We start from the raw sequence: 105,459 nt of genomic DNA, 5'->3' as shown, positions 1-105,459 counted from the left end.
AATAACCGAAAGAAGTAACAGTAGAGATAATATCGATCACAAAATCAAAACAAATCGGAACAGAGAATAGACATGGAAAAAAGAATAGATCAAGCAAAAGAACAACGAAAGTAATAAATGAAAGAAGTTACAATAGAACCTGCGTGACATATAAGTGGTGAAATATAGGACTTGCACACCATCGTTCATTAATTCTGGAAGAAAAAAAAGAATAAGGAAAAAAAGAGTATTTTAGGATTTTGGGGGGAAAACTCAAACTTGAGTTTCCTTTGCTAAACCATCTCTAACCATGCCTATGTTCTCCCTCTGATAGTATTTTTAGATTATTTGAGGGGTACTGAGATAGAAAAAGAATCTTTCTGGTTTTCTCTTGTAATCTTCTCAACCTCAGAATCAAATAACAAGGTACCTGAGCTTCCACCTCGCATAACAACACTCAAGAATATTTATTTAGCACAACACACACTAAGATTAAAGAGCCAAAAGTAAATATTTTTATGTTTTTATAATAAATTACAAAAAAAAACAAATCATGTAAGTAGAGCGTAGCTACCTTGTTGAGATCATCAACGATTCCCTAACAATGGCGCCAAAAGCTTGATGGACTCTTTGGCAGATCAAGTAATAGTGTTTATAAAGATCCCTCTCCACAAATATTATTGTTTATACTTGACAATTAAACAATACTTATTAAAAAGTTAAATTGGGGGGAGTTTTCGTAAGATTTGGTTTCGCAAATTAAATTATAGAAAGATTTTCTTTGATAATACTAGTTCCTAGACAATAACAATTTGATTTCTATGTTCACAACAGTTTAAAGAAATAGACCACGACCAATTTCTTGCCTCGACGTCCCATTTATCTAAAATAGAACCCTAATTTCTTAGGTGAAACTAATTTTATCAAAAGATTCATTGACAGTTAAACTACCGACCATACTAATTAATACCTTATGTCTAGATAAATTGATTAAAGAACACTACCTAGTTCGTGTTACAAAAACAAGTGTTGATTGTGAACTATAAATTAAAATCAATTCAGAGTTTATCAGGCATTGAAAATCATTAAGCACAAGGTATACCTTATAAGCATATTTCAGATTGCATTAATAGAGGACATCATCGATTACATATAGTTCAAACAACATCATTGAAGTTGATCATTCAATACTAATCCAATGAGTTTTTCTAGTCATAGTGATAAAATCAACTCATAGCGTCTATAACAAAAAGACTTATGACATTTATAGAGTTGTCTAGGTAGGAAAATACAAGACTTAAAATGGTTTCTCTAAACATCATAGACTCTTCACTAAACTATCAGCACCTCCTTAGAATTTTCTAAAAATCCTTAAATAAAATTGCACAAAGACTCTTAAAAACAAGGATAAGAAATTACTTAGTAAATGAAGGAAGTGTTAGTTCTGGAAATCGATTGAGACAATTATTACCTTCCCATGAAATGTTAGGAATTTAAGTTTCCCCTATCTAGACATTGTCATGCTTTAATTTGCCTTTACGAGTCAAAGTTCGTTTGCCACTTCCCTTCTCATTCTCGTTTTCTGAATTAGTGGTCTTTTATCTTGAAAATGACAAGATTAAGAAAATTATCGGGTGTAAAACTAGAGAATAATCATTGGCAAAGCTCTCTGACTATTGGGTTTGAGGGTTGAAGGACGCACCAAAATGAATTGTGAGTTTTACCTATTCCACCCTATATCTTTCCTTGCACACCCTTTTTTTTTTTTTTTTTCAATTTTACCCTTGGTCCGAATTTCGTTTTCCGGAATGTATTTTTAAATCGGATTTGAAAATCCGGAATAATATTTTACCATAACTTTTGCAATTTTAAGCTTTACAATTCGTAAAATAAAATAAAAAACAGAAATAAAAGGACACAAACATAAAAATAACTCATTTTATTAATATATGAACTATACATTACAATAATTTTCAAGCTTTTTAAGCTTATTATATAAGATCCTAAATCTATTTCTAATATCCTAAGAGCCTAATTCTAATCTCCTAAGATCCTAATCACTACTATGCGATAGGACATAGCAGTAGGTTCCCTAATGGAGGAAAACCGGAGGAGGAGGAGGGAAGAGGAAGGCAGGAAGAAGAAAACAATGTCCCTGAGGGAGGTGGGGGTGCTGAAACTTACGCCCAGATAGGCCAAGCTAAGAACCACACTGACCCACATGACCCTCAGATGAACCGCACTTCGTTGCAGCACTGTTCCATCCACATTGACCGTTCATACAAACCTTGAAAGTTTTCAACGAGACCCTTATCTATGAAAGGCCAACGATGAAAAACGATGGTTTTAGAAGGAAGAAGAGGAGGAGAGGGTGAGAGAGGATGGTGTGAGAAATTGTGGGGTTTGGAAGGTTATTTATAGGGAGGGGCAAAAACGGTTGGGAGACCATAAATGCAGTCAAAAAACGTGATAAAACACGTTTTTTATTACCTGACCATCGACAAAAATGTGTGGTGCAGACCACTGGCCATGACATTGTTGCATTCCAGAAAATAAAATCTGAAATGCACCTTTGTTTTCCGGAATATATTTTCCGGATTAATGCGATAATGGTGAACAAGGGAAAAGTTGGCACTTTCTGTAGGGCTAAGGTTATTCCGGAATGTAAAATCTTGAAAGCTTCAGCATTGGATTCTTTTGAAAGAGAGCCATTAATGTGGGTTTGGACGGTTACAACCACTAACACGTTTTCATTTACTGTACTAATGACCTAGGACTTGTTTTAGGCTATAAACATGCTTCCATCTTCAACAAATACCTTCATTCTTCATTTCACCTCTTTTCTTCCATTTTCTTCAAATGTTTTTAGTTTTTTTGGGGTGTTAGTGGTGTCATGGTCATTATTGACTGTTCGTATGAACCCTGGAATAACATTGCAACTTGTGTGGGGTTCATATAACGGTCAACAGAAACCCTTGACATCAAAGAAAGACACAAAAAAACGCATAACATCTGGTCCGAATTTCGTTTTTCGGATATCACTAACAATTTGCTCCGGATTATGTAATCCGGACCAGGGGTATTTTAGTAAATTTTGCAGGGCGCGCGAGAAGGCAGCAGGGTAGAAAAAGTAATAGTCATGAATTATTTAGTGGATAGGAAGCCACATAAAAAGAACGACAAAGGGTGAAAAGTTGGGGAATAATCCAGGTCTATAAAAAGTTATTTATACGTAAAGATCGTCTTTCAAATAGGCGAAGATATCACCATACCAATTGAGAAAACTGCGGTAACCGTTGGAGTTATTGGATTGACAGGGTTATTAGTTCATATCCATTCATAAAAGATCGCATTGTTCACGCGCAATCAGTTCGATTATGTTGCATCATCCCAATCACTTGGAAGCCAATCGAAAATGCAACGCAAGGAAGCATATGTTTACACCTAAAAGTAATTATATATGTCATGTTAGCTGAAATCAATAGACAAGCGATGGAAATCTATGCAAGTGTTATTCTAGCCAAACAAGGGTAGGTCGATTGTCTTGAAGACATCATATTGAGTCAAAGCTCAAGCAGATCTGGACAATGAGGTACTAAACATTATGGACCTTGTCAACATGTCATGCCATTAATTGGGAAGCTGACAGTCGAGCGTGGGAAAGCTGATGCTTACTCGTGAAAATAGTCGAACAAGGTTAAACACTGTAGGTAATATCTTGTGGCCAGTAGAAATAGTTTTGCCTATAAGTACATACTCTATACAATGTATTTAACACATAATCAATCAATCACAAACTATTTTCCCTATTTTATCACTTTTATTTTTCTGCCGTTGTTATTTTACATGCATTTCCAACTAGTCTAGTAGCAAAAAAAACCTAAAAACAAAGTTCCATCCTCACCATTAATCGCTTGAAGAAAGGGAATCACAGTTAAAGATATCATGACGGGAGTTCTATTCATGGGTATTTAAAAAAAAAAAAAATGTTTGGCACACTCTTGAACACTCCTAGGGGAATTGCAAGTTATATTCTTTTAGAAAAAAAGTGTACAAAATTTGATGGGAACCTACTTTTCCATCCTTTACCTTGGGAATAATTTCGTAAGATTGTTTAAAGTTAAGAAAAGTTATTTCATTCCTAAGAACCTTAGATACCTAAGAATAATGATTTCTCAATCTTATAAAAAATATGGATATACTCATTCCGTACCTATGTATTCCCATAAATGTAAATATTATACTTGATAGAAACACCCCCTTAAATTTACTTTTTGTAAAAGAAAAACAATATTAAGCTTACATACTCAGTAGGGGTGTTCGCGGTCCGGTTTGGATCGGTTTTGAGGTTAAAAATCAACCGATCCAAAATAAAAATCACGTGCGGTTCGGTTCGGTTTGGATGATTATGTTAAAAAAATCCGAACCGATCCGATCCAAATATATGCGGTTTAATTTGGATCGGTTTTTGGATATCCAAAGTGTAACATGTAATTTTTTTTTTAAATATTAATATTACTCATACACAATAAAATAATAGGTTTGATACAAAATATGACACAAATTTATTTAAAAAGTTAACATTACACAATAAAAATGATTGATTATATTTGAAATAGATGAAGTAGTAATAATATAGATTAAATTAATGCAATATATAAGATTAAATATCAATAAGCAATATATTAGTGCAATATATAATACTAATAAAATAATAAATAAGTATAAAAATTTACTTTTGCGGTTCGGTTTGGTTTTGAAAACGCAATCCGAAATCCGATCCGATCATAGCGGTTTTTCCAAAACAACATCCAAACACATCCAAAAATATTTGGTTTTTTGCGGTTTTCGGTTTTTTTGGATCAGTTTGCGGTTTTATTTTGGATTGGTATGGATTTGAACACCCCTAATACTCAGCGTGTTTTACGTCCCAAGAACAATTTTAATTGGTTATCTCAAAAACTCAAAAATTTGAGTTCATTGGAACTTTTTTTCTTTCTTTCAAAATCTACTACATTTTAAATAACTCAATTTTTGACTTTTTTCAATTTTGTTATCTCAATAACACAAACGTGCTAAAATGGCTAACCTCTACCTCCTCAATAATTTATGGTTGTTGGCAATAATATAGAGACTTTATATACTGTTTGGTAGGAAGGGTAATTTTCATGAGTGTCATTTCTATGCACCGATAGTGTAATTTCTTTTTTTTTTTCTGAACAAGTAGTGTAATTTCTTTTTATATATCCATCCAATCAAATTAGAATAAAGTGTCGTTTTTATAAGTGAATTGTTTAAATATCTCCATAAATATTTTAATGGCGTAATTTGATTTGATACATGTGTAAACAAGTTTTATACTATCTATACATACAAATTAAATCCGATTTTCATTGCCCCAACAACTTTGCACTACAAATCGAATCCTCCTTTGTGCATCTGCATGTTGTGGGCTTTAGCATTGCGCATGTTTTGATAATTTATGAATCTTCTTATATTGCTTAAATCTATCAATTTATATTATCATAAATGTATTTCTGGCAGTATATTTCAAATATAAAACACTATTAAAAGCGTACTGCTGATAACATGAGAGGACAGATTAAGAAATTATCATATGGTTTAAGTTGGAAAAGTTTATTTTTACGTGGTTCCCCACTTCCACAATTTTTAAATTTTCCATTCCAATTTACTCTCACTTTTAACAATTTTGATTTATCAGGTTTATGGAATTTTACACCCACCCCCACACACATCTCAAATCTCCTACAACATGCCATGTGAGTTTTGTAAAACAAAAATACATTCAGATATTTTTTATTTTTTATTTTTATGGAAGGAAAACACCGTATGCCATGAACGCTTTTTTATGAGTTTGACAAAAATATTAGGTTGATCAGTTAAGTTTTTTAAGGTTTAAATATGTCCTTTAAGTTTTTTTGTTTTTTTTTTTTTAAAAAATTCAAATAGATCTTTTAAATTGTTAATTTAATACACCTATATGAAGTTTTTTAAGTTTTTAAGTTTCAAACAAATCTTTAAAAGGATAAGAGTGCGATAAATATACAACTTAAATGATCTATTTACAACTTAAAGAAAAATTTCCGGAGAACAAATGCAGTTCCCGGAGAGAACCACCCCCATATTTATCTCATCTTCACCGGACATATCACTATGAATGTTCGAGAATTAGGATTATCAACCGTGAAAATTGAACTAGATTGTAAGTTAGTGGCAGAAGACATCATGGATAATTCTAGCAATCAATCGAAGTTTGACGGTATTTTGTCCAATTGTAGATATAAGTAGAACAATTTCCAAACTTTAAGATAAATTTGGCAAGAACACAAACAAATTATGTCACTCATATATTATTAAGGGTGTTAAAATCGTATGCTTGTTATCATATCTTTTATTTAATTTTATCTTATATTACTTTCAATTTGATTTGATGAATGAAAAAATATAAGTTGCTTTTGGTCAAACAAAAAAGAGGGAGAGAGGGCAAGAACTTTGAGTGTGAAAAGGTTAGAGTTTTGGGATAGTAAAATTAGTGAAGAAAAAACGAATGCAATAAAGAATAAGATCACGTGAAGTGTGTGGTTTCATTTCAAGCGACTATACGGTAATATAATACACTTGCACTTGCATGCTGCTTCTATCAGCATTGGACGTCATGGGAAGCGAATATGGGGTACATATTTCTATTTACATCAACTTAAAAAATGAATAAACCGATCTGAACTGCCGCTGAAAAATATCGAGCAACAGTTAACTTCCAATGAATTAAGCGAATGAACAATTATGAAATAGATTTGAGCAATTTTTGAAATAGGCAGGTCGAACTAAATTTTGCAAGACTTAAGGATAATCTGTTAAAAAATTTAAGGCCTGTATCTAGCATGCGGTCTATCATAAATTTATTTTTTAGGTTTAAATATGACATTTTGAAAGTCTGATACGACCTACCTTTTAACAGCTAATTCATATGAGCGATGAAGGAAATAGTCACAATTGAAAATGGAGGGCATCGTAATGCGCAATCGCACAGTTAAATTATTAGTAGAACAGTTTCAAAACTTTAAGATGAGTTTAGCTTGAACACAAACAAATTATGTCACTCATATATTATTAAGTGTTATAATTATATGCTCGTTATTCTATCTTATATCACATCTATGTATATTCGGCATCATATCTTTTATTTAATTCCATCTTGTATTACTTTCAATTTGATTTGATGAATGAAAATATATAAGTTGTTTTTGTTAAAAAAAGAAAAGAAAAAAACGGGAGACAGGGCAAGAACTTTGAGTGTGAAAATGTTAGAGTTCGGTATAGTAAAATTAGAAAATAAAAAACTAACTATGCAATAAGGAACAAGATCACGTGAAGTGCACTTGCATGCTGCTGTCAGCGTTGGACGTCATGGGAAGCGTATATGGGGTACATATAATAATGAAAATTGCTATTAAAACAATTTAAAAAGTAAATGAACTGGTCTTAAAAATGCCCGTAGCAGTAATTGCCGTTGAAAAATATTGAACAGCTGAATTAATGGGATGAATAATTAGGACATGGATTAGAGCAATCTTCAAAATATAATAGGTTAGGCCGAACTAAATTTTGCAAAATCTAAGTCTAATCTACCAAAATTTTTAAGATCAATGTCTAGCATGTGGCGTGTCGTAGGTTTATTATTTAGGTTTGAATGTGACATTTTAAAAATCTGATATGACCTACTATTTAATTTAAGAAAAATACTAAAAAGTGTATTTAAGACATTGATTAAGGATTTATCAATATATTGTATTAGGAAACGGTCAAAACTAATGAATTTAATTTTTTAAAAGTTAAAATATTATTGAATCTAGTATAGTCCTACTTCTACTATTTTTAATTTTGTTAACAAGTAAATAGTGACAATTGAAAATGGAGAGCATCGTAATGTGCAATAATCGCACGGTTAAATTAACTCTTGTACAATTATTGATATTATTACATTGAACCATGGTTACCTTATGTGAGAAAAGTAGTATGTTTAAACAAAAGAAAGAAAGACGACCTCGTACCATCAAAATCAAAAACAAAAAAGACAACCTCGTACAGGGAATATTTTTATTTGTATACACGTAAGAATGTAATTAACAATAGCTCAATAGATCTATTTGTCAAAATATGATCAATCAACATATATTATTATTATATTTTTTTATGATAAAGTATTTTACCTTCAGTACTTTATTACTGTTTTTTAAACAAATTCATTGTTATTTTATCTGCCACGCTTAGCCTCATGCTAATAGTTTTTGCATGTCAATGATCAATTGATGATTTCAAACTTACCTACGTACTGAAAACTGGAGTTTAGAGTTTTATTTAAAAAAAAAAAAGCGGTTTATTTTCCCAAAATCAGAAGGTTTACACAAAATAAATATTATAGTTCAAAAGAAAAATACTCTCTCCCTCATAAATAACCGATTTAGTTAACTAATTCACATGGATGAAGAACAATGTATAAATGAAAGAGAGATAAAATTATTTTTAATAAAGTACTCTTCTCATATTAATGTATCAAAATTTAATCATATATATAAGTAGAAGACGTTAAAATGAGAGTAATTATACCCAAAAAAAAATGAGAGTAATGAAATACTTTTACACAAAAGATCTCAAATTGATTCATCCCAACGACTACTTTTCTACTTTTATGACGTAATGATGATATTGTTCGTAACCATTTCAATTACGTTGCGTCATCTCATCACTCGAAATTCAAGTGATAACGCAACACAAAATGACATTTGGTTGGGAGAATTTTCCGAGCCGATAGAAGGTTATGCAAGTGTTATTTTAGCCGAAAGAGGGTTGGTCGATTCTTTCTCGAGTCTATTGGCTAGTACATCAACCTTGAAGACTTTAGACCGAGTTAACAGTCAACACACAATCAAACACAAGCTATTTTTTTCGCTAATTTATCCATTTATCATTATCTCTTTATCTTAGTTTACATACACTTCTTGGCCAAAAACACAACTCTATTTAACATTTTACTAAATAATTTCAGGAACCCGTAGCTGAGGGAGAAAATTCTTTCCTCAACGTCAATCGTGCAAAGAAAGAGAATCATAATCGAGGACATCATCTGCTACCTGAACTAATCTCTAGTTTCAATCAACAATTGACATTGTATTATAACAAATTTGAATATAACTGGACATACTGAGAAATCATGTTTTTCTTCTTTTGTTTTTCTCTTCACACACTAATAGTCTAGTTTTGAACATCTTTGGGGCCAAGCACTGCAATTGGGTGCTCTTCTCATTGCATTATTGCCCCGGTAAATTCGCCTACCTACCTCTCAAATTATAGTCCTCAACGTCCTCTTGCTAATATTATTATTATTATTATTATTATTGCACTGAACCATGGTTATCTTCTGTGAGAAGAGTATGTTTAAACAAAGACGACTTCATTTTAGTCACATAAAAAAAGACAACTAATTCGTTTAAGGAATACTCCATTTTTTTTTAACACTGCACCTATGTTCATTCAAAAAAAAAAACTGCACCTATGTTAAAAGTAAAGAGAAGATTGCTTTTAATGAAGTACTTTTATCATGTATTAACTTTTACCATATATATAAAAAATTGAAGATATTGAGTTGAAATTGATGATATTAATTCCATTGTACAGTAGAAAAGAAGTCGTTAATGTTGCATGCAAATTGAAAAAGATAAATTATTTTGGTAAATGTTTTTTTTTTACAAGTAGATCAATTATTTTGGATGAGGATAAAATATGGAAAGAACATTGACTCATATGATTTGAATCAGTCTCTAAAAAAATAATATAGTTTTGAATCAGAACATTAATTTGGCCCTATAAATAATGAGATGGTTGCAACATGCAAACCACAAACTTTTCTTTCATTAATTTGCAAAAGAATACAAAATTAAAAGCAGTAAATTACTAAGATGTATTCAGGGGTGAAAAGTATCTTTAACAGAGGCCAAAAGGTGAAGGGGACAGTGATATTGATGCATAAGAATGTATTGGATATCAACGAAATCACTGCAGCTCAAAGTGCCACTGGTTTAATCAAAGGTGGATTCAATGTTGTTGGTGATATCACTAGCTCTATAATTGATACCTACACTTCCTCCTTTGGCCGTTCAGTGGCTCTCAGGTTGATTAGTGCTACCAATGTTGATGGTAATTACTTCTTAATCTTTCATACTACTACTCGACACTAATGATCATTTTACAACTCTCCTAAAAGAATTTGAACTTTGCACCTTGAAATATGTGTTTGGGGGAAGCTTTTTGGAGTATTTTAGCAACATGCACCTTACTGTGTGTATAATTAACAAATTTTTCATTATCACTTCTAACATATAGTCCTTCTAAAAAAAAAATGAGTGGATGTCCCTTAAAAAAATGAGTGAATATATTCTAACAAATGCCTGCAAAAGTTGCTAACTTAAACCCTTGTTTTATATATTATTTTAGTTTTAACTTGTTAAAGTAGTACTTCTAAAAATTAAATGAGTCTATCTTAACAAATGCCATATAAAAAGTGATTCATATAGTAAGTGTCTTATGATTTTAGGTGAAGATATAATGTGCTGATGATTTGATGATCCTTTAAACTTTATTCTTTTGTTAATATATGAGGTAGAATTTTCACTATAAAAATAAAACAAATAAAATTGGGACGAAAATTAGTGATGGAAAAATATTTTTTTTCCCTATACTTTGGTCACTAAATTTAGGGAGATTTTTTTCCTCTAAAGTTCTTCTTACTAATTCAAGTTTTTTTAGTAGCTTTTTTCTTCCTTGGAGAGATCTAAGGCTACAAGCTGGCATAACCACTACTAGAAAATATACATCTTACAACAGGGGTTTTCACATCGGCACAGAAAATACCTAATGGGAAAGATGCACACAGTGACAATTTTGAAATTTTAGTAAACTTTGGTTTGCCTTTCACATCGGTGGACATAGGCTCTGTTTAGTAAAAATAGCGGATAATTGATAAGTTAGCTGATAGCTTTTAGCTGATAAGCTAGCTGATAGCTTATAGCTGATAAGCTAACTGAAGTGTTTGGTAAAAATAGCGGTTCAACTAGCTGATAAATGTAAAATGACATAAAGGGTATTCTTAATTCATAATAAAAATTATATCATTAATTTAAGTATTTGTAATTTTGTAAACTAATTTTTCTTTAAAAAAATACTTTAAATTTATTAATTTAATATATCCTATGTATTATAAATTAAATTAAATTTTATTCACTAAAATTTTATCTTATATTTATTATCATTTAAGTGTTTCCACTTTATAAAAAAAATAACATTTACCTCAAAAACAAAAAAAAAAAGTAGCACTAATAGAGTAATAATAATAACAGAGAATAAAGAAAATAACACTTATCTCAAAAAAAAAAAAAAGTAACACTAATAGAATAATAATATTTTGTTTCGTAAAAAAAAAACGAAGGTATATATTTTTTCAAAAAAAAAAAAAAAGGCCAGCTGATATATATACAAAAATTGGAATAAAGGGATAGTAGTCTTTATTACGTAGCTTATTATAAAAATTATAATGGATAAAAATACAATTTAAATGAAATAATAAGGGTAAAATTGGAAGAAAAAGTGAGAAGCTATAAGCTATAAGCTCAAACGCTACTTGGAATAGCTTCTGAAAAATAGCTTATAAGCTCGTGAAATAAGCTATAAGCTCATGGTAAAAAAGTGTTACCAAACAGAGTTTTTTTTATCAAACGAGCTTATAAGCTATAAGCTAGAAGCTAAAAGCTCTTTTTTGGGGTTAACCAAACAGACCCATAAGTACCTGAGAGAATTCCTAATAACATATAACATTTCACATCAGTAGATAATTGAGATGAGGGGGAAAAAAACGTGGTAGCATTTTCACAATTTTAGTGAACTTTGCATTTTACCAAACTTTGAAATCGGTCGCTAAATTGTACGCTAAACAAGTAACAGACCAATTTTTTAAGGTTTTTTCTAAATTACCTTTAAAAACTCATGGACAATTTACCCAAACCAATCAAAATTTTCCATTTGTACTCCATTAGAATAATAATATTTATTATTTTATTTTGCACAAATTTAGCATGTATTTTATTATTTGCATATTCACCCCATCTTAAATTAATGATTTTTTACAATTTAAACCATCACAATAATTAAATTTCTCCTCTAATCCAATCACTCTCTTTTTTTTTTATCAAATTTGGAATTTAATGCCAAAGATCATGCATTCATTCAAATTTAGTTGAACAATTTGGCAAAAATCATTAAAAATTAAAATTATCACTCGTGGGAATCGAACTTAAATGCACCCACTTATTTGAAATGTTTTCCCAAACCACTTGACCAATACATTTTTTATGAATTAAATTGGAATGCAAAAATATGTTATTAGTGAGCAATTTTTTTTATTTTTTTTTTTGCAGTGACTTATAATTTAACTTTAGTAAAAATAATAATAATCATTTTATGTGTGTATATTTATGAAATAGTAAATCTTTCTTAAAAAATAATAATAAATTCATTCAATTGATTTTTTATATTGTAAATATCTTTCTTTTATATAAATTCATACTTTTATATAGATTCGATGAACTACAACAATGTTTCATTTGTGATCAACCAAATTATGATTTATTTTAGATAATATTTTTCATTTGGATCAGATAAATTGTTTAAAGGTATTAATTTTTTTTTTTTGCAATGTCTTATAAGTTATAACTTAGCTTTAGTAAAAAAAAAGGCTTATTTAATTCTTTGGTTTTATTTTGGTCTCACAATTAATAAAACTCACGTTTTAGTCCTTCACTTTTCCCACAGTTTGCAAATAAATTAACTTTAACCTCAAATATCTATGGTGAACCCCCTGGTCCACTATAGATCCTATTATTTTTTTTAATATAAACCGTTTGATCTTTTTTAATAAAGAAAGATTGTTAGATCATGCATGTCCACTGTATCTTACTGTGAACCAACAACATCTAGCATTATATCCCATACTTCATCTTCTTTCTTTCCCTCATTCATCACCTTCATAAAAAAAAATCCAGAGAAAATCCAGATAACCACCATCAAAACCTCTTTTTCAAAACCACCATCAACACCGTTGTCTATATATCCATCATCTCGATCCCTATCTCTCTCAATCGAACCCACGCACCCCAAATTCGAATTCGAATTCGACAATAAAAAATTGAAGCTGCGATTGATTTTTTATTGAGAAGTCAAAAATGAAAGAGAAAGAGGAGAATGCAATGAAGATGATAGAAGGGGAAATGGTATCCGATGGAGAAGAGAGAGCATGAGAGGTAAGGAATAGTTTAGGAAAAAAGGGTTTAAGGGGATAGAGAGTAGATCGGGATTGAGAGAGATAGATTGGGAAAAAAATCAATTTTTTTTAAGCATTGTCATTGAGAACTATTGTGATTACATCTATGATTCTGGAATTCTTCTACTTAACAGTCCTTCTTGGTTCAGCAAAAACGATGCAAATCTATAGGAAGATGAATTGAGTTAAAAATTAGAATAATAAGGAATGAATGAATATGAATCAGAAGAAGCAAAGAGATATTCTTGACGTGGGAGAAAAGATTAATGAGAATTAGAATCTTGTCCAAATATTATGTAACAACATAAGAATCTTAAAAAAATTCCTTTAAATTTATCTATTTATTTTTTAAAATGTTGGATCTTCTTGTTGTTGATTGATGATTATGGATTTTGTTTTAATGGTATAATTGGGATAATAAAAAAAGCAAATATTAAATATACTCATATAGTTTGTTACACTTTTTAAATGATAAAGGAAAAAAACCAAACACACATATCGTGTTTGTTACATTTGTTTTAATATTTAAATTTATTCTTATTTATTTGTTACATGTGTTGTTTGTATTAAAAATTAAGGGTATTTTTGGAAAGAAAAATCCTGTCCAAAAGTGCTGAAAGAGATAGTTTTCTTTATATATAGTATAAATACTATATATAACTAGCGAAAAAACGGGCACGTGACATGTGTAAATTATGAACGGTATTTTATATGAAATTTTGATTTTGATTAAAATTATAAGTACAAATATTTGTGAAATTAAAATTGTAACAAACCCAAAAAAATCATGTTTATCTTTTACCACAACAACACAGTAGTTTAACAAATATAATATAAATTCTTATCTTTTTTTAATACCACCAAGAATGGAACATTAATATAGGAAAATTTGTTTAAAGGGTATAATTGAAATTATAAAAAATTCAGCCCAAAGTCTCTATTCCCTTCATATATAGTATATATAGTATTTTGTAAAAAAAAAAAAAAAAGTATATATAGTATTGTTCCTGTTGTAGTGGTATATTTCCTATTTTAATGAGATTTCATTTTTCTAATTCAAATTTAATATAATATTATTAAAGGATAAAATAGTAAATAAAATAGGCTTAATTGCACTTTTGGACCCCTATCTTTTCAAAAGTTGCGATTATGGACCCCTAACTAATTTAAATACAAAACAGCCCCCTATGTTCTGATTTTTTGCCAATTTTGGACCCCAATTCATTGTTGACTCGGTCAACGCTGACGTGGCACCCTAAGTGAGGTGCCACTTGTCAAATTTTTTTTTTTTTGCCTTGGGGGTCCAAAACTGCTAAAGAATCAAAACATAGGGGACTGTTTTGTATTTAAATTAGTTAGGGATCCATAACCGCAACTTTTGAAAAGATAGGGGTCCAAAAGTGCAATTAAGCAAATAAAATATTTTAAATGAACAGGAAAATCAATAGTATATACATATAAAGTAATGTTTTTATGCCACATGTTGCGTTTGTAATGCCCTGAATTCTGGTAGAATCGTGCACTTGCGGTTTTATCCCATCAGTCATCGAATCTATATAAAAGTATGAATTTATATAAAAGGATGATATTTAAAATATAAAAAAAATCAATTGAATGAATTCATTTTTTTTTTTTTAAGAAATATTTACTATTTCATAAATATACACATATAAAATGATTTATTTTTTTTATACTAAAGCTGGGTTATAACTTATAAGACACTGCAAAAAAAATAATAATAATAATACCTTTGAACAATTTATCTGATCAAAATGAAAGATAGTACCTAAAATAAATCATAATTCGTTTGATCACAAATGAAACAATGTTGTAGTTCATCGAATCTATATAAAATTATAAATTTATATAAAAGAATGATATTTAAAATATAAAAAATCAATTGAATGAATTATTTTTTTTAAGAAAGATTTACTATTTCATAAATATACACATATAAAATGATTTTTTTTACTAAAGCTAGGTTATAACTTATAAGACCTTGCAAAAAAAAAAATTATTACCTTTAAACAATTTATCTGATCCAAATGAAAAATAGTACCTAAAATAAATCATAATTCGGTGGATCACAAATGAAACATTGTCGTAGGTCATCGAATCTATATAAAAGTATGAATTTATAAAAAAGAATGAAATTTAAAATATAAAAAATCAATTGAATGAATTCATTTTTCTTAAGAAAAATTTACTACTTCATAATTATACACACATAAAATGATTTTTTTTTCTCACTAAAGCTAGGTTATAAAGGCACTGCAAATAAAAATAAAATAATTTGCTCACTAATAACATAATTTTGAATTCCAAATTATTTCATAAAAAATGTATTGATCAAGTGGTTCCAGAGTACATTTTAAATAGGTGGGAGCATCCAGGTTTGATTCTCAGGGGTGATAATTTTAATTTTTAATGATTTTTGCCAAGCTAAAAAAGAGGTTTGGAGAGTGATTGAATTAGAGGTGAAATTTAATTATTGTGATGGTTTAAATTGTAAAAAATCATTAATTTAAGATGGGGTGAATATGCAAATAATAAAATACTTGCTAAATTTTTGCAAAATAAAATAATAAATGTTATTATTCTAATGGAGTACACATGAAAACTTTTGATTGGTTTAGGTAAATTGCCCATGAGTTTTCAAAGGCAACCTAGGCCTCACCATTTTTTAAATCTGCAGGTGATATAAGTTTCAAAGTTTATCGTTTTTAAATGAATGGCTTTACAAAGGATCCAAATGAAAATTGTCTTTATATTTTAATTTTTACAAGAATTTGATCCTGAGTCCATTAAGATTCAATTTATTTTCCCTTTTGTTTTATTATAAATTTTTATTTTTATTTTTGTGATTATCACTTTGACGTAACTTATTTTAAATAATAAATCAACTATTACTAAAATATATGTAGGAAATTAGGAATTATTTCACTTTGATATAATCTAAGCAACTTGGGTGAACATAAATTTAGCACTTAGCATAAGAAAAGATTAAGTTGTTTATATTGACATAAATTAAGCATTATGACATATTTGTAGGAAGTGGAAAAGGTAAAGTGGGAAAAAAAACATATTTAGAAGGTCTTGTTACCTCCATACCAATTTTGGGAGCAGGGCAATCTGCATTTGATGTTCATTTTGAATGGGACAGTGAGATGGGAATTCCAGGAGCATTTTATATTGAAAATTTCATGCTAGGAGAATTCTTCCTTGTAAGTTTGACGCTTGAAGATATTCCCATCCATGGAACCATCAACTTTGTTTGCAACTCATGGATTTACAATGCTAAAAAGTATAAAACGAAACGCATCTTCTTTACGAACAAGGTAATGAAAAAAAATCATATTTCTTTAACATGCTAATACAAATTATATTTCTCAAAATTTGACACCGATAAATAAATATAAATATAGACGTACCTTCCAAGCGAAACACCAGCTCCATTAGTCTACTACAGACAAGAAGAATTGAAGACTTTAAGAGGAGATGGAACGGGTGAGCGCAAAGAATCGGATAGGATCTATGACTACGATGTTTACAATGACTTGGGTGATCCTGACAAGAAAGAAAGCTTGGCTCGTCCCGTTGTTGGAGGATCCAATAACTTGCCTTACCCTCGAAGGGGGAGAACCGGCAGGAAACATGCTAAAAAAGGTGATAAACTTTATGCTCTATCTTAAGTTAAAGGTCCTATGATCAAAACATTTCCTCTATATGATTTTAAAGATATTGATCTTGTTGCTAATGTCTTCTATTTGTATGTTACAGATGATAAAAGTGAGAGTCGGAGCGACTTTGTTTACATTCCAAGAGATGAATCATTTGGCCACTTGAAGTCTTCAGACTTTCTTGTTTATATACTGAAATCAGCATCTCAAAATGTTATACCTCAATTACGATCTGCACTTACATTACAATTCAATCAGCCAGAGTTTAACACTTTTGAAGATGTCCGTTCATTATATCATGGTGGAATTGAATTACCTACTAATGCACTTAGCAAAATTAGCCCCATACCAGTGTTCCAGGAACTCCTCAGAACTGATGGTGAATCGGCCCTAAAGTTTCCACGACCTAAAGTGGTTGAAGGTATCTATTAGAAACACATGTTCAGTCCTAGCAATATATTTTCATAGAATAAATAAAAATATCACGGATCATTTGAAATGCTCTTATTTTGAGCAGTTAATCAGTCTGCATGGATGACTGATGGAGAATTTGCAAGGGAGATGATTGCTGGTGTGAATCCACACATAATCAAAAGACTTCAGGTAAACTTGATAGTTTAACGATTTCTTTGCGAACAGAAAATTTAATTTTTATTTTGACCATATTTCCCGAAAGATAGCATCACGAAATCTTCAAGAATTAGGAGCAGCCATATTTCCTTCGCTAGAAATAACATTTTCCTATTTTTAATTGTTAACTTCATTATTACTTTCTATATTTATTGTAGGAGTTCCCACCAAAGAGCAAGCTAGATACCCAACTCTACGGTGATAATACGAGCACAATAACCGAAGAACAGTTACAGCTAAACATGGATGGGGTCACTGTAGAAGAAGTAATGACATAGTTTAACATTAATACCATGAATATACATCTTTGCCAATGTTATTTTGTGGTTATTTATGATTCAAATAATTACAATGACTAAATTATATTTTTTTGAATAGGCTATCCAAAACAACAGGCTTTACATACTTGATCACCATGACCCAATATTTCCATATTTGAGGAAAATAAACTCAACTGATACAAAGGCATATGCTACGAGAACCTTCATTTTCTTACAAAATGATGGAACTTTGAAGCCATTGGCCATTGAGCTAAGTAAGCCACATCCTCAAGAAGATAGTTATGGTCCTGTTAGTAATGTTTACTTGCCTGCAAGTGAAGGTGTTGAAGCTTCTATTTGGCTACTTGCCAAAGCTTACGTTGTTGTAAATGACTCCTGTTTTCATCAACTTGTCAGCCACTGGTACGAATTATGTTGATGAGTTTTTCTAGAATCAAACGTATTTAATTTCATCAATCTATGAGTAATTCATTAATATCTACATGTGTAACAGGTTGAACACTCATGCTGTTGTTGAGCCATTCATCATAGCAACAAATAGGCATCTTAGTGTGGTTCACCCTATTCACAAACTTCTACTTCCACATTATCGTGACACAATGAACATTAATGCACTTGCAAGGAATGTCTTGGTTAATGCAGAGGGTATTATAGAATCGACATTCTTGATGGGACGTTATTCTTTAGAATTGTCTGCTCTATTATATAAGGATTGGGTTTTCATAGAGCACGGTCTTCCTAATGATTTACTGAAAAGGTAACCTTACAAAATATTAGATCCTGCACATAAATTAATTAGTAAAAAAAAAGGATTGGAAAAAATGTTAGTAACCACAATGTAAGACGAGAAATCAAGGTTTTTTTATGTCCAAACACCGTTGGTTGAGGCCACATCAACTGTATTTTACCGCGTTTCGCTAGAATAACTAAGATCATACTACAACCAATTTAAAATCTTGGTTAAATAGATACTGATCTCAAGCTTTTTAATTTTTTATATTAATGATATCTTCCTTGCTTGTTATCTAGAGGAGTGGCTGTTGAGGATCCAACTTCCCCACATGGAATTCGCCTTCTGATAGAGGACTACCCTTATGCTGCTGATGGACTAGAGATATGGGATGCTATCAAGTCATGGGTTGAAGAATATGTGAGTTTCTACTACACGTCAGATGCTGCTGTTGCGCAAGATTCTGAACTGCAAGCATTTTGGAGAGAAGTTGTAGAGGTGGGTCATGGTGATTTGAAGAATGCTACATGGTGGTTTAAGATGCAAACTTGTACAGAGTTGATTGAAGCTTGCACTATCCTCATATGGATTGCTTCAGCACATCATGCAGCTGTTAATTTTGGTCAATATCCATATGGAGGATATATACTTAACCGACCAACTAAAAGCCGGAGACACATGCCTGAGAAAGGGTCTGCTGAGTATGCCGAGCTTTCTAAGAACTTTCAAAAGGTGTATCTAAGGACAATCACACCAAAAAATGATACCCTCACTGACCTTACGATCTTAGAGGTCTTATCAAGGCATGCTTCTGATGAGCAATACCTTGGACAGAGAAATGAAGGCGAGGTTTGGACTTCAGATTCACAGCCATTAGAAGCTTTCAAGAGGTTTGGAAGGAAGTTGGCTGAAATTGAGGTAAAGCTCATTGAAAGGAACAATGATGAGTCATTGAGAAACCGATACGGGCCTGTGAATATGCCATACACTCTGCTTTATCCTTCTAGTGAGAAAGGATTGACTTGCAGAGGCATTCCTAATAGTATCTCCATCTAAAGAATTTGATGGTATGTTGCTTTGCTCTGAATAAAATGTGTGAAGTTGTCAAATTCCCTCATCGTCATGGTCTTGTTATTATGTATGTTTGTTTGTTTGCTTGCTTTTATGTTTTACTATACATCAATAAGAAGTTCTTAAGATGTGTTTACCTCTTGTATGTGTAATACATGTGATATGATAATGAAATGCATTAGTTTAAGTTTGGAAAAAATGAATTAATGACCCCAAGGTTTGTGCAAACCTAGTAGTGCGATATGGCATGATAAAAAGATGATAGTGCTGAAAAAGTAATGTACAATATTGATTTCCTAAGATTATATAACAGTTGCAATGCTGTTAATACCCAAAAAGTAATAACAGTTAAAGTGAATTATATTTTACCTTAATGCTTTAGTTTCGACCTTTTACATCAAACAATTTTAAACTATGACTAGAAATCATGGTGCCTTCAAGTTGTTACACTGACCATTAGGTAGAGCACATATATTTCCATGAAAATTCCGCCATCGATCGGTTCTTCTCTGCAGCTCCCATTTCTTTCCATCACCTATTTGTTTCCAAAGAAACTGTACAAGAAGCATATGTAGCCTATTGAAAATAAAAGAAAATAAGTTGCAAACATAACAAATCCATATACAACCCTGTAAATCCACACAAATAAATGAAGATGACATATGCATAAGTATGATAACAAGTTTCAAATCCAATGAACCCTTCTCTAAATTAGTAAATTTGAATAAGAAATATGCTCATCTTTATAAATTTAAAAAAAAAAAAAAACCATAGACATAAGGAGAAGGTTCTAAACAAAAGAGATATTAGAGGGATTCAAATTTACATTGCATGCAAGCAAAACCAGAACAAGATTTAATTTGTCTGCCACCTGAGTTTCCAGGAAGACCACATTTGGAGATGTAATTGTTCTTCAGGAAGGCATTTATAAGCTTTGCAATTGTTCTTCAGGAAGGCATTTATCACCCTCTAGAATCTCAAATACCTCACCAATTTGAATATATATAACAAAGAGATGTAAAATAGAGAAGCATGTTACGTTGAAAATTATAATGGTATTTTTTAAAGACCTGCCCTTATTTAAGATCTTTTATTTTTAATTGTTAGTTCTAACCAGTAGCCAAGTAGAAATCATTAAAGAATGTATTATGCAGAAATAAAATCTAAAAAGAGCAATAACATTAACTAATGAAACATGAAAAATAGAAATGCAATTATGTAGTAATTGCATTAAACAAGAAACTACAAGGAAACCTAAACGAATGCAGATATTATGCAGAAACTGACACAAACACAAAACCAGATAAATACGCAGCAGCAAAAGTGCGATTGACAGAAACACATAAAATAGATTGCATAAACTAAGAATCTCTAAAAATTTCATAAAGCAACAACATGCTCATAAAATAGATAAAGATAAAACAGTCATTTAGTGGTAATCCCCCTTAATCAAATTGAAGAAAAAATCAAGAATTGATGAAAGGGTGAAGCTTCAAGACTTTTTTCTGAATTCCAAGCTAAACCTCTTGCTCTGTTTACAATTTCTTCTACCCACTTTGAATTGAAGCTTCGAATTAATTTAAAGAGATCAACGGAGGTGAGAATTCATGCTTGCAAACCGTAACTATAAAACGAAAATATGATTATGTCTGTTTTTTTTTTCTTTTACAACAGTTTTAATAAAGTGTAAATATAAAACACAGGCATCAATTATGTGTTAAATAGGTCTATGAATGACTTCATGAATTCTCAAAGTAATAGAAAATAATCGGAGTAGAGAATTCAAACAAGATTAGTATGACACCAATGCCAAAAGACTCTGACGACACTTTGTGTTATATATGTATTAGCCGTGTGACCTTAAAATTAGAAATTTATGAAATCCATTGAATTTAATGAAGAGAATCAATCAAATTCTATTCTCGCCCTAAAAAATTGGTGTCACAGTTTTGGAAAAAAAGGCCAATAAGGCACAACACCAGAACACAGAAAAAGAAAAAAAACATAAAAGGAAACTGTTGGTGCAATGTAGATCACAAAAAGAACATGTATTGAACTGGTTTGAATTATATAATTTATAATTTAAACTCTCCCTCACCCTATAAGGTATGAATTTTAACACAATCTTAAATTAGTTCGGATTATATAATAACATTCCTGGGATGAGTTCAAATTACCTAATATGAACTAGTTCAGAGTTCGAATCAGCTCAGCAAGACTAACTCATTGAACAAGTTTTTCTTTGGTCATATCAGTTTCATTGACCGGTCGAACCAGGTTTACCACGTTTTTTGACCGTAATCAATGGTCTTATACACTCTATGCATCATCCTTCACAAGTTCCTCCTGTAAATACCCACCAATCCTTCACAAATTCTCATTCTTCACATTTTCTCCTTCTGTTTTCTTCCACAATTAATATGCTTCCATCGTTGACCTTTTATACAAAAAGGTTACTCTTTTATTTTAGCGATCGTATGAGCGATCAACGAAGATGGTGCCACTATGCAAATTTGTACCATATGTTTGGATGTAAATTTGATATGTTTAGGTGTAAGGTTGACCATCAAAGTATCCTTCATCCTAAAAAAAAAAAAAAAAAACCTTACTCCAACCTCCTTCCCCCTCCATCATATTCTTTTTACCCCTACATGATCTTCTTGCACCATATGTTTAATATTAGATGTTTAATAATTTTGCGTAATATGCTTTGATGTTAATGTAAATGTACTTTCAAGATATGATCTATTAATATAATGAGAATTTGAATTCGTTTTTATGTCTCTACATTTTTGTTTCAATTTTTGGTCATTTTCAATTATGTTTTCTTAATAGTATATGTCAATGATGTTTTGTAAATCAGCGATGTTAAGTAAATATTGGAAATACAAGTTTTCAGATTATATAAGCTGAAGTGCTGTTTGAATTATAGAATCTAAAGGGTATTAAAAAAAAAATATGGTGCGTGAGAAACTCATTGGACGCAAAAAGTAATCTCTTGTTTTTGGTACAAAAGATGGTCGAAGCCCAAAGAAAAACTACAAATCAAAACAAACACTTCTAAGTATGCAAGCCCCAAAGATATGATCAAAAATAAGTTTATAAAGTTAATTAGAAGGAGACTCGAGAGTTGTGCAAGATAAAAAGTCTCATTCTCTCCAAGAATGATGAAATTGAACACGCGATCCAAAGTCAAAAATCATCGAATTCACCACACGAAAGTAGGGCACCCCTAACTAAACTTGTACTTACGTGTAACCATGTCTAACAAAAAAAAAAATTAGTCACTCTCTAAAATAATTAATGAGTTGGAAAATGTGCTCCTTCCAAACCATATCCAAGTATATGCAATTGGTTGCTCTTCTCATAGCATTATCGCTCCAGAAGAATTATTCTACCTACCCCTCAAAATCATACTACTATATTCTTTTAAAATGTTTGGTTTTATCGTTTTCATTTATAGGGAAATGTTAACAAATACTCCCATTTTTTCAAATTTTTTAATTTATCAAAAACTCAAAATTTGAGTTCCTCGTAACATTGTTTTTTCTTTCTTTCAAAAACTAATATTTTCTTGTCTGCATGGTCTATTTCAATGACTAATATCAATATTTTTAGTTTGAACATCTTTGTCCGCTTCAAACTTATAATCTTACAGTCTTATGTGTGAATTTCACATGATATGTATCTCTTCGTATGGACTAGAAAAACTAGTACATTAAAAAAAAAATTCAAATTTTGACTTTTTCAATTTTTCGATCCCAAAAACTGAAATGATGAAAGGACTAAACTCCTATTCCTCAATAATTTAAAGTCGTTGGAAATAAATTAGACATGTTATATACTTTGTGGGGTAGGAAGAGTAGGGTAGTCCTCATTGCCCTAACAACTCTTGTGAAAAAATAAAAAATCACTCTTGCTCTACAAAGCCTTAGCCTCATTGCACATGTCGCGGGCTTTTGCTTTTGCTCTATAGTTTAAATAAAAATTCACTTTAATCTTTACCCCTGCATTCATACATCTCCTCCCTACAAACTATAAAAAATTCTATTGTTAATTTTATCTTTTTGTCATTTGACTTTAACTCGGACAAAATATTTCTGGTAAGTAAAAGTTTTTTACAATTGATTAAAAGTTTCTTGAAATGATACTAAACGGCAGATTCATTGAATTTTCCTCAGGATTTTTAGCAACTATGGATAAAATTTTGGAAATCTTTTTCCAAGTATTACGTTTTACAAATTCGGCAGTTTAACCACATTTGAAGCGTGACTAAAATTCCAAAAAAAAATTCCCCGTGTATTCCAATCAACAGTTTTTTCTTCTGGAAAATTTAGCTCAAGTTTTTTTGAAAGTTTATTCAATCTTGACAAAATATTTTGTATTAGAAATATTTTGTGGGGTGTGAAAATATTAGTGAATAGACCATAGAGTTGAACATTCTTTCTAACATCCACTATTTTATTTGACGAAATCTATGGAATCCACCATTTTATGTGAAACTCATTTTAAAATGTATAATACACATTTAATTTATTCAATAAAATAGTAAATATCAATGAATTCATTCAATAAAAGAGTAAATTAAATATCAATGTAGGTGTTAAAAAGAGAGTGTTTCTAACACTCCTCAAAATTCATTCATACAAAAGCATTCAGAAAAATTATATTTTTAAAGTTTGCAGTACTAGAAAAAAAGAAAAAAAAAAACTAATTTCTTTTTCATGGAACTTTCCAAAAAAAAAAAAAAAAAAAACTTAAATTTTAGTTCTAACGGAACTACATTCAACTAAAACAGCTAAAATATAGAAAAAGGAATGAGTCAAAACAACTAAATAAAGTTTAATGATAAATCTTGCGATAAAAAATAAAAACAAATTTATTTTATATTTTAACATTGCATATATTAATAGTTTCACACTTGATGATAAAACTATACCTGAAAATGAATTCTTAATTTTTTTTTTTTTAATCTAGTGGCTAGAATTCACCTTTTTCAAGGTGAATGAGTGGGGTGTCTGGGTTCAAACCCCAACCCCTGCATATAATTATGTATGTCCCTATCAACTGAGTATGCTCACGGGGACAACCTTCATTATGTATTATAGTCGTAATAAAATCTATTTGATCATCTATTTTCATACAACTCGAGTCACACTCCTGTCGTCCATTCTTAAACATATATGAGCAGTGTAAAAGTTCTATATTAAATGAAGATAAAATGAGTTTATTATAAGTGGGAAACCCCTCACCTTACAAATCATATTTGTAAGAGTTGAGTTATGTTCATCTTAAAATCATATAGGAGTTGCACTTGCATAGTTTAATTAACTCTTGTACATCCTCTTATTATTAATATTATTAAATTGAACCATGGTTACGGTATGTGAATGTGAGTTGTGAGAAGGGATATTATTAACAATGGAAAGAAAGACGACCTCGTATCAGGAAATAATTTTTGCACGATTAGCCTATTACTATTGGTGTACGCGTTAGAATCTAATTAACTATAGTTCAAAAATCCATTTGTCATAATATGATTGTGTAACACATATTGTTATCTTCTTTCTATAATAAAATACATCATTATTTTATATTCCACGATTAGCCTATTACTAATAGTTTTTGCACGATGTCAATGATCAATTAATCAATTAAAAAAAAATTATTTGTTCTTAATCAGAAGCTTAATTTTGGCCCTATAAATAATGAGATGGTTGCATCTTGCCAGCCACAAACTTTTCTCTCATTAATTTGCAAAAAAAAAAATTTAAGCAGCAAATTAAGATGTATTCAGGGTTCAAAAGTATGCTTAAGAGAGGCCAAAAGGTGAAGGGCACAGTTGTGTTGATGCAAACAAATGTTTTCGACATCAATGCCATCAATGGTGCAACTAAAAACACCACTAATTTGGTCAAAACTGGAATCAAGGCTGTTGGTGGTGTCGCCGGCACTCTAATTGACACCGCCGGGGCCTTTGTCGGCCGTTCTGTGGCTCTCAGGTTGATCAGTGCTACCACTGCCGATGGTAATAAACTTATTCATTTCTCATTCTAAGACTACATAATGCTCGTCATAAATTTACAACACTGAACACATATAGTATTTGGACAGTGTTGCGCTGCTCAATAACGCTTTAACGAGTAAACATTAATAAAGTTTACAAATGAATTGAAGTTTATACACACACATCAGAAGTTAGTCTTGATTTACCTCATTAACATATCATATGATTTTCGATCTGGTAACATTTTACATAGAAAATCATATGATATGTTAGTCTTCAGTTATTAGTTTGATACATTAAATTAATCTTTGTGAGGTTTAATTTTTTTATTAATACTTATCAATAATTTGATTTTTTTTTTCCTCTATTATTTGACCCTTAGTCCATAAGATTCAATTCAGTTTCCCTTTTGTTTTATCATTACAAAATGGGTTAAAAAAAATAATTCTACCGTATAAATTTCTTTTTTTTTTTAGGGATACTGTATAAATATCTAAAATTTTATATATAGTCTCTCTAAAACAATTTGGCAAGTTTTTCCTTCTAAGTTATTTTTAGCAAACCCAAATTTTGCTGAAAATATTTTGAACTATAAAAACTGAAATTTGAGATATTTAAAGGGACCAAAAACTTATTTATAGCATGAAAGATATAATCAACTATCAACTCCTATATAAAACACTTTATTCAGGTGGAAAGAATTAATATTTTTTTGGCACAAAAAGAGTAATTTGTTACTTTGACATAAATTAATCTTGAATGTTACTCCCCCGTTTCAAATTAGATGTTTTTTCCCCTCCGTCTTAAATTATATGTTTTTTTTCTTAATTTATTTGTCCCTTTTATAACACTAATAATACAATATTTATTATTATTTTCTTTTAACATATCTGTATCTATTGTATTTGAATCATTTAAAAATATTCCACTAATTATAATTAATAAAAGTATGTTAGTAAATGATACATATTTATCATTAAAATCAAAATTATTAATCATTTTTTTAATAATTGTGTAAAACTCAAATGTGACACCTGATGTGAGACGGAGGGAGTATTATCATTGCTGAAATTGTAAATCAAACTTGTAACATATTTGTAGGAAGCGGAAAAGGGAAAGTCGGAGAGAAAACATTTATTGAAGGTTTTGTTACTTCCATGCCAATTTTGGGAGCAGGACAGTCTGCATATGATATTCATTTTGAATGGAATAGTGACATGGGAGTTCCAGGAGCATTTTATATTGAGAGTAACATGACACGAGAATTCTTCCTTGTAAGTTTGACACTTGAAGATATTCCAAACCATGGAACCATCAACTTTGTATGCAACTCATGGATTTACAGTGCTGACAAGTATAAAACGAAACGCATCTTCTTCGCCAACAAGGTAATGAATATACCATATTTATCGTGCATGTTAAATATAGTGAAATGTTAACACATTGGAACATCAAAAAACAATTTTTTCTACATGAAAGCTATCAACTGGTTTCAATATTTTAATCTTAACATTAGGGCACTTGTTAGCAAGACCTTTAAATATGAACTATATTTCCTGAAATCTTACACCATCAAATAAATAAAAATATAGACATACCTTCCAAGTGAAACACCAGCTCCATTAGTCTACTATAGAGAAGAAGAATTGAAGACTTTAAGAGGAGATGGAACGGGTCAGCGCAAGGAACACGATAGAATCTATGACTACGATGTTTACAATGACTTGGGTGATCCTGACAAGTACGCACACTTGGCTCGTCCCGTTATTGGAGGATCCGACACCTTGCCTTACCCTCGAAGGGGCAGAACCGGCAGGAAACCAGCTAAAAAAGGTTATAATTTTAAAGTTCCATATTAAATTAATGGTGCTGTGATCAAAACATTTTCTCTATTATGACTTTAAAGTTATCGATCTTTTTGCTAGTACTTGCTAATGCGTGTCTTCAATTTTGTATGTGAACAGATCCTAAAAGTGAGAGACGGGACGACTTTGTTTACGTTCCAAGAGATGAAGCATTTGGTCACTTGAAGTCTTCAGATTTTCTTGTTTACATACTCAAATCAGCTTCTCAAAGTTTCATACCTCAATTACAATCTGCAATTACATTACAACTCAATAAGCCAGAATTTAATAGCTTTGATGATGTGCGATCATTTTATGATGGTGGGATTAAATTACCTACTAGTATACTTAGCAAACTTAGCCCCATACCATTTTTCAAGGAACTCTTCCGAACTGATGGTGAATCGGCCCTAAAGTTTCCACCGCCTAAAGTGATTCAAGGTATCTATTAGTTAGTCCTAGCAATATATTTTCATAGAATAAATAAAAATATTACAGATCATTTGCAATGCTCTTATTTTGAGCAGTTAATCAGTCTGCGTGGATGACTGATGAAGAATTTGCAAGGGAGATGATTGCTGGTGTGAATCCACACATTATAAAAAGAATTCAGGTAAACTTAATAGTTTAACGATTTCTTTACAAACACAAAATTAAACTCTATTTTGTCCACTTTACATACTATATTTTCAATCTTAATTTCAGTATTACTTGTTATATATAATGTAGGAGTTCCCACCAAAGAGCAAGCTAAATACCGATTATGGTGATAATACGAGCACAATAACCGAAGAACAGTTAGAGCTAAACATGGATGGGGTCACTGTAGAAGAAGTAATGACATAGTTTAACATTAATACTATGCATATAATTTAACTTTGACAATGTTATTTTGTGGTTATTTATTATTCAAATAATTGCAATGACTAAATTATATTTTGTTCAATAGGCTATCCAAAACAACAGGCTTTACATACTTGATCACCATGACTCAATATATCCATATCTGAGGAAAATAAATGCAGCTGATACAACAAAGGCATATGCTACTAGAACTATCATTTTCTTACAAAATGATGGAACTTTGAAGCCATTAGCCATTGAGCTAAGTAGCCCACATCCTCAGGCTGATAGCTTTGGTCCTGTTAGTGATGTTTACTTGCCTGCAAAGGAAGGTGTTGAATCTTCTATTTGGCTCCTTGCCAAGGCTTATGTTATTGTAAATGACTCTTCTGTTCACCAACTTGTCAGCCACTGGTACAATTATGTTGATGAATTTTTATAGAATCAAACATATTTAATTTTATATATCTAAGATTGATTCATGAATATCTACATGTGTAACAGGTTGAACACGCACGCTGTTGTTGAGCCATTCATCATAGCAACTAATAGGCATCTTAGTGTGGTTCACCCTATTCACAAACTTCTGCTTCCACATTATCGTGACACAATGAACATTAATGCACTTGCAAGGAGTGTCTTGGTAAATGCAGAGGGTATTATAGAATCAACATTCTTATTGGGAAGTCATTCTATAGAACTGTCTTCTGTATTATATAAGGATTGGGTTTTCCCAGATCAAGGACTACCTAATGATCTACTTAAAAGGTAACCTTCAAAAAAAAATTAGTTACTACTCATTCATTAGTTAAAAAAGGATTGAAATAATGCTAGTAACCATGATCTAAGATAAGGCATCAACTATATTTTACCGCAATTCTCTATAATGGCTAGGATTGTGACTACAATAGAAATTTAATAATCTTGGTAAAAAAGATATTGATGTCAAAAGTATTTTTTATGTTAATGATATCTTCCTTGCATGCTATATCTAGAGGAGTGGCTGTTGAGGATCCAACTTCCCCACATGGAATTCGCCTTCTGATAGAGGACTACCCTTATGCTGCTGATGGACTAGAGATATGGGATGCTATCAAGTCATGGGTTGAAGAATATGTGAATTTCTACTACAAGTCAGATGTTGCTGTTGCGCAAGATTCTGAACTGCAAGCATTTTGGAGAGAAGTTGTAGAGGTGGGTCATGGTGATTTGAAGAATGCTACATGGTGGTTTAAGATGCAAACTTGTACAGAGTTGATTGAAGCTTGCACTATCCTCATATGGATTGCTTCAGCACATCATGCAGCTGTTAATTTTGGTCAATACCCATATGGAGGATATATACTTAACCGACCAACTAAGAGCCGGAGACACATGCCTAAGAAAGGGTCTGCTGAGTATGACGAGCTTTCTAAGAACTTTCAGAAGGCGTATCTGAGGACAATCACACCAAAAAATGATACCCTAACTGACCTTACAATCATAGAGGTCTTGTCAAGGCATGCTTCTGATGAGCAATACCTTGGACAGAGAAATGAAGGTGAGGCTTGGACTTTTGATTCACAGCCATTAGAAGCTTTCAAGAGGTTTGGAAGGAAGTTGGCTGAAATTGAGGCAAAGCTCATCAAAAGGAACAATGATGAGTCATTGAGAAACCGATACGGGCCTGTGAAGATGCCATACACTCTGCTTTATCCTTCTAGTGAGGAAGGATTGACTGGCAGAGGCATTCCTAATAGTATCTCCATTTAATGAGTTTCATTGTTTGTTCTGTTGCTTTAAATAAAATGTGTGAAGTAGTCAAATTACCTCATCATGGTCATGTTGTTATGTTTGTTTGTTTGTTTGTTTGTTTGTTGGTATTTATGGTTTACTTTACATCAATAAGAAATACTCATGATGTGTGTACCTCTTGTATGTGTTAGACATGTGATATGAAATACAAGAGTTTATGTTTGGAAAAAGTTAATTAATAACACCAAGGTTTGTGCAAATCTAGTAGTGTAAATTTGCAATATGGCATGGCAAAAACAAGACAGTGCTGAAAAAGCAATGCAAGTTAACGATTTTATAACCATTTGGTTTTTCAAGATATTGTTGCAGAGTCCGGGAGAGCGCTAAGAGAAACAATTGGTAAATGATCAGGACCATCAAGAGATTGGACACAACTTCTCCACCCCAAAACCTTAAGACATTAGGCATGAGTCGCCACTCTTATAAGTTATATATCCTACATTTAATTAATTTATAGTCGATGTGAGACTAAACTATGAAGGTGAGAAAAACACAAGAAGGGGGGGTTGAATTGTGTTTTCTTTTTCTCTCTAAAAATCTTCTTCTGATAAACCTTCAGAAGCAGTTTGTGAGTGCTTCTGATGAAATGATCAGAATTAGATATGCAGCGGAAAAGAACAGAGCAGAGCAGAGAAAAGAAAGACAAAGACACAAGCAGTTATCCTGGTTCCTTCCACAACACGGAAGTAGTCCAGTCCCCCTTGCACTTCCAAGGAGATTTCACTATAATCACAAAGATTACAAATGCTCAATACTTTCTAAGTATGAGACTTCACAAAAATGCTCAAGCACACACGCAAGAGTCTTCCAATGCTCAAGCACTAAGCAAGAGACTTCTAATGCTCAAGCACGCAGGCAAGAGACTTCTGATCAAACAAAAATACAGAGAATTGAGTTTGACTTGAACACTTGATATACAATCAGTGGTGTTCTCAATACAATACAATAAAGACTCTAGACTTTGAATTTCTAAGATGTATCAAATCAGTGCAGAAATTCAGTGTGCTTTGTAGAATCAATTTGACAGAGTTTTGGCGCTTTTGAACTTGTATATCTCTATCTTTAATCTTCAAGTCTTCACTCCTTTATATAGAGGCGTGAAAGAGACGTTGAGATAATCAGAACGTCTAAAGAGTCGTTTGAAATCCTTTGATCATCCACCAGTAATCCTTTGCCTGATTTGAGTGTACTCCTTTGAAGAATAAGCTTCAAATTCATTCCCATCTTGAGGACACAAATTATGCAGGCATAGCTGTTGTCTTGTCTTGTAGCGTGGACAAAAACAGAGTAGTGGAGGTAGTGGTTGTACACTTGTACTTTGTCAACTCTGTTAACGAGGGACAAATGCTCAGTGCTATCCATATGACCGTTGGTACATCCCTTTCAATTCTTCGTTCTTCTTAGATAAGATTGAATTGAGAACCAGCTACTTTGAATCTTCAGATTGATTAAAGGATCAAATGTAGCTTCTGGTGAAGATATAGCTTCTGATGAAAACCTTGCTTCTGATGACGTCATCACTTCAGAAGCACTTCAACTTCAGGAGCAGTTTTCTTCAGATGCTTGGAATTCTTTTGCTTTTCATTGTTCTTCCAAGACCTGTTGAAATTACTTGACTAGCCTTTGGTCCTGTACACTTGAACAATAATTAGTAATAACCAATTGACAATTTTTAATACCATGTTATCATCAAAACTCATTAAGGTTCATTGTGAAACACATTTTGTTCCAACAAACTATTCACACTTATACCCCCAACATATCACTTCAAGAAATTTGACATCAACAGAAAGATAATATTTGTCCATAGAAGTCCTTCAATACTAGAAAAAGGCGTCAATTACGTACGCCCAATTTCAAGGGTTGTGTCTGAGAGGAAAAGTTCAAGTGACTGTCACCAAAAGTTTTAAGTTCTACCTACGGTTTATCCGGTGCGTAAACGTCATGAATAAAAGTAGCAAAAAAAACATGCCTTTTACCAACAGTTTTGTGTTTTTCACTAGAACCTAATACTATTTATTAAATTTAATTCGTTTATTTTTATTTACCACTACAAATTCGAATAAAAATTAATTTATGATATTTATACTGAAATTAATTTTCTACTAAATAAAGGATAAAATCTAATTCAATGATAAAAATATACATACTAAATATTTAAATAATTGAAAGAGTAAAAAAAAATTAAAACAAGATGTTAGTAAGATCGACAATACCAAAAAACAATAGTCTTTTTCTATCGACCGGCTCTTCTCTGCATCTCCCATTTCCTTCCATGACCTATTTGTTTCCAAAGAAACTACATATATATATATATATATATATATATATATATATATATATATATCAAAGTGAATCTCAAATTCACTCTGTTATAAAACCGTTTCATGGCTACAAAGTGAATCTCAATTTTCAAAGTAATTTTTTTTTTTGGTAGATAGACGAAATGGCAAAGCCATTATAAACTCACACACACAAGTGGAGGTACCGGGGTTCGAACCCCGGTCATGACATCCGGCCTAACAATTTCGGCATTTTGCCAGTTGAGCTAGGACTTCTGGATTTCAAAGTAAATTTAACTAATGAAATAATGGCTAAGAAGCAGTGGCGGAGCCAGAAAAAAAATGTCAGGGTGGGCCACTAAAAGTAACTATTGAAAAATTGTTTAAAGTCTCGCAAATTAGACCTTTAATTGAATTATTTAAATTTTTCGGGTGGGCCACTACACCAATTTGCGGGAATTTGGATCATCCGAAACCTAAAATCGACATAAAATTGTATAAATTCTCGCAAAATAAAACTATAATTGAATTATTTAAATTTTCGGGTGGGCCACTACACCACTTTGCAAGAATTTGGATCAACCAAAACATAAAATCGACACAAAATTGCATAAAATCTCACAAAATAGACCTATAATTGTTGATTTTTTAATTTTTTCGGGTGGGCCGTGGCCCACCCCAGCCCATGAAAGGCTCCGCCACTACTAAGAAGGGAGTTAGAACTTCAAAATGGTTAGATTTCGTGTCATTGCCACCTACATTTAGTGCCTTCATGGTTTGAAATTACAGGTTTCCTTTGCGGCCTTGATTTTAAATCTTCGACTTTCTCTAGGGAAACCACTTATTTTTAGGTTCATTTCAAATTATTTCCTATTTAGTTTGTAGTTGTGACCACAAATCTCACTGTTTAATTTGCAAAATATATGGTATACTATACATAGATTGTATTTGTCTTGTTCTTGTTCTTCCTAATATTTTAATTCAGCCTCAGTATTTAATATTTTTTCTACATTCATCTTTGGCATATCAGCGGTCGTTAGATCATGATCTTTTGATCTTGATCCAACTACTGTAGATATTTCGAATGTGTGAATGTGGTAAAATATTGATTGAAGTGAATCTTGATCGGCACAAAAAATGACATGATAAATTATAGTTAGGCAATATAATAAATCAAAATCATTATGCGTGCACTACAAGAAAATCTGCCATTAGCTGCAAGATTGAAATCTAAGCAAATTTGTAGCTAATCTCTAGCGCAAATACATTTAGCTAGAGAATAATTATGAATTAGCTGTCATAGCATGCATTGAACGGAAAATGATCTGGCAAAATATTTACTAGCTAAAATGAAAATAATATATGAAAAAATTGTAGCTAATTACCAATTAAATTATAGTAAAATATTGTTCAAAAGTTTATGTGTCGTAACTATATCGCTAGGATATATCGTCACAACAATTTTGCAGTAAAACTCTAGCTAAAATTCCTAGCAATTTCGCTGTTATATCCAAGCTATTTAATTTTTTTTTTTATTTTTATAATTATAATGAGCCTTTCTTATCAAAACTGATTAGGCATGATTGTAAAAACTATTCACCTAAAACATATTTTGAAGGTACTTAATTGTCGACGATTAAACATGGGTTTAAATAGACAAATTTAAGAAACTGTGAATAGTGCTTTTCTCATTTAGGTCTATCTTGTATCACTGATTAAATAATCATTAAAGTCAAATACAACCGTTCTAGAACTAGTTGCCACTTCTTTAGCACACCTTTCAAATGGGAGGGTGTTTTTGGTTTGTTCAACATAACTCCATGCATGTAGGGCTCATGGTATGAATGATTGATGTTCTAGCATTGCCTCCTATATATTGATTACGGGTTATCTTCGAATCTATATAACGGATGTGCCAAAAGTAGAGAAAATTCTTGCAACACCATCATAACAAGGTTTTATTTTTAAGGAAGGAACATGTTCCATGATAACATGGTTATTCGTCTATTTCATTAAACAAATTAGTATATTAACTTTTAATTAGGAGTAGTATCACAATTTTTTTTTTATTTCTCACTAAATAGATAATATATTAAGAGAAATGGGGTAAAAGACAATGAATCTGCGGGGAACATGTAATTCATGAAGAGATTAAATGATGGTAAGATAATTAAATGAACTTTGTGGAATGCCTCTTCGATGAATCACAGGCAAGAAATAAATTTGTAACACTTCATAAGTGTTGCTAAAAGACCCAAAACCATTAAGGTTAGCCGTAACAGACTACCAACGTCATAATAAACTCGACCACTTAATTTGGTGGTTTTTCATTTTTAAAATACGGACACTATGAAATGTTTTTAAAAAAATTAACATATTAACTTGATAAACGATCGTATAATACTTCAATCACACTTAATTTATTTTAGAAAAACATGTTATATAGTCCGTAATTAAAAAAAATGTAAATTCCTCCCTCCTTCGCCTCCTAAACCCTCAATCCAAACACACCCTTAGTGTTTTATGCACATGAGATAAATTATCATTATCCTCGTGTTCTATATCCATCATCTACCAAGGTCTGCCGTTATTAATCACATTAATGTTCTTTTTTTTGACAAAAATAAATGATATTCATTCATTCAAATTGATAGATTACATCGGATACAGAGTCTCTTTTTGGATTGATTATGAACTAAAATGTAATTCCTACAACCTACATATTTTTTAAATTCGGATTTTTTCACATTAATGTTCTTGTTTGTTGAGATGGCCAAAATATTATCTTCAATTCCATATTAGAATTATTCTTCACACGATAAAAGAATAAAATTCTCAAATTTTTCACACATTTATTCTTCAAGATAAAATTCTTCAAGACAAATTGGCTTTGATTCCTAAATATAAGAGAATAAAATTCTAATCCTCAAATGTCAAAATCTCAAATTAGCTTTGATTCCATCAGAACCCATTCCTCTTTCCTAACTAAAGCACAAAAAAAAAAAAAAAAAAATTAAAATTATCACTACATAAATAGAAGAAACAAATAGATCACATAACATAAAAACAGTAAAACATACTAGATAAATGCAATTTTTACTGGATATTCACTTTTATCGGATCAAAACAAACATAAAATTTCATTCAACAAAAATAAATACTTTTAAAGAAACATCGAAGGAATTCTAAGTCCTCGTGAGCTTAGCTCAGTTGATAAGGACAATGCATAAAATATGCAAGGTCCGAAATTCGAACCCCGGCCACCACTAAAAAAAGAAGGAATTCTAAGAAATCCCATATTCCATCCGGTAACTGCTAACCTTACTATAAAAAAAATACTGCCAAAAAAAAAGGAATAAATCATATGCTATAAATCAAAAGAAAAAGTAAAGGCATCACTCATGGTGTTCCACTTTATCATCCCATTTTTCTGCAAAGTGCTTAAAGAAGGGTCCACACACATTATGAAAATGTGCTTTTATACATGTGGGTATTCCCACATTCTAAGGACAATAACTCATAGATTATATGGCTTCTTCTTCTTCTTCTTCTTCTTCTTCTTCTTCTTCTTCTTCTTCTCATGCTGCTACTATGCCTATGAAGAAATATGATGTTTTCATCAGCTTTAGAGGTGATGACACTCGCGCTGGATTCACAAGCCATCTTTACGCTGATTTGTGCCGAAGCAAGATTTATACCTACATAGACTACAGGATCGAGAAAGGAGATGAAGTTTGGGTAGAACTAGTGAAAGCAATCAAACAATCCACTATATTTCTTGTGGTGTTCTCGGAAAACTATGCCTCTTCAACATGGTGTTTGAACGAACTTGTTGAAATAATGGAGTGTTGTAACAAAAATGAAGATGACAAGGTTGTTGTTATTCCAGTGTTCTACCATGTTGACCCTTCACACGTGCGGAAGCAGACTGGTAGTTATGGCACTGCGTTGATTAAACACAAGAAACAAGGCAAAAATGATGATAAGATGATGCAAAATTGGAAGAATGCTCTTTTTCAAGCAGCTAATTTGTCTGGTTTTCATTCCACCACATACAGGTTTTTCTGTTTTTGCATACATTAAAATTAAATTTTATCGGTCTGCCCGTCAAATTAATATCAATGTTGTAAAAATCAGATCGGAGATCGAACCGAAGAAACCTCTAAATCATGGTTCTGTGATTAAAATCGATAATTAATTAATAAATATCTAAAAGATTGTTACAATTCTTTATTTTTTAAAGGAAATTGTTACAATTCATTGTTCACATCTAAAAGCACCTAATCACATAAGAATACAATGAAAGAAATAAGAATATTTCAGTAAAAAAATTCCTATTATATCATAGAAAATCTTATGCAATAAAACTTCAGTATGGAATTTATACTAGTAAACCCCCGACGCAAAACTCTAATAATATAGTACTATTCCTATATATATAAAGCACAAAAAAAAAATGATATGGAAAAAAAACAACCAAAGCAGGTAAAGAGAACACAAAGATGAAAGAAAGAAAGTATATGATGGAGGGCCAGAGAAAGAAAGGGAGATGAAAAATTATTTATTTATTTCAACAATAGGGTTAAAAGAAATTATAAAAAATATAAAAAAAAAAAAAAAAAAAGAGGCACCTTCCCTTAGAAACAAAGGTTTAACAAAAAAAAAATCTAACGTATAAAAATGCACGAGGTAATGTGTTTTTGGTGTCTTGAGAATGAACCCTATGGTAATTTTGCATTAATTATATTGCTTCTAGGTAAACTAACAAGGAAGGTTCTTTTTAGGCCCCCCCTCTCATATCTCTTTAGACCTCTTAAAATTATGAAATTGTCCTTAATAACACGTCAAGTAGATAACTATCAGATGTTCATATAAAAAAATATCATTTTGTACAGCCGGTAGATAACTACCGGATGTTCATTTTAAAAAGAAAAAAAAAATCTATTTTGTACATCCGGTAGATAACTATCGGATGTTCATTTTAAAAATTTCGATTTTCTACCTCCGTTAGATAACTACCGAATTATTGCTCATTTAACATTTTGTTTTACATAACCCTGATTACCTAACCGAACCACCAATCTCAACCCACTCATCCATCTGAATGCGGAATCCCCACCTTTCAATTATCCATCATCATCAAAACCTATCAAATTTGCTAATTGATCGCAATTGAGTGAAGATTGACGCTATATGATCTATTGACTATGATGAAAACGCAAAAAAAATAAATCGCTAAAAAATCATAAGGTTTAGAAGCATATTCAAGTTGAGTGCAAACTAGAAAATAACAACTTAAATCAATTTTGAAGGACAGAATATGTTACTCTTGGGTAACTAGATTCCCTTGTATTTTTAGTAAAATATGTTACTAATATGAAAAGGAAAGAATCACCGAATATCTTAAATCATGAAATGCAACATCATTAAATAAATTTTTTGAAGGACAGTTTTACCATCTATTATAATCATATGCAACTTGAAAGATTATTCTTTGCAATTGTGCGTATATGATACCTACTTAGTTCACACGAAAAAATACACGGTGGGTAGGAACTAGAAAGACAATAAACTCAACATGATCATAATAGACAACGACGACAACAACAAGTTAAGACTAAGAGACTAACAAACTAAAGAAACTGTTGTTATTGGCTTCAAATTTGTGGTCTGGAAGAACAGAGAAATCATGACACGATTTTGGCATCGTGACACGATTTCAAGGTGCCGTGAGCTAGTTTGCAGGACGCCAAATCGTGGCACGATCTTGGGAAATCGTGACACGATTCAGAAACTTGCTCGTTAAGTATCACTAATAAGGACTTGTCAACCTTGGGTCAGATGCAAATCGTGACACGATTGTGGGAAATCGTGGCACAATTTCTTCAGAGGAAGACTAGTATATATTGTGTTCTTGTGCTTTTTTGAGAGAGAGCTTGGAAGAGCTTAGAGATAGAACTTGGATAGCAAAGGAGGGAACCAAAGGGTTGAGTGTCTTTGTTGAGAGTGTCTCTTGGGTTGGGAAAAACATTGTAATCACCTTGGGTAGTGAGGAGTTCATTAGTTGGAAGGATCAAAAGCTTCCTCTAGTGACTTCTCTTTTTTAGGGTTCATCTTGTGAGAGTGGGGAAACACCAAAGGGTAGAATCTAGGGTTTGTCTTGTGTAAAGCTTGAAGGCTAGAGTTTCTTGTAACCTTTTGTAACACTTTCTCATATTGGATTGGAGAGCTGCTCTCTCCCCCAGATTAGGCCATATTGGCTGAACTGGGTCAACAATCTTCTCGGTGTTTTGTTCTTCCTTTCTTGCTTATCTTGTTTATGCTTTGTTATCTCTTAGTGTGGTTTTGCTATACACTAGTCTAGGGCTGCTTTGTTGTTGTTTGCTTGGAAACCATTTGTTCTCATTGATTACCACTATCACTTGCTCCACACATCATTGTTTATTTCATTGGTGTGAGTTTCAACCGGATTCACAACAGAAACTAAAGAGACTATGTAGGATCTAATAAAGTAAAATAATCATTTGTAAATACATGTTTATTCCCATGTGCTTTATATTTTTAATCATTAATGTTGATGATATTTTTATATTGAGAATTACGTCGATTATAATTTTGGTCTGGTAACAGCCTTTCCTGACATACTATTTGGTTGAAAATTATCTTTGATCAACAAAAATGTTAATTTAAGTACACTTAAGGATCAAGCCCAATTCAATACATGTATGTTCTGTAAATGCATATAAATGAAAATGAATTGTGTGAATGTTTGAGTATTTTGTTAGTTTTTCCTAATATTTTAATTCTAAGATTCAGATGAAGAATTGGATTTTACCTTTGGTTGGCATTCATATGATATGTATTAACTTTTTTTTTTTTTTTTTGCACATGTTAGGACTGAATCTGAAATGATTGAAGCCATTACTAGAGCTGTATTAGGAAAATTAAATCAACAGTATACAAATGATCTTCCATGTAATTTCATACTTGATGAAAACTATTGGAGCATTCAATCTTTAATAAAATCTGATCTAACAGAAGTTCAAATCATTGGACTTTGGGGTATGGGAGGCACAGGTAAGACAACCCTTGCTGCTGCTATGTTTCAAAGGGTCTCTTTTAAATATGAAGGCAGTTGCTTCTTAGAAAAGGTAACAGAAGTATCAAAGAGACATGGGATCAATTACACATGCAACAAACTTCTTTCCAAGTTACTCAGGGAAGATCTTGATATTGATACTTCCAAATTAATACCATCAATGATCATGAGAAGACTCAAACGCATGAAATCTTTCATTGTAATAGATGATGTACATAATTCAGAACTTCTGCAAAACTTGATTGGAGTAGGACATGGTTGGCTAGGATCTGGTAGCACAGTCATTGTGACGACTAGGGATAAGCATGTCTTGATAAGTGGAGGGATTGAAAAAATTTATGAAGTTAAGAAGATGAATTCCCAAAATTCCCTCCAGCTTTTCAGCTTGAATGCTTTTGGAAAAGTCTCACCTAAGGATGGATATGTGGAGCTCTCAAAAAGAGCAGTTGATTATGCCAAAGGAAATCCTTTAGCTTTGAAAGTATTGGGATCATTACTTCGTTGTAAAAGTGAAATTGAATGGGATTGTGCACTGGCTAAACTGAAAGAAATTCCAAACACTGAAATTGATTTTATATTCAGATTGAGTTATAATGAATTGGATGATAAAGAGAAAGATATATTTTTAGACATTGCGTGCTTTTTCAAAGGACATGAAAGGAATAGAATAACAAAAATATTAAATGAGTGTGGTTTCTTTGCTGATATAGGGATAAGTAATCTTTTAGACAAGGCTCTTATAAGCGTTGACTTTGAAAATTGCATACAAATGCATGACTTGATACAAGAAACAGGAAAACAAATTGTTCGTGAAGAATCACTTAAGAATCCCGGACAACGCAGTAGATTATGTGATCCTAAGGAAGTTTGTAATGTATTGAAAAATAATAGAGTAAGAGATGCCCTCACTTGCCTTCCTATTCATATGATCTTTATATACAAAATGCAACTTCCTACGGAAATACTAACGTTGAGATTTACTTTTTTACAGGGATCTGAGAATGTTGAATCCATATTTTTAGATGCTACTGAATTCACACATATTAATTTAAGACCTGAATCATTTGAAAAGATGGTAAATCTAAGGTTACTTGCTTTTCAAGACAACAAGGGAATTAAATCTATAAACCTTCCACATGGTCTTGATTTATTGCCAGAAAATTTAAGATATTTTCAATGGGATGGCTATCCATTGCAATCTTTGCCTTCCACCTTTTGTCCTGAAATGCTTGTGGAGCTTTCATTGAAAGGAAGCCATGTGGAAAAACTTTGGAATGGAGTACTGGTAAGTATGATCCTTGTATTTTTTTTGGTTTTGTTAAAAGTTTTAAGTATTTTATAATGGAAAATGATGGTGAGCATTCATTAGCAAGACTCTTTTACATATATACTCCCAATTTCTAAAAATTAGGGACCAAAATTGCGTAATTAGAAAATAGGTGATCAAAATTGCATAATTAGAAATGGCTGACCAAAATTGTGGTTTTATCAAAATAGGAAAACAAAAAATGCATGTGAGCCTTTATACTTATTCCCCCTTCTTGGTTGTGAAATCTATAGAATTTAAGAAAATGCACTAACTTGTTTGACCAATTGTATATTGTTATAGGATTTGCCAAATTTAGAGATACTTGACCTCGGTGGCTCCAAAAAGCTGATAGAGTGTCCAAATGTGTCGGGTTCCCCAAATCTAAAACATGTAATACTTCGTTATTGTGAAAGCATGCCTGAAGTTGATTCATCAATTTTCCTTCTCCAAAAGCTTGAAGTTTTAAATGTATTCGAGTGTACATCGCTTAAGAGCCTTTCGAGTAACACTTGTTCACCAGCGCTCCGGAAATTGGAAGCTAGGGATTGCATCAATCTCAAAGAGTTCTCAGTCACATTTTCATCCGTTGATGGTTTGGATTTGTGTTTATCAGAGTGGGATCGGAATGAACTTCCATCGTCAATATTGCATAAACAAAACCTTAAACGGTTTGTCTTTCCAATCAGTGATTGTCTTGTGGATCTTCCAGAAAACTTTGCCGATCATATTTCGCTTTCGAGTCCACAGAATCGTGAAGATGACCCTTTTATCACCTTAGATAAATTATTTTCTAGTCCTGCCTTCCAGAGTGTAAAAGAATTAACCTTTATTTATATTCCTATATTGTCTGAATTCCCAGATAGTATCTCCTTACTATCGTCGTTAAAGTCTTTAACACTGGATGGTATGGACATTAGAAGCTTGCCTGAAACCATTAAGTATCTTCCCCGACTTGAACGTGTTGATGTTTACGATTGTAAAATGATTCAATCTATTCCGGCACTTTCACAGTTCATTCCAGTTTTGGTTGTCTCGAATTGTGAATCTCTTGAGAAAGTGTTGAGTTCAACGATTGAACCATATGAGGAACCCAATCCTTGTTTTATTTATCTCCTTAACTGCAAAAATTTGGAACCACATTCATACCAAACAGTTTTGAAAGATGCTATGGATAGAATTGAAACTGGACCATCTTTATATGATGATGATGAAATTATTTGGTACTTTTTACCTGCTATGCCTGGCATGGAAAATTGGTTCCATTACTCTTCTACACAAGTTTGTGTCACTCTTGAGCTTCCGTCTAATTTACAGGGATTTTCGTACTACTTGGTTCTTTCTCAAGGCCATATGGGATATGATGTGGATTTTGGATGTGAGTGCTATTTGGACAATAGTTCAGGTGAAAGAATCTATATAACAAGTTTCACAAGAGCAAATTTCTTCAGTTGGTTATTGCGTTTCGATCCATCAATCCACATGATATCGGATCATTTGGTTTCTTGGTATGATCAAGCAAGTTGCAAGCAGATAATGGCAGCAGTTGAAGAAATAAAATCCATTAATGATGTGAACAGCACTAGTTGCAATCCAAAGCTTACATTTAGATTCTTTATTGAAGAAGATCTATATGATGAAGTATCGATAAAAGAGTGTGGATTTCACTGGATATATAAGGAAGAAACTATTCCTTCAACAATTTTTGAATCTCATGATCAAGAAGAAACTGCATCTGCATCTTCATCAAATTTTCAATCCAATCATCGAGAAGAAACAATTCCTCCAACAAATTTTGAATCAGATGATCTAGAAGAAACAATTCCTCCATCAAACAAATTAAAGCTAGACATCTTTGGAACTCTGCCATCAAACTTCGAATTAGATGAAACATATGATATGAGGTACATAATCTTCCTCGCACTCATTATACCGATAACTTAGGGAATAAATTTAGTTTATTGACTCTGTTCCATTTTATGGTACTGCAAAATAATTTGGTTTATGAGTAGGTCTTTACTTGAAGAGCTTATGCATATTGGATTTGGTGGAGAGCACATGAACACTTTGCTTGGTTCGACAGAAGGCAAAAGCAACAGCTGAAAAGGAGAAAAAAATGTGGAAGGAGTGATATTCGAAGGTTACTCTTTAGGCACCAAACAATTGCTCACAAAAGCCTCAAATACTTGCTTCCGAAATCCTGCCTGCTGGTTCAAAGATTAGTCCATAAATGATATTTCACTCTCAAATGATTAAGAGATGAAAAACATATCAAGTGCTGTAAAATAGGATCTGATGATGCCTTCTGATAATATCTTTACTGCTATATGCCTCTGACTCTTACTCAAACAGGCCCTAGAGCAACAAGCGACATATATACAATTCTCAGAGAAATGGTGAACAAATGCTTGTTCAAAAGCTCTTAAGTGAGGTGCATCCACTCACACTTAAAGCTCTGTTTCTTAAGAGATAAAAATTGATGAATCAACACTTGACAAGCTTTTACATCAGTAACAAGGTATAATGGACAGATTCTGTAATTTTCTGAAAATTTGGCAAATTCTGTAACAATGTAGAATGTACAGAACAAGTGAAGTTAATATTAGAAATGTAGGAGTCATCTAGAATCTATCACAGTTAGTTAATATTAAACCTTCTTGTACACATAGTTAAATCACAGAATATGCGATATGAATACGAGATTTATATCAATTCTCTCTGTTTTCATTTCACATAGTTAACGGTTAATACATTGTTTTCGCTTCACAATTTTAACGGTTAATACTTTGTTTTCGCTTCACAAATTTTTATAATTGAAACACTTCAATTTTTATTGAAGCACAAAATAGTGTATATCTGAGGGGAAGATCGATGTGCACTCTATTTTACACAAAATAGAGTATAGCAGAGTTAAAGGTCCCTTTTGTGGCCTTGGAAAGCAAGTAACCTTGGGTTTGTGGTTGTACTGTACCTTTGATCTGCTGCTAGGTTTTAACACACCTTCGAATTAAAACAGTGTCGTATCATGTTAGCATGTAACTTCGACATTATAAAAAAAATATTTTCCCCTTAAATAAATACTGTGTTTTATTGTAACATTTTTTCTTTTAATTTGACCTTTATCAATATGACTCATCGCACTCCCATTTAAATTATACCAAGTAAATCTACGATCTAGAGGGGTCACATCCACCAAGTCCACCTCCCTTATTGAAAATATTCATTTCTAACTGTTGTCCCAAAGAAGCTTCCAAATTTATTCCCCTTCCCCCTTTCCGAACTACACGCGTATTAAATCATCCATCGAACACCATTCTCCTTCTCACAAAGTATTTCTAACCATCAAAAGATTCCCGCACAACCTCGTCTTTGCCATTATATCACATTTAGAATATATATTATTGTCAAAGCAACATTTTTTAAGAATCTCCACTCCAAGCACACCCTGACATCTACCTTTTTTTGGCGCACCAACTAGTTAATCATTTTCCTTTTCGATCTCTCCAAGCCTCTCATTATAAATCAACACAATCATTGATCACTAGTTGCTTTCTCCCTTCTTCCTTTATTCAACACATCTGCTTCTTCATGTTCTACTAATCCCTACTGCATCCAACTATTTCCTACCTACTCCCTCCAAGTGTTTCCGGAACTATCATACTCATACCCCCTTCCTCCATCTATAATTATCCGCAAGCCTATTGGTGGTGTTATTGGACAAAACCATCCTCCTCCCCCCACACTCACGGGTCTGTTTGCTATGGGCAAAGAGGTAGCTTATAGAGAAGAGTTTATAGCTTATAAGTCGTTTGATCAAAAAGTCCTGTTTGACATCTGTCTCTTTTCATAACGAACTAATATAACTTATTTTTCAGACGCTATTTTAAATAACATTTGAACTTATAGTTTATTATCTTTTGTTCCATTTCTCAATTTTGTTAATTTTTTATACTCCATTTTCTAAAACCAACATTTTGATCTCCTATTTAAAATGTCAACAAAAATTTATTGTCCTCCTTTTTTTTTTGAATGATGTAGCGCGTTCATTAATGACATTATATTACATTGCTAACATGATACCATTATTAGACACATCATTTCCACATCATTAATAGTAAAATTAAATTAAAAATTTTAATAATTAGAATTTATAAAAAAAAAAAAATCTGAAAATAAAATGTTTATAATTGAAGAACCCTACCTTTGCAAAATCCCCAAATTGATTCACACAAAATCCTTCCTCCTTCTTCCTCCCCAAATTGAAGCATCCATCGTTCCTCCATAAAAAGAAAAAGAATAATTGTTTTGTCATTCTAAGATGATGATGCACATTCATCTTCTTATCTATATACTTACTACTATTAAAGTTGATGCTCTATAAATTTCCCATTTTGCCCCTAGGAGGGGTATTTTTGTAATTTTCTAATTGGTGGAATTGTGTTGTTGCCACCTCACCATTATATGGGTGCATTTCCCATTTTGCCCCTCACAATTTTTTTAATTATTTTATAATTTTTATATTTTTGATAACTTTAACTATTTTTTAATTTTTTATCCCAAATTCAGTTGCTTCTACATTGTCGTTGTAGAAGATTAAGGTATCGCTTGACCCGGTTTTTATTTTTTCAACTTTTCTACATTTTTAAGGAGAAGTTAGGTCAAACATAGTATCAATTAATTACTTACTAAAAAAAAGAAATTTTTTTGAATATAAAATTGAATGGAATGAGCTTTGGCCAAAAATTATTGAATGTTACTTTAAAAACTACTTCTCGATAATTTATTTCACAAGCACCTCTTTTTAACTCACGCTATTTACTTACTAAAAAAATGTATTTTTTTGAATGCATAAAATTGAATGGAATGAGCTTTGGCCAAAATTTGTTCAATGTTACTTTAAAAAAACTACTTCTCGACAATTTATTTCACAAGCACCTCTTTTTAACTCACGCTGGGAACCTTTTCTTTTATTGTTTAATATTATATTTCAATATGTTTTTTTCCTTCCATTTAACTTTTTTTTTTGAACCGTTCCATTTAATTTTTTAAGAATGTTCCATTTAATTTTATTATCTTTTTATCGCATATATATTTAATTTCAATATTGTTTAATCATCACAACTCCACAAATATTTTTATTCACGCTGTCATTAAATGATACCAAATATTTTATTTCCAATTTTTATGTTTTTAACTATTTTTCAATTTTTTGTCCAAAATTAAGTTGCTTCTACATTGCCGTTGTAGGAGAATAAGGTATCGTTTGACCCGGCTTTTTTTCCAACTTTTCTACATTTTTAAGGAGAAGTTAGGTCAAACACAAACACAATATCAATTAAGTACTTACTACAAAAAGTAATTTTTTTTTAATGCATAAAATTGAATGGAATGAGCTTTGGCCAAAAGTTGTTGAATGTTACTTTAAAAAACTACTTCTCGACAATTTATTTCAAAAGCACATCTTTTCAACTCACACTGGGAACCTTTTCTTTTATTTTTTAATATTATATTTCAATATGATTTTTTCTTCCATTTAATTTTTTTTGGAATCGTTCCATTTAATTTTTTTTAAGGAGGTCCCATTTAATTTTATTACCTTTTTTTTCAAAGGAATTTTATTATCTTTTTATCACTTATACATTTAAATTCAATATTGTTTAATCATCACAACCTTACAAATATTTTTATTCACGCTGTCATTTAATGATACCAAATATTTTTATTTTCTTTCTTCAACCTCGCAAATATATACGAACACACATATTAGCGCTTAGAGTAATACTTTATATGTGTCTGTTTTTTTGTTACGCTACTGCGTATAATTTTTTTTGACGTTGCATAATGCGTATGATTATTTTTATTCTTATCTTCAAAAAAGGTCTAGATGCCTAGAAAAATTATACTTATATATATATTTTGCACCCTTATATTATAACAAACTATGCATATCTTCTTCTTATTCGAAAAAACTAAACATATATGTTTCCATGGCACCAACAATGTAACAAATATAATATCATATAATATAAATTCTTATCTTTTTGAAAGACACCAAAATGTACACTAATAAGTAACATTGATAAATCATGATGATTGAATTTTAGCTCATGATAAGGTTTTGACACAATTGTTATTTTAGCTTCTGGTACTGTGGTTGAAAAAAAATTGATGTATGTGGGTTATTTTAGTTTTTGTGAGTAATCATAAAGCCATAACAATTTTCATATTTGGTTTATTCTTTCCTATATGATTGAGCCGTACAAAAGTTGATTGGTGAAATTTGTTTTGGTCATATCATTGACGTCCAAAAAGTTGATGATTCAGAAATTTGTGCATTTAAGATCAGGTTGATTTGATGATACAAAAATTGATCACATAGGATATGTTAGCTTCTTTCGATATCAGAATGAACAAAGGGAATAAAATTAAATGATGTATTATTGTATCTTTATATAGGACTTTCGATGTCAAGGGATTATGACTACATTAAGGATCTAAAAAATGATTTGGACATTTGGAAAATAGGATTTGGAGTGCTGGATTCTTGGATTGTAAATGGTAGTAATGAGAATCAACATATGAAGCTCATTATTTGTGATGCAAAGATTAGATGAGTTAGTTAAGATTTGTTGTAATTTCCTTTATGATTTATCAATGTTACTTATTAGTGTACATTTTGATTTATTTACATTTTTTGGTTTCTTTCTCGAATTTAGGGTGATCGAGTTCATGTAATAACTCGGTATAGAGAATTGGAGCATTGAAAGGCTTTGATCGAGGAAAACAAGACTTATACTTTGTATAATTGTCATGTGTTTGATAAGGACATTGTATTTAATCTCTTTAGGGTTGTTTTTGGTTCTGATACAAAGGTGCAGAAGTATGACAAGTTAACTAACGTTCTTACTCATGAATTTCGTTTTAAGTCATTTAAGGAAATTCAAGATGGAAAATTCAAATCTGACATTTTATATGATATAGTTATGTGCTTTAATTTATTTCTTTGTTTTCTCCGATTATAATATTATTATAGATGTAATTTTTTTTTAAGAAATCATCGGGCTTCTTCATGAGATTGTCAAGACAACACCAATTGGGACTAGAAAGAAACCGTGTACGAACATTGTGTTGAAAGATAAAAGGTATTATTTTCTAATTTGTCAACGTCAGATGATAGAATTTTGTATAAGTTTGATAATGACCTGAAAGATGTCTTTCCTTATGCAGTGGGAATATAGTTGATGTAACACTATGGGAAAAATACTCTGTAGCTTGATCATTTACCATCTATTTACCTTGAGTTCTTCCATTTTGTAGTCATTGGCAACCCAAATATATGTAACAATTGGTCAGGTTCGAGGCTGCTCATCAACCTACATTATCCGGTTGTTGAGAAGTTTAAGACTTAGTAAGTTTGCATTATGATTTCAAAATATAGTATTAGAGTAACTTATTATTTCACAATTTGATTTGATTGTTTTTTGACCATGTTTCTTGAATTGTTGTCGTGACCTTAACACTTCTCAAGCTCAGAGTCAAAGTATCAGTCATAACTTAAGTTAGAGTTCGGCTTCTTCTCAACGTACTTTGTACAACGATTTTTTCAATCTGCCTCAGGTTAGGCCAATTACTGAATTTATAAACTTAGTCATGGTCTGCTTTTTTTATGCACGAACATGCTTTGAGTTTTTTGATGCACAAGTTAAAAATACATATTGCATTATTCTTTATTTCATGTGCATAATTTGGGTTAGGATACATACTTCATCACTATTTGGAAAACAACTAAATTCAATCCTAACCAGTTTGGATGGTATTATAAGAGTTGCACCAAATGTTCGAAGACATCAATGTCAAATGGTGCTAGCTATAGATGCACATGCGGGAGTGATGCTTAATTTCCATTTGTTTCAACAATGTTAATTGGTCAACGGGGTTCATATAATGCACATACATGTATTTATCTAGACTTTATAGGAAGATAAATTAGAAGTCATGATACATTTTCTTTAGCTTAAATCAGTTAAGCTACCTTTATTTTATAAATTATATGTAACTATATTCGCATACAGAGAAAGTATAAGTGTCGCCTCATTACCGCCGAAAGAGCAAGCTATGAAAAATACTTGGGTGGGCTATGGATCAATTTCTGCAGAGAACGTGTGATGATAGAAGGTGGTAAGCTCATATTTGGTCTCGAAAAGTCACCGAAGAACTTGCACGTTCGAGTTGTTCTAAAGTAGATATTTGCTGCTGAACTATTTGAACTTCTACTATTTTGACGTATCGCTTTGGTCTGTAATCGTAAACTATTTTGACTTTGGGATGTCATTTGTTCTTTTCATTTTGTCTGAAGTAAATATTGGCAAAAATCTCTTTTTAGTTAGTCTTTGACACTTGGAGTCTCTTTTATAAACCTAACTATTATGTAACGTTAATCTGCACATTGTTGGTTTCTTCATTGGTTCAAATTAGTATCATGTTAATTATAATGTTGTTTTCATAATCTTTTGAACAAAATAGAACATGCCCTTTTTCTACAGCAGATCTTTATAATGCTTTGGAACCAGTCCATACATATTTTATGATGAATCATAATGTTCCGTCGTTTTAACATATCTTCTTTCGATTTTTTTTTATCAAAAACGTTATTGAACCCGTGCGAAGCACGGGTTTGTAACTAGTTTTCTCTTTAAAAAAATCGTAACTCCCCAATCCATTCTTCAATCTAAAAAGGTAATGAACCATTCCATCTCTATTGCCATGTTCTCTTTTCTTGGTCTTTGCTTAAGCATGTATCGGTAAATGAAATAATGCAACATCGCTCGATTTTCTACTTCATACCAACCGGTTAATTGACATATAATGAAGGAATGATGCATGATGATTCAATTTGGGGAGGAAGAATTTGGTTGAATCAATTTGGGGATTTGGCAAAGTTAAGGGCTTATCTTCTTATATATTAAAGTTATATATTAAAGTTAACAAGTAAGCCCTAATTTTAACCTAAACTCTATTGCATAATTTTACTGTTTTAACTCTAATGTTCACACCTAATCTCCTATTTTCATGAACAATCCTATTGCTCTCACCTAATCTTCTTATATATTAAAGGTAACCCGTAAGCCCTAATTTTAACCTAAATCATATTTCATAATTTTACCGTTTTAACCCTAATGCTCACACCTAATCTTATATTTTCATGAACAACCCTAATGCTCACACCTAATCTCATATTTTCATGCGCCCTAATTTTAACCTAAACCCTGTTGCATAATTTTACCGTTTTAACCCTAATGCTCACACCTAATCTTATATTTTCATGAACAACCCTAATGCTCACACCTAATCTCATATTTTCATGAGCCCTAATTTTAACCTAAACCCTGTTGCATAATTTTACCGTTTTAACCCTAATGCTCACACCTAATCTTCTATTTTCATGAACAACGCTAATGCTCACACCTAATCTCCTATTTTCATGAACAAAGCAAATCGGCATCGCTTTATTTCCCCTATTTCTTCAAAACACAAATCGCCCTATTTCTTCAACAAAACAAATCGCCCTATTGGAATAAAAGGGTTTTGAAAGATTATAGCAACATTTTTTTTTGTTAATATTACACTTTTCATCCAAATTAGAATTGAACTCTCTTTGTTAAATATTTACCACAAAATGCACCTGAATTTTGCAATCTATATAAACAGGTGGAAGAAACATTTCAACAAACAGTTAAAGGGTATCATTTACGGTAAAGGCCAAATATTCGATAAAAGGAAAATTATTTAAATAAAACATTTTACATGTTGAGGTTAAGAATGAACTATTTTTAGGTACATAATATAACATTAACATATAATTTTTACAAAAGAATGAAGTAACATTTTTTCAAAAAAAAAAAGAAAAATATGAAGTAACATACCAATAATATAATATTGACATATAATTTTAACAAAGGAATGAAGTAACACACGATTGATAAAAATTAATATTTTTTTGGTGAATAAGCGTGGTGTCTGAGGTTCGAATTCCAACATCTGCATATATTTGGGACCACATATTTCATTCTCTTTGATATGCATTGAGATTTGTTTTTGTCTACTATATCTACAATGTATATGACCCGTGCGGCAGCACGGGTGGAAAGTCTAGTAAACATTTTATTTTCAGATTTTTTTTTTTATAAATTCTAATTATTAAATTTTTCAATTAAATTGGGCTTTGGTCCTCTCAAAAAAGTATTATGAATAAAAAAAATTCATTTTATGTCAATTTATATTTATCAGTTAATTGAACCGTTAATTTTAGCACACTTTAACTAGCTTATCAACATCAGTCAATAGTCATTAACTATAAACTATAAGTTATCAGCCATCAACCAACATCTATCAGCTATAAACTATCAGCTATCAGCAAACTTATCAGTTATCCGTTATTTTAACATAACAGAACATACAACCCTCACTTAGAATCTTCCACCACACCCAAAGTTTTTAGAAAATTGCTCTTCTCCCATCAATAAATACTCGCTCCCAACTGAATGGACGAAAGTACCCCCACGTTCGTGACATAAGTCACGCCCGGTACATTCAACATGAATTAACTCACATACGTTGTAACCCAGCGTGACTTAACTCACATTGCGTGTTATTATAGAACGACAACAGACAAAAATATAACCATTGTGTTTCAAACTCATTTTTTATGAAATTTCTCCCACTTTGTGCGATTTTCACCGAACTCAATCAAATCAATATCAAATTCTACTTCCATCACAAGTGCTATCTAACCTTTTGCATTGGGTTTTTTGGGTTTAAATGTTAGTTTTTTTTTTTTTGGATGAAATTGTGAAATTTTAAGTTTTAGAGTTGATTTGCATGTTTGATATTTTTATTGTTAATGATAAATTAAGTTATAAATTGTTTTTTAGAAGTTGATTAGAGTAGGTTTGATTGAAATATGGTACGTTAGAGTTAGGTTAGAGTTAGGAATTGTTAGAAATTATGTTGAACTCTAGGTGTTTGATAAAATGTCTCAATCAAAATAGGGTTAAATGTGTTTTTAGTGCTTACATTTTGCTTCCCTTTGAAGAATAGTCCTTACATTTCATTAAATGTTTTTAAAATCCTCACATTTTATTTCCGTTATCAAAATTAGTCCCTATTGTTAATTCTCTAACGGAATGCTGATGTGGCAGTTAATGGGTCCCAATTATTTTAGGGATAATTATGTTTTTCGTCCCTACATTTTGCGTGACTTTGAAGAATAGTCCTTACATTTCATTAAATGTTTTTAAAATCCTCACATTTTATCTCCGTTATCAAAATTAGTCCTTGTTGTTGATTCTCTAATAGAATGTTGATGTGGTAGTTACTGGGTCCCAATTATTTTAAGGTTAATTATGTTTTTGGTCCCTACATTTTGCGTGACTTTGAAGAATAGTCCTTATTATTTTAGGGATTTTAAAAACATTTATTGAAATGTAAAAACTAATTTTCAAAGTCACGCAAAATGTACAGACAAAAAACATATTTAACCTTAAAATAATTGGGACCCACTAACTGCCACATCAGCATTCCGTTGGAGAATTAACAGCAAGGACTAATTTTGATAACAGAGAGAAAATGTGAGGATTTTAAAAACATTTAATGAAATGTAGGAACTATTCTTCAAAGGGGCGCAAAATGTAAGGACTAAAGACATATTTAACACATGAAAATATGTTTGTTTTTAGCATTTTTAATGATGAAATTATGGAGGGAATCTGGTCGGAGTATCGCATGCTTCAGGAGGAGCCGGTTCCGCGGAGGACTAGGAGCCATAGTCCATAGGAGTAGATTTTTTTTTTATATATAGTGTTTTCCTAACATTTGTGTATATTTAGATGTATTTTTTACACTTTGGTAGATATGGATGCAATATATATTTACATTTGCGCGTTTGCGTTTTTTTATGACATTTTTGTTAATTTTCGTTTATTTTTTTTATTTAAATTATGAGTGAATGAATGAATCATTAAATGAATGATGAAAACATGTATTTTTGACAGAAATGGATGTATGTATGAATGAAGGAATGAAGAAAATTATTGAAAAAGATGTTTATGATGTTCTGGTCCTGAACGCAAGCCCAGTGTGAGTTAACTCACGCTCCCTTTCAGATTGATTTAAGTTACGTTAGAGATATTTTCGTCAGTTTGTATGGGAGTGATCTAGTTGATAGAAGACCAATTTTACACCACTCCCATCACTCGAATAATATATAGGACCCACCTTGTACTTAACAAAAGCTCCATATGATAAAGTAAAAAAAAGTAAATAAATTGGAAGGAGAGGTAAAAAATATATTTTGAACGTGTGTTTGCTTATCATAAAGTTTAATATTTTTTTCACTCAGCTTCACTCACAAGGTTGGTTTCAGGATAGTATTTGGGTGATATAGAGTTGGATGACATTAGTGACATTAGTCAATTATAATGTCACAATACTTGTGAAAGAGAGAGAAACACAAGCATTATGACATTGTGATTGGTCAATGTCACCCAACTCTATGTCATCCAAGTGCTACCCGTTGGTTCCTTCAAAGTTCAACGAATAATAGGCATCGATTTACATCTTAGAAGTCATTGATTCAAAGGCTGTTCAAACCTTTTTTTATGGAAGTAAAAATTATTGTGAAAGTGTTTGCTTATGATCAAGTTTAGTTTTTTATATTATCTGGCCACCTAAAAGTTATACCAATGATTTCACAGTTGCTATGTCATGCACTCCTATTCTACCAAACGTCAAGAACCCAAAATGATTGTGTGTCAAGAGCTTTCCAAACTTTCTGCGTGGTGCCAATTAATTTAAGACTTTGTTTTTCTATAAAAGGAAAAAATACAAGCATCCATTTAATGCATCAAGATTGTTTTTGAGGGGATGCATCAAAGACTTGGCAATTGCGTTAAGTACCATGTGGGCCCGATAGTGGTAAGAGATAAGATTTATTTAGTTTAAGTAAACATATATATTTTGACTTGGCAATTGCTTAAGTACCATGTGGGCCCTACAGTGGAAAAATCCAAGTGTTTGCTTATGATATAAGATATAAGATCTATTTAGTCCCAAAAAAGATCTATTTAGTTTAATTAAACATGAGTAATATATTATGAGCATGTATGTCATAAAAATAGTGGCCACGTAACTAAAAAAACGTGGTCACATAAACTATATATTTGGTTAACTTTAATTTTTTTAAAGTAATGCAAAAGAGTGTATACATTAAAACTCTCTTTAGTAGTGGAGAAATGTAGAAGAGAGAGACTAAGGAGAGAAAGAGGAGAGAAGTGTGGCATTTCTCTAGTTTGACAAAGGTGAGAAAGAGAGAAGAGGGACAAAATTGGTGGGTCCCATGCATTTTTTGTTCTCCCCTAATTAGCGAAGAAACGGAAGAGAAGTTACTCTTTTGTTGCTTTAATTTTGTCTTTTATGCCCTTTAATTTAAGAGAACAACACATTTTTTTTGTCTTTTATGCAATGTTGTCACGTGATTCTTTCTTTCTTTTTCACAATAGGCTTATTTAAATAATAATTAAATTAATTAACTTACCTTGTTATTATTATTAGTAAAATAACCCAGATAACTAATTAAACTAATCAATTCATAAATTTAATTAAATATAAAATAGAGTAGTTTTAGGAAAAGATTTTTATTTTAAGGGGTATTTTTGTACTTTTAAAAATAATCAACACTTCTCTCTTCTCAATTTCTTATCTCTTTCTTTTATACCAAACACTATCTTTATTTCTCACATCTTTCTCTCTTCTCAAACTCTCTCACCTACTTCTCTCTTATCACTTTCTCTCTCTCCACAACCAAACACACCCTAAGAGTGTCAACCTATCATTGCTGCATTTTCTTGTCTGCTTTCAATTTCACTGCATATCAAGCATGCACTTAGTTATGTTACTTACGTACAATAATGTGGTTATAACCTTTATTTGAATTGCTGACTTATGTCTATTGCTATAATGCAATGGTCTTAAATCTTAATTACTAAGTATGTATGAATGTCATGGATATTGGTTAATGGATCTTATCTATAGGTGTGTAACTGCTATTGATGGGTTTCTGACATGGAAGAGATGTTCGCTGGCAAGCTAAGGAGTAGTTGAGTGAAAATTTATAATGTGAATGATGACATATACAGTTAACATGAATGAATATTGGTCGATTATGAAAGATGAGCATTTATCATAGAATTGGAGTGCAAATTTTCGATACATGTGTGGTTGACAACATACTTTAACCCAAAATTTGAAGACATTAAAATTAGAGATCATCTCAATTATAATACGTTCATCATACACTTTTTAATATGGAACTCTTACTCACAGTTGATATACTAACATATAATTCATACCTCAACAACTAATAATAAACTTATGAGTCAAACAAGTAAACTTAACTAAGAAGTAACTAAAACTACAACGCGGCAAATCTTATATGAATAAAGATCTTGAATTATATATACACACACTCTTTATGACATGTATTCCGACATGAACACTTGACACATGACATTGACACGGATATATTAATATCGTCAATGTAAAAATTAAAAAACATAAGACTTTGGCATCGCAACATATATATTTATTAATTTCTTATAATCAAATCATATATTAGTATTATTTATAAAATAGCTAAAGCGAGAATCAAAATATATACATGTAAATTGAGCAATGTATTTCTTTAACAAAAAATATTAAAATTTTGTTAAAAATATTAATTTCTTTAACCACCTCATTGATCAATATTGATTTCACACATCTTTAATCTTGTAGATACCCTTAGAAATATGTTCAAGGTGTGTCGAAGAAAATAAAATAATGATTAATTTTTGGGACACTAGACTGAGTTGGTTCAACATGTGTTGTATATGAGTGTCATATGAATGTCAAATATCGACGTGTGTCGGATAGAGGCGGAGCCCTTTAAGGGCCGGGGTAGGCCACAGCCCACCCGGAAAAAGTAAAAAATCGACGATCATAAGTCAGCTTTGCGAGATTTTAAACAATTTTTCAACCGTTTAGATTTTCGGTGGTTCCAAAAGTGACATATGTGATTTTTTTTTTTATGCTTATACTTGGCTAGTTAACGGAGGTTTACAGACCTTTTAATTTTTGGTGGTTTCAAATCTCTTTTATATTGTTTTGTAAAAAATTCCTCCAATTAAGAGTTGTATTATAAAATAAATAAAAAAATCATAATTTATAGCATTAGTAATATGTAATTTGTTTTTTTAAAGCATTCACCCGAGCTTTTTAGTCAAACTTTGCAATTTCAACTTCAAGCTTAATGCTTATTAGTACTTTAATTTTATGTTTACATATTATTGTTTATAGTTTATTTTAGCGGCCCACCCAAACATTTTTTTCTGGCTCCGGCACTGGTGTCGGACACCGTGACACACTTAGAGAGGTGTGTACTTCATGGTGCATATATATATATATGTGTGTGTGTGTGAATGAAGTTGAGGGATTGGATATCAATCTGCGTAATATGAATAATTACTAACAATAATTTAGGATAATAATAGCATTTTTCTCCAACAGTGCAAGCCTTGTGTTTGAGTCAATGCTTGATGATGATCTCCAAGTCTCCCCATTCATACCATGGGAAAATGTAGATGTGAAAATGCATTTTCATACAAGGACTATAGTGGTGGATAACATTGAATGGGTTTCAAGTGTGATTTCTAAACTAAGTTATTGACATTAAACCGTGGTAGGACCAGCAATAATTGATATTTTTTGTTTTTAATACATTAGCTTTGATCTTGAATATAAACATTTGGATTTGTTAGGAAAAATGATACATCTAAATAAACATGTGGATCAATACAAAACAATAAAAAATTACACTCCCCTCCCCTCAAAGATGCTTGAATTACACTCCCCTCCCCTCTTAAGTTAAAATATACATTTTACTCCCTCAATATTTTTTTCTAATGTTAAAATTTATACTCCCCTCCCTTATAAGATGCTTGAATTACAAACCATTCCCTTAATAATTAAATATGCACTACACTTTAATCTATTTGAACATAATTAAATATTCTTATAATATATATTAATTTTGAATCACCATTTAAGAAAAATTAATTCATTTCTTTATAGTTTAAATGTCAATGATAATTAAATTTAAATATATTGCTATTGATTTTATAAATCTGAGTATAAAATTAACTTCTAAATAATCATGCCTTAATGATTTTAGTAATTTTTCACATATTTTAATTTTGTTTTGGGTTGTTTAATATTTTATAATAGGGTTTAAAACTACATGTTAATGAAATTGTGAATAAAAAATAGCGAAAAATATGTATTCAACTTTTTATTATATTAAAACAGACTCGCAATACTATTTTTTTAAGTGTGTTAAATTATTATTTTTTGCTAGATTATTAGAAATAATAAAAAAGAATATTGAGGGGGTAAAGTGTAGATTTTAACATAAGAGGGGAGGGGGATGTAATTCAAGCTTCTCTTAGGGGAGGGGAGTGAAATTTTCTCTAATATGTTTTGAATAAGAGGGGAGGGGATTGTATATTTTAACTTAAGAGGGGAGGGGAATGTAATTCAAGCATCTTTGAGGGGAGGGGAGTGTAATTTACTCTAACAACAATCAATGTTGAATTTGCAAGCCATGATGTTAAGACTTGTTAAAATACCGACTTAAATCTTAAAATTTAAGATTTTGTGACTTTTTTCATCTTTAACGACTCAAACCCATAGTATAATTCTAAAATAAGAAAAATTCAACGATTTTGATTGCGGTCTTACAATTTATTATAATCTAAGTCATTTATCACTATATACCATTTATAAAATATATTTAATATTATATTTTTGATAAAATCCATCAATTTTAATTGCGATTTAACGATTGTCGATTTTGCTGATCTCTTTCGATCTAAAGCAAAATCTCAATTTTAACATGACATAGAATTACATGTTATGTCACCTTATCTATAAGTTCACGTGTAAATTTTGATTGACACACAATAAACCAAACTATTATTTTACTCGCAATTTTTATCCTTTTGCCTTTTATACTTATGATATCGTTACTTCATTAATTCTCAACTACTCAACACTCTATCACCTATACAATTTTTAATAGATATATACTCATCATCCAATCAATCAATGTCATGTAATATTTTTATATTAATTTATTTTAAAATAATTTAAATGTTAAACAAATATTTTTTTTTTTGGTACAGATGTTAACTAGAGGAACCAAACTAGTATTATTAACTAGAGGAAAAGCAATATCCAACCAAACTCAAAGGTACCGTTTCAACCGACTGGTTTGATTTTAATTACCTTGCTGTATTGACCTAGGTCGTTGACGTGCTGGATGCAGCCCCCATGATTTGCAAGACTTACTATATATATATATATATATATATATATATATAGTAAGAGTGAGAGTGTAAACAAAATTAGAATAGAAACTTGCAAGCCACTAGGTTTTCTTTCATTTGTCAGAAAAGCAGAAAGTGCACAAAGTTGCAAAGATGTTTCCAAATCCATTTCACAGAAGCCAAATGGTGAAGGGGACAGTGATATTGATGCAAAAGAATGTGTTTGATATAGACTCCCTCACTTCAGCTACAAGTCCCGCTGGTTTAATCAAAGGTGTTATCAATCTTGTTCATGGTATCATTAGCTATATAATTGACACCTATATTATGGCCAGTTCCGTGGATCTCAGGTTGATTAGTTCTACTAGTGCTGATGGTAATTACTTATTTTTTTTTGCTTATAATTACTTAGTCTCTCACACTACTGTCTACAAACATAATTTGCAAGTATACAGTAAAAGTTCTCATATTTTAAACTCACAATTGGTTTCTATGTTTAGAGAACGTCAAATATAAACATGTGTTTCAAAGATAGATTTTACTATTTTTTTTACAAAATTTTGATAAAATATTACACATGTTCTTCATTTTTTATTATTATAATTTCTTTAAAAAATTGTCTTACAAGTATTTGTTAATTTTTTATAAAAAGAATTAGATTTTTAATAGCTATAATTTTTCATTTGAGAATTATCATAACTGATTTTTTTTTTTTATAAACCTTTACTGAAATTGAAAAACAAAATTGTGACATATTTTATTTGTAGAAAGTGGAAAAGGTAAAGTCGGAAAAGAAACGTCTTTGAATGTAGCAGGGCAATCTGAATTTGATGTTCATTTTAAATGGGATAGTGACATGGGAATTCCAGGAGCATTTTATATTAAGAATCGCAAGCAAAGAGAATTCTTTCTTGTAAGTTTGACCCTTGAAGATGTTCCCAACCATGGAACCATCAACTTTGTTTGCAACTCATGGATTTACAATGCTCAAAACTACAAAACTGAACGCATCTTCTTTGCCAACAAGGTAATGAATATACCATATTTATCTTGCATGTTAAATATAAACTATAGTTCCCAAAATCTGACACCTTCATATGATTTAAAATATAGACATACCTTCCAAGTGAAACACCAGCTCCATTAGTGTACTATAGACAAGAAGAATTGAAGACTTTAAGAGGAGATGGAACAGGAGAGCGCAAGGAATGGGAAAGAATATATGATTACGATGTCTACAATGATTTAGGTGAGCCTGACTCGAAACCTCAATTGGCGCGTCAAATTCTTGGGGGATCGAGCAATTTCCCTTACCCTCGAAGGGGAAGAACCGGCAGGGAACCAGCTAAGAAAGGTTATAAACTTTTATACTCTTTTTAAACACTTGGGTATATTATTTTTTAAGGTATTACTTCACAAACGAAAGTGATCCCTGGTGTATTTCAATAAGACTTAATTAATGTCGCCTTGATATTTATAAAAGTATAGTGTATGTTATGATTGTTAAGAATGGAAGAAGAAGGAAGATTACTTGAGGAGCAAGCAACCACTTCTAACTCTAACTAACTTGCCACATAAGCTTGTACAGCTGTTAAGTTTGTTAGAGATGCTATGTTAGAAATTAGCTTATAAATAGAGTTCATCTCCATTGTAACAAACTGAATTGAATAACACAATTTTTACTTCATTTTTCTCTTTATGTCTTCTCTCAAATACTCTCTTTTACTTTCTTAATAATGCTGGCATTATTTTTTGTGTTGAAAATGATTCTAAAGTCATTCTTCTAGCTAATACATATTTGCTATTTTGTACATGAACAGATCCTAAAAGTGAGAGTCGGAACGGCTTTGTTTACATTCCAAGAGATGAATCATTTGATCACAAGAAGTCTTCAGAATTTCTTGATAACCTACTGAAATCAGCATCTCAAGATTTCATATCTGAGATAGAAATAGAATGCAATTATAAGCCAGAGTTTGATACCTTTAATGATGTGCATGCCTTCTATGATGAGGAAGTACCTGGACTTACGTTTCCACGGCCTGAAGTGATTCAAGGTACCCAGGGAATTAGAACTACTACGATTTTAGTCCTAGTAATTTATATTCATACAAAATATGGAAAGAAATCTCATGGATCATTTGCAATGCTCTTATTTTGAGCAGTTAATCAGTCTGGATGGATGACTGATGAAGAATTTACAAGAGAGATGATTGCTGGTGTGAATCCACACATTATCAAAAGACTTCAGGTAAACTTCATAGTTTAACGATTTCTATACAAACAGAAAATTAAACTCTATTTTGTCCATTTTACATACTATATTTTCAATTGTTAATCTCAGTATTACATGTTATATATAATGTAGGAGTTCCCACCAAAGAGCAAGCTAAATAGCCAAGACTACGGTGATAATACGAGCACAATAACCAAAGAACAGTTGCAGCTAAATATGGATGGGGTCACTGTAGAAGAAGTAATGACTAAATGATTTTGTTACTTCTACTCCTTCCGTCTCATTTTAATTATAGTATTTGAGTCGTGTGCGGTTAGTTGATTGATTTCAATTGTAAATAGTGTCATTTACTAAAACACCTTTATCAATGGTAGTTAGTAAAATAGTTAAATGAAGTAAAATTCAATAAAAAAGAGTATATTAAAGTTAAAAAAATTGATAAATATTGTATTAATATTTTAAAATAAAAATTATTTTGAGATAGATAAAAAAAATGCAAAAATGACGATTAAAATGAGACGGAGGAAGTATTTTGCGAAAAAGGTTCATTTTAATTCAAACAATTGTAATGACTAAATCAAATGTTTTTTGAACAGGCTATCCATAACAAGAGACTTTACATACTTGATTACCAAGACTCAATATTTCCATATTTGAGCAAAATAAATGAAGTCAATGATCATACAATGGGATATGCTACTAGAACCATCATTTTCTTACAAAATGATGGAACTTTTAAGCCATTAGCCATCGAGCTAAGTAGCCCGAATCCAAAAGGTGATCGCTTTGATCCTATCAGTGATATCTACTTGCCTGCAAGTGAAGGTGTTGAATCTTCTATTTGGCTACTTGCCAAGAATTATGTGATTGTAAATGACTCATGCTATCACCAACTTATCAGCCACTGGTACAAATTCTATTCCCAAGATTAGAGAGCCAAACATAGTTTAAATGTCTGAGTTATTCATTATTATCGACATGTGTGACAGGTTGAATACTCATGCAGTTGTTGAGCCATTCATCATAGCAACAAATAGGCATCTTAGTGTGGTTCATCCTATTCATAAGCTTTTACTTCCGCACTATCGTGACACAATGAACATTAATGCACTTGCAAGGAATGTTTTGGTCAATGCAAAGGGTGTTATTGAGAAGACGTTCTTGATGGGAAGTTATTCTTTAGAATTGTCTGCGGTAATATATAAAGACTGGGTTTTCACCGATCAAGGTTTGCCTAATGATCTACTTAAAAGGTAACCTTACAAAACATTAGATCCTGGAAATATATTCAGTAGTTGAAACGAGGATTGAAAAAGTGTTCACAACCACGATCTAAGATGAGACATCAAAAAATTTCATGTGAATTGTCAGTGGTTGTAGCTGCATCAACTGTATTTTGCCGCAATTTTAAACTTCAGTTAATAATATATTGATATCAAAAGTTTTTATTTTGATATTAATGATTTTTTCCTTTCTTGTTACCTAGAGGAGTGGCTGTTGAGGATCCAACTTCCCCACACGGCCTTCGCCTTCTGATAAAAGATTACCCTTATGCTGCTGATGGATTAGAGATATGGACAGCAATTAAGTCATGGGTTGAAGAATATGTGTATTTCTACTACAAGTCAGATGCAAATATTGCACAAGATTCTGAACTCCAAGCATTCTGGAAAGAACTTGTAGAGGTAGGTCACGGTGACTTGAAAGATGCTAAATGGTGGTTTAAGATGCAAACCCGTAAGGAGTTGATTGAGGCTTGCACCATCCTCATATGGATTGCTTCGGCACTTCATGCGGCTGTTAATTTTGGACAATATCCGTACGGTGGTTACATTCTTAACCGACCAACAAAAAGCAGAAGATTAATGCCTAAGAAAGGATCTGCTGAGTATGCTGAGCTTTCTAAGAACTATCAAAAGGCGTTTTTGAGAACAATCCCACCGAAGAAAGACATCCTAACTAACTTGACTGTTATAGAAGTCTTGTCAAGACATGCTTCTGATGAACAATACCTTGGACAGAGAATTGAAGGTGATAATTGGACTTCTGATTCACAACCAAAAGAGGCTTTCAAGAGGTTTGGAAAGAAGCTGGCTGAAATTGAGAAAAAACTCACTCAAAGGAACAACGATGAGACACTGAGGAATCGTTATGGACCAGTGAAGATGCCATATACTTTGCTTTATCCTTCTAGTGAGGAAGGATTGACTTGCAGAGGCATTCCCAATAGTATCTCCATCTAAATTGGGTCATGGTTATTGTGTTGCTGCTTTGAATAACAGACGAGACGGAATTCTATTCCCTCACCTCCTACCTATGGTTGTTTTATTGTTAATGTTTTACTTAAAATCAATAAGAACTATTGTGTCTTTTTGTACCTTATTTCAGAAACCAGTTGTCTCATATATATGGTTCAAATATGGTATCAGTTTAGTTTTTCCTACCTCACATGGCTTCCATGAATGGTAACAATCCTTTCACACCCGTTGAGTGGTGACAGTGACACTTTCTGACAAGAATAAGTTGGGATCCGTTGATAGCTCAATTGCTCAACCTGCTCTAGAACCTTAATGAAATAAAAATATGAAAAATAATTAATCACCAAGGAATATAATAGGTGAAAGAAGTAAAAACTACTCCGTAATTTGGGTGGTTATTTGAAGTAAAATTTACCATACTTCGTATAAGATCGTCCCTACACGGAACAATATTGGACTTTAAGCTTACATCCTTGGAAAGTAAGAAATAATTCAACTTTCTCTATGTAATGAACCATAACATTATACTACCTCATAAATCTGATGAAAGTCCTAATTGTTGAGTACAATCCATAAGTCGTATCTAAATACAAAATGTACTAACTGGCGATTACATTAAATATAATTCATATCTGAGTAATAGTGCACCGACTAACGAGTATACAATAGACAAGGTAGTACAACTGATGGCTTAATACATAACGTATATCTATAGTCATCCAACTCTTTTCATCTAAGCTAGCCTTCCAACATTCTTCCAACATCATAGATCTCTTTTAACTAAACTGGTACTCAGAGTTCATAGTTTGAAATCACCAAGCTAATTTAACCAGGTTACCACATACAAAAGGTGATCCCAACTTCCTTAGACTTAATGCGGTAGTGATGACAGGTCATCTTACGTTATTCTTAGCATGTCTTTCTATCAATTTTAGTAGGTTTTACCAATAAAGTAGAGAAGTATTAGATTAATCTATGATTTCGGGACATTTGTAATCTTTTTTATATTTGAGTCTGTAATTCTATTATTCCCGAAACATAGCAGTGTTCTTGAAGTAATTCATGAAGAAATCGAGCAAATCAGGCTACTATTATGTCGGACTCGAAACCGACTTATGTCGAACAAATTTAATTTTTTTCCAAAAAAAATTTGGCCACGGTTTTTTCTTGAACAATTTTGGGTCATGGTTTACCCGTGGCAATTTTTTCATATTAAAATAATACTTTGCCAAGTCGGTCAGAGTTTACGCGACTGAGGAAGTCATTCTCTTAAGTTGGGTCATATCTATCTTAAGAAGTCAATACTTCTTATGTCGTCTACTATTAAGTCGGCCTCGAAACCGACTTAAGAAGTCATTTTTACAAAACATAAAAAGTATTTTCTGTACTAGAAAACAGGAGTGCAGATCAGCTCCAGTTTATAAAATCCATTAACTGTCCTGTACTTTGAACAAATTGACGACACGTGGCAAAAACAACATCAATGGTTCAGATTTTAAATTTGCAAAGTAAGTTATTTTTAATTAAAAAAATAGAAATGATTTCTCTTCTCTTCTCCGTCGAAACAAAACACGTTCAAACTTAATTTACCACTATTCAGCCCTACTCCGCCGCCGCGCTGCTGTAACTGTCCGCCGCTGCCGCCGTCACGCTGTTACAAGCTTTCAATCAATAACAACAACGATATCTTTTATTTGCAATAACAAACATCACACTATGTGCCAACAGAATGTTTACAACAACGAATAACACTGTATTCCTCCAATTGAAATGCAGAAGAGGGACGGCGGCGTACTAACGAAGAAGAGGGACGACGACGTACTAACGAAGAAGAGGGAGAGGGGCGGAGAGGAGTGACGGAGAAGGGCGTAAGCGTGCTATTACTCTCACAGAGCTCTTTTTTTGTGTCAAAGTAAAAAACTGATTTTGTTTTTAAAATCTGATCCGTTGAAATCTGACCCTGCCACATGTCACGCATCAGTTACATTAACTGGGAACTGGAGCAATTTTGTACTGGAGCAGATCTGCACTCAGAAAACAGAGGTGGTAGAGAATTTCAAAAAGCAAGTTGAACAAAATATGTGGCAGCATCCTACTTTTGCGTGGGTGCCATTGGATGGAACGTCCTACTTAAAAAGTGTCTTTTTTAATCGACTTAATTAGATTTAAGAACTTTTATTATGTTCTGGTTTGATCTTGCTTTCACACATTTATGGAAGTACTTTCAATTGGCATCCCCCTCCCAAAGTCATTTTCACTTAGATCTTTAAACCCTAATCTCGTTAATAACTCGTTAACTTTCTTTCTCTAATCTCCACCTCTTCGACTCAAAGAACAGATTTTGCCTCTAACATCTAGATCCATAATATTATCCACCAATTTTGACAACCAACTTCTATATCTCCATACCCAACCTCACTTCATTAATTATTCCAAGCTCTCAGTTCAATATTCAAAGCTTTAGGTTTTGTTTTCAACACCACTCTCATCAAACCTAACATTTTGATTTTCTTGTACATCCTCCACTACTTGTTTAAACTTCATGTCTTCCAGCCAAAAATTATTGAAGCAAAATGGGTTTGGACCCCAACCCCTATCTCCAACTTTAAAAACCAAGAGGTAATGATCTGATATATCCCTCGATAAGACCCACCAAGCCACATAACCCTAATTGTTAGACCATTTTTTCTTGATAATTAGAGCTCTATCAATATGACTCATCGCACTCCCATTTGAATTATACCAAGTAAATCTACGACCAGTAGCGGTCACATCCAGCATGTCCACCTCCCTCAAGAAATTATTAAAAAGAGTTCATTTTCAATGGTTGTCCCGAAGAAGCTTCAAAATTTATCCCCCTTCTCTCTTTCAAACTACACACGCATTAAAATCACCCACCGAACACCAAGCTCCTTCTCTCAAAGTATCTGTAACCATCAAAAGATTCTCACAGAATCTCCTCTTTGCAATTATATCATATTTGGAATAGATATAATGGCAAAAGAACATTTTTAAAAGAATCCTCACTCCAAGCACACCCCGACAAAACCCTCCCACGCGAAAGATATCAACCTTTTGTTGGCGCACCAACTAGTTAATCATTTTCCTTTTCGATCTTCCCCAAGCTTCTCACATTATAAATCAATACAATCATTGACCACTGCTTGCTTTCTCCTTTCTTCCTTTATTCAACTCATCAACTTCTTCAAGTTCTACCGACTTCTTAAGTATTGTTTCATCCTCTATATTAAAATAAATTTTGTCATTCCTTTGTAAGCGAAAAATCCCTACTGCATCCAACTATTTCCTACCTACTCTCCCTCCACATTTCCTCCAGGTGTTTCCAGAACTATCGTACCCCCTTCCTCTATCTATAATTAATGGCGGTGTTATTGGAAAAACCTATCCTTCTCTGCTCACACTCTACAACCCTCCTTTGAAGCCACCGTTGTCGCCTCCTCACTACCTTCACCCTCCTCCTCGGTGGCGGAGCCACTCACTTACCCAAACACTAAAAAAATCATTTTAATAGGTATATATTCACATATTATAGTATGAAGTTATATTATATATAATATGTTGCGTCAGAAATAAGTGTGTTCTAACGTTTAAGTTGAGAGATCCTATGCCTTCATGTTAAAAGTTCAAATCATATCTGCCATTCTTTTTTAATTTCTTATGCCTATTTTTAATAAATTTATTAAAAAAAACCATCAAGGGGTTCAAACCAGTTGGCCACTAAAAGAGTACCGAACCACTAAGTTGTATATCTATCACCAACATTATTTTTCTCTCACCAACATTTTGTGCGAATAAAACACAATTCTTTTTTCAATTAAAAGTATATGTGTAATATAATAAAAAATTATATAATATTTATGTTAAAATATCTTTAAAACACCGGTTTAATCACTTGATTTAATTAATAAGAAAATATAAATTTACACACATTAAAAGAATTGCTCCAATCAAAAAATTATTTTTAGCTCCGCCATGGCACCTCCTCAAGCGGCACTCCTCCCTTAGAATCTTCCGCCACCCAAACTTTTTACACCACATTCATCACTCTAGTACTATGTAGGGCCCACGTGGTACTTAACTTTAAGGGAAAATGATAGATGGACCACTCCCTTTTGTACACACTTTGTACCACTTGCTGATGTGGATGACAATTCTGTAGTTTTATTTAAAAACAAGGGGTAAAAATGAGATTTCATGTTCCCTTCCTCACCCTCTATGAACTCTCTTCCTCCCCTCAAATCTTATCTGCGTGTCTTTTTTCTCTCTACTCCTTCTCTCTCCTTCTGTAATTGTAATTTTATCTATCTCTCTTTTTCTCTTCTCCCTCGCCTGAGTAGTGACGAGGACGAGGATGTTGACGGAGTGTGGTGAGAACGGCGGCAACTATGATGGTAATGGCTAGATCTTACATAATGATGGTGGTGGTGGTGCGATTTGAGGGCGGTGAACGGGAAGACTTCTGGATGGTGTGAACTGTGAAGGCCACGACAGTTGTGGTGTTGGTGGAGTGTTGTGTTGCAGAGGGGGTGGGGCGGAGGTACGATGACAAGGATATGATGGTAGTGGTGAGAGAGGCCAGGACGGGGCAGCGGCGGTGGAGAAAAAGAGAGCCACTAGAGTGAATAACTGAGAAAACAACAATTTTTATTTTTTATTTTTTATTTTTTTCTTGTACAAATGATATGGATAATAAGAATTTTTTATTATAAAATTGGCCACCTATAAGAGTGGTAGAAGGGTGTTTGTCCACATTAGTTGGTTTACGTATAACAACTCTAACAAAGGCTTTATATGAAAAAGTAAAAAAATTAATTATTATTTTTTTGGAAGGAGAAGTAAAACTTATTGTGAACGTGTGTTTGCTTATGATCATAAAATTTGATATTTTTTATCACTCAGCCACACCTGCTCACTCATCAAGGTTGGTTCCTTCAAACGAATAATAGGCATCGATTCACATCTTAGAATTCATTGATTCACAGGTTGTTCAAACCTTTATTTAGGAAAGTAAAAATTATTGTGAAAGTGTTTGCTTATGATAAAGTTTAATATTTCTTATTAATTTTTTATGTTACTAGGCCACCTAAAAGTTATACTAACGCCTTCACAGTTGCTAAGTCATGCACTCCTCCTGTTCCACCAAAAGTCATGAACCCAACATAATTGTATGTCAAGAGCTTTCAAACTTTGCATGGTGACAATTAATTTATAACTTTGCTTTGCTATTAAGGGAAAAAATTAAAATACAAGCATGCATTTAATGTATCAAAGACTTGGCAATTGCTTCTTAAGTACCATGTGGGCCTTGCAGTGTATAAGATTTATATAGTTTAATTAAACATGAACAATATATATTTTGATGCAGAATGTAGATTGAGGATGGTCACTAGACTCACTACTAAAAAAAGGTGAAACAGTTGGGGACATTTTGAGAAGGAAATATATCTCTATATAATTTTGTCGCTACGTGTTAGAGACGAAATATTTATCAAGCATACACTTATGTTGGTTATAAACTTTATTTGAATTGCTGACTTATGTCTATTGCTATAATGGAATGGTCTTAAATCTTAATTAATAAGTCTGTATAAATGTTATGGATTGGTTCATTGGTTGATTGGATCTTATCTATAGGTGTGTAACTGCTATTGATGGGTTGCGTTGCTGACATGGAAGAGGTGTTGGCTGGCAAGGTACGGAGTCGTTGAGTGGAAATTTATAAAGTGAATGATGGCATATACAGTTAACATGAATGAATATTGGTTTCCTTCAAAAAAAAATCAATGAATATTGGTCAATTTTGAAAGATGAGCATTTATCATAGAATATTGGAGTGAAAAATTACGTTGCATAATGTTTTTGCTGATTAGGGAAGTCTAAAGATCATTCACATTAAGCTCAAATCAACAATACATGTGTGGTTGACACACACTTTAACCCAAAACATTAAGACATTAAAATTATATATCATCTCAATTATAACGTGTTCATCATCCACATTTTAATATAGAACTCTTACTCATACTTGATATACCAACATATAACTCATACCTCAACAAACTAAATAAACTTATGAGTCATCCCTAAAAAAAAATTAAACTTATGACTCATACAAGTAAACTTAACTAAGAAGTAACTAAAACTAAAACACGGCAAATCTGATATGAAGAAGGATCTTGACATTGACAAAAAGCGAGAATCAAAATATATACATGTAAATTGAGCAATGTATTTCTTTAACAAAAAATATTAAAATTTTGTTAAAAAGATTAATTTCTTTAACGGCTTCATTGATCAACATTGTTTTCACACATCTTTAATCTTGTAGATACGTCTTAGATATGTCTAAGGTGTCTCGAAGCAAAGAAAAAAACTTCGGATACTTGTCTGAGTTTTTCGACACATGCGTTATATGAGTGTCATACAGATGTCAGACACCGATCCATGGAGTGTTGAAGTAAATAAAAATAATAAATTTTTGGGACACCAGACTTAGTTGGTCCAACATATGTCGTATAAGTGTCATAAGAATGTCAAACACCAACGCTTTGATGGGATAAAACCACAAGTGCACGGTTTACAGATGTAGTAAACAAAAGTATCGTTCCGACAGGGAGTTATGAATTTTTTTTTTTTTTGTCAAGTAGCCTAGTGGCCAGAGCTCACACAATTAAACTGTGGAGAAGTGGAGTGTCCGGGGTTCGAACCCCGGCTCCTGCATATAATATTCAATATCCCTACCAACTGAGCTAAGCTCACGGGGATGGAGTTATGAATTTACTTAACTTTCAACAATGATTAGAAAAGAGTTTTAGTTGAAAAGTTTGGATTTTTAATTGAAAGAAAATAATAAAAATAAAAAACGCCTTGGGATTATTGGTTCATCTAAATAACAAGCCCTTCACAAACAAACCCTAAACCATAATTTTATATTTGATTTACTTTCTAAAGACAAGTTTCTCTTTAGCTTATCACATCTCCTTTCAGTCTCAGTGAGTGTGTTCCCCTAGCAACCACGCCTATTTTCATGGTTGGTTGCTATTAGAATCCTTGAAGTTCGAAACTTTATATGTCTCAAGGTTTGCTAGACTATTTTCATGTTTCGCAATCCTTGTCTAAATTCACTTGTTCAAATATCAAAACTCCACTTTCGCTTTATAAATTGATATTTGAGATGATGAATTAACAATTACTAACCCTCCACTTTCGCTTCTATAGTTTGGTAATTGTTAATTCATGTTAAAACGGTGAATTTAGATTAGAAAGTAAATTTATATAAAATTAGGGTTCAAGGCTTGGTTTGATTAGGGTTATGTCATTTAGACTTACCCAACAATCCCAAGGCAGAAGAGTCTACTCACTCACGTTCATTGTAAACATAGAAGAGAAGAAGAAGAAGAAGAAGAAGAAGAAGAAGAAGAAGAAGAAGAAGAACATAAAATAAAGGAGAACTTTTATTCAAAGAAACAATTGTCACTTATTATTTCAGAGAGCAAAAGATGAATTGTTGTGATAGCTAGCTACTCTATTTATAGTTTACATTCGACTTAAAACCTAAGCAATACATCACTAGAATGTTCCACAAGAAACTGCGGGCTTTTCGGTCAAAACTAAATAGAGTAGCTTAAAATCTAAGCAAAAGCAGCAAAAGGAGATCCTGGGAGGTGGCACGACCGTGCCAGTGGGAGCACGGGTCGTGCCAAGCTTCTGGCTTGGGGGAGACATATTTTTGTCTCCAAATCTTCGTATTTTCGTTCCGAATCAGCTCCAAACCCCTTTTCTTTTGCTCCAAGACTCAATCCATCAAATATTCATTCCTGAAATATAATAATATGCAACTGAAGTAAAATAGCTCTAAAAGGAAATAATATTAAAATAAAATAAACTTAAATCTAATTAAAACGGAACTAAATATTATATTAAAATAACTAATTAATGACTCAGCACGCGTGTCGGACACCGCAACACGCCTAATCTTGGTGCATATATATATTTAGTTTGGTTACTAAAGTAGTTTATTAGTGATAATGAAGTTGAGGAATTGGATCTCAATCTGCGTAATATGAATAATTACTAACAATAATTGAGATAATAGTAGCATCTTTCTCCAACAGTGCAAGCTGTGTGTTTGAGTCGATGCTTCATGATGATCTCCAGGTCTCCCCATTCACACTATGGGAAAATGCATTTCCATACAAGGACTATAGTGGTGGATATACACATTGAATAATATAGCTTTTAAAGGGTAGAAAAATTATTGCATCTGTCTGATCAAACCTATATCTTATCCTAAGTTATAAATTTCAATAATAATATAACAATATCTTTATTACTATTGTGTACGGCCAAATAAACAGATATAGGCGCATGTCTTTGTTAAGATGATGGAAGAGTACAAAAGAGTAGACTTCTATGGGTCTTCGTCTTCCCTTACACGTATTGCATTTAAGCTAGTAGCTACCATGTCATAAGTTTTAAATTGTAATAAATACACTCTCCAATATTATGTATGCAAAATACTCCTTCAAAACAACAAACATTTCGTGTGATAGTGACAATACTCTTTACACACATGAGGTTTGGGAAAGATGATAGGGAAGGTTGATAATGTGTTGTCGTGTGAGCGAAAATAGGGTTTAGACTTACTTGTTAAGAGTTCTACATTCCATGAAGGAAAAAAAATAAGTTCAACATTATAAGCAAGAGAATTCATATATTTAATGCTTTAAAGTTTTAAGTTAAGATGTAAGTAAACCATTTGAGTTGATCTGGTAATATTGGCAAAGTATACTCCTTTCCAATGTCTCTGGTTCGATACTAATATATTATTTAGATATGAGTTGGACCACACTTTCTCATGTTCCAACTTCTAAGCATGTTCCAAAACAATGGGTTTCCAGTGTGGTTTCTAACACTGTAAGTTACTGACATTAAACCTTCGTAGTACCAACAATAATAATTATATTTTGTTTTTAATACATTAACTTTGATCTTGAATACAAACATGTGGATTTGTTAGGAAAAATGGCACATCTAAATAAACATGTGGATTAATTTTGTAAGTCAGGATGTTATAGGACAACAGAATTACCTGTTATGTTATTTTGTCTATAAATACCACTTGTAAATTTTGATTTGTTTTTTTACAAATTGTAAATTTTGATTTATACATACACAATCGATCAAATTATTATTTTACTCGCAATTTATCTATTTGCTTTTTATTTACTTATGCTATCGTTAGTTTATTCATTCTCAACAACTCTATCACCATTAATTAATGTTCAAATGACCACTATATTATTCTAATAAATCTACCCGGAACACAATGATACCTACGTAGTTTTATTGTGTATGTACCCTTCATCCAATCAATCAATATCATGTCATATTTTTAAAATAAATATAAATGTTAAACAAATTTTGCCTAAAAAGTATATATCCAACCAAACTCTTAGATAGATAAAATTTACCTAATTCTACTATTTTTTTTTTGATAAAACCTAATTCTTCTAGTTGTATAATTCTATCAAAATTTTCTAAACCCTAAACAATAAGCTCTTTCGTTGAACCGAAACATAAGATATATAGACTAAACTCTTACTTTAGGGCTCCAATATTTTTACATTTTTTTAATCTAAATTACCACCCCCTCTAGACCTCCAAATGAAAAACAAATCTATCTATCTATCTACTATTACTAAATCTACTAAATTACCACCCCCTTTAGTTACATTGATGGTTGACCTAGGCTGCAAGACTTACAGTATATAATGAGAGCAGTGTAAACAAAATTAGAATAGTGACTTGCAAGCCACAAAGTTTTCTTTCATTTGCCAGAAAGTGCACAACAAATTTGCTGGAGAAGTTGCAAAGATGTTTACAAATCCATTTCACAGAAGCCAAAAGGTGAAGGGGACAGTGATATTGATGCATAGGAATGTGTTGGATATCAACGCCCTCACCGCTGGTTTAAATGTCACAGGTGGATTCAAGGTTCTTGGTAATCTCACTTGCTCTATAATTGACACCTACGCTTCAATCTTGTGCTCTTCCGTGGCTCTCAGGTTGATTAGTGCTACTAGTGCTGATGGTAATTACTTTTTTTTTTTTTTTCTTCTTATAATTACTTAATCTCTCACACTACTGTCTACAAACATAATGCTCACTAAATGGATGTATACTCATAACTCATTGTTATAAAATCTCTTTTTCTTTTTTCAATACAAAAATACCGATATACTTCAATTTGCAAGTATACAGTAAAAATTTTCATATTTTAAATTCACAATTGATTTCTATACGTCAAATCTAACCATGTGGTTCAAAGATAGATTTTACTATTTTTCTTTACTAAACTTTGATAAAATATTACACATGTTCTTCATTTTTTATAATTATTATAATTTCTATAAATAATTTTTTAAGAGTATTTGTTAATTTTTCCTTATAAAATTTATTGTTTACTAAAATTAGTATGGTCTATCCTTGGACTTTTTTTAGAGATAGATAAACTTTAGTGTTATATTATTTAGATCTTCTGTGTAAAAAATTTATAGAAATTTAGAATTATTTTATATGTTATTATTTTTAGGCAAATGGCGCGCATACGGATCTGCAACACCCTAAGTAGATTAGAAAAAAAACAAAAGTTTTTTCTATATGTTATTGAGACGTATACGAAATTTAATATTAATGTTGTTTAATAAAAATATAGTTAATCTTCACATACCTCCATTATTTATCAATTAATTTAAATTTACTTAAAATTTTACAGACATAACTAATATGATACTATAATCTTTAAGTTCAATGGTGATTTTTTTCCAGCTAAAAAGATATTGAACGCTGCAAAAAAGTATTAGATTTTGAATTGCTATAATATTTCTTTTGAGAATTATCATAACTGATTTTATTTTTTTTTATATAAATCTGTACTGAAATTGAAAAACAAACTTGTGACATATTTGTAGAAAGTGGAAAAGGTAAAGTGGGAAAGAGATCGTTTCTTGAAGGTTTTGTTACCTCTGCACCAATTCTAGGAGCTGGACAGTCTGCATACAAAGTTCATTTTGAATGGGATAGTGAGATGGGAATTCCAGGAGCATTTTATATTGAGAATTTCATGCTAGGAGAATTCTTTCTTGTAAGTTTAACACTTGAAGATATTCCTAACCATGGAACCATCAACTTTGTTTGCAACTCATGGATTTACAATTGTCGAAAGTACAAAACTGAACGCATTTTCTTTGCCAACAAGGTAATTATCAAAAAATATCAAATTTATCTTACATCTTAAATATCTTACATTTTCCAAAATTTGACACTATTAACTAAAATATAAATATAGACATATCTTCCAAGTGAAACACCACCTCCATTAGTCTACTATAGACAAGAAGAGTTGAACACTTTAAGAGGAGATGGAACAGGAGAGCGTAAAGAATGGGAAAGGATCTATGACTACGATGTCTACAATGATGTGGGTGATCCTGACAAGAAAGCAAGCTTGGCTCGTCCCGTTATTGGAGGATCCAACACCTTGCCTTACCCTCGAAGAGGGAGAACCGGCAGGAAACCAGCTAAGAAAGGTTATATGCTTTTATATTTTATTTAAACACTTTATGTATGTTATATCTTAAGTATGTTGATCCAAATTTTCATTTGTTTATGATTCTAAGACATTCCTCTTGCTAATGCATATTTTGCTATTTTTGTATTTGTGCAGATCCTAAAAGTGAGAGACGGAGCGAGTATATTTATCTTCCAAGAGATGAATCATTTGGTCACTTGAAGTCTTCAGATTTTCTTGTTTACATACTCAAATCAGTATCTCAAAATGTCATACCTCAATTACAATCTGCAATTACATTACAATTCAATAAGCCAGAATTTAACAGCTTTGATGATGTGCGATCATTTTATGATGGTGGGATTAAATTACCTACTAGTACACTTAGCAAACTTAGCCCTATACCATTTTTCAAGGAACTCTTCCGAACTGATGGTGAATCGGCCCTAAAGTTTCCACCACCTAAAGTCATTAAAGGTATCCATTAGAAACACATATTTAGTCATGCAAAATTTGGAAAGAAATTAATTTCATAAAACTTTTATATTTCTCTTACTTTGAAAAGTGAATCAATCTGGATGGATGACTGACGAAGAATTTACAAGAGAGATGATTGCTGGTGTAAATCCACACATCATCAAAAGAATTCAGGTAAACTTAATAGTTTAATAATTGTTATGCAAACACATAAACTAAAATAAGAATTTTGTATCCATTTTTCATCGTAGTTTTGTAATTGTTAACCTTATTATTGCTTGATATATTTAATGTAGGAATTTCCACCAAAGAGCAAGCTAGATAGGCAACTCTACGGTGATAATACCAGCACAATAACCAAAGAACAGCTTCAACAAAACATGGGTGGCATCACAGTTGAACAAGTAATTACAAAATTTAACATCAATACTCGAAATAAATAATTTTGGTATTGTTTTGCAAAATTGTTTCATTTTTATTCAAATTATTGCAATGACTGAATTATATATTTTTTTAATAGGCTATCCAAACCAACAAATTGTACATACTTGATTACCACGACTCGTTATATCCATATCTGAGGAAAATAAATGCAGCTGATACAAAGGCATATGCTACGAGAACCTTCCTTTTCTTACAAAATGATGGAACTTTGAAGCCGTTGGCCATTGAGCTAAGTAGCCCACATCCTCAGGCTGATAGCTTTGGTCCTGTTAGTGATATTTACTTGCCTGCAAGTGAAGGTGTTGAAGCTTCTATTTGGCTCCTTGCCAAGGCATACGTTGTTGTAAACGACTCTTGCCATCACCAACTCATCAGCCATTGGTATAAATTCAATTGAAAAGATTATAGAGAGTCAAACATGCTTTATATATCTATGAGTTATACATTAATATCTATATGTCTGACAGGTTAAACACTCATGCTGTTGTTGAGCCATTCATCATAGCAACAAATAGGCATCTTAGTGTGGTTCATCCTATTCATAAGCTTTTACTTCCGCACTATCGTGACACAATGAACATTAATGCACTTGCAAGGAATGTTTTGGTCAATGCAGAGGGTGTTATTGAGAAGACGTTCTTGATGGGAAGTTATTCTCTAGAGTTGTCTGCTGTATTATATAAGGATTGGAATTTTAAAGAGCAAGGTTTGCCTAATGATCTACTCAAAAGGTAACCTTAAAAAACATTAGATCCTAGACATATATTCAATAGTTAAAAAGAGGATTGAAAATTTGTTCGCAACCTCAATCTAAGATGGGATATTCAGGTTTTTAATGTCTAAACATCAATGGTTGTGGCCGCATCAACTCTATTTTGCCGCAATTTTAAACTTTCCGTTAATAATATATTGATATCAAAGTTTTTATTTTGATATTAATGATATCTTCCTTTTTTGTTATCTAGAGGAGTGGCTGTTAAGGATCCAAGTTCCCCACACGGCCTTCGCCTTCTGATAGAGGACTACCCTTATGCTGCTGATGGATTAGAGATATGGGCTGTTATTAAGTCATGGGTTGAAGAATATGTGAATTTCTACTACAAGTCAGATGCAAATATTGGACAAGATTCTGAACTCCAAGCATTTTGGAAAGAACTTGTAGAGGTTGGTCACGGTGACTTGAAAAATGCTAAATGGTGGGTTAAGATGCAAACTCGCACAGAGTTGATTGACTCTTGCACTACCCTCATATGGATTGCTTCAGCACTTCATGCAGCTGTTAATTTTGGACAATATCCGTACGGTGGTTACATTCTTAACCGACCAACTAAAAGCAGAAGATTAATGCCTAAGAAAGGATCCCCCGAGTATGATGAGCTTTCTAAGAACTATCAAAAGGCGTTTTTGAGAACAATCACACCAAAAGATGACACACTAACTGACTTGACCATTATAGAGGTCTTGTCAAGACATGCTTCTGATGAACAATACCTTGGACAGAGAATTGAAGGTGATCTTTGGACTTCTGATTCACAACCATTAGAGGCTTTCAAGAGATTCGGAACAAAGTTGGCTGAAATTGAACAAAAACTCACTCAAAGGAACAATGATGAGACTCTAAGGAATCGATATGGACCAGTGAAGATGCCGTATACTTTGCTTTATCCTTCTAGTGAGGAAGGATTGACTTGCAGAGGCATTCCTAACAGTATCTCCATCTAAAAAGGTTCCCTTGTAGTAATTCTATGAATAACATACGAAGAAGGAATTCAATTCCCTCAACCCCTATCTATGGTCATGTTTTTATGCATGTATGTTTGTTTGATTGTTATAATGTTTTGCTTAACATCAATGTAAGAAATATTTTATCTGTCGTACTTGTACCATTCCAGACCATTGATTTCATATGCAGCTTTCATGTTTCACCTTAAACTTAAAAATTAATTTTGTCATATTATTTAATTAGTAAAACCGAATAATATTTGCTTCAGCATGGTTTTTTTAATTAACCAAGATGCCTCATGGTCTTTCTTTGAGATACTTTTCTTGTTCTTTTCCTTTTCCACTTTGTTTTGCTTTTATTTTCTTGTTCCTTTTGGGTGTGGCATTTGTCCCCCTATTTTTTGTTGGTTTGTATCGTTTGAGAAGGTTTGTATTTTTGTATATCTAGGATGTTGCAAATGGTTCTCCTGTGTACCGTAATCACATAATACACCTAGACCAAATAGATAATGAGCATGGAGATTGGTTTTGGAGAGACCCTTGGATTCCAGGTATGGTGCCCTTGAGGACTACTGTGCAGATTTCATTCCTATATAGGCTCACTTTCAACCTAATTAAACGTCATCTCTATGATATCAATTTTACCTCTTCAACCACCTCTATGACATTCTTTGAAAAATCTTTGAATCATTTGTTATTCCTAATTCTCCAAAGAATCAAAGTAAGAGTGTGCCAAATTAGCCAATAACTCTTTTGGATTTTGTTGTTCCTAGCTAGCTTCCCCTATTATAATTTCTAGATACATTAACAAGTTATGAGGGGTAATCGATGAAAAACCAAGCTCATTTGAACCCCTAAGGCCACACATTGTACGCAATATCGCAATGGAGAAAAATATGGGAAGAGGATTCCTCCGACCGATGACAAAGACACAAAGAGTCAAGAATCTGAAGGAACGGCCTTATGCAACAATAAATTTCTCCTAGCTGAACTTTGATCAAGAAGCAACTTCCAAGAAAAACCTATCACTTTTGTAGAGTCAAACTCTTCCACAATCCACCAACTTTAGAATTCTATCACCACATTTACCCACCAAGACTTCCTTACAAAGCGGTCGGTCATTTTGTGGCAATCGTCACTCCCTAAAAGACTTAAATTAACCACGCATACATCTTTAAAATTCGTGTTTGGACTCACCACTTTACATTTTACATGAGGTCCATTTCTAAAGTGTAGGATCCACAAGAGTTTCACCCAGTAAAAAAGGTGGATGTTAGAGATATAGTGTTCATACATGACGGAGTCAAAAATTAAACTTAGGGAAGACCAGGTTTTAAAGTATCATTTAAGTAAAAGAAAAATAAATTTTCAAATTCATATAATATATACAAGAAATTATAAGAGATAATTAAAGTTAAAATACATCCAAATTTTAAGAAATTTCAACGATATAAAAGAGATGAGAATTTTGAGGTTTGTTAGAGAATGACCATACTAATATGATTTTGGTATACTGGAGAAAGAAAATATTAAAAAAAAAATGCAAAAGTAGGAAGATAAATGGAAGATTAAATTGTAAGCAGTAAATTGTTTGGTAATGCCCGAGAGCTCACATGCAATGATTCAAAAATTATAAAGCAAAATAACAACTAGGAATGATAAATGGAGATTCTAATTAAAGATTAGTGTACATATGTAAATTACAGACAAAACTTCATTTCTTATTAGTTGTCAAACATTTTAGTTAAGAATTAGTGTAATTACACCTAAAATCCAAATGTTTCAAAGTTCACAAAAAATAAATATATAGACAAAAAAAAAAAGTATAATTTGCATACTAGTATTTAAAAAATTGAAAAAACTTGGGAAGGTTGTTGCCTCTATTGGTCCCCCTTCTAACTCCATCTCTGGTTCATAGCACCCATCGTTATAGATATAGACTTACATATAACTCTCGTTTTTCTTGGTATAAACCCTCTGGTTCCTAAGGAGAAAGGGACCTTGGTAATTTGGAGTTTACATGTAAGTTAAGTAGTATACTTTGATCAAAAATTGTTTCATTCAGTAATTGAAACCAGATTCTCCTAAACAATTCATTTGCGAAGCTCATTAATCACTTAACTCTAATAGTTTGATTATATATAAATCTCTTTTGCAATAAAATTTTAAATAAGCCATACAATTTTTCTTTTTAAATAAGATAGACGCTACCTTATTTTATTTCCTTTCTTGAGGAGATAGACTGCTTCCTTATTTAAAATATAGATATATACCTATCTATAAATTTTAAATAAGTTCCTCTTTGAAAAAATATTATATAAGTTACTGCTTTTCTTTTTAATCTATTTTCTATTTAACCACTTGGTTTAAGTTGTAAATTCGTGTCTATTTCTTAAAGATTTTTGTTTTAGTTGAAATACTCTGAAGATTATGTTTAGATGTTTTGATGTGAGGTTAAATCTATTTTGTTTCTTTGGTGTCTCATAGGCTAAGTATTACATACAACTTTGTTTAATATATATGCACAATTAAGTTGCTCATGTAAGGTAGATAGACTAGTTTATTTTTAAAAATGTTAATAAGTGCTATTGAAACATTCTTTAAGATATTTAAATGGTATTTTTTTATAAAAATTTGTGTAATTAATATATTGAAAATTGAAATATTTGACAGTTTTATGAAATAATTTCTTATCAAGTCTTGCTAACAAGGGTTCTAAGGGCATTATTTTTTGGAGAATGCTAACCAGTGTACTAAGGACAATGGTTAAGCATCAAAAAACAAGTAAGTTTTCATAAAAAAGTTGTGTAATCATTACTTTATCAAAATAACACCTTATATTTCCAAGACAAAATTTTTAATTGTAGATTCCTTAACTATTGCCCCGAGGGCACTCGTTAGCAAGATCCTTATTATTATTTTTTTATGGAGGGTCATAAGGACATTGTTTGAGAAATCAACAAAACAAAAAAATTTGTCTTCAAAACTTTTTAGGCAAACACTTGTAAAAATCATTACACAATTTGCAATATTAAAGTTACTACTTTTAGACGCTTAAATAAATACTCTTACATTAAGAACACTTGTTAATATGTTCCTTTATCATTTTAAAATCCTTAAAAAATATGTCGTGACATTCGTTAACAAGACTGTATTTTCATAGATCAATAAGTCTAATCATATATTTCATTTCATTAATTCAACGACTTATTGATCTTGTACATAAATATAGCAAAAAAAAAAAAAAAAAAAATTAGTGGATTTTTTTTTATCAAAATTTCATTTTTTTCCGTAAATATTTTTATATAGATCGGATCAGTAGTCATGCGGTCTGACCAGTGACCCACTGATTCGGCAAATGATCCAGCGACCCAATGCTTTGACCGGATCGATCACCGGTCCGGATTTGGAAAAACAAATTTATACACAGTACAAGATTTATCTCCTATTTTTCTAGTAATAAAAAACAAATTTATATTGTACCAAAATAACAATTTTCCACACAGTACAAGATTTATCTCCTATATTTATATGTAGCAGATAAATACCCACATTTATTGAATGTAACTTACAAAAGTTATAAAAGTTTCAAGTCAACTACTATTCCAGTCACTAAGGCATCTTGGTATTTTTTTGATAAAAAAATTAAGTACACGTGAACCACGATTCTCGCATACAAGCATTTTCTTGTACGTGTTGTCATTATTGAAAAATATGAGTAACAATGCTCAACAATAATTGACATTAATTAAAGTAAAAAACAACAATAATTGACATTATTGTCAAAAAAAACAATAATTGACATTAATTAAATATTTAATTCATAGGCACAGATAATATAAAGAGATTTTATATTAGCAAAAAAAAAAAAAAAAAGTTCTTGCACAGTAAGTTAATCATAATTTGTTGAGAATTGTTGCTGACACATATGCATTGCTGAGAAACACGAGTAATTTATTCAAATATTCCTCGGCAGTTAATTTACCCAAATGCTCCTCAGTAGTTAACTATAGCCGGTTCCATAATTCGGCAGTTAACCGTCGAGGGACATTTCGATAAATTACTCGTGTGACACAACCTTATGCAATGTATCATCAGCAATTCTCTAGGTTGTTTTCATAGTTAATCAATCATAATTATTCAACATTAAAAAAATTAGTTTCATCATATCTAACTTGAAAGTAATACATATAAATGTTATGATTGATCGACATTGTAAACCTTTTTACAAAGGCAATGCATCAAAATTGTTCCCTCGTTATAATAAGAGTTAATTAATGGATATAGTATTTTATTTGTCCCTATTTCTATATAAATATATGCATATAAACATGTTTAATTCAATTTTTTAAAACCCGGACCGAAGATCAACCTAGTCAAGGTATTGGGTCGCTGGGTTACTGGTCAAACCAGTGGGTCACTGGTTAGACCGCTTGACTATTGACCCGATCTATATAAAATATTTATGACAAAAAATGAAATTTTGATAAAAAAAAAAAAAAATCCTCTCATTTTTTTCTATTTGAAGTTCGTGCATTAAAAAATTTATTTTCATAGCTGCAAGTTTGCAAGTTAATTTCTTAACTGCAACACAATTCAATTTCAAGCTAATTTCAATCCAAATTCAAATGAACTCATACATTAAACAATAGTACCGCATAAAAAAACATCACAAATAAGTTCTAATTCAGATTCCATCTTTAAAAATTAAAACATAGTATGTTCTAAACATTGTTGGAAATCAAAATATAACAGACTTACAAACTCAAGTAAGTTCTGAACATAGTCAACAAAAAATAATTGATTTACAAACCCAAGTAAGTTCTAAACATAGTCAACAAAAATCAGAAACACAAATAAGTTATAACAATTCACTAATCAATAAACTATTTATGCCCATGAAGTCAAATTGTCATAGTCTTGATATCCGTATTCATCATTTCCATCGCTTTTGGGTTTGGAGTATGTGTTACTAGGGTTTTTGTCTTTTTTTTTTTTTTTTTTTGGTTACAAGGTTTTTGTCTTTATATGCCTTGCCTTTTCATTTTTCTATATATTAAAAAAACGGGACGGGTCGGGTGGGTTAAACTGGTTCAGCAGTCCGTCCACTGACCCAACCGGGTCACACCGGATTTCAACGGGCTAATTCCATATCCAATCTAGTAGCCTGTCCGAACCGCTGCACCCTCCGGTTCCTGGTATGACCAGTCCGACCGGGTCGGTCCAGGTTTTAAAACACTGGTTTAATTAATATCAACATCTTATCCCCAACATAAATTATTATATCAAGAAAATGTATTTATATAAAATAATAATGATTAATAATAAAACTGGGTTTTGAGGTTGATCATTAGCTATATTATTTTGAAGATGTTTTACTTGTTTTAGTTTTAAGCCTAGAACATGTTAAATCATCATTGTTGTATATAAGAGTATTCTTTAAGGCGATTGCGGAAAGGCGAGCTTTGTGGTTGTTGGAAAATTTTATGGTGAAATAATGAAAATGTCTTTTAGGTAAAGTTAAATGGTCAACCGAGTATTTGTGTATTTAAGTCATGCCACGTCAGGTTATTTGGTGTATTATACATTTATCTATAAGGTGTGTTATTATATCTTTACTTATTGCAATTATGTCCTTGATTAAATCAAAATTAAACATAGATTTGCATTTGTGCACTAAGATTGAAATTCCCCTTAATATTTTGTATGATGACTGATTTGTAATAAGATAAAGTTTAGTTTTAAAGCAGAACACTAGGTGACATGACATCGACAGATATCTCTATTGGCTAAATCAGAGAGAAAAATTGAAAGAAAAAATATCGAGATTCACGGGAGTAAAAAAATCGGACTGATGTGTAATTTTTGTTTGCACGCTAGTTTATAATAATGTTGATTGTTGATGAATAAATAATACACTAAATGAATAAGAGTGTTGTAGTGATTAAATAATATTATCTCTTTCTTTGTTTGATACAGACTATTTCATTTTCAACATTCACATTTTGCACATGGTAAGTACTTGGGAATATCTCAGTTCTAAGCTCATGATTTGTTATTAAAAACAAAATTGTAACACTACTTTAGAGCTGTCAAAACGGGCGGCCCGGCCCTAAACGGGCCGGCCCTAGCGGGCTTCGGGCTTTAGCGGGCCGGGCCAAAAAGCCCGGTTGACAAAACGGGCTTGAAATATACTACCCGAGCCCGGCCCTACACGGGCCGCGGGCTAAACGGGCCGGCCCGTATTAAAAATTATATTTTTTTTATTTTAAAAAATACTATAAAACACTACTATAATTTTTTTATAAATAATATTTTTAATATGTTTAATTAATGTCTAGCACAAAAGTAAATTGTAAACATTTTCGTACAAACGTCGTAAACTAAAACGACGAGAAAAATGATTTTAAATAAATTAGATATGTTATGGTTATAGATATTTATATATTCGATCTTTAAAACTATAAATAACGAAATGAATAAATATAATTTTATATTACATTTATATTTGTGTTAATTCATTGAATTTTCACTTTTGTTTTATACTTTGATAATCAACTAAGTAAATAATTATTTGAAAAATATATATAATTTATAGAATTTTTTTTTGTTATGCGGGCTAACGGGCTACCCGCGGCCCATTCGGGCTAGCCCTAACGGGTACCGGGCTTTTAAGGGCCGGGCTAAAAAGCCCTATTAAAATTCGGGCTCAATATTTTAGGCCCAAGCCCTATATTTATTCGGGCTAAACGGGCCGGCCCATACGGGCCGGCCCGTTTTGACAGCTCTACACTACTTGTTGGCCTATAAATACGCAGTGAGTGTGCTTGACTTTCTCACAAGCTTCCTATCCATTTTAACAATATTGTGGCTTGATCGGTAAGCAAAAATGTCTTTCCTATTTGGGAATGATAAGATCAAAGGCACATTGGTGCTGATGCAGAAGAATGTCTTGGACATCAACAGCTTAACTGATCCTACGAAGATTATCGATGGAGCCTTAGATGGGTTTGGATCGATTTTTGATACACTTACTTCCTTTCTGGGTCGATCGATTTGTCTCCAGTTAATTAGCTCTACTAAAATTGGGTGTAAGTTTTTTTTGTCGAATTAGAAAGTGAAAAATTAATGTTTGAGATAAGGAACATGCTCCTTTTTCCCAATAACTCTTGACTAACTAAAATTATTCTCCATCTTGGTACAAATTAATTTATGCTTTATAAGTAACTTTATGTTTTAATTTATGCATATTTTTCAGTAACTGGGGAAGGGAAACTTGGAAAAGAAGCTTATTTAAAAGAGGCAATTAACAATTTGCCAACATTGGGAGATAAACAAACAGCTTTCAGCATTGAATTTGAATATGATAGCAACTTTGGAATTCCTGGAGCATTCAAAATTAAGAACTTTATGTCAACTGAGTTCCTCCTTGTGAGTTTGACTCTTGATGATATCCCAAACGTTGGAACCATTCACTTTGTTTGCAACTCGTGGGTTTACAATGCGAAAAACTACCTAACTGATCGTATTTTCTTCGCCAACAATGTAAGAGCAATCTATCTATCTACCTAATAGTATTTGAATTTAATACTTTATAGTATAGAAAAAATTTCTCTCATCTCTATTCAAGTTTGCTTGAATGATTGATATGTATACATCACTTCTATTTATTTTTTTCACAAACACTCATCTCGTAATTTGATTGATTAAAGGTGGTGAGTGTGGTCACCTTATTAAACAAATAAGTGTGACAAAAATTTATTTTTGAAAATGGAAGAGCATATGTTATTTAATATGTTAGTTGCTTGAGAAACAAGCTAACCGATGTCATACATTATCATCACATATACTATACCAATAATAAAAATCTTTTTTTTTTGAGCAAACAATAATAAAAAAATAAAAAAAAATAAAAAAATCTTAAAGTGTGTAACATCAAATACATAAAATATATTGCAGACTTTTCTACCAAGTGAAACACCTGCTCCACTTGTCTACTATAGACAATTAGAGTTGAAGACTTTAAGAGGAGATGGAACGGGGGAGCGCAAAGAATGGGACAGAGTTTATGATTATGATGTTTACAATGATTTGGGTGACCCCGACAAGGGTCAAAGCTACGCTCGTCCAGTTTTGGGAGGATCTAGCAGCCTTCCTTATCCTCGTAGGGGAAGAACGGGCAGAAAACCAACAGCAACAGGTTCGACTATGTTCTTGGATTCATGTCTCATCTCTTTTTTTTCTTCTCTTTAATAAACTTCAGTAAATACTTTATTAGATTTTGTCTTAATTTTTTATACAAAATTTGTAGGAATGAATCTCATTGATACATAGCATGTAATGGTATGAAGTTATTTTCTTTTTTAAAAAAATTAGGACAGAAAAATACTATGAATAACGGGGACATTAATGATTATTTTACAACTATCTTAAATGAAATTTAAACATGACGCTTGAGTTTACAAAGTCAAACTTTTATCGCTCAACTACCACAGCTTGGCGAAAAATATCATTATAATGAAAAATATTTTACTGTTACTTATAATTTTTATTGAATTATCACAACAGATCCTAACAGTGAGAGCAGGAGCTCTAGTGTGTATATTCCAAGAGATGAAGCTTTCGGCCACTTGAAATCCTCAGACTTTCTTGTTTATGGACTTAAGTCTGTTTCTCAAGATGTAATTCCATTGATACAATCTGTATTTGACACGAACTTCACACCGAATGAATTTGATAGCTTTGATGATGTGCTTGATCTATATGAAGGAGGAATTAAGCTACCAACAGATATACTTAGCCAAATTAGTCCTTTACCAGTGTTATCAGAAATCTTTAGAACTGATGGTGAACAATTCCTCAAGTTTCCTACACCTAAAGTAATTCAAGGTATATCACTATATCATACCTTTTGCGAAACAACCACTTATTGGATTCTTTGCTCGCCTTCATGTCTCTCCTGTCATATTTCGACAATTGAATTAATCTAAATACTGATCTATCAATATTATCAGTTTTTAGATTAATCCGGTAATTGAAATTTGACAGGAGAGATCTATGAAAGGGTTGGAGAAGATCCAAGTTTTTAAAATGACACTTTCGACTAAAATTTAATAAAAAAAATTAGTGAAGAATTTATGGACTAATCATTATTATTTTGAGTAGTGAGTAAGTCTGCATGGATGACTGATGATGAATTTGGAAGAGAGATTCTTGCTGGTGTAAATCCTGGCTTAATTCGCAGCCTCCAAGTAAGCTTAACAAGTTCATTGTTAATAAACATGAAACTAATTGTTAACATCATTCTTTCATGATTTTCTAAAATAATATTACAGGAGTTTCCTCCAAAAAGTAAGCTAGATAGTGCAGTCTATGGTGATCATACTAGCACAATAACCAGAGAGCACATACAGCTTAACTTAGACGGTCTCACTGTTGATGAGGTACCAATAAGCATTTTTGTTTCTTTATAGCCAAATTTGATTTATTGTGGTATGGTTGCAATGAATAGAATTGACCAAGTGATTAATTTTTTGAACAGGCTATACAAAACAAAAAATTGTTCTTGCTAGAACACCATGACACAATAATTCCATATCTAAGGCTTATAAACTCAACTTCCACAAAGGCCTATGCTTCAAGAACCGTCCTTTTCTTGAAAAGTGATGGAACTTTAAAGCCTTTGGCCATTGAGTTAAGTCTTCCACATCCTCAAGGAGATCAATTTGGTGTTGTTAGTAACGTCTACTTGCCTGCAATTGAAGGTGTTGAAGCTACGGTTTGGCTACTTGCCAAGGCTTATGTTATAGTAAATGACTCATGCTTTCACCAACTTGTCAGCCACTGGTAAAACATCGAAATATTAAAATTAGCACTGAAAGTTAGTGAATGAACAAATGGAATCCTTCTCTAATTCGGTTGTTACAAAATTAGTGACAGAATTAGAGAAGAATTACACGTTTTTCCTATCTAAATTTTCCTTACTAATTTATATGTTTTTTATTAGTGAAATGTAACTTCATGTATATGAATTGATTATGAATAATTTTGATGGATTGCAGGTTAAATACTCATGCAGTTGTTGAACCATTTGTTATAGCAACAAACAGACAACTTAGTGTGCTTCATCCTATTTATAAACTATTACATCCACATTATCGCGATACTATGAATATAAATGCACTTGCTAGATCATCCTTAGTCAATGCAGATGGTATTATTGAAAAGACATTCTTGTGGGGAGGGTATGCTATGGAGATATCTTCAAAAGTTTATAAGGATTGGGTTTTTACAGACCAAGCCCTCCCTGCTGATCTTATCAAAAGGTAATTCTTACAAATATACACCAATAAATAATATATCAAAATCATGATTAAAGTTGAACGATCATGATTTTATAAGGACTAACAATATATTTAACCAGTATAATTATTGTGATCTTGTTTATTTAGGGGAATAGCAGTTGCGGATTCATCTTCCCCTCACGGTCTTCGTCTACTCATAGAGGATTACCCTTATGCTGTTGATGGACTTGACATTTGGGATGCTATTAAGACATGGGTACAAGACTACGTCTCCATATACTTCACATCAGATGAAAAAATTCAGCAGGACTCTGAACTCCAATCTTGGTGGAAAGAAGTTGTAGAAGTGGGTCATGGTGACAAGAAAGACGAGCCATGGTGGCCGAAAATGCAAACTCGCGAAGAGTTGATTCAAGTTTGCAGTATTATCATATGGACTGCTTCAGCTCTTCATGCAGCTGTTAATTTTGGACAATATCCGTATGGAGGTTTCATATTAAACCGTCCAACTCTTAGTAGGCGATTAATGCCTGAGAAAGGTACGTGTTTTGTTTTAGTCTCTGCAAAATTTGTTCATATCAAATGATATTTATTTTATCGCGACTAAAATCAAATATTTTACATATTGCAGGTACTACCGAGTATAATGAGCTAGCTACCAACCCTCAGAAGGCCTACTTGAGAACAATTACACCGAAGTTTCAAACGCTGATTGATCTTTCAGTCATAGAAATATTGTCGAGGCATGCTTCTGATGAGTACTACCTTGGACAAAGAGACAGTGCTGAGTATTGGACTTCTGATACAAATGCCATAGCAGCCTTCAAGAAGTTTGGAAAAACCCTAGCTGAAATTGAGGGACAACTCATTCTGAGGAACAACAATGAATCATTGAGAAACCGAGTTGGGCCGGTTAGCATGCCTTATACCCTTCTTTTACCTTCAAGTGAGGAAGGACTTACTTTTAGAGGAATTCCCAACAGTATCTCCATCTAAGAGTATTGCTTTATTGTGAATAATTGTGGTTAGGGTTTTAAATAATTTGTGTGAAAGAGGGAATTTCAATTCCTTATCACATCACTTATGTATAATTATGATGTGTGTTTGATTGCTTGCTTGTTAATATGACAATAATGTAAGTACTTATGCTTTTATATATGCAGTGTTGTATTTATGGTTTGTAAGGTGGTGGCCTAAAACATCTATCTTGTAAAATAGTTTATTTCATGTCACATTATTGGTCTATAAGAACAAAATATATAGTCTTTCATTTATTTGCATTTTTATTTTAATAGAAAGTCATGTTTGCACTGAGTTTGGTTCCATAGTAATTAGGTGTACCACTTCAATGTATATTTGGAGGAAAACGGAGATGCTGCCAAATTAGAAAGGGGAAACTTAGGTGACCGAAAACTTTCAAAAAATAAAAAATAAGAAGTAAGACTAAAATTGCACGATCAAGATGTTTAGGGGACCATAAGTAAATTTAAAACATAATTTTTGTTTACTACAGATATAAGATCCACATGAACAGTTCTACTTGAGTGATATAGTTTTCGAAGACATTGGTGACATTAGTACATTTTAGATGAGAAAGAATAGTTGATGAATAATTCAAATAAATTATTTAGATGAGAGAGAATATTGATTAAAAAGAGATAGATACAATGTCACGAATTCCTTAAAAAAAAAAGACACAATGTCACGAATGTCATCTAAAGCTAATATCACCCATTTTCGTAACAATCCATCAAAATCTAATTTATTAAACATTCTTTTCAAATTGAAATATGATTGAATACTTAAGCTACAAATAAAAAGATTCTTTATTAAATACCACCGGACTTATTTAAATTATGTCTTAGAATACCCAAATACATTAGAATCTTAATTGAATACAACCTCTAAATTAAAAAGATCATGAAACAATCTTTAATACTCCCTCGGGACCATGAAACAATCTTTAACATTCCCTCTGGTCACTATTATAAGCAAAAATTCATTTTTTTAGATTCATTCAATAAATGAAATATATGATCTATATATAGGTCACATACATCATTTATTAAATAAACCTAAAAATTCAACTTTTGCTTATAATAATGACCGGAGCAAGTATGGATTAGAATAAGATTCAAATTATACAAATTTACTTTACGCGTACATTCAATCATTTGTTCACAAATTATCTAATGTGTTTGAACACATAATTTATCATATTTGTTCATGCTTTAGCGGTGATAGTCAAGTTACTTAGTTCAACTACTTATTTCAATTTACCACTTTATATTACTACCTTACTACTCCTTCAAAAGAAATTACTACTCTTACTATTAATGAAAAAACATAAACATTTTTCTTTTAAAAAACAAGATCACAAATCCTAACTTCAAATAAGGACAAAATTGATTCTACTTTTTTGTTTAGGAAAAATTTGATTCTACTCGAAAATAAATAAACATGTCAAAATTAATTTTGATCTTGATAGAAATGGAACTAATTATATAAATTATATGAAAATAATTCAACAGAGGAGAATAACATTGGTTGTTTTTTTTATTTTTTTTTTCATAATTTAAAAAATATTTTGACATAAAAAAGCAAAAGTAATATTTAGGGGAAAAACCAAACATCCGTGCGAAGTGGGTGAATGTGTCTGATGAAAGACAAGACAGTAAGCGAAAAAGAAGCGCTTATTGTTTTATTGAATAATAATGGGAAATCAAAAGCTGAAATGGACGAATGAAGAAGAAGACGCTCTTATCGCTGGAATCGAAACACATGGCCCTGGTAAATGGAAGGCCATTCTCCTTGATCCTCAGTTTGGTCCTTTACTCACTTCTCGTTCCAACATCGACCTCAAGGTTAGCTTACTTTTGGGTTTTCATTTTTTATTTTTTTTATTTTTTATTTTTAATATTTCTTGGTTTGTTTAGGATAAATGGAGGAATATGAATGTGAATAATATTAGTCAAGTTCCTAAGTTTCCCAAGTGCAAACCTGATTCTCCTGCTCCTGTTTCTTCTTCTGGTGCTGCTGTTGATCAAACTGTTGCTCTTCCTTCTTCTGATGTTGTTAACAATGTTCCTCCTCCTCCTCCTCCTCCTCTTCAAATTGAACAAGATGTTGTTAAAAACAACACACCTAGGTATTTTAATTCTTATATATTATTCACAGTAATAAAAAAATTATATTCATGTTATAAGTTCCGCCAATGACGAATTGTTAGAACCTGAGTTTGATTTCTTGGTGGAATAATTCTTTGTCAGACTTTACTTACTTTCTGGCTGAACTCTGAATACCAGGGTCCCATTCCCTGAAAACCGGAGGGTTAACTCCAAAAAAAATAAAAAATTAGTCAAATTGTATTTTTCATGATATAATTGTTGTCGAGAGCTTGTCCATATTGTTACAACATAGTGATTTGGTTGTGACGATATTTATGTGGGTGTCTGGGTTTTATTGTGGGTCTCCACAATTTCCCCTTTTGTGTGTGTGTTTATTTGAGTATGGGTTGGTTACTAGGTAAATTGGCAAAATAAAAATCAAATATTGTTGAGTCAGGGTCCTGTATTGGATGAGATATGTCGTAAAAGTATATTTATAAGTGAGAGATATCCCTCTCCTTTTAAGATGGTTTTGTAGAGGCGGTATCAGAGTCTATTCAAGATCTATTGGAGTAATGTTGTCAATGGTGGATAGCGGAAAATAGTGTATTGTTACATTTCTGCTATGCAATAGTGCTGTAGCGTCACTTTAACTACTATTTGACAAGATTTTGTATTAAATACTGTATCGGAGAACAATAGTTGTGTGTACAACAAATTCCACTACGCTATAGCAGTATAGCTCATCTATAGCTGCTATTTGACAACATTATCTTGGACCACCTGCTATAGCCTATAGGCTCATTCAAGTCACTCTCTAGATTTTTGGTTGTTGTAGACGTGGGCGTGAAAGGGGTGTGTTGAGAGTCCTGTAAATATCATGACTGTAGTTAAAATGCTGGAAGGAAGCTATTAGAGCATTGTTTTTCTACTGGGATGGTCAACGGTTTGATTCTGATATGAAATATATGATAGTGACTAGTGATGGTTCTTTACATTCATTGGATGTCCGGTAATCGTAGTCCTGGGCATGATAGGTGTTTGTTGAGAGTCCTGTCAGTATTATAAATGTGTAGTTAAAAGGGTAGAAGGAAGCAATTAGAGCATCATTTGTACTGGTATTGGTCAGCTGTTCGATTCTGAAATGAGATATATCGTTGTGACTAACGATGGATCTTTACACTCATTAATTAATCACCCTTATGAAACAAAATTTTTGTAATTCGTATGAATCTTTTCTCAATCCTATTTCATCAAATTCAATTAAATTTTTAGTTCATATATGTGACAATCAGACTGATCCTTAAGGGGGTAAAAGGTTTTTAAATCGAGCCTATAGATGTACATGTAATGACAGGATGAAATGAGAATATTTTCAGTTATAGTTTACACTGAACAAGATTTCTAGCTGACTAGTGATTATCAATTAGTTCTTTTGCTATTAATTTGATGGAGAATTTTAACATGACATGATATTTGTTCAGTCAATTAATATATCAGATTATATTAGGTTATTGGTACTTTTGTTCCTTTTATCAGGTATGATGTCATGATTTACGAAGCTCTGTCTACATTAAAGGATACTAATGGATCCGACGTAATTGCCATTGCTAGTTTCATTGAGGTTAGATGAAGCTCTTTAATGCTTTTAATGTTTTCATACATTTGACAGTATACATACTATACCATTTTGTGAGTTGGTTTGAAATACCCTGTTTTTTGAGATTATGCAATTAAAATTTTACATATCAACTACTAGAATGAATGGTAATGCATATAATTTTCCTTGATGTAACTTGGAAAACTAGTTTATATGGAATGTCAATTGTGTAAGTTGTTTGTTTGTATTGAGTATTCTACATGATTTTTTCATTTTTAGACTTTGATAAGTAATCATTATCACATATATTGCCGCAGCAAAAACATCAGGTTCCTCAAAATTTCAAAAAGTCACTGAAGGCAAGGTTGAGGATGCTTGTGGGTCATGGGAAGCTTGAAAAGGTAAATTAATCATCTGTTGATGCTTACGTGATATACATCATAGTTGCTCGTATTTAATATTTGAACGTGTATTTTACTTGGATTTATTGTTAAAGCATGTTGCTTGGTTGACTTGGCTTTAATACTTAGATAGTAACTGATTGCCGATTCTTTTTCTAAAAAAAAGTAAAATACACGATCACTTGTATTTTCCTTTGTATTTTCTAGCGTCTTTGCAGTCACATTCTGTTGCTCTAGAAGTCACCCTGGTTCAAGCTTATTAGTCTATCATCGCTCTTTTCACTACAATTATGTGTTCAAGATCTCTTGGTTAATCGGGAAATTTATAGGTATAGTTGTGTGGGTGATTTGGATGTTTTTGCAATCTGCTTAGTGCTATCATAGGACATTGATTTGGCAATTGGCGAGAGGGTTTCCCACCAGAAACTTTTCAACATGCACAGGCGATAAGGTCTTTTTAAAATCCATCATATTCGTTAGACCTTTGAATTCTTTGAAAGAGGGTAGTGCCTCTGCTGTGTAGTGGCTCTGTTATTGTAAGGATCTTGGGTGAGGGATTTTCCTGCAAGTAGAGGCTGTCATTTGCTCTCTTCCATCATAATCACTCTTTCCAATGTTTTTACACGCAACATTATCACCATTGCTAGCTTCCATTGTCAGGACTATAACTCTCCTAAATAGATGTTCCTGTGCTTCCATTGGGCCAACCTTGCCACAGAGACTCTGCGCTCTTAAACTAAAATATCTTGAAGTTTGTTTATTTGTTTCTTCTTTTTCCAATTTTTTACCATCTGCAGGAACAAAACTGTTTCAAGATAAAAGAAGCTTTGTCAGTGAAAAAATCACCTTCACCAAAACAAAAGGAGGCCAAGCCATCACCTTCACCAAAACGAAAGATGGTCAGGCCGAAACGGCAATCATCAGACTCTGATGATATGCTGAAGGAAGCAGCTGAAACTGCAGCATACATAATTGCTGAAACTGAAAACAAATCATATCTGGCAACTGAGGCAGTCAAGGAGACGGAAAAATTCTCACGCATGGCTGAAGGAAATGATGCGATGTTATTGCTAGCTGAACAAGTTTATGAACAATGTAATGTAGATAAATACTCTTTTCTACTTGTTAGTGAAATCAAATAGCATGATTCTCAATTTTAACCATTGATCTTGTGGGTCTATTTATGCAGGTTTGCGAGGCGAAACTATCAAATGGGCTTAAGATGGTCAATGCAAGATTGATAAATAGATTCAGTTAGATTTTGCATTTGATATGTAAAAATTTGTAGTCCAGTAAATGGTGTTGACAACTTTTTTGGGGGATGTTTTTATCAAATTCCTTTAGTAGGGAAACTCATGTATGACTGAGCTTTTTTTTCTTTTAAGATAAATCTTGTTTGGATATTGGACCCAAAGTGGAAGCAGTATAAAATTTAAGACTTAATTGTATTTTTCAATGTTTTCATTACCGGATGGAAATTGAACCGGTTCGATCTTCAAGTTATAGTTCAATTGGTCCCCTAAAAAAAAAGTTATAGTTCAATTGTTTAAACTATGCTCGAATTGGTTCAATCATAGTAAGTGGTTGAAGAATTGCGGTTCAACACAGTACATTCAGCTCTAAGTGATTGATATAAACAACAATGGTTGAACCAACCAGCAACATAGTCCAGTTTCAAAACTAGTTTGTGATTTTTGTAAAAAATAAAAATAAAATTTGATCTCTCAAAATTGAGTGATTTTTGAAATTAAAAAAACGATTATAGCATAAATAATCCAAACCCACTAAAGTGCGTGTTAAGAGGAACAAGGAAAGCTTGCAAACATGTTCAAAACACTTAAAATTACTATTGATGACTTCAACAATTTTTCCCTAGTATACAGTCTTTGTTTAGCATTCATTAACGAGAGAGCACATGTAACAAAATCACTCTGATGGTGTTTAGATGCAGAACTAATTAAGATGCAAATGAGTCATAGCTTCAGCGGTAGTAGAATCATTGAAACTGTACGTAACATGCATTGTAGATTAATATTGAATGATCAAAATCACATGGTTTGTTGATACCTCGACAAGTTGAAGACCTTCTTCTATCACATTTTTTAGGACGTATCATGGTTGGCTCACCATTAATGATTTTAGATTTTTTGATAACTCAACATATCTGCAATTGAAAGTTAAGACTAATCCTTTGAAATAGGAAAATCTATTTTAAGAGACCAGCTATCTATCATATATAGAGATGTCAAATGGGTTGGTTCGGCCTAGCCTAATCCGGTCTGAGAGACCCGATTACATAGACTGATTCAATCCGGTTCAATCCATTTGTAATGGGGCCACAATATTCTAGAGCCACCGGGTGAGAGGCCTGATTTGGACAATTGTTGTTTTAACATCATAAACTTCCTAAAAACACAAGTAAAATACATAAACTGACCTGTTTTAGTTTTTTTTTTTTAATTTATTATCTTTTTTATGTATATTTTTTTTTATATTAGTTACTACAAAAAATAGTGTTTTTTAAGATCAATCAAATGAAAATATTGATAGTAGGCCGGGCCGAAGCCCTAGCCCCACCCCATTTTTATATGGGTCATGGCAAAAAAAACGAGAATTATGCTCTTCTTCCAGAGTTTCGCTCGCACCCAGCTGAAATACGTAAACTACCCTTGCGTTAGTTAACTAACGCAAGTGTAAAAATTTGTGAGTGACTTAAATCACTTTTTTTATTTTTATTTATTATATTCAAATTATTTTATTTACTTTATTCTAATTTATTTGTTCACTTTATTCTTATTTATTTATTTTCTAAATTCTTTGTTCACTTTATTCTAATTTATTTATTTACTTTATTCAAATTAAGTTATTTACGTTATTCTAAATTATTTATTTGCTTTATTTTAATTTATTTATGCACTTAAAATAAATGTTTAATTGAATTTATTCATTAAATAAATACAAATATAAATAAAAATAAATGAACTAAATTAATATTTATTCGGATTTATTCATTAAATACAAAATAGGAAAATAAAAGCAAATATAAATAAAATGAAATGAACAAGATTAATACATATAACAAAATCTTATTTTATTAATAGAATTCGTACAATAATTGATACATTTATTCAAATTCACTAAATCTACTTATTTTCTTTTGAGTTGTGTTAACCGGTAGGGCACTGGTTAAGGTATCTAAAAGAGGAAAAATTAAATCAAAAAAATACTTTTTTGACTTTTGAAAAATTGATTACACAGTTTTCGATGCAAAAGCTACTATATTTGTTTCCTTAACCAGTTTCCCGGGGGCACCGGTTAACATTTCCCTTTTCTTTTTACCCTCTTGGGGTAAATAGTGATCAATCATGGGGTAAATAGTGAGCAGCCTTCTTGGAGAAAATACATCATCAACACTTGGGCTAAATTTAAATCTGATTCTTTTTATATCCCAAGAAGATTTTTTTACCGACGGTAAAAAGTTTTTGGGGTAAAAAGAAGCAAATTTAATTTTATCCCAAGGATTGATCAATTCCTCCAAGTTGGCTACTCACCATTTACCTCAAAACTGACCACCGTTTACCCCAAGTGACTAGAGACTATTGAAGAAAAAAAAATAAAAATAGAGGGAGAGAGTGAGAGGGAGAGAAAATGATATGGTGTGAGGAAATAGGGAAGTATTTATAGGTGGGAATGATAGAATAGGTTGAAAAACTGACCACCGTCGCGTGACTTAAGTCACACAAAACTTATATGGTGCGTGAGTTAAGTTATGCATCGTGACTTAACTCACGCAATGGTATATATGAAAATCTTGTTGCAAAATATGGTGGGAGAAGAGCAGAATTCAAAAAATGAATGCATTTTGGGCTAACTTTTGAGGTTGGATCCAACACAAAATATCCGGCCCATTAGCCACCCATTTTTTTGCATCTACGTTGGTTAACAATTTGAAAATTGCTTTTCTAACATAGAAAACTTCACAATGACACAAGTAAAATACTTAAATGTCCCCCGCGGTAGTTAACTACCGCTAGAGAAACCGACAACAGTTAACTGCCGCTGCAGTTTGGGTGATCTGAGATGGATGGGACACAGCACCATTTCTTTAGTTAATGAAGGAGTGTTGCACTTCACTTCAACAAGTTGGTAAAAGGATGAAACAAGCTAGCTAGTCAGCGGTAGTTAACTACCGTTGGGTCCAGCGGCAGTTAACTGTTGCCGATTTTTCCAGCGGTAGTTAACTACCGTTGGGGGCATTTAATTATTTTACTTGTGTCATTGTGAAGTTTTCTATGTTAGAAAAGCAATTTTCTAACAATTTAAACGCATGTAAGTTTTTTTTTTTTTTTTGAATAATACGCATGTAAGTTTAAAACTATATATTCTTATAAATTTTAATTTTGAACAAAATCAAAATAATAGATATTTATGAATTTTAAATCTTAACAAACTATATTTATCTTTTATTAAAATTAATTTAAATTTTATCTTTTTCCCAAAACAAAATTTTAAAAAAATATTATTAAAGATCATCTTATAAAGGGATCATGGGCATGGCCATGGGAAGGGTAATCGTGGAAAGTCATAATTAATTAATCACTTTCCTTTTACCTTTTTTCGAATATATAAAAACTCCTTTCATTCTCATTCGTGTCTCTTTAACTCCGATCCGAGGAGTTTCCCCTTTCGCTTTCTCTTCATTCCTTCACTCCGTGTTCCATTCTCTCAACTTTTCAATACTCTTAACCAGGTTTTTCTCGTTTTCTTCTTCTTTTATATAATTTCCTCGAATATCGCATATTAGTTACTATGTACTATTATGAATCTGTGGTTGATCTGAATTTTTTTCATTCAAAGTTTTCATTTTTTCACCGACCCATCATCTATTTATTTGTTTTTATGTTGTTTTTTCAGTTTTTAGACATAAATTCATGTGTTTAGATTTGTTGGGTTATTGGGGTGGTGAATGTTTGTTAGATTTTTGTTGTAATGTTATAGTTACAAAGTATCCACATGCTACGAAGCATTGACATAGGACATTGACAATACATTGATACGTCGACGCTGATAATAATTTGAGAAAATAATTTAATTAAATGTAATCACATTTGTTAGTGTTGGACACGGTACTCATCTTCGATCAGAAGTGTCAGTTCTGCAGAGTCCACGTGTCTGTTTAAAAATGACTAATTTATTGATCTGTTATTTGGTTACTTTGCATGCCTTTATATTGTACTCAATATGAACTTAGCTGTTAGGATTTGAATAATTACTTTTTCTTTTTGCTCTAGTTATCCTTTGATTTTGGTACTGTTATAATGAATCTTGGTGGAGTGTGCTAAGTAGGATATTTGAGTCATAATGATTTGTTTTTGTAATGTAATAATGTATGTATCCTTTTTTGTCCTTTTATATGTATTTTGTTGATGTTGAAGTGAAACACATGTTTAGTGTTTGCATTTCTTCTTGTGTGGATTGCATACTTGTCACTTCCGTTATATGTCTTATGGTTCAGGAAAGGAAGTGGTTTTATTGAAACTTGAATGGACAAAAGATAGGTGCATTACATTAGGTGTTTTTTCTGTTGTTCACTTAAAATACAATTTTTGCGGTTATAACAAACTTGAGACAGATATTATGGATTTCAGAAAATTATGGGTAGTTATGAATATTTTAAGTGAAGAACAATAGCAAAAGCTCGTAAGATATGCATATTTGTTTTGTCCACAGTAAAATATTTTCAAGCTATTCGTGTTCTTGTTATGTTGTTTGTCGTGTTCTCCTTGAACGAATTTTAAGACAAATTTATAATCTGCTTGTTCAAAAACAAAAAATTTATAATCTGTTTTTGTTTTGCTTGATTAGCTGGATTTATGAGTTTTCTTTTTATTTTTCTTATCATAAAGTTTTGTTTTTTTGTAGTGATGGCAGGTTTGGCTCCAGAAGGATCACAATTTGATGCTAATCATTATGACTCTAAGATGAATGAACTGTGTGTTTCTGTGCTTCATATTCTTTACTATAATTATGATTGAATTTGTTATTCACGTACCTTTTTTTTTCCCTGTAATTTGACGTCTTGTACATTAACATCACAGGCTTGCCACTGATGGGCAAGAATTCTTCACCTCGTATGATGAAGTATATGATAGCTTTGATGCAATGGGGCTGCAAGAAAATCTTCTGCGAGGCATATATGCTTACGGTATGTACTGGAAAATTGACCACCTTATTTTAAGTGCTTATTCTTATTATGGTAGCTCAGTAAGCAAGGTTCACACTCTAGAATCTGGATTGGATCTAATGTGCTTTGACTTTTGATATATTTGATGTATTCTCACTGTTGAAATTATAAAGCCCCTATAATTTATTGGTGCAACCAACTCTTCAAGATCTTTTGACAAAACTTTAATACTAATCACTTCTAGTAAAATGTAATATTATTATTTTGTAATTATATTGCAATGGTAATGTGATTGAATCAACTATTTTAGATATAACTGTGTTTCAAATTATTTACCGGCTAGAAGAGAAATAATAAAATGGACAAATGTATTGAATCAACTAAGTTTCTAAAATTTTTAATGTTCTAAAAATGAGTACATCTTTCATGAAGGCATCAATAATATATATGTTAAAAATAAATATTACTCTTGCTAGTTGCTACAGTTATCATGAAATCATGTGTGTCATGTTTTACCTTGTTTTGAAAGGTTTTGAGAGGCCTTCTGCGATCCAGCAAAGGGGAATTGTTCCTTTCTGCAAAGGTCTGGATGTGATTCAACAGGCTCAGTCTGGAACTGGGAAGACAGCAACATTCTGCTCTGGAATTTTGCAGCAGCTTGATTATGGATTAGTTCAGTGCCAGGCCTTGGTTTTGGCCCCAACAAGGGAGCTAGCTCAACAAATTGAGAAAGTTATGCGTGCTCTTGGTGATTTTCTTGGTGTTAAGGTCCATGCTTGTGTTGGTGGGACAAGTGTTCGTGAGGATCAGCGCATTCTCCAAGCTGGTGTTCACACTGTCGTTGGAACTCCAGGGCGCGTGTTTGACATGTTGCGGAGGCAGTCTCTACGCTCAGAGTGCATAAAGATGTTTGTTCTGGATGAAGCTGATGAAATGCTTTCACGTGGTTTCAAGGATCAGGTACGTCAATATGCTCATTTTCCACCTTTTGACTTTACTTATTCCATTGTTTGTAAACACAGTGTCGTGGTAGCTTGGTGAAGCATGGATTTCCTTTTTATTTTTTTATTTTTTTTTTATTTAGTCAAAATGTCGCCGCCGTTCTTTATCTTCCCCCACTGTTTCAGTCTTTTATATTTTTGAACATGCACAAGGTTTTCCTTTCTTCCATTTTCCATTCATAAAGTGATAGCGATGTGTGTGTTACATGGATGAGGCAGCTGTAACGACGTGAGTTACATATCCCACAGGGACTTGCATTTCCCTCCAATTTCTGAGTTCTCAATTAGGATTTGTGTTAAAGGAAAGCAGGGGAGAAGGCATAAATCACAAATCAGGAGAGATTAAGGGGATATTATCCTATTAGTGCATACAAAATCACCCATTAGTGGCCATGTGAATGGTTTTTGAACGGAAAATTGAAAAAAGGAAAACCGTGTACATGTTTTCAAAGATAAAGGACTAAAATTTAAAACAAAGAAGATAAAAAAGACTAATTTGTTACCCAAAAAAAAAAAAAAGATATAGAACCGCATAATTAGTTTTCCTTTTTCTTTATTTATTCATTCATTTATTTATAAAATGCAAAAGAAGCGTGCTTTACTAACTGAATCTTAATGCAGCCATGTCTAGCTAAAAGTTTATGTTCCATCTTACATGACATTGTGAAAACTTTTGTTGGTGTTGCAGATCTATGACATCTTCCAGCAACTGCCAGGCAAAATTCAGGTTGGAGTATTTTCTGCTACAATGCCACCTGAAGCCCTTGAGATTACTAGGAAGTTCATGAATAAGCCAGTGAGAATCCTCGTAAAGCGTGACGAGCTGACCCTTGAAGGTATCAAGCAGTTTTATGTCAATGTCGATAAGGAAGAATGGAAGCTTGAGACATTGTGCGACCTCTACGAGACTCTCGCCATCACTCAAAGTGTCATTTTTGTGAATACCAGGCGGAAAGTGGACTGGCTTACGGATAAGATGCGAAGCAGAGATCATACAGTCTCAGCCACTCATGGTGACATGGACCAGAACACTAGGGATATCATCATGCGTGAGTTTCGGTCTGGCTCTTCTCGAGTTCTCATAACCACCGACCTCTTGGCCCGTGGTATCGATGTGCAGCAGGTATCTTTGGTCATAAACTATGATCTACCAACTCAACCTGAAAACTATCTCCACCGTATAGGTCGTAGTGGGCGATTTGGAAGAAAAGGTGTTTCAATTAACTTTGTAACAGGAGAAGATGCTAGAATGTTGGCTGATATTCAGAAATTCTACAATGTGACTATAGAGGAGCTGCCATCAAATGTTGCTGATTTGCTCTGATGAGTTAATTTTTGTTCTCTGTTAAATCATCTGGGATTTTTTTTTTCTTCTCTTGGAAAAGTTTTGATTTTCTTTTTTTTTTATTTTTATTAAACTTTTATATTTTAACAATTAGAGATCAAACTCATCTGATCTGATACTATTTGTATTGGAATTCCATCAAATTTGTTTTGATTAATTAGTTAAGAGGGTGTTATTCAGGTTTCATTTATTTTTTTCCCTTATATCCTTCCTATTTCTTTTGTACAATACTATATTTATTCACTTTGATTTCTAACTAAATGATCATAATTCCACCATTTTTAATCTAGACTTGAACAAGTCTGTTAAGTTTCAATGTGCTTTGAGAAGATTTCTCTGAATGAGAGTGTGTACCTTATTGTGGTGTGAACTGTCCTATTACTAGACCCTCGAAATAATTATGTTTTTTTGCCCTTATGTCTCAATGATCAGGCGAATGTTGGATCAATTAGAGGGCTCATATGTGCTCTAAGCATATTATCTAGTGCATCACGACTCTTCACTATGTAGGTAATTTGCAGCTGGTTATGGATGCTTTATTGAGTCTTAGTTGTGATAATGGATTCTGGGTGATCTATAAAAGAACTTGTAAAACTATATTAAAAAAAATTTCGTGGTGGGTGATATCTCTGATATGTAAACAACTATGACGGTGGTTATTAAATTTTGAGGTTTACTATAATTTTAGAGAGCCAGGAGCCCAGTTTTTTTTAGTGACCGAGGTTCGAACTCCGGACCTTGCATATATTATGTATCGTATATATCAACTGAGTTAAACTCACAAGTAACTTTTTTTCAATAAAAATAAAAAAAAAGACTTATTTGCAATTGTATTTTGGTCCCTTTTTAATCAATTTCTGAAATTTGGTCCTTTGATTTCTAAATCCACAATTTTGTCCCTTGATTTTTCAAATATTTGAAATTGAATCCAACATTTCAATTAATGTTGATGTGACACAATTTTAGATGATGTGGCACTGAACTTAGTACACACATGGATGCCATGTCGGATTAAAACTTAATATAATATTAATTTTTTCATAAAATGATATCACTTTAAAATTTAAATAACTATTTTCAAATTATATTAACTATTAATTTAAGGGTTAATTATGTTTAAGGTCCCAACAAATAAGCGAACTTCCAACATTGGCCGCTTCAGTTATCTGTCCATCTAGAATGTTACTCCATCCGTCCCAAATTGCATGACGTTTTGGGCATTTCACACATATTAAGAAATGTAATTAATATTGTGTGGGAAAGAAATATTATGAGTTGTTTTACAAAATTGTCCTTAATAAATTATATGGGAAAGATAAATGAAGGAATTGAAAGAAAAAAAAGTAATAAATAGTTAAGGACATAATAGGAAAAGTAACATTAATATTTTATTGGTATTGTAAAGCGACGTATAATTTGAGACAATTTTTTTTTTCTTTCTAAAATGATATACAATTTGGGATGGAGGGAATAAAATGTTGGCAAGATTTGCTTGGCTACAAGCAGTTTGTGAAAGATAAATTGAATACTTTTCAGATAGAGGGGTGGGGCGGTTTTGTGCTCCGTGAGAAATTGAAATTCATTAAAAATGCTCTGAAGGAGTGGCATGCAGATCATGCTAACAATATTCCTAGAAAGATTGATTACTTAAAAATGCGGCAGTCGAAAATTGATGACAAAGGTGAAGATGGTCAGTTGTCTGCGGATGAAATTCAGGAGCTTAGGGGAATTATAAATGATCTTCATTCCATGTCTCGCTTGAATACAAGTATTATGTGGCAACAGTCTCGGTTACTTTGGTTGAAGGATGGAGATGCTAACTCAAAATACTTTCATTCAGTTCTTTCTAGCCGTCGGCGTTGCAACTCCATTATTTCACTTATGGTGGACAATATTATTGTGGAAGGGGTTCAACCTATTAGGAATGCGATGTTCTCCCACTTCAGAGAGCATTTTGCGTCTCAACATACTTCTAGGCCGGGGATTGGTAACTTACCTTTCAAGAGTTTATCTCATGCAGAAGGAAGTGGTTTAACAAAGCCATTTTAAGTTTTTGAAGTTAAAACAGCAGTTTGGGATTGTGACAGCTTCAAGAGGACCTAATGGGGTCAATTTCGGTTTCATCAAGGAATTTTGGGATGAGTTAAAGGATGATATTATGCGTTTTATCTCAGATTTCCACATAAATGGTAAACTGACAAGAGGTATCAACAATACTTTCATCGCTCTTATTCCGAAAAATGATAGCCCCCAACGCATTAATGATTTTAGGCCTATTTCTCTGGTCGGCTCTATTTACAAATTTTTGTCTAAGGTGTTGGCTAATAGGCTGAAACATGTGATGGGAAGAATTATATCTGATTCACAGACAACTTTCGTGAAAGACAGACAAATCTTAGACGGGATTTTGATTGCTAATGAAGTGGTAGATGAGGCTCGAAAGAATAAAAAGGAATTAATGTTGTTTAAAGTTGATTTTGAAAAAGCTTTTGACTCGGTGAATTGGGGATATCTTGATACGGTTATGCAAAAAATGGTGTTTCCGGTTTTATGGAGAAAATTGATAAAAGAATGTGTTATGACTGCAACTGCCTCAATTCTTGTTCATGGCAGTCCTACAGATGAGTTCCCTTTGCAAAGGTGCTTGCGTCAAGGGGATCCCCTATCTCCTTTCTTGTTTTTGATTGTTGCCGAGGGTCTAAATGCCATGATGACTTCGGCGGTGGGAAATAATATTTTCATCGGGTACATGGTTGGTAACTCAAACTCGGCAGTCGTGTCCCAACTCCAATTCACAGATGATACTTTATTACTTGGTACTAAGAGCTGGGCCAATGTGCGTGCCTTGCGTGCGGTCTTGACTTTGTTCGCAGAGATGTCTGGTTTGAAAGTAAATTTCAATAAAAGCATGTTGGTTGGTATAAATATTGCGAATTCATGGTTGTATGAGGTGGCATCCATTTAAATTGTAAGGCGGGTAAGGTTTCGTTTGTGTATCCGGGCTTATCGATTGGCGGTGACCCACAGAGGTTAGCATTCTGGGAACCTGTGCTAAAGGCCATTAAAACTAGACTGTTGGGGTGGCGAAGTCGTTTGCTCTCTTATGGTGGTCTGGTGGTCATTCTTAAGTCTGTCCTGACCGCGTTACTTGTCTATGCTCTTTCCTTCTTCAAAGCTCCGTCAGGTATAATCCCTGTCATTGAATTTATATTTAATAAAAAAATTTGGGGAGGGAGTGATGATAATAGGAAAATTTCCTGGATTTCTTGGAGCTTTGTTTGTTTATGTAAGGAGCGTATGGAGGGTTGGGGGTGAGGAAGTTGCAGGAGTTTAATAGCGCTTTGTTAGGTAAATTGTGTTGGCGGATGTTGGTGGATAGAGGTGGGCTCTGGTATAGGGTTCTTGTAGCATGTTATGGTGAGAAGGCTGGGAGGTTGGGGGCCGGAGTGTTTCATCTTGGTGGCGGGAAGTAGTGAAGATTAGGGATGGGGTAGGTGATGCAGATGGGGGTTGGTTCGCAGAGGGTGTCGAAAAAGGTGGGGGATGGCACTAGTACTTTCTTTTGGTATGATAGGTGGCTTGGTGATGTTCCTTTTTGTAATGTGTTCGGTAGCTGATATGTTTGATCCTGGTAGGGAAGTTGGTGGAGAAACGTGTGGGGTTGGAGGAGAAGGTTGAGGGTGTGGGAGGAGGAGATGTTAGATGAGTGTAGGTAATTACTTAATGGTGTTGTTTTGCCGCCTGATATTTCTGACAAGTGGCTTTGGGATTCTGTTTCTGATGGTGGTTACACTGTGAGAGGTGTCTATGAACAACTGACAATGCAGGCTGTTCCTCAAGATGTTACTACGGGAGATCTTATTTGGCATAAGCAGGTGCCACTAAAGGTTTCTATCTTTGCTTGGCGATTGATGCGAGATAGGTTGCTGACTAAGAATAATCTTCTGAGGCGCGGCGTGATCGATGCTGAAGCAGCGTTATGTGTTGCAGGTTGCGGCATGGAAGAGTCCACGACACACTTATTTCTTCATTGCGCCACTTTCGGTACATTGTGGCATCATATCAGGTGTTGGATCAAAATACTAGCGACCATTTCATTCAGTTTACTCACTCTACAGGTCACTTAAAGGCTCGTCAATCCTTCCTTCAACTTATTTGGTTACTTTGTGTCTGGTTGGTTTGTATGAACGTAACAACAGATTTCAATAACAATATCCAAACCACCATCGAACAACTAGCAGAAAAAGTGAAGTTTCACTCTTTTTGATGGCTTAAAGCTAATAAGGCTACTTTTGTGTACGGTACTCACAGATGGTGGTCAGACCCTTTATTATGTTTGGGTATCGACTGACCTTTGCTTCTGTTTCCCTCATTGTATGACTGACTATTTTAGGGGTGGCACTCTTAGTACATCTTGTACTTAGGTGACTCACT

At 32.3% G+C, this 105,459-nt stretch overlaps 8 protein-coding genes across 9 annotated transcripts; all 8 read left to right on the top strand.

Moving 5' to 3' along the window:
- The first annotated feature begins 7,646 nt into the window (after positions 1-7,646).
- Positions 7,647-19,746, top strand: LOC11429452 (linoleate 9S-lipoxygenase). 2 transcript variants are annotated; one of them, XM_039828803.1, is made up of 10 exons: positions 7,647-7,657; positions 9,977-10,194; positions 16,421-16,707; positions 16,795-17,035; positions 17,150-17,470; positions 17,567-17,652; positions 17,838-17,945; positions 18,058-18,362; positions 18,454-18,717; positions 18,990-19,746. In XM_039828803.1, the coding sequence occupies exons 1-10, from the start codon at positions 7,647-7,649 to the stop codon at positions 19,744-19,746; spliced, it is 2,598 nt and encodes an 865-aa protein (XP_039684737.1). The 2 variants fall into 2 exon arrangements, with proteins under 2 accessions (XP_039684737.1, XP_003627182.2); XM_003627134.4 differs by lacking the exon at positions 7,647-7,657 and having other exon boundaries at positions 9,930-10,194.
- Positions 19,747-25,498: 5,752 nt separating this feature from the next.
- LOC11429451 (linoleate 9S-lipoxygenase) lies at positions 25,499-30,449 on the top strand. Its single transcript, XM_003627133.4, has 9 exons — positions 25,499-25,789; positions 26,870-27,156; positions 27,361-27,601; positions 27,733-28,053; positions 28,140-28,225; positions 28,342-28,446; positions 28,562-28,869; positions 28,960-29,223; positions 29,451-30,449. The coding sequence occupies exons 1-9, from the start codon at positions 25,549-25,551 to the stop codon at positions 30,205-30,207; spliced, it is 2,610 nt and encodes an 869-aa protein (XP_003627181.2). The 5' UTR covers positions 25,499-25,548; the 3' UTR covers positions 30,208-30,449.
- A 5,599-nt stretch (positions 30,450-36,048) lies between these two features.
- LOC11430422 (disease resistance protein RUN1) lies at positions 36,049-43,262 on the top strand. Its single transcript, XM_003627131.4, has 5 exons — positions 36,049-36,589; positions 39,427-40,522; positions 40,622-40,915; positions 41,240-42,840; positions 42,949-43,262. Exons 1-5 carry the CDS (start codon positions 36,060-36,062, stop codon positions 43,037-43,039), a joined length of 3,612 nt encoding a protein of 1,203 aa, XP_003627179.2. The 5' UTR covers positions 36,049-36,059; the 3' UTR covers positions 43,040-43,262.
- Positions 43,263-58,405: 15,143 nt separating this feature from the next.
- LOC11434044 (linoleate 9S-lipoxygenase) lies at positions 58,406-63,032 on the top strand. Its single transcript, XM_003627128.4, has 9 exons — positions 58,406-58,729; positions 59,121-59,380; positions 59,467-59,707; positions 60,174-60,410; positions 60,519-60,604; positions 60,722-60,829; positions 61,186-61,496; positions 61,579-61,842; positions 62,076-63,032. The coding sequence occupies exons 1-9, from the start codon at positions 58,507-58,509 to the stop codon at positions 62,830-62,832; spliced, it is 2,487 nt and encodes an 828-aa protein (XP_003627176.2). The 5' UTR covers positions 58,406-58,506; the 3' UTR covers positions 62,833-63,032.
- Positions 63,033-72,627: 9,595 nt separating this feature from the next.
- Positions 72,628-77,319, top strand: LOC11423970 (linoleate 9S-lipoxygenase). The gene is made up of 9 exons (XM_003627126.3): positions 72,628-72,961; positions 73,842-74,128; positions 74,219-74,459; positions 74,597-74,917; positions 75,006-75,091; positions 75,214-75,321; positions 75,438-75,742; positions 75,829-76,092; positions 76,327-77,319. Exons 1-9 carry the CDS (start codon positions 72,745-72,747, stop codon positions 77,081-77,083), a joined length of 2,586 nt encoding a protein of 861 aa, XP_003627174.1. The 5' UTR covers positions 72,628-72,744; the 3' UTR covers positions 77,084-77,319.
- Positions 77,320-83,932: 6,613 nt separating this feature from the next.
- Positions 83,933-88,661, top strand: LOC11423969 (seed linoleate 9S-lipoxygenase-3). The gene is made up of 10 exons (XM_003627125.4): positions 83,933-84,174; positions 84,342-84,628; positions 85,043-85,283; positions 85,652-85,972; positions 86,249-86,334; positions 86,419-86,526; positions 86,625-86,929; positions 87,145-87,408; positions 87,535-87,926; positions 88,019-88,661. Exons 1-10 carry the CDS (start codon positions 83,973-83,975, stop codon positions 88,381-88,383), a joined length of 2,571 nt encoding a protein of 856 aa, XP_003627173.1. The 5' UTR covers positions 83,933-83,972; the 3' UTR covers positions 88,384-88,661.
- A 1,308-nt stretch (positions 88,662-89,969) lies between these two features.
- Positions 89,970-93,994, top strand: LOC11421244 (telomere repeat-binding factor 5). Its single transcript, XM_003627122.4, has 6 exons — positions 89,970-90,251; positions 90,324-90,535; positions 92,034-92,118; positions 92,412-92,495; positions 93,293-93,590; positions 93,685-93,994. Exons 1-6 carry the CDS (start codon positions 90,102-90,104, stop codon positions 93,714-93,716), a joined length of 861 nt encoding a protein of 286 aa, XP_003627170.1. The 5' UTR covers positions 89,970-90,101; the 3' UTR covers positions 93,717-93,994.
- A 3,094-nt stretch (positions 93,995-97,088) lies between these two features.
- On the top strand, positions 97,089-101,215 carry LOC11418913 (eukaryotic initiation factor 4A-10). Its single transcript, XM_003627120.4, has 5 exons — positions 97,089-97,245; positions 98,418-98,487; positions 98,594-98,700; positions 99,209-99,639; positions 100,369-101,215. The coding sequence occupies exons 2-5, from the start codon at positions 98,420-98,422 to the stop codon at positions 101,002-101,004; spliced, it is 1,242 nt and encodes a 413-aa protein (XP_003627168.1). The 5' UTR covers positions 97,089-97,245; positions 98,418-98,419; the 3' UTR covers positions 101,005-101,215.
- Positions 101,216-105,459: the final 4,244 nt, after the last annotated feature.

The sequence above is a fragment of the Medicago truncatula genome, chromosome 8 (assembly GCF_003473485.1).
Source record: "Medicago truncatula cultivar Jemalong A17 chromosome 8, MtrunA17r5.0-ANR, whole genome shotgun sequence".
NCBI lineage: Eukaryota > Viridiplantae > Streptophyta > Magnoliopsida > Fabales > Fabaceae > Medicago > Medicago truncatula.
This window is presented reverse-complemented; position numbering and strand designations above follow the sequence as displayed.

What these genes read in the sequence shown, in the direction of transcription:
- LOC11423969 (XM_003627125.4), top strand. Translation starts at nt 83,973, where the DNA reads ATGTCTTTCCTATTTGGGAATGATAAGATCAAAGGCACATTGGTGCTG. An exon ending in ACGGTCTCACTGTTGATGAG is followed by an intron (nt 86,527 to 86,624) that starts GTACCAATAAGC and finishes TTTTTTGAACAG; the next exon opens with GCTATACAAAACAAAAAATT. An exon ending in GCGATTAATGCCTGAGAAAG is followed by an intron (nt 87,927 to 88,018) that starts GTACGTGTTTTG and finishes TACATATTGCAG; the next exon opens with GTACTACCGAGTATAATGAG.
- LOC11421244 (XM_003627122.4), top strand. Translation starts at nt 90,102, where the DNA reads ATGGGAAATCAAAAGCTGAAATGGACGAATGAAGAAGAAGACGCTCTT. An exon ending in GTCATGGGAAGCTTGAAAAG is followed by an intron (nt 92,496 to 93,292) that starts GTAAATTAATCA and finishes TACCATCTGCAG; the next exon opens with GAACAAAACTGTTTCAAGAT. An exon ending in TGAACAAGTTTATGAACAAT is followed by an intron (nt 93,591 to 93,684) that starts GTAATGTAGATA and finishes CTATTTATGCAG; the next exon opens with GTTTGCGAGGCGAAACTATC.
- LOC11434044 (XM_003627128.4), top strand. Translation starts at nt 58,507, where the DNA reads ATGTTTCCAAATCCATTTCACAGAAGCCAAATGGTGAAGGGGACAGTG. An exon ending in ATGGGGTCACTGTAGAAGAA is followed by an intron (nt 60,830 to 61,185) that starts GTAATGACTAAA and finishes TTTTTTGAACAG; the next exon opens with GCTATCCATAACAAGAGACT. An exon ending in CACCAACTTATCAGCCACTG is followed by an intron (nt 61,497 to 61,578) that starts GTACAAATTCTA and finishes CATGTGTGACAG; the next exon opens with GTTGAATACTCATGCAGTTG.
- LOC11429452 (XM_003627134.4), top strand. Translation starts at nt 9,957, where the DNA reads ATGTATTCAGGGGTGAAAAGTATCTTTAACAGAGGCCAAAAGGTGAAG. An exon ending in ACATAATCAAAAGACTTCAG is followed by an intron (nt 17,653 to 17,837) that starts GTAAACTTGATA and finishes TATTTATTGTAG; the next exon opens with GAGTTCCCACCAAAGAGCAA. An exon ending in ATGGGGTCACTGTAGAAGAA is followed by an intron (nt 17,946 to 18,057) that starts GTAATGACATAG and finishes TTTTTTGAATAG; the next exon opens with GCTATCCAAAACAACAGGCT.
- LOC11430422 (XM_003627131.4), top strand. Translation starts at nt 36,060, where the DNA reads ATGGCTTCTTCTTCTTCTTCTTCTTCTTCTTCTTCTTCTTCTTCTTCT. An exon ending in AACTTTGGAATGGAGTACTG is followed by an intron (nt 40,916 to 41,239) that starts GTAAGTATGATC and finishes ATATTGTTATAG; the next exon opens with GATTTGCCAAATTTAGAGAT. An exon ending in GATGAAACATATGATATGAG is followed by an intron (nt 42,841 to 42,948) that starts GTACATAATCTT and finishes GTTTATGAGTAG; the next exon opens with GTCTTTACTTGAAGAGCTTA.
- LOC11418913 (XM_003627120.4), top strand. Translation starts at nt 98,420, where the DNA reads ATGGCAGGTTTGGCTCCAGAAGGATCACAATTTGATGCTAATCATTAT. An exon ending in GCGAGGCATATATGCTTACG is followed by an intron (nt 98,701 to 99,208) that starts GTATGTACTGGA and finishes TTGTTTTGAAAG; the next exon opens with GTTTTGAGAGGCCTTCTGCG. An exon ending in CACGTGGTTTCAAGGATCAG is followed by an intron (nt 99,640 to 100,368) that starts GTACGTCAATAT and finishes TTGGTGTTGCAG; the next exon opens with ATCTATGACATCTTCCAGCA.
- LOC11423970 (XM_003627126.3), top strand. Translation starts at nt 72,745, where the DNA reads ATGTTTACAAATCCATTTCACAGAAGCCAAAAGGTGAAGGGGACAGTG. An exon ending in CAGGAAACCAGCTAAGAAAG is followed by an intron (nt 74,460 to 74,596) that starts GTTATATGCTTT and finishes GTATTTGTGCAG; the next exon opens with ATCCTAAAAGTGAGAGACGG. An exon ending in ACCACCTAAAGTCATTAAAG is followed by an intron (nt 74,918 to 75,005) that starts GTATCCATTAGA and finishes TACTTTGAAAAG; the next exon opens with TGAATCAATCTGGATGGATG.
- LOC11429451 (XM_003627133.4), top strand. Translation starts at nt 25,549, where the DNA reads ATGTATTCAGGGTTCAAAAGTATGCTTAAGAGAGGCCAAAAGGTGAAG. An exon ending in ACATTATAAAAAGAATTCAG is followed by an intron (nt 28,226 to 28,341) that starts GTAAACTTAATA and finishes TATATAATGTAG; the next exon opens with GAGTTCCCACCAAAGAGCAA. An exon ending in ATGGGGTCACTGTAGAAGAA is followed by an intron (nt 28,447 to 28,561) that starts GTAATGACATAG and finishes TTTGTTCAATAG; the next exon opens with GCTATCCAAAACAACAGGCT.